At 37.2% G+C, this 117,669-nt stretch overlaps 9 protein-coding genes across 17 annotated transcripts; 6 read left to right on the plus strand and 3 right to left on the minus strand.

Moving 5' to 3' along the window:
- Window positions 1-584: 584 nt before the first annotated feature.
- LOC133525752 (YLP motif-containing protein 1) lies at window positions 585-34,949 on the minus strand. 4 transcript variants are annotated; one of them, XR_009800626.1, is made up of 9 exons: window positions 34,597-34,948; window positions 31,178-33,158; window positions 29,376-30,086; window positions 28,935-29,083; window positions 28,439-28,627; window positions 28,142-28,366; window positions 26,638-26,747; window positions 1,658-1,687; window positions 585-692 (listed from the first exon to the last, which is right to left on the minus strand). XR_009800626.1 is itself a non-coding variant. In XM_061862125.1 (9 exons), the coding sequence occupies exons 1-9, from the start codon at window positions 34,777-34,779 to the stop codon at window positions 26,008-26,010; spliced, it is 3,762 nt and encodes a 1,253-aa protein (XP_061718109.1). In that variant the 5' UTR covers window positions 34,780-34,949; the 3' UTR covers window positions 24,786-26,007. The 4 variants fall into 4 exon arrangements, 2 of the variants coding, with proteins under 2 accessions (XP_061718109.1, XP_061718110.1); XR_009800627.1 differs by having other exon boundaries at window positions 589-689; XM_061862125.1 differs by lacking the exons at window positions 585-692; window positions 1,658-1,687 and adding exons at window positions 24,786-26,166; window positions 27,465-27,519 and having other exon boundaries at window positions 34,597-34,949.
- LOC133525754 (uncharacterized) lies at window positions 8,581-20,778 on the plus strand. 5 transcript variants are annotated; one of them, XM_061862129.1, is made up of 7 exons: window positions 8,582-9,656; window positions 17,693-17,798; window positions 18,149-18,365; window positions 18,501-18,697; window positions 19,105-19,188; window positions 19,365-19,615; window positions 20,009-20,778. In XM_061862129.1, exons 2-7 carry the CDS (start codon window positions 17,694-17,696, stop codon window positions 20,133-20,135), a joined length of 981 nt encoding a protein of 326 aa, XP_061718113.1. In that variant the 5' UTR covers window positions 8,582-9,656; window position 17,693; the 3' UTR covers window positions 20,136-20,778. The 5 variants fall into 5 exon arrangements, with proteins under 5 accessions (XP_061718116.1, XP_061718113.1, XP_061718114.1 ...); XM_061862130.1 differs by having other exon boundaries at window positions 18,149-18,341; window positions 18,480-18,697; XM_061862131.1 differs by having other exon boundaries at window positions 8,583-9,656; window positions 18,149-18,341.
- LOC133525868 (uncharacterized) lies at window positions 20,921-24,727 on the plus strand. The gene is made up of 3 exons (XM_061862275.1): window positions 20,921-21,435; window positions 21,949-22,044; window positions 24,289-24,727. The coding sequence occupies exons 1-3, from the start codon at window positions 21,377-21,379 to the stop codon at window positions 24,725-24,727; spliced, it is 594 nt and encodes a 197-aa protein (XP_061718259.1). The 5' UTR covers window positions 20,921-21,376.
- Window positions 34,950-40,167: 5,218 nt separating the features above from the next.
- On the plus strand, window positions 40,168-41,901 carry LOC133525757 (uncharacterized). The gene has a single exon (XM_061862138.1). The coding sequence runs from the start codon at window positions 40,448-40,450 to the stop codon at window positions 41,882-41,884; it is 1,437 nt and encodes a 478-aa protein (XP_061718122.1). The 5' UTR covers window positions 40,168-40,447; the 3' UTR covers window positions 41,885-41,901.
- A 589-nt stretch (window positions 41,902-42,490) lies between these two features.
- LOC133525758 (ribokinase-like) lies at window positions 42,491-44,184 on the minus strand. Its single transcript, XM_061862139.1, has 6 exons — window positions 43,886-44,184; window positions 43,668-43,800; window positions 43,304-43,588; window positions 43,104-43,225; window positions 42,871-43,021; window positions 42,491-42,730 (listed from the first exon to the last, which is right to left on the minus strand). The coding sequence occupies exons 1-6, from the start codon at window positions 43,951-43,953 to the stop codon at window positions 42,542-42,544; spliced, it is 948 nt and encodes a 315-aa protein (XP_061718123.1). The 5' UTR covers window positions 43,954-44,184; the 3' UTR covers window positions 42,491-42,541.
- Window positions 44,185-45,855: 1,671 nt separating this feature from the next.
- Window positions 45,856-46,782, minus strand: LOC133525759 (large ribosomal subunit protein bL17m). The gene is made up of 2 exons (XM_061862140.1): window positions 46,445-46,782; window positions 45,856-46,333 (listed from the first exon to the last, which is right to left on the minus strand). Exons 1-2 carry the CDS (start codon window positions 46,640-46,642, stop codon window positions 45,929-45,931), a joined length of 603 nt encoding a protein of 200 aa, XP_061718124.1. The 5' UTR covers window positions 46,643-46,782; the 3' UTR covers window positions 45,856-45,928.
- Window positions 46,783-49,117: 2,335 nt separating this feature from the next.
- LOC133525756 (gamma-tubulin complex component 6) lies at window positions 49,118-63,822 on the plus strand. 2 transcript variants are annotated; one of them, XM_061862135.1, is made up of 16 exons: window positions 49,118-49,817; window positions 50,301-50,493; window positions 50,994-51,181; window positions 52,327-52,456; window positions 53,177-53,323; window positions 53,440-53,651; window positions 54,066-54,249; window positions 54,959-55,091; window positions 55,479-55,701; window positions 56,323-56,554; window positions 57,142-57,334; window positions 57,779-58,955; window positions 59,039-59,828; window positions 60,819-61,042; window positions 61,622-61,959; window positions 62,254-63,822. In XM_061862135.1, exons 1-16 carry the CDS (start codon window positions 49,413-49,415, stop codon window positions 62,489-62,491), a joined length of 5,007 nt encoding a protein of 1,668 aa, XP_061718119.1. In that variant the 5' UTR covers window positions 49,118-49,412; the 3' UTR covers window positions 62,492-63,822. The 2 variants fall into 2 exon arrangements, with proteins under 2 accessions (XP_061718119.1, XP_061718120.1); XM_061862136.1 differs by having other exon boundaries at window positions 49,638-49,821.
- Window positions 63,823-64,240: 418 nt separating this feature from the next.
- On the plus strand, window positions 64,241-66,823 carry LOC133525760 (uncharacterized). Its single transcript, XM_061862141.1, has 2 exons — window positions 64,241-65,006; window positions 65,096-66,823. Exons 1-2 carry the CDS (start codon window positions 64,687-64,689, stop codon window positions 65,154-65,156), a joined length of 381 nt encoding a protein of 126 aa, XP_061718125.1. The 5' UTR covers window positions 64,241-64,686; the 3' UTR covers window positions 65,157-66,823.
- A 7,400-nt stretch (window positions 66,824-74,223) lies between these two features.
- Window positions 74,224-81,059, plus strand: LOC133525761 (uncharacterized). Its single transcript, XM_061862142.1, has 2 exons — window positions 74,224-75,367; window positions 78,718-81,059. The coding sequence occupies exons 1-2, from the start codon at window positions 75,273-75,275 to the stop codon at window positions 81,038-81,040; spliced, it is 2,418 nt and encodes an 805-aa protein (XP_061718126.1). The 5' UTR covers window positions 74,224-75,272; the 3' UTR covers window positions 81,041-81,059.
- The last annotated feature ends 36,610 nt before the right edge of the window (window positions 81,060-117,669 follow it).

Here is a 117,669-nt window from a genome sequence, read left to right on the forward strand (position 1 = left end):
GATTTTTTACCTGTAGGGAAAAAATCACCGTAATGAGTATAACCATCCTATTATAACATCCTGTGTTACTGTTTATTGGTTGACGGATCGTTGTTTTACGTTCATCGAACATGTTAAATTTGCTACAACGTGATATTATGGTATACTAAAATACTAGTATGCTCAATTAATTGTACTTTAACATTACTGGGTGTTATATCAACTCTCTGGTATTTTTAAAAGTCTAAGTTATGTCACTAACAGTGGTTAAAATATACATCGGTGTATTATTACCTGCTTTTACATTGTATACCTATACATATTATTATTAACTAACCCCAAACGGGCCACGGGCAACTTTAGCCAGTCTTCTCCGAGACCACGGGGGCAACGCCGTCCTCGAAACGTCGGAGGTAAATTTAAAACTTAATATGCGATTAAGTCCCGTTTGTGTTCTTTAATAATGTGTAAAAATCGTGAAAATATATTATTCGTTTATACCTTTTCAAATTTGTGGTAGCGGTTGCCACGGTCCCGTTTTTCTTCCGCGTCCTGGGCCCCCTTCCTAAGCCCAGCAAGCGCGTCCCTCCATTCCTTTTTCTCCCGCCTCGCCTTGTTCGCTTCCGCCTACTGGTCTGAGGCGGTACCGGTATGGTCGGCGGCTGTGGTTGAGGTGGTGGCTGGTCCGGTGTTGCTGGCTCGCCTTGAGCCTGCTGGAATGTGTCGTAATCGCAAAAACCAACATTTACGACGATATAACGTTTTGTCTTCACGAAGATATCCAACTTGTTTTGTTTTGTGTCTAAAAATTGTTTTATTGTGTAATTAAGTGTAGTTAGTATAGTTGTAGTTTTCGCTCTTTAATGTGTATTACATGCTGCGCATACATGCTTTGGATGGCATTCCCAACCAAAACCTCAACTTAAAATAATTATATCATGTAGTTAATGTTATCTGTTTTGTGTGCCTAATAAATAAAATAAAATAACTGAGGTTTTGCTTGTTTTTTAAACTACTACTAACACCAAGACTATGGATAAATAAAATTAAAGTACGTAATCAAATCGAGGTACGTTTGCGATAATTTTATATTAGGTATAGGAAAATTATTTACCCAAAATCCGATCGCTCTCTAAACTTTGGTCACATATGTTGTAAGTAGCCCTCGCACAAACCCCGATCTTTTTGGGATGTTACTGCACACTATGTTTTTAAACGCTGGTTTCAATTAAAATGTATCATTAGATATAGTGAAAAGTTTGCTGTACATATTTAATGAATAATAAATAATAATTGATAAATACCCGTACCGTAGTCGAAAGTGGTAACCCGCACATTCATTTCGATTTAAACATAAACACCAGTCAAAGAAGTCTATTTAGTTCGTTAACCCCATAATTTTTTCCACCCTGTACAACGTGGAGCAGAGCAAAAATAGTGAGGGGTCCGTTTAAGGGCATATTCGGTATCGAGAAGAAAAAGTAGAAATTCTTTTTTTATACGAAAACAAAAATTGTCGCCAACCCTCCATACAAAGGACAAAAACTATTAGCGTATTTATTTTACTTTATCCCAATCAGAACACGATACTGAATATCTTAAACGGATCCCCACTATTTTTGTTACACCTTGTATACCTATATAGTGACTGGAAATATTATGTTAATTGTTTTCTTACCATTACCAAGGGTCTTATTACTGCATATACCTGCAACAAGTGAAACATACATGAGAAACTAATTAAAAATTAAAGGCATACCTACTATACCTAGATATATAATAGCGAAAGGACAAATATGTCAGGATACAAAATACAAAAAAATACGCGATTTGAATAATTTAAAATTAAAAAACCGGTCAAGTGCGAATCCCTTTAACTCGCGCAGCAAGGGTTCCGTACAAACTTTCAATGATCTCATCTAACCAGCGAACGGAAATAAAACATGGAAGCATTTTGTCCGCTGAGTTATAGCCCAACGTAAACCTACCCTAAGGGATTACAAACTACTCGATTGGCAACTTCAGTTCGACCGAGATGATAGTCACTGATGGATGACTAAATCAACGCAAGCAAAAAGCAACGTTTTGTATAATTAAAAATGTCTTCATGTGTCGTAAAGTGGTGCAGAAGTTATTTTGGTCATTCCAAGGACTGTGGAATCACTTTTCTCGTGTACCTATAAGTAAACAGATAACTTAAGTAAAATTCTAAATAAATATGACGATTACCGCCGCCCATGGACACCTGCAATACCAGAGGGGTTGCAAGGGCGTTGCCGGTCTTTAAGATGGGAGTACGCTCTTTTCTTGAAGGTTTGAAGGTCGTATCGGTCCTTATATTTTATTTAGACATAATCTATATTGGAATATGTTATCAGTGGATTTGCTTGTTGTAAATTCTAAACCAATGGATTGCCTGTAAAACTCGGTACCTTCGTAGAGTCAGACCAAGACAAATATTAAATATAGAAAATGCCCAATGTAAAGAGGGGGCAACATTACAAAATCTAGTTACTACGTTAAGTGGGGTATCATAATGAAAGAGCTTAAATGAAACATTCCAAAACATTTCTTTTATTTTTTTCAAAGTGGAAAAAAATTTTTTTTTAAGGAAAATGTGAAATAAATAGCATTCACCTTCCTTATCTCCGAAGTTTACCAACGAAAAGTTAGCACATTTTTACATACTTACCTAACATTAATATTATTATACATTTTACAGGGAAAATATAATCACACCTCTATCTTGATAACTTATTATAATTTTCAAAAAACATTTGCTAATTTTTTTGCAATTTAACCTTCTTTGCGGGTGTTTATTATAATTGGATTTTTTAATGACAATACAGTAAAAATACATTCTTTAAAATTAAACAAAAATAGTTGAAATCGGTTCACATAATAAAAAAAAAAAAAAAAAAAACTGCCACAGCCAAATACAAACACTATTGTATGAAATTGAAGTCGGTTAAAAAAACAACATACACACAGGTCGCGCGAATGAGTTAGCCAATTTACCAATAGATGGCGCTGTTCACATTTATGTGAATTGTGCTTAGTATAATACGCATGGTCAAAACTCAAAAGCCTTCCGTGTTTAGGTTAGATGCAGTGAACGGAAATAAAAAAGAAATCCGCGTTTGAGAACATTACCTTTCAAATTCTCGGGATAATTAGCACACATAACTAAGCCTACGTTTAAATAAGACGATACGTTTACAGAGCCTGTAATCAAAACTGGTACTTAAACGAAATAATAGTTATCTCTATTACACTAATGTATATACACAGCATATAATGTCAATAACTATCAATCAGCGACATTAATCCGCTAATAACCTTCTTGCTGTACTTACGTACTGGCAGCTGAGAGTTCGCCAGTGGCGTAGATCGATACAAAGTCCCAAAAATATGTATACACGACCTTATTGCCCATATACGAGTATTAAGGGGTATACATATTTTTGGCACTTTGTCGCCCGTATCTATATTTTCTGACGCGACCGTACAACGAATAATTTTTAAGAAAAAAAAACCGACTTCAATGAGGGAGACCGGTGAAAGAACGATTATTGTTGATTTTGGATTTCATACAATGAAATTAAAAAGACAGCGTCCTACGCCTAATTATGTAGAAAAGGAGGTAACATGTTTTTTTTTTTGTCACTGCACCCACCTTATTTCAGATTTGCCCTATGGTTGACTGGTAAGATACCCGCAACAGGGTATTCGACTGTATTTAAGATAAATTATTTCACACCATGCATGAAATAAAGCACAAGATAATTATTTAAAAAACAAAATAGGATAGAAATATAAAAATGTACCCTGAAAACCTGTTTGACAAACATGCAAAGAGAACAAATTGCCAAACGTGAACTATGCATCATTGAAGAGTTCCGTTCTGTTCATCATCAGCAGTTCCAGTTCATCAAATCATCATGTCACTTCTACAAATGTAAATACTTGATTTTTTGATGAAAATACTAAGATCACTATATATATGCCTTTAAAATTTGAGGAGTTCCCTCGATTTCTCATGGACCCCATCGCCAGAACTCCGTAAATAATGACCAACATTACGATAACATGTTTTGGTACAACAGATTTCTTATCTGTGATAATGTTGTAATTGCTTCATAACTACGTCAAAATCGATTTGGTAATGACATTCAAATTTGGAACATCTCTGAAAAAAAAAACAATTCTATTTGACCTCTATTCTAATATCAGTCAAAAATGAATTCATTTACGTACAGTTTAACATAAGTATAACATGAATTTTTTTTTTTAAAGTAACTACTTATAGCAAAAGTTTCGTGTAAAATGAGCGATAAAAATATTTCGGGGACGCCACCAAATATCCGCGAGTTCCGTCAAGAGAGCAACGATGCCCCAATGTTGGCTGTAATTTGGGTTAGTGAATATATCATACAAATATGTGTGTAGATAAAATAGTGTATATAACTGTACATAATTAGGCATTAAAACACTTGTGTGATCCTTTTAAGAAACTCACTTCGTTCTTATCTTAAACCCACACTCGTGTATTTTAATGCCTTTTATTTTTTAGCAGTCGCATAAACTACTATAAACGAGCCATGGACCGCAGCATATTATGTGTAAAATTAATGGATCGTATCGTATCCGGAACACCACGCTGCGCTCAGCTCAGCTCAGAACAAAAGTAGTTGACGTAGCTCGGAAAGCGGCTAAGCTAAAGTGGACTGGGCTGGTCATGTCTGCCGTATGCCAAGTAGGCTGTGAGCCCAGATCGCCACTGAGTGATTTTTGATATATCAGGTATTTGATATATCAGTAAAATATCAACAACACTCCAAATTTTCTCACAACTTTCCAAGAATAGTTACATTTTAAAAATACCTATATTTAAAATGTATTCTTGGAAAGTTGTTAAACACGAAAGCCCTTATTTGAGCATTTGTTGATTTTATTGTCATGGGTCTGAGTTGATTGCCTCTAGGTACATTTATTAATTCTGTTCAACAAAAAATATATCTTAGCAAACTTTGTGCTTTGTTGGCGAACAGCTTTCATAATAATTGTGACTCAAAATGTTCGCATATCATGCCGAATATTCGGCGCTTCGGCTGAGTGGGGCCTAATATTCGGTATTCGGCCAAAACCACTATTCGGGGCATCTCTAGTTATTATGACCAGACATGCAAAGTCTTAGATTGAAAGTCCTAAAGAAAAATCTTGGCCATAACCTTTATTACTTTAAAGCATAGTTCATATAGAATTGGTACGCACTAGAAGATTGTTATTTTTTTATGTAAATAAAATAAGAAAGTTATGAATGGTGAATTTTAAATAGTAATGTATTTAGCTTTGAAATATGTATAAATTTAAAAAATATCTCTGTTATGTAAATAATTACGAACTGTTTTCATAATGGACCCCCCTCATCTTCTGCACAACACTTTTGTCGACATTTTTGGCGTGTTGATTTCTTGTAGATCGCAATAAGTTGATACCCTGGGCAATTTGACTAGTCTTGTTTAAATTTTCTTTCATGATTGCCCAGTAGTTTTTGATAGATTGAAATTGGTGACAATGCGGAGGATTCATCTTGCGGGGTATGTAATTGGCCTGATTATTAGCATACCATGACAAAACTTTTTTTTAGTAGTGGCAGCTGGCTAAATCTGCCCAACATTTAACAGGACCGTTATAGATTCTAATAAATGGCAATACTCATTTCTCTAAGCACTCTTTAATATAAAGGTCCGACTTCATTGTTGACTATGTTATAAAACTTTTCGTCTTATAGCCGCAATTATAAATTCCTTGCCATATCATGTTTTTTTTTTGCGAACTTGTCAAGTTTCACGAATTTATATTTTTCGGGTACATTACCTCTATTATTGGCCATATAAAACTTCGAACAGAGTAGTTGATTAAAATCGAGTTTTACATACTTCTTGTCGTCCAACAACAAGCAACCTTCGAATTTTGTCAATACTGGGTCGTACAATAGTCGAGCTAGTATTTTAGCTTGTCGGATCTGTTTAACAGTCCGATTTGGCTGTTTTATTGCTCGATAGCTCTTATAGCCACCTCTGAGGTGAATCATCTCTATTTTTCTAGAAGTTTCTTTGACCTTGGGACTTTTTTCCCAAAATCTTGTTATTTGTCCCAGACCTCCGATTAGTTTGTATTTTCCTGTCGGCTGATAGAGTCTTCTTGTAACGTTGTATGACACTACAAATATTAGCTTTTAGCATCTTAAGCGACTTAGCTGTCTTCGTCCGGGATCGATAAGAATTTTGGAAGTATTTGTGCACGATCAATCTCCTTTTCTCAATTTTCATGGTCGATAACTTTAAAATGCATAAAGCTAGAAAAATAATATTTTCACCATTAATACTTTGAAGGTTAGTGATTGAACTGTAACTGTATTTTTTTTTCCCGCCATGGAATAATTATTTTTTAAACATTGTTATTATGTGCCAATTCTATATGAACTAAGCTTTTATTATTGATTATGCAAATTTGCCTTGTCTTTTTGGTTTCCTCGTATTCGATAAGAAAAGTAGACTATTTAACTCGGGTGAAAGGTACCAAGCATCATTTCATCCCTTTGTTATCAATCTTCTATACTAATAGCTCCAGTTTAGCCTATTGTGATGGAAGGATATTTACGGAACCCTACACTGAGCATGGTCCGACATGCTCTTGGCCGGCTTTTTATAAAACCTATGAAAGTGTATTCATTAAAACCTAAATTAAATACCCTTTGATTATGTGGTCGTATCAAAAATACACGCTATATATCCATACTAATAATATAAATGAGAAAGTGTGTTTGTCTCCCAGGAAAGCGGACTTGACAAGTGAGACCATAGGTAGAGCCAACCAGCGTTATAAAATTGAGGCCCTTGTACAGCGATTTAGGAAAGCAATAGAGACTGCAGGGCAGGGGAGTATTCCGGAGTTTAGACCTCTTGGTGGAATCAAGAGTTAGAGAACCAGAAGAAAATGGTCAAACGAATAAGAAGAGGGATACAAACTATTAACCCAGTCCGAAAGATACTAGTATACATGGAATATAAGCGGAACTAATGGTGGTCCTCCGTGTTACGTTACGGCGCTGATCGTCCAGAGGAAACAAAATTCTTACATCTTGTGCGATTCAAGATCATCCCTACAAGCTGTAGCTATGGAAATTAGGCACGGCATCGGAACCGCCCACGAAAAGGGAATTGGCATACAATTGTACTGGATAAAAGCGCATGTGGGCATAACAGGCAAAGAACGGGCTGATGACCTTGCCAAAAATGCAGCTCTTAGGAACAAAAGAGCGCCAATGTACGATAAGTTCCACCTATCTATTTACAACAGCGGAAACTGGCTCTGGAACGCGGCTGTTCTTCGGGGACGTGAGTGAGGCGAAGAAAACGCTGGGAAAAATGGACTTTGACAACACAAACGCTCAGATTTTGACGGGACATGGTGGGGTAAGGCAATATTTGCATAAATTTAAGTTGGTTTGCTCCCCGTACTGTGTCTGCGTCAACAGGGCGATTGAGTCAATACCCCATATATTAATAGAATGTCCTAGATTTGGGTACGACCGCCTGAAGTGCGAGCACGGCATGGGGAGGAGCATTAGTGTAGGGAACCTATGCGAACTAATTGGGAGCCACGACACCCGACATATATTTATGAAATACGCCAGGAAAATAATGATAACGGCGAATGGGTCCAAAGTTAAGTAAAATGAGACTGAAGCAGTAAACCCCTATAGTAGATTTCCGTAACTAATCAAAATAACCTAGACGCTTACTAGTAATTGATATTAACTCTGCATAAATATGGACATTTGGATAAAACAAATATTTTTTTTTCTAAAATCATAGTTTACTTTAAAATAACCACAGCTAAGTCAATATAACCAGTAAAATAGAATAAATGCCACTAAAGTAGAATGAATAAAGTAGTAAAGTAGTAGCACTAATGCTCATTGATGTATAAAAAAAATATAAAAATTGTGTAAGAGCAAAATAACCTTGATGCTTATTATACCGATATTGTTACTGCTAAATCATTAGGTAGAAGCGAAAAAAAAGAGTGTAATTATTATGTCCATGAGAAAAACATCAGTATATTTAATGTAGCCAGTAGCAGTAGTAGAACGTATAGCCGTAGAGTAGTATTTGATGCTTACACAGAATAGGCATAAGTATTGGGAAGGCGAGCGAATGAGAGTAAGAGGACCTTGATGACTAGTAGTATATGTATATGGAAAATATTCAGTACATATATAGGACAGGGACTAAAGGCATTAACACAGATCCTGATACATTGATTTACAATAAATAAATAATTAAATAAAAATAGAGTTTCTTGTTTTTACATTATAGTCTCGATCTCGTTCGGTCAACTCATCAGCTCAAACAACCAAATATCAGAGAGTGGGAGGCGAGGCATGACAGGGAATGGCATGCATCGCCTCTTATCCCGCTTAGGATAAAGCTATCAGTATATAGCAATTAGTTATAAATTGAAAATTGTAAGTGAAAAATTTATAAAGGAAAAAGTAATTAAAAAAGAAAACAAGCTCTGAAAAGAGAAACCAGAGGGATAAATCGGAGGGGGAGGGGGGAAAAACTCACAACCCCTGACCCCTCTACTTCCAACCTCCTGACCCCTCAATCCTCCACCCATCAGCTTACCGACCCCTTAACGCCCCTATCCCTACGCCGCTTTCACCTCCCACGCCTACCCCTCAACACCTCTCAGTATGGTTATGCATTTCTGACTAATTAGCCATCCCTTTAGGGGGTGGAAATTTGTAAGGGGAATAACTAAGAAGCAGATTGGATAAAGAATAAGCCATCCAAATTACTAATTCCACGCAAACGAGTCGCGGTTAAAAGCTAGTAGCATAATAAGTGCGAAAGTACTCTGTCTGTCTGTTTCCTCTTCACACGCTTAAACCACTGAAACGATTTAGATGAAATTTAGTAAAGTATGGAGGGTTTTAGGTTCGAGAAAGGACACATGAAAGTTTTTATCAAGGAAATCATCCCTTAAAAAGCCTTAAGCAAGGAATAAAGCCCATGAAACTATTTAAGTATTAAGATACTTAAATACTTTTTTTATAAATAAAACCTTATTTTCGCTATCTTGGCTACGGGAATATTCATAGTTATTCGACTGCGAACACAATAAAATTTATATCTAAGCAAAGTCGCGCGCATTTCGAATAACTTTTTTAAATTATTAGTACGTATTGCTGACTGCGTTGCCGGTCGAAATTAGTCCCGCATTTGAGGATGAAGCATAGGCAATCATGGGAATGTTTGGTATGTTAATTTAACAGCTTGAAGCGCGGGTAAGGCGCGAGCATTGTTTTTTTAACGATCGCCCGCTTTCGGGAGCGCCCGCGCAGGTTATTAGATGTCCTTGGAAGGTCCGAGTCCAGCCAACGGGATGAACAGGTTGGACTCACGGACAGACGGACGACTAGCACAGTTAGCCGCCGCCACCGTAACTGGGTCACCCTATATATATAGTGAAGTTCAAGGCGCAACACTCATTGCAAGTCAAACTCGCGTTCGAGAAACACGCACTTTCACCAGTGATAAGCTACATCGTGGAAGACAGTGTATCAGTGATTCAGTGATTGCCAGTACCGGAACCAGATAAAGGTAAGTCGTGTTTTTGGCTCGGACAGTGCAATGGCGAGTGTGAAAGTTTAACGGGACTGAACGCATCACTTGAAGTTACCACGTGATCTCAATTGTTAACAAAATTTAAGGTGTGATGTGTGATACCTGTGAATATGAATTATTAAAATGAGCTGTGTATAATGAAAAAATGTTATTTGTGAATTAGAAAACTTTTCGAAGTTCTGAAGAATCATACGAGTATGTTGTATGTAGACAACACTTGTGTCCAGTGTTGTGTGTTTACTTTTTGTTAATATTTTAAAATCTTTTTAAATTGTGTGTAATACATATTGAAAATTTCAAAAGTACCTACTAAGATCTGTAGTCACTTTAATGTGTGAACCTAATGACACCAACTGAAATTAAGTCAATAGGTACGCATATATTTAACGTCATCAGATTCACGAATTATTTAATCATAATTTTTTTTTATATATAATTTAAAAAAATGCATGTTTCTTCCTTAAAGAACACGGCACTCTTAGCTACTCTTCGGCTACTTTTTATCAGATATATTACGTAGATAAATATGTACGTCAGGATGACAGGTGGCGATAACCATAAAATTAAGCTTAATGAAGTATACGTCTTCCATACTGATATTAAGTCCTTTTTGCTTAATACGCTAGAATTAGCCTTTCACGTCTTTAAAACTGCAATAACTCGTATTTATATTTTATGTAGTAGCAGGGATAACTAGGTAATAAACCGAATATGATCACATATTGAATTAGATATCTCGTGGAACTTTTCTTAATAAAGGCTTATCCTACTTATTTGACGACCGGTCTGTGTAATATTTCTGCAGCACTACGTCCTAGAGCCGAAATTACCTAAATTATTAAAATGACAACTTTCTCCAAAGCATTGTATACTCAAACAGACAGACAGACCCATTAGCTTAATGACAACTTGGGAGAAAACAAAAAACTGTAGAATGCTATAGTAGGTAGGAAGGTGAACATTATCAGTGTATTCATCTCACTACCTGTCAAAACAATACAATTCGGCACAACAATTAAGGCCGTTTAGTTCTCGTCAACGATCTTTTCACTATCCGTTTTAGTCATGTAAATAAATACCTTCACTTTCCAAAATAAGAAAATGGTCGTCACACATTATGCCGCAGACGTGGATTGAACACGGGTTGAAACAATACGGGAAGCCAATAGCGTCTTAGGCAACTTTACACAATTTACATAATATGAATACATTATTGTATTGAATTTCGTGCGGCTTGGATATATGTTCAGTTAATTTTGAATCAATGACATACCAATGCGAAACTTAACTTCTCAATAATTCTTCTTCTCTATGGTTTAATCAGTAAACAATCGCCTCCAATTCTTCGTGAGGTTTCAAGGTGCGACCTATTAGATGGGAATTTTGTTACTGTTCATTTTAATTCATTGATATTTATCTATTCTGATTATTTAAACATATAAATACACAGTACCTGGTCGCCAAATTCTCTTACGTCGTTTCAGACATATCTACATGTATACGCAACTCATGCACACCTTACATCATGGCTATTTCGCTTTCTCATTTCACGCCGTTTGTAAACAAAAGGCAAGTAGATGGGCCCGGCGGACGGCTATTATGATACTTGTGACAGGTTTCTGCAAGTAATTAAAAGTCTTGAAACGTGAACTGGCTGTCGAAAGTGGCGAGGAAAGCTGTTACGATCGGAATGGTCAATAGCAACCAGGCTTGCGTGCTCGCCGCCTGTAGTTTCTCACACACTCGTCCACTGCAACTATCCAAAGAAATGTTTACATTTCCTTTGGCGTAAGTGTGGATATAAATTAAAGCAATGAATTATAGCTGTCGATTAAATTAATGCGACAAAGCGTTTCGATCCTTGGCATTAAGACAAATATCGATCTGTGAAAATATCATAGTTAAATGTCGAAGCCCCAAATTATGCGTCAGCAAAGTAAATGTAGGTATTTTGTCATTAAGTGATTTGTTTTCCTCAAAAGTCTCTACTCATCAACGTGTCTGATCAGTAAGCTTCCAATGGAAGTTGTAAGATCTGGAGATAATGCTGTGTAATGAGAAATTGAATTATGTATAAACCGTAGCTGGACTCATTTAATTCTGAGTACCTATGTAACAACTAGAGCAACATCTATTCGATTCAGAACTCTACAATGCGCCTGGGAGGTATATAATTTAAAAAGGTATTGATTTAAAACAAGCCAGACGGTGGTATTTTTTAACATTGAACTATAGGTAAACCTATTAAATCGCACTTAAGACCAAAGAAAACTCAATTTTTTTAGCTGTCATCAAATAGATCACAATTAATATGGGCGATCTGGATGGGAGTAAGGCCAGAATAAACACATTTTCTGAAGTACAAGGGTGGGTTGATAAAAACCAAAACCACAATTAAGTATCAAAATAATGATTAAAATTTATACTGTATCATATTTCTCAATAAGTATTAAAAACAAACAGTGTTTAGTTGTTGTTCCGAAAAATATTGAGGTATGAATTGAGACATTTTTCCATTTTGATAAAAATAGAGGATCGAGTTGTCATATAGTTTTATGTATTAGGGAACCCAAATTAAAACTCTTAACCCTTTTTTAGTACTGTCCGCATTTGGGCAGATGATTACATACGAAGACGACGAAGCGTCAATGGCATGTCCCGGAGTTCGAGAACAAATGAGGTGTCTATCCCAGAAACAAAAAAAGTAAAAATATTGTATTAAAGGACCGTCGATAACTAACTAGGGAGACAGCAGAGATTGTTAACAGCTCGCCGGAATAACTTTTCAATATATTACTAGAGTATTTTTCAAAAAGAAGCTTTGTACTATGTGCATGTTGGTAGCCGCTGCAGCCCTTAAAGACGATGAATCGCGACTTAGTGTCCAAATTTCATAAGTGGCTAATACGACAAAATAACCACAAACACTAAAACAATTGACACCTAAACAATTGACGCCAAAATGGCTATTTTGAGGGCCTTTACAGAATTTTTTTTGAAAACGGAATAATGGCCCCGGAGAAGCCTAAGTTTAGTTGTATCGAGATAGAAGGGGGATATGAAGAAAAATAAATTAGTCAGATTTAAATATCTTTGTATTTTAGTCTTCATTTCGGAAACTTATCAACTCACCCTCGTCCCTAGAACCCACCTAGAACTATCAAAAATCTGAGATTTGAAACATTTCAATCCACATGCGTAACAAGTGAATAGATAACCATTCGGCAACAGGCACTTCCTTGACTTATATCATCCATTCAACCACGAGAACTGAACACTTAACACTAAGCTGACAAATGAGAATCGGTTATGCAATATCAGTATCTACCTATTAACGAATCTTACAATGTTCCTCGCGAGACAACGAGCCTCAGTCTCGCCCGATCTCAGTCACTGAGGAGGCGTTACTAGACGTGTTGGATCTCCTGGGATTTCAAAATCATAATGAAATTCATCAAATATAACTAAATATGATTTTCGTGAATATCACAATTAAAGTCTATCCGAAGCGGTGACCAATAGCACTCTTTTTTAACTAAAATTAAATCATGACAAAATGGCAAAATATTTTAGAAGGAAATCTTTAATAATATTTTCCTGGATGAATAAGTCATGTGGAGAAACGCATACTGAATGAGTAGATAGATAGGGGGGGCAATTCCATTAAGTATACTGGCGAGTAATAATTGCGTGACAAACGAATATGCAAGTACCGCCCCTAAGATTTCTATGAAAAACCAAATTGTCTATTAAATAGCTTAATTGACAGTGATCATACTGATCATTTGCTGAGTAACTATCTCAACAAGATCTTTACAAATTTACATCATTTTTTATGGCACTAGCAGGTACAGGAAGTGGCAGGCCGGAAATAATCCACTGCCGAACAGATGTTAAAAAACAAATATTTTATGCTTGAAAATATCTTGATGACATCGCGCTGCATTAATGTCATCATCAAGAAACAGGCACTGAATCACTCCGCTCGTTCCATACCCAAAAAACTTAAGTGAAAGTTGTAGCCACGCGAGAGGCATCTTGTCATTCGGCGTTGGGTAAGCGAAGTGATTATAATTCAAAAAATATACACCTGCTTCTTTTTTTTAAAGCCACCATATTGGTAATATTTGATCGTGTCTGCTTCCACTAGCACCAATGTTAAGTAGGTAGGTTCAGTATGCTATAAAGTAGTTACACTAGGTACAGTAAGTACCTAGGGTAGGGAACATCTTCTGGATTGGATTGAGTGTAGTTTTTATACATTTTAACAAGTAGGTGAAGGTGTCAGCCGCTATTGAACATGTGCATCTAGAATCAGTGGTACCGTTGCATCCACATCGGGAGCGTGGTACGGTTAGGAGCGCGCACGCATCTGATAGCGTCCGATCTAGCGAGACCGTCTGAGGCGCGTGCTATCCGTTGGTTCCTTGGAATTTCCTCGCGAGACTTGCTAATCTTAATTCTAGTTAAATAAGATTACAAAGATTTCAGTTTAATCTCGGCTATTAAGAGGAAATTAATTATATAAGATTTTTTGTTTTATAATTTTAGCTATTTTTTCATAGATTCAACTCAATCTGATAAAAAAAGAATGAATATGTCCATGATAACAATGTACCCACTACTTATTAATTAGCAAGACACAATACCTACTTAAAATAATATAAATACCAATGATATCGTTCTTTGAATGAATGAATGAAATACTTTATTGCGATAAACATGGTTCACATAAGATGATACGTACATTATTGTTGAGTAGCAATACATGTTTAGCCACAAAATGGCATGCAAAATTATTTTTTACTCCTAAAATAAATATTAATGTGAAATGACATGCCATAAGAATAGTACATGTCTAGCGACAAATGACATGCAAATACTTTAACAGTCGGTTAATTATATTTACAATAATAATTACATTTATAATGGGGTACCTATGTCAGTCAGTCACTAAGTCTAAGTTTTAATACATTATAATTAAATTCAAAATTACATTTCTAAGCACCTATATCAAGAGTCAATTATTTAAAAAAGTCCTTAATCGAATAAAATGTCTTTTCTTTTAGCCACTGAAATAATTTCCTTTTAAATTCATTTAATGTCAAGTTTTTAATATTTGAAGGTAATTTATTAAATATACATATAGCCATTGGGAAGCAATTTCGACGTCGAATCTTTATACTACGTCGGTGGCAATCAAGCATACGGCCCGCCTGATGGTAAGCAGTCTCCGTAGCCTATGTACGCCTGCAACTCCAGAGGAGTTACAGAGCTCTGGCAACCTTACTCACCGGCAGGAACAAAACACTATGAGTAGGGTCTAGTGATATTTTGCTGCGGTTTTCTGTAAGGTGGAGGTACTTCTAGAGTTGGGCTCGTTAACTTGGGTTGTTGGGTTGGGTGTACAAATCATAAAAATCAACAACATAAAATTAAAAATAAATTAAACATTTTGGCTCACATAATATTTCATGTTCATAATAATATATATAACTCATATTACGACTTATCCATTCGCGTTCACATCCGCGTCGAGAACACGCACTGTTACTAAATTGTGCAGTTTTAGAAAGCGGATTGCACGCTGGACCAGTCAGCGGCGAAAAAAGGAGCCAAAAAACGACTCCACGGAAACGAGAAAACGTTCTAAAATGTTTATGAACGATGCCCACTCATTAGAACGTGAGATAATGCTGAGCAGAACCAGCATACGAAACAAAGATGCAAAAGTGAAATAATTCTGAGCAGAGGGGACTTTACAATGAAAGTGATTTCTTGGAGACAGAACTGCAGGTCCAAAATTAGAAAAACGTTAACCTTGCACGGAGGTGACACACGCCACCTGCCCGCGTCGCTTTCACCCATCACCATGTTTGCCGCGCCTTGCTGCGCTGTTCTGCGTTATTAGACAACATGATTATACTTCTTTCGAAAACCTATCTATTAAAGACGGTTTTTGTATAATTTAAAAAGACACCTAATAGGATATATGTTTTTCCTTAAATACTTGAACAGTTGAAAAGATGAAGAAAGAACGGATAAAATTAGTTAACCCTTCATCGGCAAAAAGTAAGCTACGACTGTTAGCAGTTTGACAGTAATTTCCGATTTTAACGTTATAGATATGTCTCGAGAAATGTTGTTGATTACAAAATATACAAAAACATCAATAGGTCATACAAAAAACATATGACGCTATTATTATTATGAACCTCCGGCTAAGACATTCGAGAATGTATGCCGTTGGCGAGATCCGCGTCGATCGAAAGTGAGGTTAGTTTCCCGCGCGATGCACCTCGAAGTTCAGTCGCCTGCGCAGGTTACTAGGTCAAGGGGTCGATGCCATTTCTACCCGTGCTTCATCCTATCGATAAGCCCTTCACCGCAAGAAAGCGGCTTCGCCTGGGGCAAAGAGCGAGTTATTTGCGTCTCAACTGATACTTAATGATAAAGACCGATAATGCTTACAATATGTCAATCTCATTATTTCCTCTACGAGACAGGCTATACCTAGTGTGGAGGTCAGTATAACATGTAACACTGTTTAAACTTATATTTGTCAAATAAACAATTTGTATTTGTATTATATGCACTTTCCAAAAATATACGCAAGACAGTATTTTTCATGGTTACGTTTAAAAATTTAATATTAACTGCATAGACAGTACACATCATTTAGGTACGGCGCAGACTCTCCGATGTTAAATGTTCATTACAGAAAATGTAAAGACATTTACTTATTTTCTGCTTTCTCCCTACAAAGTACGCATTCGTATGTGCATGGCGCTCTTTTCTATGTTGCTTTTCTATGCGCTGTTGACGAATGGATCTTTGTGTGCACGGCAGTTGTAGCTAAACAATGCGCCTGAACTATGGAGTAGCTAAATAAATAAACGTACGTATGTGGTTTTACGAGTAAATAGTAACAAGGCATACATAAAACATAAGCAACGGTTGGCCAAGACTAGCGACAACAAATTTCTCCGGAGAGAATCTCAACGGACGCGCTGTCACCGGCCACCGGCGCGCAGCCACAACGTGCCTACGTGTGCAATTTGCTTTTCAACTGACAACCGAGACAAATAGGTCGTTTTATAGACAATCCGTAGTAACAATGCTGAAGTCATTTACAGAATAGGTTCAATATTCTGTTGCAAAAACAGGTTTATCGAGGTCAAGTAATGAACCACCGTTTTTCATTGTTAGACATTCAACAGTAAAAATCACATCACGTAAAAAGCATTCCAAAAATTCAACAGTGACTAAAATGAGCATGATGCAACATCAGTAACGTGGTCGAAGCAGGTGAAAAATCACTCACTTTTATCGGTCAAAGAAAGTAGACCGCAGAGGCCGATTCGTTACCGTTAGCGCTTAATAAGTAGTCAAAACAACTAATTTCCGTCAATTTTTATAACTAGCATCTTATTTGAGACGGGTATGAGAGGTGACATCCAAAATACAGATAACGAAAACCGGGTTTGAATCAGTAAGTTGTAGAATAGAATTATGACAACATATATTATGAAATGTTTTATCACTTACTTATCAACTAAAAATATAAAATATAAATTTAATAAATGTAGGCATAAATTTAATAAATCTTTACAGATATAGTAAAAAGTACTTTGTTTACGGAGACTGCATCACGTCCAAGTCTTTTAGCTCGTAATAGCCACACTTAGCCAATTAGTTTAATAGGCATCCTCTAATTAGAGTCGCGGCCAGCATCCTCGTAAAAATGCACCTAAGGCAGTGTAGGGGTCTACTTTCTAAGCAACTCCAAACGCAGGCAATCAATTCGCGCGAATCACTCATCAGAACACTTTCTAATCGACAACGTTCATTGCGCTAACGTATAATTAAATAATATTCAACGTAGGTTAATTTTAATCAAATCTCCTTTACATGAGCAAAGTTTTAAATAAGTTGATATCATATTTCAGCACACTTACCTTTTCTTTTACCTTACCTACAATATGACTTACCATTTTTTTCCTTTTCCGCAGGATGAGTCAGAAGATCGCAGGCTGGGCGCTTTTAGCCCTGATTAGTTCATCGACGATTCTTCAGACGATAGCGTACCCGCAGCATCACGCTCCCCTCATCTCACAGGTATGATACCTACTTAGATGACAAAATAACTATTATAACTAACCTCTTACCATGTTTGGTACATTTTATTGCAAGACGGATTCATGAAAAGTATTGTATTATCATAAATAGGCCTTTTTGGCTAGCAAGAAATTATTTTGTTTTTATTAATGTGTGGTGCAGACAGACATGTGTAGTTTTTTTGTCGATGTATACGCACGGCTTCCTCTATAATACTGAACTGGAATTATAACGAACTGTGTAGTTTTTAAAATAGTTTAATTTTGACTTCATCTTTGATCGGCAAAAGTCTCGATTTAAAAAATACTCTTTTGGTGAATTTGTTTGAATTATTTGAATGGTTTTTCCAGTCAACAAGTAATGTCCGGACACAAAATCCGCAATACTACAGCAACTCGTTGCCTCTACCACACGAGCAACAGGTGCAGGAGCGGAAATTCGCAGAGAAGCCCAACGCTCTCAAGAAAGTCGCGCTGGACGACATCGACGATATTCAGAACAACTCCATCTCCGATGGTGGCTTCTCATGGTCCAACATGCTTGGTAAGGAGTATAGTTATCTTCCAGGTGATTTGATTTGATTACTATATTTTTAAAACGCTTGCTTCTAAACCTTTTAGTTAGAACAATTCGCATGTAAGCTTTCGTTAAGGCGAAATAATAAGAAGGATTAAATTTCAGGAATAATAAAACCATTTTCAGGAATGATAATGCAAATGTTGTTCAACCCCGGCGGCACTGGCCCCAACAAGAGTGACAGTATCGACACGGATTCTTCCTCTGTGTCGCCGTGGGCTAACCTCTTCTCGATGGGCCTCAAAATCCTGACAGCCATCCTCGGCGGAGGCGCTTCCAGCGACGGTATCGACAAGGTCGACAACGGCTCCTCTCCCATGCAGGTACAAAACCCAGAATTTAAACTTTTGCAAACACACAAAATAATTGCCAATTAACCGGAGTAATTCATTTATCTAAAGCATCACGCAATATAAAACATTGGGCCATAGATATCCTTATCCACTAACATCATTTCTGTAGATATTGTCTTCGGTCACTGTTATTGTAATGGCACTTGCAAGGTTATCCTCACCTGTAGAACTGTCATTTAGTATCCTTTGCGTAGTTTATAGAAATCCTAATACACATACAATAACTACAACCTTCACATCCAGGGATAATCTCAAAGAATTTATAGATTATTACAAATTTTATTAACGGAAATAGTTTCCTTGAGATTCTCCTACCATTTGAAATGTAAATAGTCAAGTACGGTATTGGAACCGGTGTCGCATCTCGCTTGCTTCAGGGTATATTGGCTGCGGTACTGTCGACGGTGCTCGGTGCAAAAGATCCTGACCAGGTCGCCTCCATGGCAAAACAGGCTGGAGAGGTACGCGGCCCATCCTTCCTCTCCTTTTAATATGTGCAGTATGATATACAAATAACCAATGTAGTATCAGGTAAAGCCAGGAAGTACGATAGATTTGACATGATTTTTAAGTTGATCTCGTGTTCTTTTCCACTTCTCCACGGGGCATTATGCATAAATATTGATAATCTTTTCAGTTCATCAACATCGTAGTGAACCTGTTGGACGCCCTCAAGACGTCATTCTCTCACCGCTCTCTGGCCGCTCGTTCCATGGGTCGCAAGGACTCCGTCAGCGACGCCGCCATCGCCGGAATTGCCATGCTAAAAACCTACGTCAGATCCTTCAACACAAGCGACGACAAATGCCTTCAAAAATACGTTTGCGACGCCAACAATGAGTGCGCTGCTGATATTGGACCTAAGAGTGTTTTCTGCCAACTTGGAACGTAAGTTCGCACTTATCCATTCTATGGTTCTATTTCTTGTTCCTTTTTAATGTCCTGTAAAATAAAAGGGGGTTTTCAACTCATCTGAACACAGTGGAGGGAGTTCAGATGAGTTGAAAGCCTCCTGTTATTTTTTTAGTATCCATTACCAAAATATTATTTACTTAATGGGAAGAACTCAGATTTACTGTTTTGATTTGTTTGAAAATTAAAGCCGCTTAACAAGAAAAAGTTACAGTGCAGAATATAATTTTCCTCTGGCCTAGTCAAAACACGGCGTGAAATTTTAAATCTCTATGGGTAATCATTCTTCCGCGCCTACATTTTGCAGTCTAGGCAACAAGACTTTTTAGTGACGAATGAGAATTTAATAAATGTTTTTTTTTTTCACAGTTATGCTGCCAGTTTCGTACTCGAGAGGCAATCTGGTGGTACCTTCGACGACTTCTACGAGGCTGGTCGCCGAGGACGCGGTGGCTTCGACTGCCGCCAGATGTACCTCGAATGCAATGAAGTTTAAGACCAAACACCCATTCCATATTAATTATAAATCGCCAAATCATTTTATTGTCCAAAACTTCGAACTTAAAACCTTTAACGTAAAATCCGAATTAACTGTAACGAAACTTCCTATTTATTGCTTTGGAAAGTTAACGCGATCGTGCAGTTATTATTGCATTTCGATTTCATAATGTATATTTTTTGTCTAACGATGAAACAATGTACACAAGGGTATAATTTTATATTGCCATGCCTAATTTTTGGCGTGATACGATCATATCCCATCGCACAAGCTAAGACGCGTTAAGTGTAGTATTCTAATAACTTATTTAAATTATTTATTTAACTTATTCTAGAAGTTAATGAGTAGAGATAACGTATGAAAACAAAGAATATCTGTATTTAACTGGTCGTATTTTTTGATGACCTAGTTAATTGAGCATTATAAAAAATTGGCATAATGTTCAGGGTCAAATGAACTATGTGTAATTACAATTCCGCCAATTTCTCAATAAATGACGACTGATGTAAAAATCTGTGTGATATAAATCAATTGTATCACTGAGTAGTTTAGTAATAGGTTTTGTATGTATTTAAAGTGTGTTGTATGATTGAGGACGTCCTTGTGTGCATGTGTGTGTATAATAAATAATAAATTATAATATTTTCTTTTATTTTCACATAGGTGCTTCCCAAAGATAAATCAACTAATCAAATATGTAGGGTTAAGATGGTCGGCTCTCTATCATTTGTCACCATACCTGTCACGTTCTAACAAGTATGTAAGCGCGAAAGTGATGGGCATAGTGACAAGTGATAAAAATGGAACCATGATTCCACCGTAGGTTATTTAACATTATGCAATGTAGAAATAGATCGGTGTTTTTAAACACGCCATCTTTTGCAGAAAACGTTGATATAAATAATGACTAATTAATCAATTTCAACACCGCCTGGCTTGCCAAACATATTACTAAAGCTTTCTGAGCATTACAATCGTCTCCATTTTAAGTGCCGGTACGCTAAATGGTTAGCCAAATTTTGATTTTGATTTTGTGACATGTCCAAGCATTTACAATTCTACATTTCTAAGTAAAATCGAGCACTTCAGATACCGCTACACTAACGTTTGTCACATCTTGAGGGCAATTTGACGCGAATTAGAGCATAATAATGCACCCAGCGCGCGTGCGCATCCCGTCAGTGCCTTGACAGCCGCATAGAGAGCCGCGTGTGACATTGACTCTACTGGCAGGAGACATGACTCTGGGAGATATGCTGTCACACATGGGAGTCGGGACGAAACATCTCAGTGAGAGGTTGGTACAGACACGTAGTGAAAATTTGTATACGAAGGGTAGTCAACTTTTAAGACAAAAAAGTTATCGTTAGCAGCCAAAACATGGATTAAATGTATACTAATGTATAGGTACCTAACGTGTGTATATATAATTGCATCAGACTTTTTTTCTTCAGAGTTCGCAAAAGGATATCGTTATGAATGCGTGCCATACGTGACAAGTTACGCGAGTTTGTAGAAACGCCAATAGGTATCATTTGACTGACTATACGCGGCTATCGAAATAATAGAAGCTTATATGAATGCAAAAAATCTGCAATTTTTAAAGTGCCTGGACCCGATGCCTCGGTGTGATTTGTACTGATGCAGATATTAAACTCATTAACAATGAATTTCCGTCCCAAGTGCTGCCAGTTGGCACAACCCTGAGGAAACCCTCATCAATCATCATTAAACATTTATTTTACCGAATAACCCTCAGGTATTACGCCTTTTCAGATTGGCAAACAATTTGAGTTATACATTTTCCTAGGTATTCCGACTACGCGCAGCCTTCCCATGACCAGCACGTATTCTACGGGTACGAACATTCGCAGCCATCGCACGGACATGTCACTTATTCCAAACAGTAAGTTTTCTTAGTCTACTTCTTAGTCTTGATAGAGCGATCGTAGCGTTAATTCGTATTGTGAGTGGCGAGCTTTACAACCCAACTTTTCCCTTAGGTACAGTAGTTACTTACAGTAGGTACAACATCATAATAAGTCAATATCGCAAATGAAGATTCCGCTAGCCCCGGCCGGCGGCTGTGTAGCAGATTGACTTTAAGAGCCCGGTAACGATTTTAGAGCAAAATGTAAAATGGTTACTTGACACATGTTGAATATTATAACAAAATTATGCTAAATGGATAGAAAATGAACCATCCATTATAAAAAAGTGGAATTTAAAAATATATATTGATATTATAAAAAAGTACAAAGCTCCAAAGTTTAAGTATCAAAATTACGTTGAAATTAAGTTGATTTTCAGAGAAATAGTCACTTGTTTTGAAGTAATTTCTGGAGAAAACTGATTTCATCTAACTTTCATATACACTAAATTTATAATAACAAAAACGTAGTTTATTAAAGTTGAAGTACATATGTGTAATACGAAATTACCATTTTTAGAACTTCAAATTTACAAATAAGATCAACAAAATCAGTGCTTTACGCGAGTTTACCTAAACGTCCTTAAATAAAAACATTATTAATTAAGTGATTTATAAAAATGAAAGATAACAAAACGTCCTACCTAATAGAGTACAGTACCCCTAGTGTAAATATTTTCGACAGCGAAACGTGACGTACGCGTTTGCGTTAAGTGTCATTTAGTATGAGATTTTTGACTTTCCAAAACGTCCCGCTTGGCGCGCTGTTCAAAAACCCATACAAAATGAGACTTAACGCAAACGCGTACGTCACGTTTCGCTATGGACTAAATTTACACTAGGGGTACTGGTTAGTACTTGTTACTTCTAATAGTTAACAAGAGGTGTACAATGTCATCGACTATCAATTTGACATTTTTGCGACTAAAATCGATAACGGCCTCTTAGGCAAGGTCCGCGTGAAATACTCGAATGCATATCATGTTCACATTCAGTAACATCAGGGGCGGCGTTATAGTTATAGGCGTAGGCGACGCGACGTGGGCCACCGCCTAACGGCCTCGCGATCCGTACCAAAAAGGTACAAAAGGAACCCTCATGGTGCGACTCCGTCCGTCCGTCCGTCCGTCCGTCCGTCCGTCCGTCCGTCCGTCTGTCTGTCTGTCTGTCTGTCTGTCGGTCACATCGCTAAATATCACGAGAACCACTTAAGCTATCGATTTGAAATTTGGAATAGTTATGAACAACGCTAACCGGGACGCATTGAAAGTATTATTTTTTTATAAAGCTCAGACCATTGAAAATCTTGAAATGCCAATTTGGGGTGTTTTTACAAACTTTTATTTAACTTTCAATGTACTATGTATGTATGTAACTATGTTCGTACGGTTCAAATCTTGCAAGTTAAATTTGACACACTTCCCGGTTTCCGATGGAGCTGAAAATTTGCATAAATATGTAAGTCGGGTGACAATGCAATATTATGGTGCCATCAACTAATCTGAGCTAATCTGATGATGGACACAGGAGGGGGCCGTAGGAACTCTGTGATTAGACAACGCAACCTAATTATGTGTGGAGTTTTTGTCTCGATGAGTACCTATTAGTTGCCTGTGAAAAGAAAAGTAGTCACCGATAAAAGTATGTACCAAAAATGTTTTTTTTTTCAAAAACTTATTTATAGAAGCTCATGTCTCGTGAAAGCCGGTTGCCATATTTTTTAAAGTACTTAAGTAGGTTTTTTTTCTGCGTATAGTACGCGATTTCCCGCTCGCTCATTTGTAAATCGGATAAACCAACATTTATAATTGAAAAAATTAACACCATTCTAATTGGCATTAGCACCTAAGAAGCTCGTTATTAGAATAAGTACAGGAGAACAATTTAATCCATTAACAAAACATGAATAGATTGTTCCCTTATAATTTTATTTCTAAGATATTGCATAAGTTTTATCGCCGTAGAACAAAAAAAGATGTCCAGATAAACAAAACAATCGAAAAGAAGGTTTCGTAATTTTTTATAATTCCTCGTAATACTCCTATAGTTTTCAAAGGAGTTGGAGCTACTTGATGTAGAATATGTAAGATAATGTTTAGTTTATGAATTGTTAATAAATGTCTTCTCAAGTAAGCGTCATAAGGCGTCGTAAGAATAAAGTACGCCAAACCGCTTAAACGACTTTTAGAAATAAGAATTAATATTACAGTATTTTTACAGCGGTCACGGCGGCATTCACAAGAGCAATGCAGCTATGTCAGCTCTGACTCTGCTAGCGTTTCTTTTCTTTTTGCACATCCTTCAGCAATGCCTGAGGGACCACATGACCGCCATGCAACAACCGCAACTCATGGTAATGACAGGCGGCCGCATAGGAGAAGAAAACATCTCTAAAAGGGCGGATATAAAAAAAATCGACAAAAGCGGTGACATTTCAACGAATGACGAGAAACAATCTCAAGCGGACCGCAACGAAAATGATAATAAAAATACTTTCTATGACGATGAAACGTCCGAAGATAAATATTTAATGAAAGTAATCACGGCAGATAAAGCGCCGAAAACGGGAACGCAAAAATATAAATATAATTTTAAAAGTTATAGCAACCGAAGTTCCGGGTTTCCGAAATTTGTCAGTGCCTCCCACGACTATCATTGAATAGAGATATTAGAGATTATCGTGAGCTGAATAATATAAACAAATAAAAAATCTGTAATCCTTATAACGCTTTTATTACCTTCATGTTTAAAAATATACACCTTATTCGGTTTAATTGTAATGAAATAAGACATCAAGCTCCTAAGCTCAAATACCTTTTTTCCAATTCGAGTTCTACTTTCATAAATGAAAGATGCGGTTTTTTTTTTCATTTGTACTGGCAATTGTTGTACACATGGTGTATTCAGGAGCTTGGTGCCTTACTATCCAGTTGCGAAAAATTCATATATCCATTGGCGAGTCCTAAAGGCAACAAATATGATAATGAACTTTTTTGCAACTGGACATGCGACCACAATAGTATCTAATTTACAAATATTATGTATTATGCCTAAACAAGATCAAACTAGCCCAAAGGGTCACTTCCCAGTAAAACCCTACTGCAGTGCACGGTTGCTACAAAAGTTCCTAAGTTTTAAATCAATGAGCCGACACGAATTATTTGTGATTGGCGTGCGCTGCAATGGGTTTCCGCCTTTAAGTCTAGACTTAACGAAACGTCACGTAATAAAATAATATCATCAACATCATTGTTGAAGATACCTGGAAAATTTCGTGTATGGTCGGGTTGTTGTGACAAAAAATAAAATATTCTGAGAAAAATATAAACAAATTGCTGTATACTATCGTATCGCTTGGAAAACTGTCTACAGATTATTTCTTAGTTGTATATGCGTAGACAGTCAACTTAACGATTCGTAGCACTATAGCTATTCTCATATCCTTAATAATGGTAGGAATTTAATATACCTAATTAACTAGTTTATGCAACCAAGCAGAAGCGAGCATAGCGTGCTGTAGAAACAGTGCCACTAGAAGTAGTAACTATATTTTTCTAACACTTAGTAATATTAGACACCAGAAATAAGTCCAAGTTTATATTAGGAGATTTTTTTAAATATCACATAAATAACGTTAACCTGTATTCCAATAAATAAAACGAAAACATGCTAATTCTCTGACATAATAAGAAGAAATATACTTGATTCAATAAGTTCTATCGCTGCGCTGGTGCCACACACTTAAGCATAGCAAAATAAAACATCTAAAGATAAAGTTATTGACAGTATCATATGTCTCATTAATTGCTACGCACACTGCGACTTCAACACTTTAATTTGTTATCCGAAATTACTGTCTATATACTGAAGATTTCAAACAAGTTCTCTGAACTGGTTTTACACCTTATACAAGATTCTATGGTAACACTAAACTATGACTTAACTTCTTCTAACTCTCTCAATGTACTTAGTTTGAGTGAGCGCACTAGATCCCATAGTAGGATCTGTCATGCGATTCCAGTCCGTCTGTCCTACCACAAATCCGATGGCACGCATTTTCTCTTGCTGTCTGCTCTCTTCTATGTCCGCCCAGCGTACCTGTTTTAATTACAATATGATAAAAACTCGCGACGTTTTCTTCAACTAAATAACAAAAAACTCACCTGTGTTTTTAAACTTTTGATCATTGTCAAATGATAAAACTCTGGCAAAACGAAATAAAAAGTAGACGTTGAGGACTATTGTCCAATCCATTAAATAATCGATATCGAACGCAAAACCACGTAAAATGTTTATAAACTTAATTCAATCTTAAAAGGTAATAAAGTTAGGTGTTATCTTTTGCTCTGTAACAGCAAATATATAGATGGGTGAAACGCGGATTGTTTTAATATAGGTATGTAGCGGCCAAAAGACTTGTAAATGTCTAAAAACATTTTAATGAGCATAATTCGTAGTGTTATTGATCGCGATTGTAATACCACGAGCAACAATAACAAATGCGCCGATGATAGGTATATGTATCAAATTATTGTACTGAAATCTCATTGGCTGACAGAGTAAACTTACCGTTTTCTTCCCTGGCTTAGCTGTTGTTGGTTTCCAGTCGTCTAGCTGTAGGTAGTCCTCCATTGAGACGTGCGAGGGCCGGAGCGGCTTGCTGATGCCATCGAGTCGAGCTGAAACAACGTACCCGAACCTTCAGCACGAGCGAAATACATCTCGACACTTGGGAAATGTTATAAGGGGGGGTTTTTAGCTTAAGATAAATCAATAAAGACAATATTTCAACTCAGACATCAATAAAACAAACTTATGTAATCATTATGATTACAAAAAACGTTAACAGCAGTGTTTTAATTTAACATACAGTTTGATGTAAAGCGTCGATTTGATTTATAATAATCTCGCAGTCAGGCGTGAAAAACGCGAAGTATAAAACTTCTCTTATTAACACCTGCATAGTGGTTGCAAGAATGAAGGAGATAAATAGATTGTCTAGAGACAATATGTTGTGAAGATAGATCTTGATTTTGGCTAACGACGAGTATAAAAGTGTTTGATGGAACATAAGCGGTTTGACTTTGACAGGAGCAGGACAAAACGACAGATTTGTATGTATGTAACAGTACACTAATTCTAAGCTTCATTTTTATCACTCGATAAACATGCGATAAAGATGAAGCTTTCATACACCTTATATCCAGAACCTCAAGTTTCAGTGCTGCCAGCACATAACTCCACAGTACACGTTATTTTTTATCAGTTATTACATAATATAGTTGATCCATTACATAAATAAACTCACAACCATCAGCTAGAACACCAATCTTCCTGAAGAATAAATACCTTAAACTATTAACTTAAGAAAAATAATAGGTGGACCAATAACCTACCTAGTTGCGCCGCGTCATCCATTTTCTCCCACTTCGAAGTAAAAGAGCTTTCAACCTGTGACGGGGCAGTAGATACCTTTACACGAGTCTTAATAAAAGCTGGAATAAAAGTTATTAGCCCTATCCTATTCCACACAACTAAATGATATGAAAACCAATGAACAAATTCTGACGAAATAGAACGATACGAAGCCATATAATCTCCATCCTTGTATTGGAAATACATATTAGAATCATGTGTCGATAATCAGCAGAAGTCGATGCATCTCCATACGGAACTTTGAAATTATACTTTTTTTTTTGCGCCTGACTGTATTTGCAGCTTGCTCTAGGTAGCAAGAAATCAAATTATTATTTTACTGACAATCAAATGTACAGTCATAACGTGGGGCATTCGAGAATTGCGAGTAAAATCAAGATACGTGTGTTTGGGATTTTTTATCAATGAGGGCTATCGTTTTTTGCTCACAGTTATAGACGTTACAGTCAAGGAACGAGAATTTAAAACGAACATTTAAACCATATTCCGACACATCGTACACTGGCGCCCATACCGGCGTACCAACGCGCAATAGCCCTCATCCGTGCTGTAAATTACCAGACAAATTTCAATATTCCTCGCAAAAACTGTTCTAGCCACAAGTCGGCATACCAACGGAGCTCAGCCGAGCCCTCACCTCAGGTTCCTGCGCGTCCTCCATAATGATATCGTCATCCACGTCCTCCATGTGCACCTCGGTAATGGCTCCGCTTTGTAACAGCGTCGTGGCGTCCAGCTGAATGTGATGGTCCGGGGTGGGGAAGAACCGAGTGGTTACCACTTGAATATCACCCAACGTCCGACCGTGAATGTTCCTCTTGAAACATAACTGGGAATCCAGCTCCATTGTACAAATGTACACCTAAAATTACAAATATAAATTAGACACATACTTTGAAAGAGAAGGCTTTCTAAAATCATAAATATTATTAACCTGGAAGCCTTGTTGTCTAGCATAATTCCAAATATCAGCGTAACTTCTCAGTGTGTCATTCACTGCGTCGTAAATCAAAAAGTTGAAGTAGCCGTCAGTCAATGACCTTTTAAATGCTCTTTTCAGAGAGTTCAGATAAGTTTCTTCTGATTTTGCTTCATATTCATATTTTAAAGATGGTTTCTTGACCTGCAAATAGATATTTACAACCATTTCATTATTGGATAGGCACCAACGAAATAAAAGGTTTTAATTTGGGTGTTTGAAAAAACGAGATCAGGAAGCTTAGGCCATGTGAACTTTATTAAATTTTGTCCTTCTGAATGACAAGTTTTGAAAAGATAATAAGTACTGGCTTCGGCAGACATCTGACCTTTTTCTTTATACCATCGCCTAAATAAAAAATATAATGTGATGAAATTATTTCAGAGTTGAATGTTTGTCAGAAAAAATATAATTAAAACCTGAAACTTGGTATTACTATTTTGTAACTTACAATTTTGCCAGTTGTAGGATCTTTTTCTTCTATTTCCCCTTCCTGCATGAAATAGTCGTCAATCGACATAATTCGAGCAGTCCCGCCGTGTTCCGCTTCGCGGTCTCTTATTAATTTTGCTAAATACGATTTGCCACTGCCTGGGGGACCTGAAAAAGAAAAAAAATCTAGCTTATCTATACTTATTTATTCCCAATAATAGAGGAAAAATAATAAGTTTTTGGACACATACTCTTCTTCTTCCTCGCGTTGTCCCGGCATTTTTGCCACGGCTCATGGGAGCCTGGTCTCCGCTTGACAACTAATCCCCAGAATTGGCGTAGGCACTAGTTTTTATACCTTACAACCCAGAGGGTAAACTAGGCCTTATTGGCATTAGTCCCGTTTCCTCACGATGTTTTCCTTCACCAAAAATCTAAAATATCTTTAACTTATACTTACCTCGTAAAATAATAACTATTTTCTCCGGCCGCATCTCACGACCAGGGGGCTCTAAAATATCGTCGATCATTACAACATGCTTGGGAGTTCCATTTTTCTTCTCTACTTCTTTCGATTTCTTTGACGAGGTTTCACTTATGTTACTTTCTTTGCTACGACCTCTTTTACGGGAGTCACGATCGCGACTCCTACTACGATTTCTACTGTCATGGCGGTTGTCATCTCTACGTATATCCCTTTGTCTATCTTTATATGAATCTTCTCTATCTCGATCACGTTCCCGCCCTCTGTCTCTACTAAAATCATCGTGTCTAGGAAATCTGTCGCGATCATCGCGTCTTCTTTCGTCGTATCTTTCATCGGGCCTTCGTCTGTCAATTCTATCATCATATTCGTCCCTAGGAGGACCTCTGACGTCCCTGTAGTCATCTCTCAATTCCCTATGGTCATGTCGGATTTCTTCTCTAGGATATCGTCGTTCGAAATCCCTTGGAGAATAATCCCTAGAGTTATCTTCAGCGGCAAAACGATTTTCCATGTAATCACCTGGACCGAAACGGTTTTCTCTATACACATCGCCTGATTCGATTCTTCTGGGTTTCCTCTGGAATAATTCATCTGCTTCTTTTTCGAAATCTCTTTTCTTAATGTTATCATCCTTTGATTTATGATTGTAGTCAAACATATGGACGGGCTCAATGAATTCACGAGCTAAAAATGAAAAATATAATTAAGATACGAGTAAAATATGTGTTTTCATGGGCTTATTGTTGAGGCAATAGTTTACTTCAAACTTTATTATTTACTATATAACTTTGAGAAGTTTACCTAGAACCACAATAAGATTGTCTGAAAATATTGCAATAGCTACTTTTTAGTGACAATAGGTCCTAATCCTAATGATTTGGATCATTCACTAGTCTCATGCAGTACATCATTTTCTTCAAAAATATAATTCCTATTACCTATGCAAAGTTACATAGATAAGAGGAACAACTTGTTTGTGAAACACATATCCTATAATATCCTAGGTATAACAGGCAATTGTAAAAGCTGTAGTACACAATACCGACATGCATACTTATATTAATAATTAACTAGTAATATTATTAATATTTTCATTAGTTACTTGGATGCATGGATTAATTTTTGTTTGTCCCTCAATAGCAAGTAAATTATTTTTCCAAGGTTAATCTCTAATACTATATCTTTATAAGATTTAGGGTTTGTTGCACCAACCACGATTGACTGATTAAAGCCACTCAGTAGTAAACTACACAGTACTGTGGAACTACACAATAACAGTGACAGACGGTTTGGTGCAACCGACCCTTACGATTCAATAATGCCTTTTGTCATAGTTAAAAACCAATTCCATAATGGAGGCAAATTACGAATTCTATAATATGTGTTTCACTTGTCGGTAACCCTCAAACATAGACTATAAAATGAGATCAGGCACTGCTGCGGTTTGGTTGAGTGGTCCTATCATAAGACATATATACCATAAATGTAATGGTATAAAATCTTCTAGCCACTGGGAAAGTAGTCTATACAAACAGATTATTTTATTACTGCAGCCCCATATAAATATCTCAAGAATAGCGGACGTAGGTGGTACTGATGGTCATGAATACTAGTCCTTTTCAGATAAGTATCAATCAAAAAAGCTCAAATCCCAAAAGCAACAGCAATAACTTCCTTAATTTTATCATTAACTTTACTTTCCTAATCTTTCTTCTACCAAAACAATCAAACAAAACTTAACTGAAGAATAGAAAAATGTCACAGGATTTAATTACCTTTCAATCTTAGAGGTTTGTGCTCATATTCAACAATGACAGATGGAGTAAATAATGGCTCTTCAGTCCACTTCGGGCGAGCTGGCTGTGGAGGTGGCGGAGGCGGCGCAGTTTGGTTATTCATTGCCTGGTTATTCATATTGCCCATCATACCTCTGTTATCATGAGGCCCCCTTGAATAATCATTCTGTTCATCATAACCAGGCACACCTGCCATGAGGGGCCTTGGTGGCGGTATATTCATATTAGGTCTCATAGGCCTCATATTATCAGGAGCACCCTGCAGAGGCGGCGGAGGTGGTCTCCTATTGAAATTATCATTTTGATAGCCTTGACCTTCTTGCATAAGTGGTTGAGGATTGTTTTGCATGTTTGGCATGTTAGGTCTCATATGTGGTCTTTGTTGCATGTTTTGTCCTTTCATATTCCTATCATTGTATGGATCCATTGACATATTTTCTCTGTCATTCATTCTTTGAGGTGGATACTGCTGATCTTGCTGAGATTGATCACCATAGCCAGGACCTTGACGATTGTAGTACATGTTTGGGGGTGCGTTACTAAATTGTTCGTTAGGTGTAGCATGATTTCTGTCCCACTGATTATTTGGAGGAGCATTACTGCTCATATTGTTATTATATGGGAAATTTTGGGGAGCATTAGCATTAGTCATATTATATGGGACATTTTGGGGAGCATTAGCATTAGTCATATTATTGTACGGAGCATTTTGAGGAGCATTCATGTTACTCATATTATTATTACATGGTGCATTTGGTGGAGCATTGGAGTTATTCATATTAGTAAATGGTGCATTTTGTGCACTAGATTCTTGTTTATTGAGAATAGGAGGTGCAACTTGATTCCGAACCATGGAAAGGATGTTCATGATTTTCTCATCTCCAAGAATGTTGTTTATGCCTTTAGAAATGGTAGTAAGGTCTGGTGGCTGGGTGGGTTTTGGTTTGTCACCAGTTATATCAATAACCTCAGGTTGTTGTGGTTGACTCTCTTTGACTGCCGGTACTAAATCCAACCCTGGAATGCTTTTAGCAGAACCAGCTCCAGGTAAAAAGTTTGTGTTTTCAACAGGAGCTGGGGAATAATTACCCTCATCCATATCCTGAGTGTCATACATATCCTGAGCGTCATAGGACTCAAATCTGTCTTGTGGGTCCCCACCTAGATTATTGCTCCTGTTATAACCTTGTTGCATATTATTATCATATTGTGCATATTGAGAATTACCTTGGTAATTTTGGGGAGGATTATTTTTAAAGTTTTGAATTGACATTTGATTATTATTTGGTCGGTAATTATGTTGTTCCTGGTGTTTATAATGGTTGCTAGGCTGGGCGAGATTTGACGAGCTATTGTTGCTTTGGGACTGCATATTAGGGTTACGACTGGCACTCATAATTTGTTGAGGGGGAGGAGCTGGGGATGGATTACCTGTTGGAGCACTGCCCACAGCGGGAGCACCCTGGCCCAGCAGTCGTGCCCTCTTCTGTTTCATCACCTGCCGACGCTCTAACAATTGTGCCCTGCAAGTTTCAAATTTTTGCTCATACTCATGATAAGCCTGTTTGTCCGGATGGTTCACATTTTCCCTTTTCCATTTTTGGATTTCTTCTTCCCACTTTTCAAACTGAATATCAAAGAGCCTTTCTTCCTCTGCTAGTTTCTTTAAGGCCTCTGCATTGGCGGGTAAGGAAGCTTCTTGCCGGTTTTCGTTTCCATGCTGCCAATTTTTTTGGGTGTTACCTGTAGGAATGCTAACATTATTAGAACTCCCTGTATGTGGAACTGGCTGTGATCCTGGGGCTGGTACTGGATTTGGTTGTCCAAATAGGGGCTGGTTGTTCTCATGTGGTGGAGGCGGTGGAGGCTTCTCCGGTGGAGGCGGTGCTGGAGGAGGAGCAGTATTTGAAGTTGGAAGGGGTGGCACCATTGCCTGCATGGACTGCATTTGTTGTGCATACTGAAAATAGATTAATAATGGTATTATCTAAATCAGTGGTGGGCAAACTTTCTTCATGAGGGGCCAGAAAGTTTAAGAAATTTAAGAGGAGAGCCAGAATTGGAGCAAAACTGTATTTTGATTATCGTGGGCCCATGCCATATACTAATTATTTCATAGGACCAGCGGCGGGCCGGATAAAAGCCTTTCGCGGGCCGGAGCTGGCCCACGGGCCGTAGTTTGCCCGCCACTGATCTAAATCATATAGTGAACAGTGTGGCAAAGGGTATAAAACCAAACACAATGTGCATCCTGGTAAATGCAAAAAATTGTGGGCCAGTTTTGATTTCATAATAATTGACATTTATCAATTGACTTTACGGTCCAAACTGAGTGACAGAAAATTAATTATCAAGACCTAACAACACCGGAGCAAGATCTGTGCAATATGATATCAATCAGTTCTATAAGTTGAAACCGTGAGGACCAGACACCTGTAATATTGTACATATACTTGACTTATTGGATACATACTAGTTATGTATTCTGTACCATTAGTTTATAAGACTGTTAGCTTAACAGTCTTGACTCTATTTATTTTATTTCATATTATAAATTTCATTTCGACACTTGGAGAGACTACACCTCCAAATTTAATGTATATTAACTATAGCAACTATACATCTCTGTTATATTGTAGTAATTATTTATTTTTAAGATTATTACAATGTAATATTTACCCAGGTATTGGCTGTTGTATTTATAAATGTTGCTATGTGTTTTTCATGTCACTATATGATATTTTACTGTAAAAATATTGATTTGTAAAAGAGCCCTTGAGGCCCACTTGCAAAGATTTTTTTTTCTTTAACAATGGCATTATGAATTTTAAAAATCTGTTATGATATCCTTAATATTAAATGTCTGCTACCTGCCTATTAGCAATGATTTGAGAAGCTGTTAATAGTTATAAAGTAATAATGGTTTAAGATATTAAATCATATCTTAGGCACTTACTCTTGTCATTTTTGGATAAATAAATAAATAAATATTATAGGACATTATTACACAAATTGACTAAGTCCCACAGTAAGCTCAATAAGGCTTGTGTTGAGGGTACTTAGACAACGATATATATAATATATAAATATTTATAAATACTTAAATATATAGAAAACACCCATGACTCAGGAACAAATATCCATGCTCATCACACGAATAAATGCCCTTACTAGGATTTGAACCCGGGAACATCGGCTTCATAGGCAGGGTCAGTACCCACTAGGCCAGACCGGTCGTCATACATACAGACATTGGATAAAGATTTGGTACAATTCAAAATTAGCTATTAAGCGCCCTGTAAGTACGAACCCTAGATGTAAAGTTGAGTAATACGGCCAAATCAATTAAAATGTAAGAACTGGCGCAGAGGCACATAATAGGATAATAAATCTAATACCTTTTCGCCATACTGGCTTTGCCATTGCGAATACTGTTGCTGCCACTGGGTCCATTGGTGCCAATTCTGTTGCTGCATAACAGCCCATTGCTCAGGTGTGTAGGATCCCATGTTTAAATCAGGCGTCATTTGATTCATTTGTGGAACGCCTGTGTTCCATTGTCCCGGCATTTGCCAAGCCATATTGAATTGTTTCTTACAACTTTTAATATTAAATACGTTAACAAATTAGTGATGACAAGTCATAAAACTTGTAAAATCGCACATATTTCAGTGCAATGGCTGATCGCGTATGACAATACAATACAATTTACTGTAACGTCAGTCAGTCACTCGGCGGCCATTTTGATCATATCGGTATTTTGCTGAGGCATATGGTTCACTAGTGATGTGTTTTATATTCGAAAAATATGATCGATAAAATGTGATAAGTATTTGTGGTGAGATTCCTATCCCTGGTGAAATTAAATAAATTAAATTAATAAAATAAATCACCTTGTGGTATTTTCTAAACGTTTTTATGCTACACAATCAGTATAAATAAAAGGCGTTAACGCAAAGGTAGATAATTACAAAAAAATATTAAATCAAAACATTATTTGGTAAAATAACTAAAGCGCCAATTACATTCACCCTTCCCGATATCAGGCCTGAAATCAGTCCCAATTTCGGGCCCGATAATCGTTTTCCGTTTTACGGAATATAAACACGACTTTCAAATATTCGTTAACAATATTTGAAATGTAAAAAATACTTTGTCTCTAATATGTTCATTGTTTGATATTTTTACATATGAACCATTTTTTACATTTGAAATATTGTAAACAATGTGCTGATATTTGGTGAAACGGAAATATACTCTTTCTCGGGCCCGAAATCGGGTCTGATATCAGGCCAGATAAAGTGTGTATGTTATTGACCGATCCTATTTTGCGAACTAGGTATATATCGCCTATTATCATTATTTTTATTTAGTAGTAGTAGTAAAACTCTTTATTGTACAAAAATTAGAACAAAACAGGATATAAAACACTCATCATTAGTACAAAGGCGAACTTATCCCTTTAAGGGATCTCTTCCAGTTAACCTTTAATAGGTAGCAAACGAGCCGCCTTATGGGACGCAGTTATCGCCGCCCATGGACATAAGCAACATCGGAGGAGCCACTTATGCATTGCCAACCTTTGAGAACCTTAAATAAATACCTGCTTCTTGAAGAACCCCATGCCGTAGCACAAGGGAACCACAGAAGGTAGCTCATTCCACAACTTGCACATTACACTTGATTATATTTTTTTCACATTTCAATTATTGTTAACGATTGTAAGGATACTGTTTAGTTTATATAGATATTTTGTCATTATAATACATTTTTCTAGATTAAATAAGCTAACTATACTATTAAAAGTATTTGTAACGATCGATCACGTGAAGAGTCACGTGATCGATCCCTCCATCTTAAATATTGAACGAGCATTCGGGAGGTGACATTCGAACGATGACAGTCGAACGATGACAGTCGATGCAAATTACAAGTAGTTACGTTGATTGTATTATTAGCAGGTCAGTACGTTTTGTTTTGTTAGAACTCGATACAATATAATTGCTTGTCTAAGCGACAAGCGTACTACTGTCGTGTGGTTAGTTATATTGGAAGAGGTTATATTCATTGTGCCAAATAAATGTATTTTGATCACACCTACCGTTCTTTTAATATTATGGTTAGACCCCTTATACGATGTTCTGCCAGGCCATCCGAAATCCGTTAAAAAATACTCCGGCCCCATCCGCCTGACCCTGGTGAATATGTAGAGCTTTACAAAGGCGAACTTAGCCCTTTGAGGAATCTCTCCCAGCTAACCTACCTAACCTAACCTAACCTGATTTATTATTATAAAATAAATGAGGAATCAAATCCAATATACCTAAAGTAATCATAGGAAATATAATTAAGCGCCGATTATATCCACCCTTCCCGATTTCGGGCCTGATAATCGTTTTCCGTTTTACGGAATATCAGCCCATCGTTAAGAAAAAATGTTCAATATTTGATATGTTTGGATATGAACCATTTTTTTACATTTCAAATATTGTAAACGAAGTGCTGATATGTGGTGAAACGGAAAAATATTCTTTTTTGATATCAGGCCTATAGCCCCCTCCAGACTATGGGCGTGAATCGCGGCGCGACTTCGCGGAGCAAACATACCGCGACGTTGACGTAGACTCCACACTCGCACAAATTCACGGCGATTTCGCAGTTTGGCTCGCGGCAAGATGGCGCCGAAGCGTCAGCTGATCGGATTTGGTTTGCGGCAAGGCACTGATTCAAACTGGGAACTGTTAAATTGATTTTTAGTTGATCAAGTTCGCATCCAATATAACCAAGTAGCCGCCATAGAAGGTTATGACAGTTCAGATTAACCGACTCGTGAGCGAATCGCGAGTCTGGAGTCTTGCAAGTGCGCGCTTCGCGTTTCCTTTGCGGGCAAAATACCGACAAAAACGAGGAATAAGGCGCGAAGGCGAAATAATCTGCGAAATCGACGCGAGGGCCCTCCACACTCGCGTTCGCGGCTTCGCGCCTCGATTCTCGCACGAGTGTGGAGGGCCCTTCTTTCCGGCTTTTATCTTTTTACGGAAAGAGAGACCTAAGCCCTCCTACGTGTACACGTTCAACGCAGCTGGCCAACTTTATTGTCACGCGTGCAATAGAGTATTTAAGAGCAAGTTCGGCCTGGCCAGCCACATTAGGGCTCATGCTAGACAACGTTCATAATGTGTTTATTTGGGGTCGCCGTCATCGAAAACGATGAGGAGGACTATATATATATATATATATATATATATATATATATGGAGGGCCCTTAATAAAGTATGGCACTTTGGAATCAGACATGTGACGGACCTGATTTAGGCGTTTCGTTTCACTACGTTTTCGACCGATTACATTTTTTTTATAACCACTCACGTGCTTGACATTTTTCAGTGACTTCTATTATTATAATAAAATAATGGTGACTACAGCTACCAAAAGCATGTAAGTGGGTAAGTAGGGTTAATCGTCTATTACTAGCCACTTTCCAATAACGGGACGCATTATATTAAAATGGCTAAAATATGAATTTATTTATTTACACAACTCAAGTAGCCAAAATAAGTGAGCGTCGGCTACATACATAATAAACAGCATCTTTTTTATTTAAATTCCTAATTTTTATTTAATTCTTCCTAATTGATAAGGAAAGTAACATTATTTTCCTTATCAATTATTCCTAATGAATTTAAATAAAAAAGATGAAAGAATGGTGAGAAGAATAAGTACATACTTATTCATAAGAAACAGCTGTCATTGCCACAACCGATATGGGTATCATCTATCATGTTTTGAGACAATTTTAGTGTTAAGTACCTGAGACCTGACATATGTACATATATGAAAGCAATTAATATTAAATAAATAAATTAAATAGTATAAGGTATCCAGTTATTGGAAAGTGGCCACTTGGTCAGTAATAGACAATTTACCCTAGTTTCGAAATACAAATTATAGGTGTATATCGATCCTAGGCCCGCTATTATTTATTTTGTATACAGCTGATGTCCGTGATGTAATAAAGCATAGAAACTTCCATATAATCCTACTAATTTTGATAAACCAGTTGCCAAAATAAATGAAAACTTGAACAATATAACAACTTGGTCATCCTCAAATTCTTTAGTGCAAAATCCTAGCAAATCATAAGTTATGATTTTTGGTTCCAAACACCAATTAAAATAAATAGAAATAAATTGAATAAGAGATAGAATAGATAGAAATTTATCGTGTTTTTGAGATGCGTAACTTAGGTGTTATAATGGAAGAGTCTCTTTGTTTTGAAAGCCACATTTCAGATGCCAGAAACTCGTTTTATAAAGATGAAGATAGTTTATTATTCAAGTAGGCATGTTACAATGCGCTTATGAACATCAAATAAAGCTATACCGGCACTAACCCTACACCTCTGACCTGAGAAAACCCGAGAGAGACTAAAGGTCTTCTATAAAACCTATTCTATTCGTGATTTTCTTGGCGAAGACCTTAGATTCAAACTTTGTGATACGCGTATTTATACTCTCAAGGTTTGATTATGCAGATGTAGTATGGTCCACGCTTTTTGGCACGAATAGATCGCATTATATAAAGAGTCAAAATGCATGTGCGCGTTATTGTTTTAGAATTCCCCCGCGAGCGCATGTGAGTCCTTGTTTAAATGCATCAGGCATTCTCAAAATAGCTTACAGAAAACTCAATCTATCTTGTCTTTGTTGCTTAGTGTATTAAACTCGAGTTTTCAAACCCTAGTATCTCTTTGAAAAGCTCACCTGGCGCTCAAACACTTCTATGAAGTATGGTCTTAGATCGATCAGCAACAAATAAGTAGCTTCACATCACTACACCTCTGCTTTATGAGGTAGTTTTAAATACACAGCAACTAACTGCTGGAATAATATACCGCCACCATTACAGATTTTTTATTATTTGATAGTTTTAAAAACTGGCTTAAGCGACACCTTCTACAGATTCAAAATGCACTTTTGGCTGTAAGTACTTACTTTTTGGCTGACATGAACATTGACTATATTCTTAACAAATACGTATGCACTTCACACTCAACTATATATAACCTCATATATCCTATCCTAACCTATATATATATATATATAATCATTGCTTTATTAAAATATTTTAATATGATATTGTAAACAAAATAAAGCATACTTAAAAAATATACAGTAAGTACACAAATATTTTTATAAATTGAACTCAGTTACGTCACATATACACACCCATATTTTTTTCTTTTCCTCTTCTTAATGTTTTGCCTAAAGCGCCAATTTCATCCCCACTTCCCGATATCGGGCCCGAAATAAGTCTCGCACGATGTCGGGCCTGATATCAATTAAGGCCCGTCCAGACAGGACGATCAAATTGACAATTCGATCAGAAAAAAAATTGCATATATCTCATCTAGCTTTCACACGTACACAATTTCATAGTGGAATCGGTGAGTCAATGTCACACCACCTAATTGAATTGACAATTTAATCAGATTGGGCGAAAAATGGTTCCGCATGGACTTATCTTTAAGTGCCAATTACATCCACACTTCCGGATATCTGGCCCGAAATCAGTCCCAATTTCGGGCCTGATAAGAGTTTTCACTTCACGGAATATAAGCAAATCGTTAACAATATTTGAAATGTAAAAAATACTTAGTCTCTAATATTTGGTAAAACGGAAAAATACTCTTGCTCGGGCCTGACGTCGGACCTGATATTAGACCTGATAACTTGTGGATGTAATTGGCACTGTAAATGCAGTCAGTCGCTTTCATTTTACGGTCGATGATAAAGGAATATTGTGTATGATATCTTCTACTGTGTATCATTGCAGTGGATAGCCACGATAAAGTATAAAAGAATCCAAGAAATATAATAGAAACATTTTATGAATTGGTGTGCAAGAAATTATAAAACTTACTACATTTTGAACATATCGATAAATCGAACTACATGCACGTCACGTCACTACTTAGACGCCATTTTTGCGTAGGATCTGTTGTTACGCTGTTGATTATCTTACGAAATATATCGTAATTTTCATGTGTGCGACACATTTTGTGCATTAAATTTTATTCTTAATGAATAACTAAAACACAAGTATTGTGTGGTCATATACAGTGCGTGGCTCAGTTGCCGTATCGTCGATATATCGTGTGCGCGGGAAATCTGTCTGGATCTAATGCCTCTGCCTACTACCAAACATATCTAATATTTATGTTGTTTATCTTCAAGATCTGCCTGGAAAATGATTTCCCAGAGAGTTCGGGATATGCGGAAAGGAAGAATGATTAAAATGACAAAAAATGTGGAACGTCTGTATAAAGAAGGAAAGTGTCGTGATTGTTCTGTAGTGGTAACTCGGATGGACTTTGCCAAGATTTTGGGCAAATTTACAAAGGTTAAAATTCAGTATGAAAGTAGTACGACACCAAAAACGAAAAAAGACAGTGTACCTACTGTAAACTCTTCTGCAAAATTGAAAAAGAGTGAAAATGGGATGGTGCATATTAATAGGAAGGCATATAACCAGCATCCGATAAACGAGTCGGTGAACCCTAGAAAGCCAAGGAATACAAAGCAAGCATTACCTGTTTCATCGCCACGTCAGGCTAGCAATATATTGAAAGAAAACAACAGGTTAAAAAAAGGGCCCAATGTGAAAGATAAGAATTCCAATTACAATCAACAGATAGTTAACTCTAACCTAAAAAGTTATGGGATTATTTTTATTAATCCTAATGTAAATAACAACAATGATATTAAAAGTAAAATAAATTTGTCAGAATTACTGCCTGATATTAATAAAAGTATACTACCAAATGATGAATGGGTTATAGATTATTTTCCTAAAAGCGAGGAACCTAAAGAAGACAAAGTGTATGACCGAATTGCAGCCGAGTTAGAGGACCTTATGTATAATGAGAAATCATCAAGTTTAGTTGACAAACCTGATACTGATAATAAGGTGGATGACTTTCCCTCTATTATGGATATCTTGAATGATAGTACACCTAATAGTTCTAAGCCGAATGACCAAAGTAACACATTTAAGCCTAATTTAGAGTCTAGTGATGTAGAAGCAATGTTGCTCGGTAAAACCAGCACAGAGACAAGTCAACCAGAAACAGTGCCCATGGATGTGGAAAACACAGATATGGCCAATTTGATTGGAGAAGTAGGCCCTGTAGATGCCATTCCTGATACAGTCAAGAACCAACCAACTGACCATAAGCAAGGGGAATCTAGTGAGAAGGATGTCATCTCCCATTTAAGTAACCCATCTATCATTGATGAGACTATACAAAAAGGTATAGAAGAACAATTGATATTTGATAATTCAATGAAAGATACTGAAGAAAAATCGGAAAATAAAGAAAGCAATGAAAGTAAAGTCACTCCAATGGACATGGAGGTTGTGGCTGATGATAAAGCTAAATCTGTCAGTGATTCTGTTGTACCTAAGACTGAAGTTGTAACCCATGTAATTTTTAAACAGACTATCGATGGCAAATGTTACCGGTGTGTAACCTGTCCTAAAAACTTAAAATATAGCATTGAGCTTAATGGCAAAGCTGTTGAGTTCATAGGAGCGCCCAAGTTTATTTCCAGTTTAGAAGACCTACAAGTTTTATTACAAATTGTAAACGAAAGCCACTTGGAGAGTCTCTATGTACTTCATTAAATAATTATTTGCTGAAACTTATCTTTTTATCTTTGTTTGAATGAACTAAGAGGATAAATTATTTTCCAATTATACCTATAAACTACTAAGACAAATTTGGATGCATATAATTTAATTTTTTTGTGTTTTAGTTGTATTTTTGCATTGTATATCTACAGTATATCAAGCACTCACACTAGCTATATTATGTAACATATTATATTTACCTTTATAAAGGTAAATTATTCTTCTGTAATTTTATTGCCTTTGCTGACTATGTGTATAGTTTTAGATCTCTTACTGAAAATTGACATAGGAATGCAATTGTTATGCTTATTCATACATATTATTATTGTTAGACACTGAGGAAGGTTTAAATATTAAATCAATATTTTATGAATCATGTTTCAATTTGCACATAGCAATATGAATATGGTTTGGTGATTCCTTAGCTTTTATAATGATAAAATTAGTTATAGTAGATATCTAAGATACTTTAAGATTGTCATAGAGTAAATATCTTTGAATTTTAATATAACTGAAAGAACATGTCTCAGAAATAATGGATTAAATTCCTGTTATAGCTTTGCAAGGTATGTTCATAATAAATATAAAGAACCTGGATGGTTAAAGTTTGTAACAAATAGTTTTATTTAATTCTTATTCTATAAGTAAATATCACAACTTTATATAATCATATTCATTGGTGAAAGCATCAATATTGGATGGGTAGCTTGTTTGAGTGCCTTCCTTTGTGACTGAAATTGTAGCCACTTCACATGCTGCTCCAATGATCTGATGGAGGGGCAGATCCTTATGGTCCACTAGGAAAGTTGCTAAAGCTCCAACAAATGCATCTCCAGCACCCTGAAATATAAAAAAAATGAGATTACATCAAATTTTACTAAGTATCAATCAACATTTTTCAAGTAATCAAAGTTACAATTCGAAGTTCAACTATAATGTGGCTGTTGAAAATAGGCATCCAACTAATAAATATTTCTTACTGTGGTGTCCACTGGTTTAACTGATCTGCAGAAGACATGAATTGGTTGGGGATCAGACTTGGTAGCATACACAGCTCCTTTTTCACCTAATGTAATAACTACTGTCTCACACCCTGAGTCCAGTAATTTTGCCAGCACCTGTTTTGTGTTCCTGTAAATAATCCAGTTTTACAATAAGACTACTTCAATGAGTAAAACAAACTATTATCACATGCATATCTAAAATAACTTACAAATTAGAAACTTCCATATTGGTAATTAAAGCTGCCTCAGACTCATTTACACAAAGTATAGTACAGTATTGTAGAATTTGCTGAATGTCCGACCTTGCAGGGGCTGCATTCAGAAGTTTCACCTGAAATTCACAAACAAATCAGCTGTAGTAATCATAAGTTATTAATTTCATTACAAATCTAAATGTATAATAACTCACTCCTTTATTTAACTTAAATGCTTCCAAAGTAGTTTCCAATGGAGTCTCTAGTTGGCCAATTAAAACATCTGCATTTGTTATTAGTTCTGCAGATAACTGTACATCAGATTTACTCAAAAGGTTGTTAGCACCAGCAACTATAACTATTTGGTTTTCACCACTTTCAGCCACAGATATTTGTGCAATCCCAGTTGTCACATTTGGAGTAGTAAAGAAATGAGACACATTTACACCTTCTGCTTTTAAATGCTCCTTGTACTTCAGTCCCCACTGGTCATCACCTGCCTATAAAAAAAAACAGGTTACTTAATAAGGATTTTTTTCTAACAAACCACCAGAAATAGAATAAGGAGTCTGAACTTACCCTACCAATCATGTATGTGTTCCCTCCGAGTTTTGCAGCTGCTACACATTGATTCGCACCCTTGCCTCCGAAACTAGTGGAAAATTTAGATCCATGAAGAGTTTCGCCGGGCATAGGTAATCTTGGGGCATACCTGGAAGTTTATGTCATGTTACGTAACCAAAGTTCCACAACATAAATAAAGTATCTAAACAATGGACGTGAAAGGTAGAACTTACGTTGTAAAATCAACACTGCATGATCCAATAACTACTATTGATGGCGAAGATTTTGAATCAGAATGCATTTTTACAGATGTGCTATTATGTGTTACCTACATAGGAAAGTTAAATACAGAATAGTTCTGATTATGATATTTTATAAAGCTATAATTGACTGTACTAATCTCAGTTTTATACAAACTGGCTGATAAGAAACCGAGTTAACTGATAAGAATTGATTGACATTTTGACAGATAAAAACAAAAATAGAGGTCCTACTGCGTACGCCGAAGTTCGCAAATTGCGGGTATCTATCTCTTTTACTCCAATCAAAGCGTAATTAGAGTGACAGAAAAAGATGACCGCAATTTACGAACTTCGGTGTTCGCGATGATAGCCTCGTTATAAGGGCTTCTCTACATTATGGGTTTTGCGGATATTATTGGCCACGCCCCCAGAATAAGGCATGCATTGAAAGTTATCTTGAGTTCGTAAATATCATGGTAGGATCCAAAGAGCATAATATAATCACTACGTTTTTGGTAGGATCCTACAAATGTGATATACCGCGTGCGCTCGTGAGGGACAGAACATACACAATGCGACAAAATTAAAAACACTTTTTAACATTCCCGACAACATAAGTGCCAATTACATCCACACTTCCCGATATCGAGCCCGAACTGGCCCAAAGTCAAGAGCCAAATTGCGGGGATCTTTTTCTTTTACTCTCACTAAGACGTAATTAGAGTGACGGAGAAAAATGCCCGCAATTAACGTACTTCGATTTTCGCGGTTATAGCCCAGTCCCGACGTCGGGCCCGAGCAAGAATATATTTCCGTTTCACCAAATATCAGCACATCATTAACAATATATAATTGATATTTTTGCTTATGAACCATTATTTGTTGTCCATCATAATCTATACTTAACTTTACGGCTGGGAATTAAAAAAATAAACTGTGACAAAGACAAACAATTATAACGCTTTCTCTGCTACTCCTACTGAAAGATTCATAAGACTATCCCGTTCTGGCAGTTCCCCCCCCAACACCACTCGTGCTCAATCCATACTAAAATTATGGTAAACATACTTTGGCAAACCTACTTTGTCAGCAGTTAAAGTCGCGAAATTATTTTTTTCCATGGGATAACATCCCTACAGCTTTCAACTATTTTTACTTCGAAGCAATAACCAAACGATGCCTTTTAAAGAGAATAGTACCCTGAACAACATTTCAATCCCAAAACTGTTTTTTTTTCTATTAATCTATATGGATAAATTCTCAATTTTGCTCAAATATTCTTGGGACTAAAGTCCATTGTCCAATGACAACAACAATGCTACAACCCGTTGTTGCATTATACTTTCGCTCCATCTCACTCTCAGGCGCGGATACAAGATTTGGCTTAGGGGGGGGCCATTTTGAGAAAATCATATATTTTTGCACAGAAAATAAGGTAAAAAAAAATGTTACTCAATTTAGTAATGTGAGAGCCAGGGTTTTAGGGGGGGACCATTGCCCCTATGCCCCCCCCCCCCCCCCCCCCTTGTATCCGCGCCTGCTCACTCTTGTTTTGAGCCTATATATCGCCAACATTTGGAGAGCCCTTGCCCAAATATTCTGAGGTAGTGATATTATCCTGTAAGATGTCAATATTTTTATAGAAAGTCTTTCTTGATAAGTGCTTTGTGGTTGATCAAGATACTGCTTCGAGGAAAGTATTAGAAAACAATAATCCTGACATACAAGAGGTTAAGTTTGCCAGTTCATCAGATTTGGTTATTTCTTGATGAGTAAAAATCTGAATAAAGTAGACTCACATCTACTTCATATCTATATTTTCATTTAATTGCAGTAATGTTTTAGCTTCTTAATATCTTCAAAATGCTGTTTACAAAAAAATTGTTTTTGTAGGTATTTTATGCCAACTACCCACTGCATTCAGATAATATTCTAGAAACGAAGAAAATGAAAGTATACTATAGAGGAATACATCTTATTCATATCCAAATGCTACAATATTTACTAAACAATAACTATTTACAACAAAATACTCTAATTTTTATCACCACTTTCTTGCACTGACTCTACTTTATTATTTGCACCCTGCTCTTCACTTTTGCCCATTTTCTCTGCCATTTCCAAGTATTTCGACTGACGGTAATCATATTTAGCTGCATCAAGGAGAATATTCTGTATCAGTTGTCTGTTATTGCCCTGTTTATTCACCAAACTAGGGTATGGATTTCCTCGTAGCTCTAAAACTGCTTTTTCCTGATTCCTTGCATTCATTGCCCGTGGCGCCTTGTGCATCCTAGTGTAAGATTTATCAAAATTTTCATATCTTGGTACTAGAACTTTGAAAAGTTTATGTACCAGTTCTTTCTCTAGAAGCCAGTAGTCTGCAATTTCCATAGTTGGTTTATGGCAATCGCCATATCTGATAGCGTCAGAAATAAGCTGAAAATAATAAAAGTAGAATTAGTTAAATATAAAAACTAAATATATATAAATTGAGCAAAGTACCTAAATAATGAAACAAATGAATATGGAATTCGTTTTTCTCCTTACCCTCTCTGCATATTGTCTGGCTTCATCTGCTCTGTTAAAATTTAACTCGATACGTTCATGTTTTATTAGACCAGTCACAGTTTTACGTATTTTATTTAATCTACCTTCAGGACCCTGGGGGTTTTTAAGCTTGCGAGGCTGTGATGGTATTTTTATTCTTAACTTAGAAACTAACTTTGCAACCTCAGCTTGATTCATATTTATTAAAATTTGAGTCAAATTATACTGATTTTCCTCTAGTTATGATGGAGAATTCTTACAATTTTATATCTGTTTCTGATATAATTTCTAGGTTATGCCGAAGGGGTTTGCTCATTCTGTCAAGTGTCATATCACAGCACAATTAAAGATTTGTTCCGAAACCACAACATATCAATAGTTGCTTCTACTAGAGAGCAAAGAATATAATACTCACTAGGAGAAGAACGCTAACTCCATACAAAAAAATGCCCCTTTCAAAAGTTCGTTTATACTAGTGGCGCTCTCTTTGTATCTCAGTACTAAAATTGACAACCGGTTTAGCCTGGCGGGTTTTGGTAGGTAGTGATCCAGTTCTAGCTAGTGGTTCTGGGTTCGAATCCCGGCGACGGAATTTCTTTTTGTATTTTTTCATTTTTTGTTTTTGTTGGGGTGAGGTTTTTAAATTAGTATTTATCAAATAAAAAAATATTATGTTACATATTAATCAAAATCACAGGCATCTTTTGTCCTAAGAGATAATGATATCTATATTTTAAAGTTTATTCAATATAAAAGGTAACAATACAGTTTATTATCAAGTTATAAATATTTTTATTCCTATATATTAGGATCAAAAGAGCTTAAATCGTTCGAAAAACATACAATAGGCAGGAAAAAAGTCATTTTTTATACAAATTTATGTATCGGACGGGGCTTGTTGAACTAACTGTGACACTTCCATATAATATCTACATACCTATATGAATTTTATTCAATGAGACCACAGGTCGGTAATTTCGGTTCATTATTGATATGGGTACCAAATAGTTAACCTATCCTGTGCGTGTGATTATCTTTTGATTTTTTTAAGGAGTTATTTTTGTTTAGGTCGTCTATTTTTAGCGCATGTTTTAATTCCCAGATCACCTTCATAACAATAAATAGAAGTCATTAAAATTTTCATGATAAAAACAATTTTATATATATACATATACTATTTATTGCATTTAATATAGATTTTTATATATCTAAAACATGATCTTTGGCACATCTGATTTTACTCCACAATTGCAATTAGTGTAACTTGTAATCATATCACATATATCAGCCCAAAAAACTAAAAATTACATGAATATATGACAGACAAAGTTGTTATTACATCTATCCGATTGTCGGACACTTTCTGCTCCACAGCTCAGTGCAGCGGTCTTGTTGATGGTTACCGGGAAACTACAACTAGTCATAATTATGTGGCGGATCCGTGCCTTTTGATTTTGAGCCTTTCCAAGGAAATGATATGACGCCCAAGGATTTTTTGCTCACGTTCACCCTCTAAAACAAAACAGTCACATTTTAAACAATACTATAACCTATGTCCCTAATTACTAACCTTGCTAATAGCTACCAGAGTTCTAAATTGCCAGCTAAAACAATGTTAGAATTTACATCTATGATGAATTTAGATTGTAATTTTGGACGCGATAGGGCGGCCGTGCGACTTAAGAGGGTGGTAAGATTAAATTTATATATTTGAATTTGGCAATAGTACACTTATTTTATTTATAGATTAAAATATTTCTTACCTTGAAATAATTGTTGTTTCTTAGTTTAGTACAATGGATTAAACTTTAACCGAGTCTGAGCGGAGATACTGTGCGGTGGATTTTTAATTTTAAACATTAATCAATAAATCTATTTCAACAACATAAATCGTTATTTAATCATTTTATATGAAAACTGATAGTTTTGAAAATGAAAATAGTTTTGCGTCAATGACTTTGACATCATTGACATTGCAGACTTTTGTCTATGTTCTAACCGGCCAGACCCAAGTGCAAGGCTTTATGGAGGGTATATGTGCCTCTGACCTCCATAGATTTTATGAACATAGACAAAGACAAACTGAAATAGGTAATAATTTATATAAAATAATAATAATTTACATATGGTAGTGTGACATAAATCAAAATATTTGATAAAAATGATTTTATTTGTTCCCAAAGTTGAATAGACAAAGTCAGATAGGAGCAATGTTGCTGTAGCAAAATATTTTTATATTAATAACTGGTATCTATTTCCAGAGCGTCAGACCACACATGCGCAATTATGAAGCGTCATATCTTTCTAAGGAAGTCGACAGGCCTTGCTAGAGAGTAAGTGCTTTTACACGTTTGCTTTAAATATCAAACCACCAATAAATTACACAAAATATGCTATTTGGTGTGTTATTAAATATGATAAATTTCTATCAAGGCAGCACGCGGAGCAAATTGTGCGTAAAGTTGCGTAACGATCTACTTTAGTGGTATTTGAACGCTAGCCATTGCCCTGCTGTTCGAGCTATTGCTTAAAAATTATAGTTTACATTGGATAAATGTATTTTATTCTTTGGCCAAATAAATCCTGTTTAATATACTGTAAACCTATATTTTTAAACGTTTTTACGCTTAAAAAGTATGTCGTATTGACATTTAATGTTTGTATGTAAATGTGTGGATGTAATTAGCACTGAAATGTATGTAAATAAATATATAACACACGTATTTCGCGTTTAAAGATGTGTCTCAAATATATTTAGCATCGGTTGTCAATTGGGTGTGGTGTCTGTCAGAAGTGTCAGACGGTCAAGTGTCATTATGGATGTATCGCTGTTTGTTTGAATATTGTTATAGCCCAAATGCTTTTATTTGTATATTGTGTCCTAGTATGTTCATAAGCATATAAGTCTCACTGAACCGTTACCGTGTCTCGCCGTTCAAATATTTCTGAATAAATTGTTTGCTCGAACATGGCATCATCGGTAGATCGAAGGGACGATGGGGTTTTCCAGCTTCTTACAGAACTATGCGCTAAAACAGCATCTAAGTATGCTAATCATAGCAAAATATCTGAGAAGCATTTGGTAGCTAAGATGAGGTCACATTCATATGGAATTATTTTGGGAAAAAGCAGTAAAAAGGTGCCAGACACAAAGGTTGAACCTGTGTCCGAATTGTGGTCATATTACTTTATTAGTAAGCAAAATGTGAAGAATATCGCAGAGCATAAAAGAGCGGTAGAGCTGAAAAACGTTATTAGTAAAATGAGAAATACTGATTTTGGAGATGCACAGGAAAGTGCAACCAGAGTATTAAAATGCCTCCTTTGTTTAAAAAATTCTGTGAATGTCGAATTTTCCCAGGAAATTTATAAAGTATGTACGTTATTATGTATGTTATTATGTATGTCAAAGTGGCCAAATAGTTCGGTACACCATACTAAATATATGGTGTACCGAACTATTTGGCCACTTTGGTTGCTACAAAGTATTTGACGCTGACTGTACCTGTACTATATATAATAATTATAATTTGAACTTATTTACCCCGTCATCTCTTAATTTTTCCTTTAAATATTGAAAAGTGGTGTGCTGTAGTTCCAGAAGCCAAGACCCCTTTTGGATTACTGACTTACAATCGTCTGTTTATTTATTTACTATTGATTATTTGAAACGGCTAAAAATTCCAAGGCCACAAGGGTTACCCCACAAAAAATGGTGGATACTGTACTATTTGGTTGTATATTATTACTGTCTGTTTACACTGTATTGTATTGTAGCAAGGTCCGGTTTCCGCAACTCAACGACTGGCACCTATTTTGCACGTAGTTTATACTGTTATGGTATTGTAATTTTCAGAACCCCTTCACATTTGGTACTTTTGATGAGATGCTTCCCAAACTGCCACGAGAATCATTTGGGTCTTCAGACCCATACCATTACTACCCATCTCATGTGTTTGAGCTGCCTTTTGCTTTGAAGAGCCAAGGAAATGTGTTGTATGAGCAAAAGTCTGAAGTATATACAGTGGAGAATTATGGCTCCTCGTCATGTAAGTTTCATATTAATTTTCCCCAGGGTTTTAGATGTGGGAATATTTTAAACTGGTAATAACTATTTTAACATTTCTAAGCTCATTTGGAACTTACACCTATTTTAAATTCATACTATACACAAAATCATTCATCACCACACCCAAAACCTGGGGTATGTTCATTACAAATAAATATTATGCATTCTGTAGGACACATGCAGACCAAAGAAACAATGACATTAGAGATTGAAATCCAGTTACCATATTATCATGACAAAGTATATAAGTGCCCATTAAATCCTTTATTCCAAAATGTTTTACTAGCAGTTCCTTAATTTGTCACCATGTATTGTAGCTACAGCATAACCTTCCTGGCAAAATCCAAACATTTGGTTAGCTTCTTAGCAGCTCGTAGTTACTCACCAAGTCCTCCCTGCAATTATACCAAAAAACCAAAAACCTGACGGGAAAGTTGTATGGCAACCCTATACCGGATTAATGTAATTTTTTTGTTTCAGTTATACTAGGCCGTTCTAATACTCAAACTGGTTGTGAGATCAAGAAGTTTGTCAGTCCTATATCCATCCCATCCATCACATCTATTGACTTTTCACCATATGCTGATAACATATCAATCTTTCCACGACTTACTGGCCAGAGAGACTTACAAATACCTAAAAGCAGTTCTAACAGCCCAAGTGCCAAGGTATGTATAAAACAGGTTTGGGACAGTTCACCTAATTATCGGAAGGGTGATTTTGCTTGTGAGCTGTATGTATGTAGGAGCCGATTTCATGTAATTATGATGCGGGTGTCATAAACTAACTACATTTTTAGTTGCAGATCCCTTTGTTTGACAGAATTTTTGAAAGTCATAATGTAGTGTTTGTTGCAAGCGTCCATAGGCTACGGTGACTGCTTACTATCAGACGGGCCATATGCTTGTTTGCCACCGTCGTGGTATATAATTTTTTTTTTAATGATTGTCAGATTATCATTCTTCATAATTTTGAAACCCTTAACTTCTCTGGATTTTCGTAAGGTTATCCTAGAAATAGGTTAGGTTAGGTTTGTTTTATGGCAATCCTGAAAAGTTACACACACACACAAACAAATTGTCATTAAGTATGTCTTTAAATCGATTTCAGAAAAGTTTGTACTGAGTACCGCACAACACTCCTGCAAGACCCTACTTTAAAAAACTGGGAATATTGACCTTACCAGCTATAGTCATCTTACAGGCGGCTGTGTATGTGCGGTCAAACCTAACAGCATACAAAACTCATAGTATGGTACATAATTATAACACGCGTAACGCCCATAAGCTCGTGGGCGTAAGCCGCAAGTTGGCCAAGTCGGCCAAGCTCACCCATGTCATGGGGCCTGCCGTCTACAACAAACTACCTGAGACCATCACCAGCGCCCCAAACTTGGCCATTTTTAAATGTCGCCTCAAACGCTGGCTTATTGAGCATCCGTTCTACGACTATAATGAATACTTAAATTTCCGCAAATAGGATGTTAAGTAATGTGTATATTTTTATATTATTAATGTTTTTGATTTTGATTTGGAGTTGTATATTTTGCGACGTATGTAAATAAGCTCTATAATAATTATAACGTGTAAATTGGTTTTACTAATAAATAACTTATGACTTATGACTTTGTATGACATTTTAGTCTCTAAATACGGTAAAGAACACCTTTGAAATCTGTCGGGCTTTATCAGCCCACAGGGCTATTAGTTAAAAGGAAGTTCTTAGCTTCTTATATATAATGTTCAATTCATATGTCCAAAATGATTTTTTTAAATTACTGCAACTAGAAAGAAAGATGTCTAACATATTGCAGATATCCTTACCAGACAGCAATGTCCAGCAAATAGATGTTTTGGAGCCAGGAATTATCATCAGTGATAACATTTGGGAAGTGGCCAGCCGGGTCGACAAAGATGTTCCTGAAGACATATGGGAAGTTGTTTGTATGTTTTTGAAACCATTAATATTTCAATGAAAGCCATATACCTAAATAGCCTGGTCCACACAGAGCGAGCCTACGCGCGAGGCATCTTCCTCACGCACAATACAGCCTGTGTAGACGTGCCTCGGCCGAGGCGGCGTACTCGGGCGAGGAAAACGCGCGCGCTGACTCGGCCGAGGCACGTCTACACTGGCCGTATTGTGCGTGAGGAAGTTGCCTAGCGCGTATGCTCGCTGTGTGGACCAGGCTAATCTTGAGGAAATAAAACAAAGGTATACAAGCAAACAAAGAAGTGTATCAGGGTTCCTTTTTTTATGGTATGGAATGAAACTCTAAGTAATACAATGTTCTTATGATAAAATGTACTTTTGACTGGTTTAAAAAATGCCGGGGGATAAATATTATGTTGTAAATGCATCTTTGGAGCAATACACTAAAGTGCTGTTTCCCAGAATTTAGAAGTACTCATGATGTATGTTGACGCTAAAAATAAACTTAAGTACGATTGCTAAGCACGAAGAACGAAGAATTTCATAGCTGTACGTTGACCTGCCTGTTCTTATTTCTACCGCACTCACAAAATTATTTTGCTGTCCCGCTATTGACCGCCGCCATCACCGGCGAGACAGCAATGTACTAATTACGCGTGTGCGGTAGAGACAGAAACAGGCCGGTTAATGTACGAAATTCTTCGTGCTTAGCATACTTACTTTTATTTCAGCTAAAATGCCGCCAGTGAACCAAAGAAGGCTCATAGCCACGTCGTCCCGGGAGGTGGGTCTGTGGCGGCGCGAGTACGGCAGCCGACTGTGTGACCTGGACATCGTGTCGGAGCGACAGTTCATCCGACATGTCATGTACCTCATCAGTAAGTAGCTAATTTACACAAAGTTCAGCAAAAATTCCGCCAGTGAACCAAAGAAGGCTTCTCCCACTTAAAACAGTAGTGTTTGTATACATATTTATAAAAACTTTTTTTTTTAGTTGGCGTAGAAACAACCTCCTTTCCATTCAGCCAAGACTTTAACTGTTTCTACGTCAAGGAAAACTTGGCCTTAGAAGGAGTGTCAGTAGCGCACCTTAAGGGCTACGTGAGGGACTTTCTTCTCATCGGCGTTTACTATAAGCGTTTGTACCAGTTCGCGTTCAATCACTCTGTGGAAGATCATTTTAGGAGCAAGGGACTTGTGTATGAGGTTTGTATCCTTAGTTAATAGGTTAAAATTGCTCCTATTGGAAAGTAGGAAGGAGTGCCTGATTAACTTCTGGGTATTTTGGACCATCTACATAATTCCAATAAATAAAATAAAATAATAAGATATGTTTTGAGTCGTAAGATTAAAAAAGGTAATCATTATCACAGTGGAAATCTGGTTTATCAGTAAATTCTATCAATGAATACAATGACATATGATACAGTCTGAAAATGACTCAGAACGTTGGGATTTGTCATTTAATAAAAAAACTATGAAGAAAAAAAAAATACTGAGCTTTTTCACTATTTCTTTACTTAGGTATTTTTGTTTCTTGCTATAATAGTATATCTGCGCTTCTTATAAATATACATTGGTTATAGCCGTTGTTGATAAAATACTTTTTTGACTTTTCAGGCGACGCGTGAAATCGTTCAGAGATACTTACTAAACTTCCGTCTAACTGCTACTGAGATCTATGAGGAATGTACTGGAAACACACAGAAGTGCTTACCCACACTATTGCAGATCTTACATCATATGGAGCCGTTGAAATACGAAATAGAGACTGTTGCGTCTATCTATAAAATGATCAATCACGGTAGGTAGAAAGTAGAGCTTATAATTGTTGCAATAAGGTTTACTATGGGTTACATACTTGTCTTTATTACTTAGATCCATAGTATCTTGTTGATTTAATCTATGTATTTTGATAATTCTGTATCGATTTCTCTTTTAGGATGAATTTCCTGAAATGATTTTTAGGTCTCAGACCCTAATCCGTTAAATAAAAGCCATTGTTTCTTTTTATGAGAGTGTTCAGGTCCCGTATAATACACGTGACAAACCAACAATAGTATTAAGGTTCAAATCTATGTAATAATATGAGCGCTCGCCTACAATGAGGTCGTCGATCGTCCTACATTACCAAAATACAGTTGCTTTTAATTGACATTGTTGCTTTGCCAAGTGCGTAACACGGGAGCCAACCATCCGCATAAATGAAACAATGGCTTTTGTTTAATAAATTAGGGTCTTACAATCAGGTTTTACAATTTTACTCAAATGGTCTTGAGAGAATATACCATTTGGGCACCTACTCAAGTACTCATCTCTTTTGCCATATTTCTTAAGGTTGCTGAATATTTCGAAGCAACTTTGAGATGACACGTGACAAAGACATTAGATCAAATTGTATTGAAATTACATTTTTGCAAAATTATTCTCGTCTGCGGACTACGATAATTATTTTTAGTAAATATATTTTCCTCAGTAGTAGTTAGTTTTACTTACTTACTCTTGTTTTTTAGACTCCATAACAACGATACCAAACGGCGCCGAGCTGATGTCGTATCTGTTTAACGAGATATCTCTGGTCACTCACACGAAGACGGCTGCCACGATGTTCAGCGCCCTATTTTCTGTGTGCCGTGTGTACTTTAGGTCAGTTACTGTACTTATTGTGATACATATCTTTTTGTTGTATATTTTTTGTGCCGTGAGCTTCAACACACACTTCTACACACACAAGACAAGAATATTTTTAATTAAAAATCTGAAATTCTTGTTAACTCATCTGTCTTTAAGGTTCTATTTGACTACAGCTCATTTCATGCGGACATTTCGGACTGTTTTACGAACATATCGAAACTATAAGGAACTATATTTAATAACATGTGAAACCATCTAGATGTAGATGTTACAGTCCCGGCGGCATTCCCAAATCTTCCTGTTTTCCTGCAGAACAGAAGGACATCCTTAATTTCGCTGGTTTTCTCTTTTTTTTAGATTTTTATTTTGGTTACAAATCTGTGATAATTTGTGTTCCAGATTCATCGAGCGATTCATATTTGAAGGCGAACTAGACGACTGGTACAACGAGTTCTTTATAAAGAAAGACGTTCAGTACGCGAACAGTCGTTCCAAACGGTACTGGGACAAAGGCTTCCATATAACTCAGAGCGTCGCCGTACCGGAGTTTTTGAGGGTACTGGCGAAGCTGATACTGCTCTGTGGCAAGTCTCTGAGGCTACTTAAATTATGTAATCCAAACGTAAGTATTAAAAAGAAATCCAATATATCTTTTAAAAGACGCTCAGTACGTGAATAGTCAATCTAAGCGGTAATAGGATAAAGGCTTCCATATAACTCAGGCGTCGCCGTACCAGGGTTTTTGAGGGTACTGGCTAAGCTGGTACTGCTCTGTGGCAAGCATCTGAGGATGCTTAAACATTTAAGTGTAATGTATCATAGAATACCCAATATAATAGAATATAATATTTTACTTTTGCGTACCTAGAAGAACTAGTTTTGTTTTTTGAAGTTTTAAATCTTTGATAATACTTTCACATGACATCAACTATACAATGAAAATTATAAACTCTATATTTTATTGCTACCTATATCTGTATCCAGAAACTTTGAATGAAAGCCCGTTTCTGGGAATTTGTAACTTGTATTGCAATACAAACAGTCCCTTGTTACGTCTACTCACCCGTTATCAATCAAAAGGAGTTGATAAGAGGCATCCTGCGGTAATTTATATTGTACACTGCGTCAAGCAGCGACTGTACATCACATTACTGTGCGAAGTACTAAGGCATTGCGGTCGGCGTGACATTATACGCTGCTTACTGATTCTGATTTTGATTTTTATTATTTTTTATCGTTCTAGGACCCTCTAGTCCTCCTCATCTCATCCGACCACCCCTCCATTAAATGCTGCGCGACTTTCGAAGCGCTCTCGCGGCAGCAGCAGCTGCTGGACGTGTACCGCACGCGCTGCCTGTTCGTGAGCGGCGAGCCCGTCACCTTCGAGCAGATCCTGCTCAAGAAGGAGGCGGAGAAGAAAGCCTTCACCGAGATGTCCGCCATGAAGCAGGCGGAGACGCTTGAGAAGATTGTTGGTGAGTTTGAATGAAATTCCGCTAAATTGTGACAGTTTTGTCTTTGGTATAATTTCCATTTTGAAGTGTTGCATTTTGATATAAGGTTGACGAAATCAGAAACAGTTTTTTCAAGAAGTGATAAAACACTCCAAAGGTAGGCAACGCAATAGCATCACTTTTTGACAAAGCTCCTATGAAAGAAGCAGGCGGAGACTTTTGCGAAGATTATTGTTAAGTTCGACCGATCCTGCAAAAGTGTGCAGTATATTTAACAAATTTAACATACTCGTGGACGAATAAGGATCAAAGTCGAATGGCGCCCTTAAAGTTTTAATCATGTGTCGAAAAATGGCAGTAAAGTTACTGTGCCAACAAAATTTTCTTTGACAATCCACCTCTATTTCAAATTCTGTTTGGTTATGATATGATGCTTCATCGAGCGTACGGCAGATACTCTGAAAAAAAAAAATGTTGATGTGTTTTAGTTGTTATATTTAGATTCTGATGTCTACGGATCTAACTGACTTCGTTCCTTAAAATTGCCTGTATCGATTATTGTAAATGAAATATTAATGAGTACATATTAGTCTTATTCGTATTTTCAGCTGAACGCAAACGTCTAGCGCAACTCATAGCGGCGGAGAAGCAGCATTCCCTGCGAGTGCTCGAGACTGCCATGGCCGAGGCCAAGGAAGCCAAGACGAGGGCGAGGGAAAGAGAACGAAATAGGTTCCGTGTTGAGAAACAACTCCAGAAGACGACCGATGATGTCGATGCCAAATTGAGGGATGACGAAAGGTATTATTACTTGATCTTGAGTAAGATAAAGCCAAAATAAACAGGTCTGATTTGGTGTTGATGAATTGTAATTTTTTTATATTACTGCGTTTTCTCCACTGTAGTGGTGAATCTACTTAGCCAAGCTTAGTTTGTATCGCTAGTATTTATGGCTCGTGAGACCTACGGCACCATTTAACCTATTTCAAAGAAGGCAAGGCTTATACGACTAAATTTTGTTTACATACGTTAAATATTAATATGTGTGATGTACTAATATTGCTATGAGACTTATGTGGTAGTGTGGCTTGTGGCATAACGCACTTATTAATATATAAAGTAAAATAATGCTATAATCATCTTTAAAGTTTTATTAAATATGTAGACAATAGTCTTTCTTCAGAAAAAAAATCCTAGAAAACTGAACCAAGAATACTTCATTACCTATCTATTCTATATTTTCAGGAATAAAATAATGGAATACTATTCGAAGTTGAACCTGCAAGTCGAAAAGAGTAAAATTCACACAGAATGGAAAATAAAACGACTGCAGCTCGACCAGAGTAGAATGCAACTTCTCTCTACCGAAGAACGAAATCTGAAGAGAGAAAAACTAGAACTAGAACACCAACAGAAAGATAAAACGGAAAATGAGATCATTGAAAAAGTATCTGTGGATGGATCTGGTGATGCGTGTGAACAAAGCGTTAAAGATACAAAATCCGCAGAATCGATTTCAGTTGATGATGAAATATTAACTTTTAATGGAGATACGTCAACTCTTGATGATGCTGACAAACATGAATCAGCCCTTGATAAGATTTCTACACCAATGACGGCATCAACATCATCAATAGTGATGACAGACCTCACAGCACAAAATCCGGAGTTTGACAATAACAAAGCAAAATCCGTCTCATCTTCAGACGTTTTCAGTGCTATATGTAATGCAGCTAAAAACATATTTAGTCTACGGACATCTGACGATAAGCAATGTGATAATAAGAAAGTGCTTGATGCCCAAGGAAATGTAGTAATCGATGGCTTAACAACTAAAACATCAAGCGAAGTCATTGGCGCAAATTTGGACGGTATCTATGACAATGAACAGTATCTTAAAATGAGGGAAGAGGCCTTGAAGAACAAGCACAAAGTAATGACAAATGAATTCGGACAGACTGACCAAGAAAACAATAGATTAAAAGCTCCTTTACAAAATTCGCTTGACGAAGAAAATAATATTAATACCCCTTTCGCTGAAGCTCGGCGCAATAAACTTAAAGTCCTTGGAGCAGAATTTGATATAAATCCGAAAGATGATAAACAAGCTGTGGCAGAACCGAGGACAGATGCTCAAAAGCAAGCGCTTATAAATAAACAGAAGGTTCTAGGAGTTGAATATAACTTACCAGCTGATACTGTAAAACGAAATGAACCAGCAAATAAGGCACAGGAAGAAGCAGTTCAGAACAGGGATAAGATGTTGGGTTCGGATTTTGATGCTCCGTCTTTGAGTGCCAGACGAGAAAAAGGCGAGAGGGCTGGTTTGACGCTAAATTTGAAACCTTATAGCGAGATTTCAATGGCTACGTACACTATACCTACTCCCAGTAATGCACTCACGCCTGGAGAATTTCCACAAGTAAGTTCGCATTGAAAGATTTTGTTGAAGTTTTCAGTCTCAATTTGACTCAAAATTACTTGACTAATCTTTTTTTATTTCAGTTGGATTTGGAAACGCCAACAACAGCCGATATACCCTTGGGAGCAATGACCAGCGACGTTTTTACTCCCCGAAGTGAAACCGGCAACATAGAATCAGCCAGAATTCCGAGCGATAAAGAATTCTTACGCGCCGACGGTTTCGACTTCTCACTTCTAGTCGACGAAGACGCAGAATCTGAAGAACCGACGATGTTAGAAAACGATGATTTCAACAAATCGGTCATAAATAAATCCAATTACGGGATAACAGATCATTTTAAACCGAAACGTAGCATCTTTAATTTGTTAGAAGGCACTTACAGTTTAGATGACTTTGATCCGTTCGGTACTAGGGACGTAAAAAAATATACTAAAGACTATTTCAATAGTAAAATGTCATTAGACGCGTCGGACTCTTGTTACACACATCCAGCAATTACCTTGGAGGAAACCAAGAAGAAGCCTTATACGAATATATTTGCATCTAATTTCGTGGAGGATACAGAGCAAATAACTTGTGATAATATAGCGACTTTAACGGCCTGCTTGCAACGATCTGTAATGCTGCCTCTAACTTATCAGTTAGAAGTTGTGAACAATGCCATATTGACCCATTTTCTGGTCAATCTCGATATGTACGAGCATTTGAGGAGTTTGAAGGATTACTTTTTCCTCATGGACGGGGAATTTTCGAGTAGTATTTGCAGGAATTTGTTCACTAAACTGACAAAAACGCTGAATCCGCAAGAATTGCTCAACTTTTCGACGCTACACAATATTCTGGATAAGGCGCTTGGTTCGTCAATTACACGTAAGTCTTAGAAAACATTTCGTGGGGTATAACTAACTAACTATTGTGGCGCAGTGATCCAAAGAGGGTCTTGGCCTCCAAAGCATTTTGTTTCGCCGATGATATTGGGTTCGGCCAGTAACTCCTCGATTTCGGTATTCTTACGGATCCTCCAGGTGCCGTCATCTCTCTTAATAGGTCCCAGGATCTTCCGTAACACCTTTCTTTCCGCTACCAGGAGCTGAATCTCTTCTTTCAGTGTTAGTGTCCAAGCCTCGCAGCCGTACATAAGGATTGGTCTTATTATAGTTTTACATACCCGTAACTTAGTATTTCTGCTGAGAAGCTTGGACGCCAACACCTTATGGAGAGCTGCGCAGTGCGCTGCATCGCAGGGCGTTTTGGATGCGTATGTTGATCTCCTCCTCTCTGGTGTTTGTGTCGGTAATTGTGCATCCGAGGTACCGAAATTTGTCAACTCCCCAACTCGACTCGTGTGTTTTTGTACCGTTTTATGTGGAGGTATGTGGTTTCGTGGAGTATTATTTATATTATTTTGCACGTGTCACAAATCAAATTAAATACCATGTGAGACAAACGAAATATAGGGCTATCAACAGTGACCATAAACTTGCTCAACATTAAATTTAAAATGTTGCTAAAACAATAGTTAGGTACTCGCATCTTTAACTTTTAATGATAATAATTAGACCACCTGCTTCTGTCCTTATCACTACCACCAACAAAGTGATGCCTGAAAAACTAGATGAAAGGTACATTTCTTTCGTTTGTATATACTATAAATCTAGTGAGTGACCGAGCATCATAAAATTCGTAATCGTGTGTTCACTGATCTTGACCTAGGGGCGCGTTAGTCCCCCCGCTAAGACAAAACCAAGGGCACAGCCTGCTTTTTCTCGAATTGTTTCGTCGCATTTTCAAACTCATAGTTTCGGTTTGAGTAACACTAGATAACGCTGACATTTTTATCATCCTTTGTATGCTTCACAGACGTCCACAAGTTCTCCGAAAACCTATCATTCACAATAACCGAGTCCCCCCTGAGCTTCCAACACACGTCGCCCGACGTACTGCAGTGCCTGTCCCTGACATACGCGGTGTCGTGGCCGCTGAATATCATAATGTCGCAAGACGCACTGCTGCGGTACGCCAAGGTGTTCCAGTTCTTGATCAAGATGAGGAGGATATTTTGGACGTTGGGTGAAGATTTCCAGGTATGTAACCTTTACGTTACCAACACACATATGAAGACGTGTTCCAATGCCTATCGCTCAAATATGCAGTTTCGTGGCCACTGAATATCACAATGTCGTAAGACGCGCTCCTGCGATACGCCAAGTTGTTGCAGTCCTTGATCAAGATGAGGAGGACGTTTTGGACTTTGGGTGAATATTTTCAGGTACTTCTTGGTGTCGAATCTGATTATGTTAATTAGGATTGCTTGTTCTTCGTTCTTATCACGTTTGATATGATAAGATTACATAAAAAATCATTCAACATAAAGTAGCATTTGGTCAGATTCTAAATAAAGCAAATAAATGATTTCCAATGCAAAAATAATGAGGCGTATTATAAGTTTAACATGTATCTGTCTCTCTCTGTGGCATCGTAGTTGCCAAACGGAAGAACCGATTTGAGTGTGATTTTCGTTAAATCTAAACTTTTGTCTGTCGAGGTCATGTTTAACCGTGTGGAAATAAATCCAGTCGTTTCCAAGATATTTAACTCGACCAGAATTAAGTCGCGTCGGAGGATTAAATATGAATTTTATTAAATGTACAAATTATTTACAGGCATTGAAGCTAGCAGTCAAAGTATCAAAACAACAGTCCCGAAAACTACTCGGATCCCCACAATACATCTCCATCCAACTACACAGGCACATAATGTCGTCTTTCGTACGAGCGTTAGACAACTACATAGTGACCACTTGTATACTAAGCTCTTGGACGGAGTTCGAGAACGATCTGAAGAAAGCGCGGACGTTGGATGACCTATACGACTGCCATGTGGTGTATATAAAGAAGGTGTTGTTTAGATGTCTGTTGAACAACAGATCGACGCCCGTTATGAAACTGTTGAACGATATATTTACAGTTATATTGAAATTCAGTCGCGTTCTGAAAGCTGGGTAAGTCTTATTTTAGTCTTTACATGGTGTAACACAGTGCCATTTCTTGTATATATTTTGTATAGATTGAACCAAAAGGGAAATAGGTAGACAATTTCATTTTTGGAATTAGGGCAAAACTTAAAATTAAATAAATCATTGACTCTGGCGAAATGCCGCCGCTCTACCGAATCTTGCCCGATTTCTCTGACCACGTATCTTTAGAACCACGAGTTCGAATCTCGCACAGAAGGTTTTTTTAATCACCATTTTTGTCCAAAATAGTTGTTTCGTTAGCAGAAGTTTTATTTTCAGAAAATGGCACCAAAAAGAACCGGAAGACTCGTTCACCCACACCAGCTTCGCGCAGCTGGTGGAATTGTTCCACATGTTCGAGAAACTGGCCAAGTACTTGCACAAGGTCATCACCAAACTCATGGAGTGCGGGTACCAGAGGCATTTAGCGGAACTGCTTATTATGGTCAACCTTAATCAGTTTTATGACTCTGAGAAGAAGGATGAACAGAATTCTAGTATAGTTTCTAAAACGTAATTCAAGGTTGACAGCCATCTGTGCTGATGAGATTAGTTATCTAGTTCAGAAGTAAATGGGTCGAAAAAGAAGCGTCAGGGAAATAACATATACCTTTCTCTGTCCCTCTCAGCAGAAATTTCCGGTGACCGGGTAGATATAATAACCCCTTAAGTCATTACAATAGGAAGCGTGCTTAAAGTCTAGGGGGCAGTACAAGAGCCCCCAGGTTTTGGGGATGAAGTGTTAATGACAAGTTTAAGCTTCTGAGATGGCAGACCCTCTAAGACGCAAGTTAGTGTGAGTGAACTGTATGGCGCAGCTCCCGTTGGCGTTGCTTGGCATGAAGTGTCAATGTCAAGTTCAAGTTTTCGATTTATGCCACAAGATGGCAGATCGTATGCGCTGTTGAGGGTGAATCAACTTTTGCTTGCCACTCGTTCCTATGGTTCTCCTGGGACACAATGAAAACCCTAGTTTTATGGTAATAGAATTAAACAAACATACAATTTGAGTATTTTTTATGGTAGTTATATAGCCCTTCTTATAATGGACCATTTACTAAGCACGTTAGTAAAATGTGGTATGTGAGTGCGAGTGAGCTGCGAATTTGCATAGAGAAATTATGAATGAATTCATTTATAAATTAGCTGTGCACTTTTGCAGCTGATGGTACATTTTTTTTTCTAAAAAACTGCTTTTAGTATCTCTCTAGTCTTGCTGTCAAGACAGAATAACAACCAGAAAGTATTGATCACCCATAAACTTGGTGGTATTTGTTGGATAGAAAAGTAGCCAAAAAGTACGTGTTACTATTTTTGCTAATGCTAATATAGATTTTATTTCCATTGTAATGATCATTTGGGTCTCCATTAACTTCGTGTGCCGGGTTTTTTTTTTTCTAATAGTTTCCTGGTTCCTGCATACGATACGAGGGCGTAATCTGAAGATGATATGCTATTATATTTAATTATTGTGATATTTATACGCCCACCTGTTGTATAGTAGGTATGGTTTTTAACGTACTCATAGCCTATTAATAAACATATTAGATCTAAAGTTGCCTGATAGATTGTTGCATTTTGAATTCTAGTTGCCTTTTTATTAATATAGTTAAATTTACTTTATTGAGCTGTTTTGTTGTTTTGGCAACCATACTAATATTAATATTATTATTCTTGTTGCTAGGATTCCTGCCACACTAAGTTATTGCTTAAAATATGTGATTGATGTAAATTGTGAACGTTTAGCTGTATTGAGTTTATAGCAGAATACATATCAATAAAAGTGAATTTATTACATTTGATCTGATCATGGTTTTAACATCTACTAAAATAAATACTTAATATGAATCATTATCGTTTCATTAAATGTTGTGAAATTAAGTGTTGTTGCAATTAGTACCATATATATTTAAAGTAAATTTTCTAATTCTTGTGAAATTGACGCCATTTTTGTCATACACACACAATAATGAGTTTTTAATTATTTTTCATCAGTCACTTGAACAAAAAGGTTCAGGAAAAATATCAATCTTTAAAATTAATGCCATCTTGCGGTTTTACTTGGAAATAAAAAGCTGTGCACTACGGCACAGTTTAGTTACACGTTTAAAAAGCGTAATGACAACAGATGGCGTTAAATACACGATAAACATGGACATCTGTTGTCGAGTAGCAGAACTATATTATTTCACATATTATCGTTAATTAAAACGTTTTGGACGGAAACATAAATCATATTTTTCCCTTATAATTTTCTTACGCGTATTAGGTATCTTTCAATTAGCATTAAAGTATAAAACAAGGCGATACTAGTTTCAATTAAATAGTTTTCAATACATGCCGCAGCGACAGTGGCGCCGACATTTTCCATATATCAGTGTTTGTTTTCACGAATACTTCATTCCACCGTAAATCGTCCTCGCGTGAACACCTGATCCTGACCGGTCCGCGCACGTGACACTCAAGTGAAAGCCGGTTTTTCCACTGTTTGTCCTTCAAGAAATAATCAATAAAATTTATTTTTCCCCGTGTTTCACTCTGAAACGAGTCGATTTTTTGTGAATATCAACGCAGGAAGAGTGCAACAGGAAGCGCTTCAAATATATCGATCCGCGTGCAATTTTCCGCGTTCAGCGCCAGCTTTTCGTCGGAGCGCAACCAATATTCCTACAAAAACGTTAAAACCGAAGAGTCATCGTCACCGCCGAAGAGATGGCGTTCATGATGCCGGTGATGAAGAACGACTGGGACATATACAACTCGCAGCGGTCGCGGAAGACGTCGGAGAACGCGGAGAAGGGGCCCGGCGCCGGCGGGCGCGTGCGGAAGGTGTCGGAGTCGCGGTCGGAGGGCCCGGCGCTGTCGCCGCGCTCGGCCGCCGCGCTGAGCCCGCACCGCTCGGCGCCGGCCATGCGCTCGCTGTCCTACTGCCGCGCGCCGCCCTCGCGCGCCTCGCTGCGCCGCGCCGACAGCCCCAAGGGCTCGGCTAGCCCGCCCGCGCCGCCGGCCCGCGAGGACAAGTTCCACAGCAGGTTGGTCGACAAGCTGAAGCGAGCGCTCGGCCGCTCGGACTCGCGCAGCGAGGAGCGGCGGTCATGAGCTAACCCTTGCTTGTGTGCAGGGCGCGCGCCGAGTCTCCCCCGCGGGCCTCGCGCTGCGGGGCCTGCGTGCCCTACCTGTGACGGGGCCGACGGACGGCCCGGCCCCGAGCATCGCGCGCGCCGACACACTATCTGTGATATGTACGAATCGGAGGACTCTCGAGTTGAGTAATGTTTGAATGTGCTACTAATATATAATAAATAACCGCCTGCTGGTTCTAGAGATGATGAAGAACCTATTCGACTTAAATATCTGTTTCATCAACATGACGCAATAGTGTACCTTATTTTCTTTCCTTCTAAAATTTTGCCGATGTTTATTTATCTATCCGGCCAGTTAATTATACCATTGTAAAGATATCTAATCCAAATTATAGCCTAAAGGTTACACTTTTGTTGTTGCATGTTCATTTGTGAATTAAGGCAGTTTTAATTATAAGTAGTACGTAATTGTAATATGAAGTATTGATTCGAGAAGGTTGTCAGTCAGTATTAGGTTGTAATGTATTGTATAACGGCTGTTTGAATGGATTAAGACTGCGTTAGGGTAAGTTCGCCGTAGGACGAGTCGGGCTATATAATACCCGATAAATAGAAACAGTATACCTATGGCAATTTCAGCATGCTATCTGTGATTCATTGTTTGTAAGTTTACGTGGAGTTATTTATTTTAGCAGTATTGATGAACACCCACTCTTATGTTTATGGATGTTTCGTTTGATTTTTCTGAAAATATGTATTAAATTTATAGTAGTACTGGTGTCATACACATTGAGTTCGATTTTTAGTCTTTCATATTCATATTTTCTACCCCCTTAAAATATGTGTTTTTTTTACTTAAAAGATCTTTTGTCGCAATCAACGTTTATAAAACGGCTAATGAAAAATGAGCATCGACAAAATTCAAAAAAAGTTAATACAATAATATGAATAACGACATTAAAGAGTACCTTATTATTCTAGAAATATACAAGTATTGTTAATGGAAACTGTCGATATTGTTACATTTAGGCAAAACAAGATTTAGTCGTCAATAGACAGTGAGAATAATAATAAATTTTAGTTATGTAGATGGTTGACATAAGGGGTGTAGCTCCATTTATTTTAATCTTTTGTTATGGATTTTGCATGAGTTTATGTGATGTTAATATAATTATGTATTTCATCGACTCGACTGTGTAAATGGACCAGCTTTATAAGATGTTTATAATAGTATAGCTATTTCAATTGTCAGTGAAACTGAATCGGTTTAATGGATTTGTCACCGAATAATAAGAAAATTCTAAATGTTAAGGCATATCTGAATCTTTTTATAATGCTAGATTTAAAATACGTATTGAGACTTTAAAAATGTTCACCCCTTGCCATAAAATCCATCTAGTTTTTACAACCATAAAATAATGGGATGGGATTATTGGTTAGGGGTGAAGTATATGCGCGAATTAATTTACTATTGACAATGTATTCGTGTACAATACAGTTCCTTGAATCAAACTGCCATACATTTTGGGACTTGCCACTTTGTACGTCGGTGGCAAAGGGCAGGTGCCACAAAGGACACCCTTGCACTTTGCCAACGACACGTTTTTAAAGATTAGACCTCGACTTTCCACAGTTTGTAGCTGTCTATGTTTATCCGGTTTCTAATAAGTAAATATCTTATTGTATGTCTATGTCCAAATAGTACCTATATGAATATATGCAAGCAGTGTCTGATTTAAATACATATAAAGCTTATTATCTAAAAACATATTTTGATTATTTCCTTGACCTAGCATTGCCGAGGATGCGATATCGCGTCCTTGGCTTTGAGAAACCACAAAGTGGGTTAAATATACTACTCCACCCAATATCTATAAAGAACGGGGTCTGCAATACTTAAGCCATATTATGCTAATAAAATATCATAAGCTCTAATTAGTAAAATATAATAACCTACTAAATTAAAACTTAATAACAGCAAATTAATCCAAGCATGATGCTTCGATAGTAATGCAGTGGCATAAGTAACAATAGAAAAAAAACTAAGTAAACTACTTCCTATAATCCCACAATCTGATAAAAATGAAGCACTACGCCGCGAGCCGGGTCCCGAGTTCCTGACAGTTGCATTCTACATACAGGCCGTTTATTTAGTCACCTGCAATAATTTACGAGGTGAATGTATAGGTCATACTGAGCAACTTTTACAATGGGACCAATCGTGAAAATTTTTTTGGCTGTTTCATACATTCTGACCTTGACATTTTCTATGGAAGAGTTTTTTTTTCGCGATTTTGGTATTGGTCCCATAGTAAAAGTTGCTCAATATGACCTATATATTCAGCCCGTAAATTATTGCAGGTGACTAAATAAACACCCTGTATACTAAATAGTTAGAGATTATAGAATCTCAACTCGAAGTTTTGAGATGAGATGACAAGGTTTTGAAGTCTGTTGAAAAGAGCATTCTTGAATAGACTACCTATTACAAATAATAGGTAGACAAGACAGGTCGTACCTAATGTTAGCTTGCTGGTATGAATTTAGAGATATACAATTCAGTTTTAAGGGCCAATCAGATCCACACTCGCTATGGCCCGATATCAGGCCCGACGTCGGGCCCGAGCAAGAGTATTTTTCCGTGTCACCAAATATCAGCACATCTTTTATAATATTTGACATGTAAAAAATACTTTGTCTCTAATTGCCAAAAATTCAATGTTTGATATTTTTGCATATTAAGCATTTTTTACATTTCTAATATTGTTAACGATGTGCTGATATTCAGTGAAACGGAAAACCATTATCAGGCCCGAAATCGGGACTGATTTCGGGCCCAAAATCGGTAAGCGGATGTAATTGGCGCTTTACTGATTACTAACTCACATACGTTCAGTAACCAATCGGAATACATGCGGCCCGTATCAGATCCTGACGTGAGCATACTACTGTGACGCACTAATGTTGTGCCCTAAAATCTAATCCGCGATTCCCTGAATGTCTGATAATTTTCCTAATCTATACAGCGCAATAAATTAACATACCAACGTCAGCGATAATAACTCAATATCAAAGTTTATCAATTGTCTACACAAACCCATAAGAGCATTTTCACACTGTCCGATCAGATATCGGATATAGGATGGAAGTAAAATGTTATAACATATGTGTTTTCTATATTTATTTTTCATTTAAGTACTCCGCATGACGAAAAAAATGTTAACGCAAAGAAGGTGAACTTCATGCCACAGGGCACTCTGTAACAGCTGTCATCCTTATATGGGCCACCCGATATCCGATATCGGATTGGAACTTCCGATAATTTCAGACATGTCGGACCCCCCGTCAGCAGTCGGGCCGATATTTTTTATTTGTATGTGTGTATATGCAGTGCCGGATTAAGAAATTTTGATGCCCTAAGCATTTCTAGATCTTGGTGCCCCCTCTGCCTAGGCTCATCCAGATTACATTGACAACATTGATTTTTTTTGGTAAACTAAGTGACGCTCATGGTCGCATTACTGCTGCAATTTGTATTTTCAATCCATTACTTATTTTATCAAGGAAAAAGGAAATTGACAGTGCTGCAGCAGTAACGTTGCAACAGTAATGCTGGTGCAGTCGCCATCCTAATGTCACCTTTATCAAAGCATGCGTGAACTAAATTGTGTACTTGCCTTTCCGGCTAACTATGTGATTAAAACCTGCTTTGGTTCACTTCACAAATAAACCCTAGAAGTAACAGGACCAAAAGTAACCCGAAAGTTACATAAGGACTGAGGCCCAGAGGCAATTGTAAATTCGTATGTGCGATAGGGAGACAACACGTCGAACGTGGTTCGCGGTTGACCCTCAGTTGTTTCTACCGTGGCGGGTAATCGTGCGAGGCCGAAGGCCGAACTGCAGGATAGCAGTGCTTGGAATTGAACCAATGGTGGCAATAGTCAAAAAACGAATCCAACGGCCATGCTCATAAGGTTGAAGATCCGGAGTGCCCACTTGGCGCTTCCGAGCAAGACCTAAAGGCAGAGTTGCGAGAGAGCTGGGTTTTGTGACTGATAAAATACCCAGTGTAAGCGAGGATTAAGCCAAGTGTCTTAAAAAACTAAGTCGAAAGCTGAGCTCTTCATAAAGCCGAAAGCGCGGTCCGATCGGCGCTTTTACGTATGAGGCCAAATGCCACGCTGCAAGAAAGCAGAACTTGGAATTGACAAATTGTGTGAATGAGGCCGAAGGCTGAGATCCTCATAAGGTTAGACGCCCGGAGAGTCTGATGGCGGCGCGCTATAAAAAAGACCAATGGCGAATAATAAACAAGGCATAATGCCCAGCCGCAAGAGACGAAAGCCTGGATTTGGACACATGGCAAATTTATGTGAGGCTTAAGGCTAACTTTTACATAAAGTAAAAAGCGGAGTATGAATAAGACCTAACGAAATCGAACCAATGTGATCATGGCTCTCCTGCTGCTCGGCGTTTGGCCTCGCTCAAAAGGGCACTTGATTAGAGTTAGTTGCAGCCGATGAAATAGGCGTTTCGAACCAAAGATTTCCTTTGGCAGGATTGGCCCCTAGGAGTTAGGACCCAAGGGTTGATTTAGTTAAGAAGTGGAGCCACCAAGTTTTGTAGTGTACATTTTTAGAGGAGGGTGTGGGCTCTCAACTTTATCTTGTTATCTACATCAGTTAAGCTAGTAGGCTATGTTTGGTATAGTTTTCGTATAAATCGGGAATGCCGAACTCATTTACGAGTATGGTATCACATAGACACTATTCCGAAGTGGAAACGTAAAATTTTCATTTTTTTCATATTCCTCTTCACGCTTCAACCGCTGAACCAATTTAGTTGAAATTTGGTAGAGATAATTAGTTTAGTCCCAAGAAAGGACAGGATAGTTTAATCTAAAAAATCATCGCTAAGGATGTGTAAAGGAGAGTGGAAGTTTATTTGGGGAATTTTTAATTACATCTTAGGAAAACAAAGATTAATTCTGCTAAAGGAAAACTTTGGTTCAAATAAAACCGTATGCTTTTGGTTTTCGACCTTCGTGGGGCCCCGAACCTGCACTTTAGCCTTTGATTCCGTCATCAGTTTTTTTATCATAAATCTTTGACAATTTAGTTCGCACGATCGCGGCTCTGCAGCTTGGCCGTGTACAATACGTCGCAAACCAATCTGGTGTGCAAGAGCTCAGGCAGCATGAGTGACAAATTCCGATCCTCGAAAATCTGTTAAGACTTCGGTGCGAAGCCGAAGGCCGAGTTGCAAGAGAGCGAAATTCGGACACGACATAATTATAAATTAAGACAAAAGTGTAGATCTACTATTAAATTCGACACTCCGACAAGGCTGAAGAACAAGCTCCACGTAGGGTTGAAGACAAGTAGCTTTCTAAAACTGAGCTCTACGTTGGGTGTAAGGCCCTTTGGCCCAAAGCCTGACGGATTTGCAGAATGCTGGAAATCAAAAATCAACCACGAACCAATGGGTAAAGTATGAGGAAAAAATCAGCATATTGCAAGCCTGATGGAATGGGCCTCCTCGTAGGGGCAAAGGCCTGCGTTGGAGACTCGCTTACGTGCCCTATACACGACGCACAAACGTTCATGTACAAACTACCCGTTTTTTTGCCAACGATTTTGGTGCCCCCCTAGACGTGGTGCCCTAAGCAAGTGCTTATTTTGCTTAATGGTTAATCCGGCACTGTGTATATGTTTGACGACCGGTCTGGCCTAGTGGGTAGTGACCCTGCCTATGAAGCCGATGGTCCCGGGTTCAAATCCTGGTAAGGGCATTTATTCGTGTGATGAGCATGGATATTTGTTCCTGAGTCATGGGTGTTTTCTATGTATTTAAGAATTTATAAATATTTATATATTATATACATATATCGTTGTCTAAGTACCCTCAACACAAGCTTTATTGAGCTTACTGTGGGACTTAGTCAATTTGTGTAATAATGCCCTATAATATTTATTTATTTTTTACAATAGATGCTAACTGCTATTTAGATTCTGCATTCGAGAACACTATGAAAATGAGACTTTATTATTGGTAAGTTAAAGGTGATTTGCGAAATAGCTTTAGTATAGAACTTATCAATCAATCTCTTGACGTAGTATCGTGTATGTCCTAAATGCATTGATAAAATTAGGCAGGAAAGTTCCATAGGATATGTATTTGTACCTGCGAGTAATCGTACCTACTACCTACTAAGGAGTCACTCGTGCTTGGAGCTAATGTCACATCACATGTATTATCTTTGTTAGAGACCCAGGTCACGGTCAATAGCAGGCATTTTCCTATTTGGTACGTACCCTCAGAAGCATTTTAGAAGACCTTACACAACACAGGAAACAACAATACAATAGGTACATAATCACTACTGTTTATTTGTTCTCAACTGACGGGATCAGTGCCCGATAAGAATTCTTCGTAGCAAATAGTAATTGCTTAGTTAAGGAAGAATCTAAATTAAATTGAGTTTATGTTTGCCTTCATAGTTCATATTTTTCGAGTCCATTTTAAGTGAAACGGTACTAGAGTTTGTGCGGAAAGAGAAAGAGTCGTGGAATGTATGGGCTCCGGCCTTGCATTCCACGACTCCTTTCTTTCCGCACAGACTCTAGAAGAGCTTGTGCTTTCACATTCATTTACACGTAGGCACAGTAGGTATAGCTAGCTGATTGCTAACATACTGATATAAAAAGAAAAAAAATGCTACAGCGGGTAACACATGTTGAATTTAATTTGTGACCCTCCATTTACATCCGACCAAAGCACTGACATTCATATCTTCTTCATTTCATCACGAGAAAGCATACTTCCCTGGTTGCTTTTGTGGCAGTAGTAATTCTGATTATTTGCGCTACAGTGGTCCCTGCAGATTCGTTGACACTCCTGCCAATGGAACAGCGTGTAGCCAGGGTCGTAGGCCTCGCCAACGATGACCACCGCGAACAACACCAATATGATCATGAGCAGCTTCATTTTGCGGACTAGTTCTTAACAAACGACGCACTTGTCTTCTGGACTCTTCCTTTTGAAACTAAGCAAGTTTTAGACCCCTGTGCTCTCGATTATCCCCTTAGTTGTGGCTTGACAAAGTTAAGACAGAGGATGGTACAATATAGTTGGGTGCTTCCCGTTTTATAGTACCTAGAGTCCTGGCATAGCGTGATTCCTGATAACTGTCCCAAAATCCCAAAAGATAGTCCTAATGAGGATGGGAAGTCCTCACATATAGGTACTTCTTCTTATTAGTCACCGAGACAGCACAGAAAGTTATCATAATGGATTAGTTAATTGCATCATATTTTCGTGTATCTTTTTCCTTAATTAGGAAGAGTGGAAAAACTTGCATCATGGATTTTACGTACCTCTGAGTAATTGTTTGAGTCGTTATATTACGTTTTTAATCTAGGTATATATAAAGAACTACCTATCAGGTAAACTGCATAGGCAAACTGATAGGCTCTTTAAAAATTAAATCTTTATAATCTATATTGAATAAAATATATCTCAAAAATAATCTCAACATAAAAACCTAATCCAATATCCGCCAGTTCGTCGCTGCTCCAACTTTTGCTATGAATCTTTCAGTGACCATAATGTACAATAATTAGAGCACATATAATGTAATTTACGTTTGTAGATAATAACGCATAATAAATTACCTACGAAATAATGCCTTAGCTGCCACCACGAGAGTAATAAAGTGTCATATACACTTGAGCAAATATGTTTGCTGGAGGTTATAAAAAGATAACAAGAATCGACACAGCCCAAGTCATATGGTGATTAAATTGTTAACTATGGACTAGCACGCTTTTATAAGTACGTTACTTACCGGTTTTGTGAACATAACCTTAAGCAGTTAGCATTTTAATTACAAAAATCTAGTCTTTCATTAATTTGATATTGACTGCTCAGTGTATACCTCTGTAGTGTATATATATGGCTTGTACTCATTTGTACCCTAAAATCTTACTTTACTATATAATTAATTATAAAATAAAATAACAATGAATAACATCCACCAAGAGGGATTTTTTGGAATTGGATTGCCGCTTGTCCGCTCCTCCATTAGTTAAAACATGGGAAAGGAGTAAGGCTGTATTTGTATCGCACCTTTACGGATTCCTTTAGCATTCAGTGTAACAAATATAAAATAATTCAATTACACTCATCCTATTACACTCACTCAACTAAGTAGTTACAGCAACCAAACAGAAGAACATGAATAAAATTATTACTTTTGAAGAATTTCAGTATGTCATGCTTCCAAGCTAAGCCTTCGTATGCGTGGATTGATGATGATGATGTTAATGAATAAAAGCTACCCTATGACCTTCCCCGGGCCTCAAACTATGTCCATACAACATATCATCTAACAAGGAAGGGTACCCAACTGTCCGAATCCGATTTGATTCATTTTGATATATGTTATAGAGTAGTCTAAAATAACGGACACGTTTTTTTTTTAGCTGCCCAAACTCAACCTATTGGGAGAAATTGTCCTCCAAAGTACTAAAAAGTTACTAAATCTTCTAACTCCTATAGAAAGTTATGCTCAAGCAACTTGCTAGTTAATGGCTTGTTTGAGTATATGTTTGAGAGCAGGAAAAAATAATGTACTCGTGTTTTGTTATATCTGCTTAAACTCAAGTTTTCCTAAAAAACACCCGTCTTTATGTGTAACTATAGTGATAAGATATTATAAAACTTCGAATGTCGATTTTTTTAGGAAAAAATGAGTTTTAGCCGATATAACAAAACACGTGCTCATTATTTTTTGCTGCTTTCAAACATATACTCAAACCAGCCATTAACTAGCAAGTTGCTTGAGCATCACTTTCTATAGGAGTTAGAAGATTTAGTAACTTTTTAGTACTTTGGAGGACAATTTCTCCCAATAGGTTGAGTTTGGGCAGCTAAACAAAAAATACGTGTCCGTTATTTTAGACTACTCTATAACATATATCAAAATGAATCAAATCGGAGTCGGACAGTTGGGTACCCTTCCTTGTAAGTCAGTTCCGCGGTTTAAGCATCAAGAGGTAACAGACAGACTGACACACAGAGTTAGGTTAGCTTTTGCCCGCAACTTTGTTTGGAATGATAATGACCCTACCCCGCCCTAAACTACCCTATGTCCTTTCCCAGCCCTACTAGAACAAAAAGTACTATACAATACAATATAACATAACACAATACAATACAAATACTCTTTATTGGGGTATGCACTCAATAAAAGAAAACAATACAAAAGAAAACTGAAACACAAACAGAGATAGAGACAGACCAAGATAAGTTGGCAGCGATTTTAACAGCCCAGACAGTGTAGGTGTTATTTTAAACGTTAAACTTCTATGAATATGGGCTATCACAATCGCTGCCAACTTATCTTGACTCTAAACAACAGGCGGTCTTATCGCTAAAAAGCGATCGCTTCCAGACAACCTTCTCAACCTCTACTAGGGATTGTAAATGAAATATTGTCTAACTTTTTTTTTCAACAGTTACCTAATTAATTATTGTACCTATTACTAATGTTAGTGTTGGTTTACGGTCTTGGCATTCATAAGATGACGTAAATGAGTAATTTATCTACATATGTACATACATATTAGGTGTACAAAAATAGCTTTGACCTTGCTTGCTACTTGGACGGCCAGGGGTCAAGGTTGTATTAGATATTGATCTTGAAGAATTAATCACACTGATAGGGTTATTTATCCGTGTCATGAGTTTGGAAATTTCCTGTAACTGCTAAAATATTAGTTTAAGGTTACTGACCGCTGCGATTAGCTATTTAATTAAGTTTTGGTCCATTAATATTAATGTGTTTTTGCCGTTAAGTATCCGCCCTACTTTATATCGATTTCATATATCCCTTAATATAAAAATGGCACACAAAGTCATAGTTCATGGCTATTGTTTATACAGTTCAAAAAAGTTGAACAGATATGTCAATCCTCATCCCATAGAAAAAAGACAAACCCTCATCCCATTCTATGGGAGTTCATAAAAAATAAATGCGAACGCGTTACGCGACTATACATCAAGCTCACTGCAAACATTTTTTATTACCTACTCTGTGGTAAATCCCCTCCGCCCGCTGCCCGCCGGCGGATCATAAGCAGTGGGTAACAAGCTTTAGATAGGGGTGCACGCTCGGTTTTTCGAATTCAAATGTGAGCAATATCCACAAGCATGAGTAGGAAATGCTGTTGCGTCTCCGGATGTCAGAAGACGAATTTATCGAATCCGGAATGTACATTTAATCCACTCCCTACAGAGGTGTCTAGGTAAGAGTTTTTACAATAACTATTATTTGTTTTATTATAACTACCTGCAAACAAGAGCGTTGCGTTGGTAAGTAACAATAGTAATGCTTGTTCACGCTAGATAAAGTGAATAAGGTATCACTAGTTTCTTGTACCTACAGTGTGTAAATCCAATACGGGAGATAAATTAAACCAGATATAGGTAAGTAGAATTTATCCATGTAATCATTAGTTATGAAGTTTTTTTATTATATTTTTTTATTTACTGCAAACATTACGAATTACGAGACATAACACTACGAGATACGAGCTTTAACTGCCGTCAATAGCGTAAGCGTTGACAATTACTTTAAAAATCTCGTATCTTGTAACGTATGTGACTTGTGTGTAGTGTTTTCGGAACCGGTATTCTTTTTGAGAACCGGGAATTTCGGTACTTTTGTATTACGGAACCGGGATTTCCCGGTTTTTTCGGTATTTTCGGTTCTTGCTAGTTTTTGTCATAGAAAACAAGGGTTATGCTTCAAAAGTAAACTAAAATTCTGTATTCAAGTAACTTTAATTCGAAATTTTTTCTTCTATTTTCTGTTCTCATACCTAGTAATAGGTAATTATATATAAATCAGACTATAATTAATCATAGTGTTATGTTATTGTTAGGTACTAAAGTAAGTATTTACTCTCAATTAAAGGGTAAAAATAAGGCAGTCATCTTAGATTCCTTAACATTTAGAATTATCTTAAACATTTTTAAAGAAAACAAAATTAAACTATTTTCTATTCTCATACCTAGTAGTAAGTAATTATGTATAAATCAGACTATTGTCAATCACAGTGTTATTCTTAGGATCTTAAGTATTTACTGTCAATAAAATGGTCAAAATTAGGTAGTCATTTTAAATTCCTTAAACATTTAGAATTATCTTAAACATTTTTCAAAAGCAACAAAATTAAACTATTTTCTATTCTCATACCTAGTAGTAAGTTATTATATATAAATCAGACTATAATCAATCACAGTGTTTTTGTTAGGTTCTTAAGTAAGTGTTAACTGTCAATAAAATGGTAAAAATTAGCCAGTCACCTGAGATTCCTTAAATATTTATAAATATCTTAAACATTTTTCAAAGAAAACAAAATTAAACTTTTTTACCAAAAAATATTTAAAAATAATATCTCTTTCCGAGTACCTACCTATTCATAAAATATGGCGTAACCAAAGTTTAGCTTTTTAAGAGCTTTTAGCTCTCTCTTCTCTATAATAGGACCTTAAAAACAACAGTGCATCTAGACTTTTGTCACTCAAACGAGATCTTATTTTGTTGCATAACAAACCTGCCGAAGAGAAAACTCTTTCTGGCTCAACACTGGTTGGCGGAATCGTTAATAGATGGTCATATGCCTGAGACAAGTAACGCCCACGATCTCCTCCATTCTCAAAGAGAGCCATTTCAATCCTAACATTCGTAAAGAGATCTTCATGAGCAGAAGATCTAACGCGTTTTTCACTAACAGCCTTTGCAAGCTCAGCATTTAACTCATCGCCTTTTTCGCCAACAGCGAGCGAGTGTAGGTAGTTATTGGTAATATCGAGCACACCATTAATTTCGCGCGTTATTTATTTTAACGCTGAATTATTCACGTTAGTTTTGAATGTTTGAATAGTAGAAAGTGTGGAAAATTAAAGTAAGAGTAAATAAGTAAATAGTAGTGTGAATCGCTTAATAAAAATAAAATTCCCGAAAGTACCGAAAGAACCGGGAATCAAATTTGGTTTCCCGGTTCCATTTTACTGACAAAAGAACCGGGAATTCCCGGTACTTTCGAGACCGGGATTTCCCGGTTCTGAACCCTACTTGTGTGTTGCCAACGTGTGCTGCCTTTCGTTGCCGGTTAAATTATTATATATGGTAAATATTTACATTGTATTTATAAGTAAAATTTATCTCGATATACTTCTTAGGTCAAATGCTAACCGCCGTCTAAATATTCACCCGTATCGAATTTACACACTGTGTAGTATCGAGGTAGGTATACTACTTTATAAGTTTTGTTTATTTGTTGATATCTATGTATAAGTTCCATCATCTTTGAAAACTATATTTAGATTAAGTAGGTAACATCCATGGTAATTATTAATTAATATAAAAACAAATTTTATTCTGAATTATAAATTTTAATTAGTTAGGTAAATGTGCTTTCTGGGTAACTAATACTTTTATGACAGCATGCAAATAAAATGCTTACCTAATAATAACGCTTAACTATAGACTATAGATATTCTAAAATTTGGAAAAAAGCAAATTACTAATATTTTATTAGTTACCTACTCTCCCTGTTTCTTTGAATAGCCTGCCTATTGCCTAACCTAGCTTTTCGCGCATAAATTTTTCAAACTTTCTGTAATTTTTGAATAATTTTATTGTATTGTTGCTATCATGGACGTATAACCGTAAAGTTTAAGTTTAATATTTTTTCTTTAGGTAGTCTTTGCTTAAGCTTGCTTTTTATATAATTAACCTTTGCTGTTTTGGGTTTAATATTCTATAGTTTTAAATTAAGTACATATATAAATTGTATTTTAGCTGATATGCGTGATTTTAGGCAGATACCAGCAGCAGAAATTTTCTTAATAGGTTAGGTAGTATAAATAATCAGAGTTCAAAAATAATTTTTTAAGAGGCTAAGAGCGTAAGAAGAGTAAGAACCTCGCCCGCTTAGCAACTTATGCTGCGGTTTGTACCCAAATAGAGGGGAAGTACGAACAAAATGACAGGCTGTTTTGTTTTTGAACCGTATCTCATTATTAAAAGTAATTATAATTAATTTCAGTTATTAATACTGATGATAGGTTTATTGACTAACATTAACACAGCCTTTTAATTGAATATAAATAATATTACAGGATATATTCAGAAAAGTGTACAGGAGTGAAAAAAAAAACCATTTTGGCCACAGCCTTTTAATTGAATAGAAACAATATTAAAGGATATATTCAGAAAAATATACAGGAATGGAAAAAAACCATTTTGTCCATATGGTATGGGTAAAGTGATACACTAAGCATGGACATAATGGTATATTAAAATTCTAAGGATATAGTTTACAAAAAAAATTGTTTGGTCTCCTTGAACATCAGCACATGAAGCACGAGCGACAATTTTTACATCGTTACCAGCTTTCACCGGGTTTAGAATTTAGAACGGAATTAAAGTTCAATGGAATTATTATAAGGCAGGTTGCAAAAGGCAGAATGGCAGACAGCCCGCCAATTTGGAAATAAGCCCACTGTGTCATTTTGACTGTATTTCCCCTACCTTGATTTAACGGTATTTCCTAAAAAATCAATGGAACTATTTTCTTTGTTACAGACAACATGAGTGGCTAAAAGTTATAGGTAGATATGATTTGATAATTCAAGCTCGCATACACCCTAAAAGTTTCTACGTCTGCTCGTCACATTTCGAGGATGAAGACCTAAAATGTACCAGCCTTCTTTTACCCGGCGCTTTACCTAGCCGGCACCTCCCAGAAACAACATTAACTGATACACCAACACGCACCCAAACAGATAAATCTTCATTTAATTGGGGAAACGTCACTCTTGACCCACCAGACAATCAAAAGGTTTTAGAATTTAAAGATGATGAACAGCCTCAAAATGATGTCCCACTTGGATTGCAAGACGAGCTTACTAGAAACATGTGTAAATTAATGAAGGAGCAAACTATAGTCGATAAAGATAGAAGTAGTAAGGAATTCTTATTTTATGCGTTAAATTTGTATCTTTTGAATCCACAAATCTATTATTTCATAAGAGAAGCATTAAATCTGCCGAGCGAAAAGATTTTTAGACAAATTAAATTGAAGCTAACTCCAAAGCTAGACAATCGAATTTTGGATTGCATATCTTCGAAATTGAAATCATTTCCTGACAAAGCGAAATACTGCACAGTTTGCATAGAAACCGTTAATTTAAAGAATAATATGTACTATGACATATCGAATGACGAATTAGTAGGTCTTCAGGAAATAAACGGAATAAAGACTGATGAGTTGGCTCGTATGGCGTACGTGGTCATGCTGCGGAGTATCCTGGTCAAGTGGGACCAGCCCGTCACCTACTGCTTGCTAGGCGGTATTAAGCATGTCGCGCAACTCGAATCTTGGGTAGACGGAATTATCACTAGCCTTTTAGACATTGGATTCGAAGTTATGGCCTTAGTTACCAACCAAGGAAGCGGTGTTAAAAAATTTGCGACCGAAATAAAAGGCATAACGCCAAAGAAACACTATTTTGTGGTAAATAACAAGAAAATATATTACATTGTTGATTTTCCGCAGTTGTTAAATTATGTAAGGACTAATTTGGGTTCAAAAGACATAAGTTATAATAATAAAAGGTTTTCATGGCAATATATTGAGTCATTGTTTCAACTGGAAAGCAAGAAGACACATAAAATTATTCCAAAAATAATAAGCGGGCACGTAACGCTCCATAATGTAACGAAGATGGCTACGGTTAAGTATGCGGCAGAAATCTTCAGTAACACTGTGTCAACTGCTATACATGCCTACGTAGATACAAAAGAGCTACCCGAGGAAGCTAGAGAGACTGCCGACTTCTGCTTGTTTTTAAACAACCTATTTGATGTTCTGAACTCGAGCACATACGATAATGACAATATTTACAAACGCGCTCTCGGTTCAAATGAATCTCAGATGAAATTTCTCCAAGAAGCTTTAAATGTTTTTAGTAACTTACAATGGAAGTTAGCTGAACACAAAAAAGAGACACAGAAAACGAAAAGAGGTAAAAAAGAAATACCGCATAACCATCGTACAACATTTCCGGATGTACAGATAACAATTAATTCGGTTATATCTATCGCACAAGATTTAAATAAGCTTGGACATAAGCGTTTGCTGACGGAACGATTAAATTTAGAGCCTTTAGACAAGTTTGCAGATTTAGTAAGAGCTGTATCTTCTAAACGCGAAACGAAGGAAGCTATTAAGCCTTCTGCTATTAAGTTTAGTAGAAACTTTTCCAAACAATTTGTTAAGTATATTCTGACTAAGTCACCGCTTTCGAACAGACCAAGTGCTTTCCAGAAGTATTTTGAAGATGCGACCCGATTGGAAATAAATAAAATAACAGATATTCCAAGTAGGTCACTGATATTGTTAGGACAAGGAGAGACTGACTATCGAATGCAATTACCCGAAGATCATCCGACTATTTATGTAGCCAGTTACATATTTTACAAATGCCAAAAGGCGCATAATTGCAATATGCTTGATTATTACGTCTCCACATTACCAGATTTGGCGAAAACTAAAGTATACGACGTTTACAACAAAAAAGCACCGTTTTACGGCAAACTTAAATTGTTGACTTACCCATTTATTCGGTATATCGAGCAGCTCGAGCTTGCTTTTACACAGGTCTTCAATAAAGGTGTTTGGTCGACTCCTGACCATCCCGGGTCCCAAGCTTTTACCAATCTGAGAACCATACCTTTTCCAGATCCACCTTGCAAGTGCTTCCCGAAGATCTATGCACTAAAATTACTGATCAGGCTGCGTATATATATCACACTGAAAGCGTATAATAAACGAATGAAAACCCAGAACATAAATTTAAGTGAATTTCTTTCAGAGTTGAATAGAGGATTGGAAGTGGTAAAATAAATGATGCTATTTTAATCTCTATTTTGTTTGATTGTTACTACGTTTCACCTTCTTACTCCTTTTGTAATTACTCGCGACCAGATGCGAGTAATGAAAAAAATCAAATAAAAAGTACACAATCCTTAAAAGCAGGCGTAATATACACCCTTTCCGATCTCTGAAACATCTCACCATCATCCTAAAGCGATAGATCTCACATGACAAACATACCTAACTACCTATTTTCTATTGTTATGCTCTGTGGTACAGACATCAACTAGCAATCAAAGGTCGACTCCGAGGAACAAGCATTGGCTGTAATCAATCAACACCAATAAATGAATTACCGCTTCGAATCCAGTTCGCGCCGGTTACTATTGTGGCGCCATATCAAGACTGAGGCGGAAATCGCACGTACGACGCTACTTGCATAACTTTTATTCATCAGAAAGAGCTGCCTTATTTTTGTTATCCTTGTTATTTTCTCAAACATGGACAGAAACATGGTAATGGTATTCATGTTTGAGATAATAAGCTGGGAAACATCGTCTTTAATATTACAGTGGTTTATAACATACCTCAAGGTCAAGTACCTGTTACGGAAAGGTAGGTAGGTAGGTAGGTAGGTAGGTAGGCTTCGATTGTGATGCCAACCTAGTAATTTTAGTATCCATTTTTATATTTTTAAGCTCCCAAAATTCGCAGGACTCCGTTACTTAGCTGCCCGGTTAAATACGTTAAAAATGTGGTATGACGTATGACATGATCTATCAGTGTTGCCAGCGCATAACTCCAATTTCGGACGGTGTGTAATCTGAAAAGGGACGGTTTTTATGACAATGGGACGAAAACGAACTTGGAATATTTTATCATAGTGTATCTCAATATATGTTTAAAACAAATGTGTATTACTGAATTTGTATGTGTGTTAAAGTGTGATACTTATGATTTTATGCATTTGTAGATGTGCAGAGCCATAGATGGTAGGATCCTACAGATGTGCTATACGCGTGCGTCCGTGAGGGACAGAACATACGCAACACAGCATGATGATTGGTCGGATATGGTGGGTAACAAATAATCCGACCAATCATCTTGCTCAATTTAAAGTGGGGAATTTAAAAAATTCTGAGAATGTGACAAGGACAAACAATAATATCGCTTTTTTCATACAAAACGAAAACAACATTAAATATAGACCATATTTAATGTTGTTTTCGTTTTTTTTTTCTCAGATTTTGATTTAAGTTTTTGGATATATAGAGTTCCGTTATCTGTACAACTCGAGCGCCACCGTGTCCTCAAAAATATTCTAGCGAAAACGTATAGAATTTCCGTAAATAAAAGGAAAATTACATACATATTTTTTGTCCTTAATTGAGATTTCGTGTTTATTCTGATCAGAATGGGAAGCCTAAACCTACCAATTTTCATATCAATCGAAACCTGAGAAAAAAATAAAAACTGACACATTTACTTACTCATTTTATAAACGTACCTAGTTTCGACGGCGCTATTTGGGCTATGTATTTGATTCAGGAGGCCTACCGCGAACCACGATCGACGTGTTGCCTCTCTGTCGCACTTGTAAATTCGTACGTAAGTCTGATAGGGAGGTAACACGTCGAACGTGGTTCGCGGTAGGCCCTCAGATACTATTAGTTAACTTTGTTTTCTCGCAAAATAATCTAGATATGTTCCTCTGAGATAATGTCACAGATTATCACCTCCTCTGTAAGACTAAAAGTTTATATTCCCAATGCAAACTACATAATGAAATTATAGCAGTTGTACCCAAATAATTACGAAGAAATAGACAATTATTTAATTGAATACTTACACAAATACAATAGGATTCACCACGTTACCGAAATTTGCTGTTTCTTTGACCGACCGATCAAATGGTTGTAGGAGAGTTTCTATACTTTCAACTGAATGAACGCTTTAAAACAAAATAATTTTGGAAAACTTTAAACTTAAGAACGCTCCAAGGAATAAGGGCTCTTAAGTACCTAGATCACAGTGTTTCTCTTTGCCTCTCACTAGTCGCTTTTCAAGTTTACAGTCCTCGACGTTACCACAGATAATGGCTATAACAAAACAAACTAAAACTAAACTAAGGCGAGATGTAGATTAGATACAAACGCGGAAACTATTTTTGTTACGTAAGTTACATTTCTTATGTTGGTACACCTGTCAAACACTATAGGCTACTACAAAGTGAGATATGAAGCTTTATAAAACTATATATAAGCGAATGCTACACATTCGATATTCGCCGTGGATGGAAGATATTTATCGACCATGTAGCAAAGTAAATTGTCATTCGTCACTTTGAAATTAATTATTCTAGGCACTTGATGCGCAAAAGGGACGGTAGCTTGGAAGGGGCGGGAAAGGGACGGTGTGGCATTAAAAGGGACGGAAAACCGTCCCTTTTAGGACGATCTGGCAACGCTGTGATCTATAAAAGAATTACACTCATACCACGACTAGGGTTAATAGTATGTATTTATACTTATTGCTCCTTTTAATTAGAAATACCGACACATTTTAAAGATGATATTCATAAATATCAGCGTAAATGACATTTTCGTTAAATAAAGAACTTTAACTTGAAATACATAAAGTAAAAAAAAACATATATTTGAGAGAATTGACAAGCTATTCAGTAGCCGCATTTCCCAGGAAAGTAAGTAATTGAAACGCATCTAATATGGTTAGGAACCTCTATGTAATATCATGGAGAAATAAGTAAGCTTAGAGTGCTCACTTCATACATCAGTTTCCTTTCTTAATTAATAATAAGTTGTATAGGAGGTATAGTAAAACGTATTATTACTCGCCCGCTCAAAACTTAATACTTGAATTATATAGCTTAAATTTTATTATACATAAGTTTTCGCAAAGCTCGCTTAAGACTTGTTATACTTAATAAAATTTTGTTTAGAAATAGAAATATAATAGTACATTACGATACAAGTGCGAGAAACACGACCGAAGGGAGTGTTTTAAATCGACACGAGTTGGAATTACCTATTCGCACATGTATCGTACAACGTTTTACAGTACATATGGCCCTTTAAATGTTCGACACAGTAACGTAATATGCTACTTCTCGCACTAGTGCTATAAGTAGCCCCATATGTACTGTAAATTATTTATTGTCTATGTTATTCTAAGTGAGCACGCAAAAGACTCTTAAGCTTACTTATTTCTCTATGGTAATGTGCAAAGAGCCTTTTCATACCTTTATTGCGTCTATTGAATCGAATCGTAACAATTGAAAATGTAAGTTCACAAATCAGTAAGTAGTTCAACCAATATTATGAATACGTACCTATCTATATTTCCTTCAACAACAGGCCCCTTGGTAAGGTACGTATTACCCTTGTGGGTTACCTAGTTCTTTATGCTATCGCAATCGATGTTAGGTCATCCTGGGTCGTTGTGTTAGTTCTAAAACTAAGTAGGTTGTTTTCTATTTTGTTCGGTTGTCAGTTCTTAAATCGGGGCTAGCATTTTGAATGCACTCTCTTCCAGGTAAGGTAGAGTAGTCTTAGTAGGTAAGTGGTAATGAAATCTTTCCGTAGTACTAAATAGAGATCTATGATTGATAATTTGTATTTGTTTAAAGTGAGCATTTTGTTACTGTTAGCCACGTGCAACGTCACACCCTCCTATTTTAATCACTCAAATCTATAAAATTGGCTTCCAAATATCACTACAATATTACACTTTCAGGGTTGAATGGCGCATGTACACAGATTTTAGGTAAGTGGTGTAAATTAAATTGGACACTCCAACATCAACAGCTTTCAGTACAGTCACGTCTGAAAATATCGATACGTACAATGAGCCAAAATATGTATACACGACCTTATTGCCCATATAATATTAAGGTAGCGTAGGTATAGGGGAGAGGGGGGCAAGACGGGGGACTTAAGGTTTGAAATCGAATAAAAAAAAAAACTTTAATATTTTAAACATTTTTTTATTTTTAGAATCATCTTTGGTAATTAGTCTTTTATAATCAATACTCCTTAGGAACTCTAGTGTAATAATAAAATTTAAAAAAATCAACAATCGCAAACCTACCTATCGCCCCATCTGGCCCCCCCAGTGGGGTAAGACGGGGCACCCTATGGGTCAAGATGGGGTACACCTACAGGGCAAGATGGGGTACACTTACAGGGCAAGATGAGGCGATAGGAATTTTTAGTAATTTAAGGAATTGCACGACATTAATCAGTAAAACGCTATGGACAAATTTCACATTTAAAGGCAGTCTCTTCATCCTCGTCTTCAACACCTGCACAGCTACAATGTGCCCATTTTCGGTATGCCGAACACGCCACCCAGCCTTCTGTGGACTCTAAATAGAGACCGTGACAATATAAACACGGAGGATTTTCTGACTCACTACCACTATTTTCCGATCCTACAGTCGATTTTCGAGTAGCTTTAGTATTTTTTTTCTTTTTGGTCACTTTATTTTTATTAGCAACGGTATTTTTTTGAGTTTTCTTTAATTCTCTTATAGCCTTCCTTTTCTCTTTAGCGTCAACCACCTCTTGTTTCTTTTTTATTTTATCTTCTAACTCATTTTTGTAGGGCGATGAGGTAATAATAGCGGTTTTTCCTCTCTTTGTTGGTGCTCTTGTAATTTTCCTTGTTGCAGGAAAAGGCATAACTTGTTGGGGACTAGCAACAATGAAACTAGATTCTCGTGGCGTACTTGGTCTATAAGTAGAACATCCAGGTTCTGGTGACTTTGCTGCTGTTTGAATCAATGGTTCCATTTCAACTTCGGAGGGTTGCAACTGTAAATCTTCAGGTGCTGATGATACTGGTAAAATAGCTGAACTCTGAGATACATCCAAAACGGTGCTTGATTCTGTTTGAGAATCCACAGAGGACGCAGACACACACAAGGATTCGGCTGTGGAAGCCGCGACAGTAGTAGTTAGTATGGCATTGTCTGATACAGTGGTCGATGACGTCGCTCCCGTGAGACCGATCTCCATTGGTATTTCGTTGTTGGATTCTGCAGAAACCGTTATTGGTGTTTCAGTAACTGGTGACGGCTCTGGTTGAGGGATGTCTGTGGTTAGAGATGGAGCGAAGTCAGTTTCAGTAAAAACTGTGGGGTCATATGGCCAAATTCCGCACTTTTTAAATCCATTTACTGCTGTAGACATCGTTGATGCTTGTATAAAAGCCTTTCCAAAAATTTCTGCGACTTGCCGCACCGTGACGATCATCCCCGGATTACTGCGTAGCCATGCTGTGATTTGATGGTCATAATACGTGCTGAGTGGCCTCATATATGCAACATCAGCAACTTGAAGTCGGTGAGTAGTGTGTGGAGGAAAACATAGAATGATTACTCCATGAGATCGCGCTTCATTGATGAGATCAATGTTTTGAGTGTGAGTACTATGTCCATCCAACAACAGCAGGACAGGTCGTTCTGTTGTTGCTCCACTAAATTCCACGAATTTCTTAAACCAGCCAGCAAAGAGTTCCGTTGTCATCCAGCCCGAATCACTGCATACTCCCCAAGATCCTGGTGCAGCATTTAGCATTAATTGCGGGTCCATACGCTTTCGAGGAAATACCATCATGGGTGGCATGTATAGGCCACTTGCACTGAAACAGATTTCAACAGTTATTGTTGTCCCTCTTTCTGCAGAAGTGATCGCTCCGACTTGCTTTCGCCCTCTTTTGGCTATTATTTTTGATTTGGTTTTTGGAACAATAGAAATACCTGTCTCGTCACAGTTGAAAATTCTGTCAGGAGTTAAATTATTTTCATCATAAACGTTCCCCAAAAAGTTATAAAACTGATCTACAACTTGCTTGTTAAATCCTGCAGCACGAGCTGCTGAAGTACTCTCAGGCTGTCGAATAGACAATTCAGGATGTCTCTTGAGAAAGTTGTGTGCCCAATCTTTCCCAGCTTCTCTTTTCTCGTTATTAAATGAATGTTGTTTATTATTTTTAACCGCCAAACTGTACGCTAGACCCCTTAAGTCTTTTATTGTAAGACCATACAGTCTACTTTCCATGTCTAGTATATAATTATACAGCTCTTTTTCCTCTTCTTTAGAAAAAACCGTATCTTTAGGGCCTAAACGAACTTTCAATTCATAGCTAGTGGAAGTACCGTCTGACAACTTCTCTCTAACTACTTTGACTTTTCTTTCTAAAGTCGTCTGAGGGACAGAAAATGTCTTTGCTGCCGACAGGTAACCCATTTTTCCTTCTAGTACAGCATCCACCGCATTTTTCATAGCTTCCTCTGACCATTCTGCTCTATTTGTTTTTCTCTTATACGTTTTCACCATTCTACAACAAAATATTTAAAGATATTCAAATCCACAACTTTATAATCATTTCAAAACTTTCTTAAAAATACGCACGGGCAAGATGGGGTACCCGGTACCCCATCTTGCCCGTGCGTGCCTAAACAGATTCAACAAATTTTAAATAAATGACACTTGCCGCGTTCGAAAACGACAAGTACGTACCTGTTTGCGTGGTTGTTGCTCCATAGCAATTATTTAACGCCGATTCCGTGCTGCGTATGTAAAGGCAGCAATCACACACCAAACAAAACGCAAAAATAACAAGCAAAACGACAAAAAACAGTTTTTTGAGATTAAATTACGTGCGTAACCTTCAGTCTAGCCGCTCACCGCGTGAACTGATAGACATCATGGCGGCGTAGCGTCATGCGCTAGCGGGCTTCTGATTGGTCGATTCTAGCGCGGTATACAGCCGTTGCCCCGTCTTGCCCGCCACCCCGTCTTGCCCCCCTCTCCCCTACATAATTTTGGCACTTTGTCCGTTTCGATATTTCGTGACTGTACATAGTTGTAAACACGCAATAAAAGTAACTTACAATCAGGTAAAGCTAACTACAATACAAAGGGGAACTTAACCCTTTAAGCGATCTCTTTCAGTTAACCTTTGAGAAGATGAGAGGAGAAAGTGAGAAAAGGGTGACAAATGCAGCAACATCTACAACAAGGTACAGTCACGTCTGTAAATATCGACACGGACAAAATGCCAAAAATATGTGTACATTACCTTAATATATATGGGTAATAAGGTCGTTATATTTTTAGGCTGTGGTCGTTCTATGTTATATGTGACTGTATCAGAAAGACAAAACAAAGATAACTAAAGCCAGTACAACATCCATACAAGTAATTATACTTGTATGAATGTTTTACTGGCTTTAGTGATTTATTTGAATCACTCAGGTTAATAGGAAAGTAAGTAGTATTTAAATGGGCATGTAAATAGGTATTTACATGCCCTTTCATGCACATAAGGGCTCAATTAATTTTGCGCAGGGGTCTTTTTTTAATGAAAAGCGGCAATCAAGTACCTACAAATATGTAAACGAAAAACTATTATCCCTACGGAGGCTCTTTGCAATCAAATGCATACGTGGGTTCAGGACACTGAGCATGCCTCTTTCCATAACCTTAGCTAAATTAACACCACTACCCGCCAAGGTCAGATATGTGGCAGCAATAGAACTGAATGTCCAGAGGGGTAACGTGAATCTAATTGTGTATGACTCGAATATTATGGTATGTCGACGATCTAAAATCCTAAACAAAAAAAACATACGGCTGATGTTTTGGGACAAACCTAACTTTTGCCGCTAAGGCAGTGTCTTTCCTGAGCGAATAACTTGCGAGCGCGAAGCGGCGCGGTGCGGCGCGGGTGAATTTAATCCTTTGATACGTATGGAAGTGTCCTACGTGGGCGATCTCCGAATGCCGTTGGGCCGCCGTGCCGCGTCGCATTCGCATGTCATCGCCTACGTAAGCCGCGCTGTAAGGGCCTCGGCCTCCGCTAGCTGACGCGGACGCTCGCCGCGTGCACATGCTCGCGGGTCCTGGGGGCGAAAATCCGTCACACGCGCCCGCGCCAGGACCCAGGAGGCCTACCGCGAAAACCGAAATTCGCAAATTGCGGGGATCTTTCTCTTTTACTCTCACTAAGATGTATTTAGAGTGACAGAGAAAAATGCCCGCAATTGACGAATTTCGATTTTCCCGGTAGCCGCCCTGCTCCCAGGCCAAATCCGTCACACGCGCCTGCGCCAGGACCCAGGAGGCCTACCGCGAAAACCGAAATTCGCAAATTGCGGGGATCTTTCTCTTTTACTCTCACTAAGATGTAATTAGAGTGACAGAGAAAAATGTTCGTTCGTTCCGGATAATCCGTGTCAGCTAGCGGAGGCCCTTAATACGAATAAATATGTTTACGTAGGTTTAATAAAATTCCCCGCATAATGTATTATACCATTTCACACTGGTCCTCGCAACTTGCATGATTTCATCCATCTTCTTACGGTTAATCGTTAATACGCTATCCCGCTTAAGGCGTGTTTTTCATTCATATATATTGTATTGCGTCCATGTCCATACATGTTCATTTTTTCATAGGATGATATTAAAACATTATAAAGTCGGTACATGATGCCCAGTGTTTTGACTCGGTCTCTCCAGAATTTTCTTAAGCGGATGTTACGGTAATTATTTTCTGTAATATTATTGTTTATTAATATTATCAATGTCATATATACGCGCGATGATGTATACGAGGACAGATGCCCTTCACAGATGAACGCGCTTGCACGTAAACCGATCTTTGTGATATTGATATACGTATATGTACAGGATGATTCAGGAGCAGAATCAAGCCTGCGTATTCAGTAAGTTATCAGTAACTATTTCGTATCAGTATTTGTGAGATGAACGTTATTATTTTTTTTTGTTAAAAAATTTTATTTAATTTTATTTACGACATTTATGGTCACCCTCTTTGTTTTATCCATAACAAGTGACAAATTGAATGTCATCGGATTCTGGTTACTTTTGAAAAATCGTATCTCACTCAAGTGTGACATTTTATTTTTTTCATAATCAAAGTGCTGTCATAACGGTTAAAGTAAATTAAGTGTTGTAGGATGTCCATGGTTGTAGATAATCAAAGTGGTCCTTAAAAAAGTTAGATAACAGAAGCGTGATTGTTTTACTTAAATATGACGGTGAACGATTCATTAACATTTACTTACTGATTGTGTAGGATTGGTCCTGCTCACGTCTCATGAATCACCTTGTATATGTATGTTATTACATGTTATTACTTGTTATCAATTTATAGCACTGAAAAGTTATACCTCATTCACGTGATATTATATTGTTTTATTATTATAATTTTGCATCTTTATGCCTATTTCAATAGTCTTTGATATTGAATTAGGTACAAAAATGAAGAATATATAATACCCTTCTTTTTGAAGACGGTAAAAAGAACAAACTAAAACTTACTAAAAAGAAACTAAATTAATAATTTTTGGCTTTAGCCTTAAGTGCGCTACAAGTCTCAATTGTTTGTCTTAATCTGCCAACTTGACTATATGTCCTATTTGTAAGAAAGGAATAAAAATAGATTAACTAATTGGGGTATGAAAAGTTTTATGAATAAAGGGGTTCATGTCTTGCTTTATAATTAAATAGCAAGATTTCTAAATTTATAATAATAACGGCTATTTACATTCAGCTTGAAACAGGTGATTAGTGGTAGTTTTTAAGTAACCTTATCCCAAGAATTAACGCAGGCACTAATACTTTTTACGAAAACGACTGAACTGAACTTCCCACCCATGCAGAGGGGAAACTATATATGTATATATATATATATATATATATATATATATATACTAAGGCTGATTAGGATTAGTCCAGTTTCCTCGCAATGTTACATTAATGTAGTATTGCTGTGTAGTAGCGTAAGTGTTTATAAATGTATGACGTACTTCTGGTTTTATAGATATTTTCAATTTTCAAAATTATCCCGCTTTCGAAGATACCCCAACGCACCTTACCTACCTAATTGGATTATAGAGCATGCACTCGTAGGTAAGTACAAAATTATTCAAAGGAACAGAACAACATTGTATTATTCCATTACAGCATACCGACCGGTTTGGCCTTGTGGGTAGTGACCCTGCCTACGAAGCTGATGGTCCCGGGTTCAAATCTTGGTAAGGGCATTTATTCGCGTGATGAGCATGGATATTTGTTCCTGAGTCATGGGTGTTTTCTATGTATTTAAGTATTTATAAATATTTATATATTATATATATCGTTGTCTAAGTACCCTCAACACAAGCCTTATTGAGCTTACTGTGGGACTTAGTCAATTTGTGTAAAAATGTCCTATAATATTTATTTTATTTATTTATTACAGCATGTTTTTCAATTAATCAACTTACCTGCACCCACGAGTAGAATGAAAGGTCTAACATTTCAGTCGCCCCTCGAACCAAAATATCTACTAGTGGGCGGGACATCCGCACTGGATTGAGTGTTCAACTTAACTCTCCTACCATGCAATTAGATTACAGTTCCACGAGGAATCTGTGTAGTAGACCCTACAAAAGTGGCCATTTCAACAATCTGACGATTTCAGCTATCCGTTAGCGAGTGGAAGGGTCATAAAGTTGTATAAGAAAACCGCCATATTGATATACTTGAGCGTGTCAGATTATTGTACAGAAAGGTTCAGATTGATGTCCCAGTTGTTTGAAACTTTAATCTGACGATAATGATTCTAGTGTGCAATGTTTTAAAGAAATGTAGCTACTTAGCTAGAGCTGTATTTTTGCAAATTCGCGAACTGAATTGCATTAGACGCATGGTATGATGGGTGCTGAGTGGTATTATTTGTATACTTATTCTGACGATTTGAATTATTTTTCAATGATAATCTTGAATATTCTTGTCGTATACATTTCTTATTTGTATACTTTGTTCTGCCTAAAATACTACGTAAACGCCCCTAATACCTAATTAGACCAACAGGTTCAAGAGATTGAAAATTTCTGAATAAAGTTTTAATAACATCGAGTTTTTTTAAGCTCGAGTAACTTCAAATTTAGCATCTTGGGCTCCCATACTATTAAAATATAGTATATAATAGAGAGATTTTTGCTGAGTTGCCTATGTAAGATACGAGATTGAAAGCTTGATTATATCACTATTGCGTACAATACTTTTTCTATGAGCCATCTAAAATAATATTTTTTTTTACTATAAAACCTAAATATTTAATGAAAATTGGTAAGTATCTCAGTAGACCCAAATGTTGAAATAAACGGTCGACTCTTGCCTGCGCCCCGCTCTCCGCGCCCGTTTAGTATTTTCTACGGGAGCGCGCGGCACGTGATTGGTCAATTTGTTTTATAGTACAGCGTATCGAAATTAATGAATCTTATAGTTGAGTGGGAGCTCATACATGAAAAGTACGCAATTATAAGTGTGGTATACGAAATCTTAATTCAACCACTACAGTCGTCAAGTAGAAAAATACTTTAATTATTTCATTAAAAGCGTATTATTAAAATAATGGCAACAGAGGGCTATATAGGGACAGTGTGAAAGAAAAAAATCAATTATTGAAATATAAATACTTAAACTAGACAATATCTGGAAGTGTGCTTAATTTACAAATAGGAGCCAGACGTAACGAAAAAGTGAAAGGAAAAAAGAGCTGGGCGCACTAAACTTCATTTTTCGCACTTCTGCTTGTGCGAATCGGCAGTTTCTTATTTCGTTATTCTTACATTATTCCCATAAAAAAATCGAACGCACTCGAGTAAGTCAAGGTCGCGATTTTTTTTGAACTTGTGTTACGGATCGCTGAAATCGTCAGATTATTGAAATGGGCATTTAGCAAGTAATAATGATCCACCATATCTTAATCTGACGCACTCGAGTAACTCCAAAAATCCCCTCTTGAGCTCCCCTACCATTAGAGCGTTTTCACATTGTCCATTGAGTTGGAGAAAAGCAGAATGCTAGAGAGTTCCCTATGGCATGAAGTCCTTATTTTTGGTTTAGGTAAGGTTATCTTTTGAAAAAATATATATTTATAAAAGCGTTTTTTAGTTTTTTACTTCTTTGTGGTCGTATCCGTCATCCGATAACGCTTAGGCCGCACAGGTAGTGTGTACAGGCTTGTCGAGAGCTAATATCCAGTGTTGGCCGAAACGCTAATATAATTAAAAATTATAGGCCACTAACCATTATAAATTGAACCGTAAACTGTAACCGTCCGTTACGGTTACGGTTCAATTTATAATGGTTATTGTTAATTGCAATTAACGTTCGGCCAACACTGCTAATATCAATATCACTATTAACATTACGTTCGACCATTATAAATATCAAATGAAGTGCATATTACCTAAAGTACCTAAGTTTTGGTGTTTATAGAGCATCGTATAACTTCTGGAGTCCTTGCTTGTCTCTCGTCTTAGTTTAGAGATGATATATTATTATTTTATGAAGTAGGTACGGACTTATAAATGGGAGAATCAACTTTTTAGCGTCACTCGTTGCCATGGTTACGATTAGTTGTCCAGGGGACAAAAGTTCATTGAAATACTGATTTTATGGTACTTAAATGTAAAAACTTGCGTTTTTGTGGTCGGTATAACCAATGTCCATAATGGGCCCCCTACTAAGCATGTTAATAGAACGGCATACAACGTCTCTTCAAACAAACTGTGCCACTGTTGTCCCTTGGACAACGGGACAGGATAACAAAACAAAAAAAGTTGATTCACCCAATTGTCAACTTTATGGCAAGGAGATATAATATTGTGTGTACATACGCCTATTGAACTTGACTGATCATCGGAGGACATATTCGACTCGACAGAGTCACGATGTCGGACAATATGTCAACATCAGTGGACACATAGTCCGTTTGTTGAATGTACCTGATTGATATCTTTTTAGGAAGTGTCTGTATTTATGGTTTCGTAGTAGTCAGGGGCTCCATCACACTACTTATATCATTAAAATGCTGAAACACTTCGTTATCAATATGTCCAAAGAAATTAGTGGGAGTAGGACAAAAACGCTCTGATATTGACCCATCTTCATTGCTTTGCCGTATTTGCCTAAATCTTCGCGTTTCATATCTTTTCTATAAACATAAAACAGTTAAGTACTGACAAAGTGCCCCTTTTAAACGTAAAAGTAGGACCTCGAAATTGACCTTTTTCAAATGTTGTAGAGCTCTACTAAAAAATAAAAAGTGCTATTTTTTAAGCTCTGCGGGTAAAATGAGGAAAAGGGCAGGAAAAACACTTTAACGACTTTTACGAGAACGAAATCACCGAATCGACTGAGTCTAGTCCTAGTATAGAAGATTTAAGAAATGTACCTAGAGCTGCATTTTCGCAAAAGACGCGAAGTGAATTGCATTACGCACGGTATTACGGGTGCTGAGTGGTATTATTTGTATTAGATGACGTCAATGGGTTGATGTGAAGTGGTACACTTACTGCAAATCATAATTATGATACTGATTAGGTAAATAATATATCACTACACCTTTATAAAACAAAAGTCCCCCGCCGCGTCTGTCTGCATGTTTGTGCTCGCGATAAACATGCGGGTTTCACCTATCAATAGAGTGATTCTCGAGGAAGTTTTAGGTGTGGGTATAATTTGTTAACTCTTTCGAAGCCGGGATGGGTCGCTAGTACTAAATAGACAGCATATAGTTTGGTCCTGTATAGGGGCCTATTTCATATGAGACGTGTGACTGACTTAACTAACGGCCACGCCCGCATTCACCCTTGAAGGACGGTTGAGTACCTATAGGAAATAGATTACCAATTGATAAGGCTGGCTACTTAAAAAACTAATCTAATCGTAATGGGAAATACGAACGTTCTACCGGACAATACAAGTTTACGTAAAGGTAAATATTAGTAAATACTTCACCATTTAGAAAACTTTAGTGTGTGTTTTCTTATATAGAGGGGTTAAACTGGTACAGTCAGCATCCAAAGTAGCGATTCAGACTATGTTTCTACCATTCTCTGACAATATAAACAAAAGAGATAAGTATGTTTTTATAATCGGCTGCCGATCCTAAAATCAGGTCATTCATAAAGTTCCTGTGTAATGTTTTAACATTAATTAGTCAATTAAAACCAATAGATAGTAGAATAAATAGATACCAACCACCAACCAATACCACTAGAAACCAATAAATATCACTAGAAACCGATACATAGAGAGGTTGCTTCAGATGCCACCCGAAGGGCAAACTGTTCAGAAAAAGGACCCCGCGTAGCGGGGCTCCGTCGACACCGCAGGGAACGAAAGAATAATTTTCACAATTTATGATATACCTAGGAATTACATGGTCTGCCTGATTTTATGATCGGCCGCATACATATAGAACAATTAAACTGTTGCAGATACTTTTGAACGCGAACTGTCCAGATATAGGTACTTATCTCTATTTGGAAAAGTAAACTAGCGTGGCAAATACTACTTTTGGCGTGTCCCTTTGATCCGCTATAATTACTATACTGACTGACTGTATCTGCATCTGGTTCACTTCATACAAAAAAAGGATTTTCTCTTGAGAAATGCATACAAGTGTTCTCTTTTTGCGATATTGTACCTACAACGGCAGTTTGATTAGTAATTTTTATGTATTTTTCCACGCTAGTTAGTCCACCAACGATTCCCGTTAAGGAAAAATTTACATAAAAATAAGAGGCTATTGACTAATAACACGTAATCTTAGCTCGGAATAAACCGATCGTGTCAATAAGGACAGGAATTGAAGCAGAATTACTCATTATTTTTATCTTATACAAACTGCACTAATTACAGTCACTATGTATATTTACGCGGAGCTTATGATATCGGCTCAGTAAATATTGAACTCTGTGGGTGTGGGGGCATTCCACAAATAAGATCTATGACGCTTATGGCAGCTATTTATCTTAATAATCTGCAGACCTAATAATTATATACCGCTGAATTTAAAGCTATACTTAATTAATATTGTAAACGTTACCGTGCAAAATATCGGTTTCATAGCTTTATCAGAAATGTAAAAAAAAATTGCATCACGAACCCGATACTTTTTTGGAATGCCTCGGTGGGAGATTTAATGCAAACTTAAACAGGTACATTCAACATCTCTGTTGCACGTATATCTAAAAATAATGTTGTGGGTAAACTCTGTGCAATCTGTAAACAAATGGCTTCCGACGGACACCTTGTAGGTCATGGCACCTCAAGGTAACTGCGTAGAAATTTAATTATGCTCCAATTTTGTTAAGCGCTTATTTAGTCCTGTCTGAAAAATATAAATGAACACTCTTCAATACAAAATAGGGGTACAAAACTATTACTTAAAGTAGGTATGTTTCTGATTTAGTTGGGTACCTACCTTAGTTTTTTCTCATTAGACTTTAAAAACATCGTCAATCCGTTTGGACCTTGTACTGAAACTACGTACTTTCTTATACTTACATTATTAAGCAACATTCACGAAATAATATCCGACCACGCATTTTCACACCATGTGCTAGGCACATGTCGCTCTCATACCCACTCGAACTTAGCGTACCTACCTACCTATGGACGGATTCGAATGTAAATACCTAAAATTACTTTCTAATAGGCCAATTCTAGTTTTAGTTATTAGATCTGTTTCCAATATTATACTGATCTGTTAGTGTCAAAAGTAACGTTTTTGGTTGTAAAAATGTCACTTTTGACACTGACAGTATCATCATAGATCTAATAACTAAAACTAGAATTGGCCTGTTAGTCTTACTAATAAGGCTGTAGACGCTACGGTGGATTATTTCAAAAGAAATATGCAATTTGCGATGATTTTAGTTGTTGACAATCTATTTTCCTATCTAATCTCACCATCAGTCATATATACCTAGCGAAACGACACCTTGGCATGAATTATTTAGATAATAATAATAGCCACTGCGCCAAACTTTTTTCAGATTGCGTAGGTATTTATTTACTGGTCTGGTCTAGATTCGACTGTAATTGACCTAGATAGTTGAGACATCATCATCAAGCTTCATTTTAGCTATAGGGTAACAAATAGAGTTACTTCATAGGATATTGTAATACATATATGTATATTTATATTTTAATTAAGATTAAGGTGCCAGAGCCAGTGAAGTACGTACCTACTAATATTAGGGTAGTTTAGCCTAAACCTAAACAAATAAACATTTTCGGAGCTGAATTTTAATATGTAAGTGGAAGTCAGTACCATAGGAGGCAAATTTGGAGAAATAATACTGAGTAAGGAGAATTGTTGAATACTTCAAACTTCAACATATATTCAGCAAATACGCATATGTGGGTACTTTTACACGTCAAACTGTAATAGATCTTCCGACTAACACTACGTAGACAGCTTAGAAAAGACTGATCAGAGCAACTATAATGCAATTTCAGCAAGCTTGCATCCTGGTTCATGATGTCATGAGATTCGACAAGACACCATCAGAAACTCTAAGTGGGCAGTGTGCTTAAAACGACCTAAACATTCTTATTTTCATAAAAATAAAGTTTACTAGGCGTAGGGATGTGACGACCCCATGGCCCGCTGGCTTTACCAGTGCAATCAGTCAACGCAGGGCAACTTGTGGCGAGCTGTTGGGAAGTATTAGCGACCTCACGTACCCGAGTGCTCCTGGGGAGTTCTGTTACCCGCAAGGAGGGTGGGTGGGACAGGATTCTCTGCCTCTGGCTTGCCTTAGCCGGCCGCCCAGAGTGGATTCGTTAGAGCTATAAGCTCCAGGGGTGGAAGTAAAAAATTGCATAAGACGCGAGTTGGCACAGTGGCTGCTCGCAGCCACTGGGTAGAAAGCGGCGTACACCTCTCGACACCCCTGAGCCGCTCACGCCGGTGTTGCCCTTGAGCCATCCTAGATGTCGCTTTTTGTGGTGGCCCATCTTGTGGGGGCGAGTCACCGTCTGCCGGAAATAAAATTGAATACCGTTTTATTAGGCAGGCGTCCGGTTTTTTATCCCATAGCCCAGTATTTAGTCCATCGCTTTCACCCAATAGCCCAGTTCATTTTAGATTCCATCAACTCTCAAATAGTTCTTACACCTTGGCGGGTGCTGCCTCTGCGTGCGTCCCATGACGCGGGCAAGGGCAACATCCGCTAGGTGTACCCCTTACATTTCATTAAAGTGTCAAAAGGGCCTCTACGTGTTGGCTTCGGCTCTGCGCACGCCTACCAAAGGTCCGGAACACCATTGTTCCGTGATGGGAAAGTTATTAGATCATTTGGAACACCTCGCCCGCTTACCTACTTTTGTCGCTGACTATAACGTACGTATTCTGCATCACTATAACGTACGCTATGCTGTTGTGACGTGTACCTAATCATAATTTTGTGTGGAAAATTCCGTCTCGATTGCATTTGCTACTGCATACCTGCTTATTTACTTAGTTAGCTGTAATCCACACCACGCGAGTGATCGGCTTGTTTTTCCTTTATCAAACACGTGAGTAAATCGAGTTGCTAACTCATTAAATAAATAAAATTGTAGAGTGAATTGAAGAGCATGGGCATGGCAATGATACGAGATCTACTTATTTTATTCAGCGGTGTGACAGAAGTATGAAAAATTACCATAAATCTTTCATAAATCATTCATCACAGACAAATAAGACATTGGAGGCTAAAAGTTTCTTTACTTCTGCTCAACCAAGTGATTATATCTTGTATCTGGTGGAAGAAGAAGATTGAAAACTGCGCAGTGCCAAAGCACTAAAATAAACATTTGCTGCAAAATCTAAACTAAAAAAGTCCACCGTTCGATTTGTCGATTTGTGGACTTTTTTAGTTTAGATTTTTAAATGTTATTTTTTATAAAATAAAGCTACGAAATATAAATAAGACATATTTACATAATCGTTGATAACACAGGAATCGTGAATAATAAATAATAATGGAGGACTACATAACTCCGCAACTAAACTAGTAAATAAACACGTTATACCCAATTATATAGAGGACCTGCGTCATACTCTTTGAAGTATAGGTAGGAGCTAAAATACAGAATACTTACCAATTGTTTTGCAAACAGTCAGCGACCGAACTATTATTCTATTTTATGCAAACATGCTAATTGAGACGATTTTGCGCTTTCTTGTTAATGCGACATCGGGCACTTATCACGTCACAAGTCACACGATTTTTCCGTTAACTACTTGCGGTATTGTTTATTTTGATACCTAACTGGGCCATTATTATTTTTTTGTCAGATTTTGATAAGAATTTGGTAGGTTTAAAGAGCTTCTTATTCTGGTCGGAATAAACACGAAATCCAAATTTGAAACTCATTGAGTTACGAAAATTCCATAAGTTTTCGTATCTTTACGGAAGATTATGTATTAGGACCAAGTAGGACATACGGTAAAATTGCCCTTATGTTGTACAGTCAGCATCAAAAGTAACGGATCAAATAACGCTTCATAAGTTTCTGCCATTCCGTAACAGCTTAACAAAAAGTGATGTCTTTAATATAGAACAACTAAGACTATAAAAGATGTACTTTTGAATGTGAATTTTAGAAATTTATCTATATTTGGAAAAGTTATCTGGGATGTCAGATACTTTTGGCGCGTTGTTTCATCCGCTACTATTGATGCTGACTGTACTAAATAGAGAACTCGTAACTATCCACCAAATTTTATCGAAATCTGAGAAAAATGAAAAGATTACAACAAAATAAAAAATAAATAACATGTCGGCCATGCTTAGTGTACCTAGGGTTCCGTAGTTACCATTCTGTTAGAATAAGCTAAACGGGGTCTATTAGTAAGTATCATGTACATTATAGTCACTATATTATAAGGAAGTACCTGCCCAGCGCTATGTACATCTTTTTACTAAGAGATTATGTATCGATCAAGGAGCAAAGTCGCGGACGGACAAACAGACGGACATGACGAAACTATACGGGTTCCTAGTTGACTACGGAACCCTAAAAATAGCCCAACTAGAGCACGTCTAATGTGACAAAGTGTGGCGGTGCCACAATAAATGACATATTTTCTTAGAATTTTGCCTATTATCGTGTTTCTCCACACATAACAATGTCGTTCTAAAAGTTTTAATCATGTGTCGAAAGATGGCAGTAAATTTATGTATCTACAAAGTTTCTTTGACAATACACCTCTATTTCAAATTCTCTTTACTAACATAATATACTAATATAACATAACAACAATAACAATATGAGTAGTGTGAATGACACGATCTATAACTATAAAACACATTCAGGCATTCATTCATTCACTACCTGTGTGCTGTGTGTGTACGAATCATTCTCCCAAAGTTTCCTGCCGATAACCATTCTTGTAAAATTGTTATGTAACTAAAATATTTCCACTAGACCGCGGGCCAGGAGCATATTTCGTCAGTCATCGCCTCCCGGCGGATACTTTGTCAGATGATAGTTTAGATGCTGTTTTAAATTAAAGAAACAGTCAGCCGTTTGTATCATGGTGGAAAGACCGTCAGCTGTAAAATGAACATGTAAAAAATATGTACCTTACCACTTTCTGTGCGGTAATGTGTAAATTGCGTAAGCCGCTGATGACTTTGCAAAGTTTCATGATATATTATTGCTAGCATAAAAAGGTATAGCTCTTATTTTTTACATGTTCATGCGACCAACTGATGTTCTTACCACCGCGATATAACCGGCTGGCGATTTTTTAAAGTAACAATAGCATCTGAACTATCATTTGACAAAGTATCTAACTGGAGGCGATGACAATTTTTTTGTTTTACGTGTTTCGGTGGCTGCCATTCGTCAACCCACCAACGGAGCGGCAGCTGACGACCACGAGGTTTCATCATACCTAGCCGTTAACCACTACACGAATTTTCAGCCAGGAGGCGATTGGTCATGGGAATCTGTTCCTGGCTCGCGGTCTACACCCTGAATTCAATTGTTTTCCGTAGGGACTTTATGGTCGCGTCATTCACCGCAAGACGTGACAAGAAACCTCATGACGGATGATGTTTGCCGTGTCATAAAAGTTTCCATGAAACTGGGTGGATAAACTACTGATAATCATAATATTGCAGGTATTGGTTTATTGCTCCTGATAATGGTGCATAGAGCTGATACGTCTCTGTATCTGTATATAGACCTACCTGTGACTATATGGATCGGTATTATCAAAAAGCGGCCAAGTGCGAGTCGGACTCGCGCATGAAGGGTTCCGTACAATTTAAGACGTATTAAAAAAAAATCTTCTTACTAGATCTTGTTCAACATTTTACCACTTTGGACACACATTTTACCACTTTGGAAGTGTCTCTCGCGCAAACTATTCAGTTTAGAAAAAAATGATATTAGGAACCTAACTATCATTTTTGAAGACCTATCCATACATACCTTACACGTATATGTTTGATGAAAAATTTTTTTTTTAAATTTTATGACGTATTAAAAAAAAAACTACTCACTAGATCTCGTTCAAAACAATTTTCGGTGGAAGTTTGCATGGTAATGTATATCATATATTTTTTTTTTATTTTAGAAGTTACAGGGGGGGGACACACTTTTTTTCACTTTGGAAGGTTCTCTCGCGCAAACTATTCAGTTTAGAAAAAAATGATATTAGAAACATTAATATCATTTTTGAAGACCTATCCATAGATACCCCACACGTATGGGTATGATGAAAAAAAAAATTTTTTTTTAATTTCATGACGTATTAAAAAAAAACTACTCACTAGATCTCGTTCAAAACAATTTTCGGTGGAAGTTTGCATGATAATGTATATCATATATTTTTTTTAGATTTTTCATTCTGTTATTTTAGAAGTTACAGGGGGGGGGACACACTTTTTTTTCACTTTGGAAGGTTCTCTCGCGCAAACTATTCAGTTTAGAAAAAAATGATATTAGAAACATTAATATCATTTTTGAAGACCTATCCATAGATACCCCACACGTATGGGTATGATGAAAAAAAAATTTTTTTTTAATTTCATGACGTATTAAAAAAAAACTACTTACTAGATCTCGTTCAAACCAATTTTCGGTGGAAGTTTACATGGCAATGTATATCATATATTTTTTTTTGATTTTTCATTCTGTTATTTTAGAAGTTACGGGGGGGGGGACACACATTTTACCACTTTGGAAGTGTCTCTCGCGCAAACTATTCATTTTAGAAAAAAATGATATTAGAAACCTCAATATCATTTTTGAAGACCTATCCATAGATACCCCACACGTATGGGTTTGATGAAAAAAGATTTTTTGAGTTTCAGTTCTAAGTATGGGGAACCCCCAAATTTTATTGTTTTTTTTTCTATTTTTGTGTAAACATCCTAATGCGGTTCATAGAATACATCTACTTACCAAGTTTGAACAGTACAGCTCTTATAGTTTCGGAAAAAAGTGGCTGTGACAGAATCGGACAGACAGACGGACATGACGAATCTATAAGGGTTCCGTTTTTTGCCATTTGGCTACGGAACCCTAAAAACAAGTGTCATACGGCGTGCAAAATCACAAAAAAAGCTTTTGGCTGTAGTAGAACTCCAGAATTGTACTGTAAATTTTAAAAAAGGACATTAAACATTTATATATTTTTAGTGGTGACCATTTATTAAGACGACTATGTTTGTGTAGTGTTTACTTAATCTCCATTTTCCTCTCTGGATATTGACTTTATTGAAAATATTTTTAAACAGTTATGCCCATTATTTGATTTTAAAAAATGTTGTAAGTAGTTATAAGTTAAACAGTTGTAGTAAGATAAACAATTCCCCTAGAATTTATTAAAAGCTCCTAATTTTTAGAAAAATAAAATTAAAGGGAGGAGCATATTAATACAAGTATACATTAAATTATGTATAATTATTTTCTATAATGTTACCTATTATCCAGATAGGAAAATGAGGACTACATTTGTATTGAAAGGCGGATTCGCGATCGGCCACTTTTCTTTTCTTCTTAGGCAATACACACATGTGTATCAACACGTGTGAAGAAGCCATGTCATGGAATAAAACTGTGTCATCTGATTTAGCTATAAACAATTCGTATCGAAATTAATTATAATTTAATCACATTTCACACGTTTTGAAATTATTATTTCTTTTTCGGTTGGACCCTGTTTCACGCCGCGGGACTAACGAAATGTGACGTCAAAGGAATAGGTCGATAGGAGTCAACGACCTTTCACGGCGCACTTGACATCCCCAGACATTTATCTTCCTTTCACATACTTGTACTTAATTGGACAGCGTTACATTTGATTTGGGTGACACGACAGACCTAATAAAGAAGCGATTTATAACTTTATTTACGTAAAGTAACAAAAAGCCGTTTGTGGGTTCCTAACGGATATGTTTAATTTTTAAGGAAAACTTTAACAAGCCTGACAAAAAATCAGTAGACTGTTCTATAATTTTTTGTAAAAGCATTTTGGAAACGCGAAGTTTCCTTCAGAATGTAGGAAGGCAGAAGTAATTTTTGGTTTCTTGATAGCAAACATCACAAACTTCCAAATATGAGATCGCTATATTCTTCGAAAAATAGGCATAGAGGACGCAAGGACTTTATGCACCAACTAGGTAGGTATATTATAAAATTTATAAGCGTCCCTATATTATAAAATATCAGATATCAAATGTAAGCCTTCTGGATAGGATAGAAATAAGAAATATAATAAAGGCAATATAAAATAGGAGTACTAATTGGACATCTGCTACGACACGACCTGTTCCTAAAGAAATCATAGAAGAAAATAATAGGAAGACCGAGTAATAAAGATTTCAACCAAATAAAAGGAAAGGTTCAGGTCGTGTCATACCAAAAGGTTAAGAGCCCTTAATCCTTGGAGCGTTCTCCGATTTCACGAAATAACGCTCGATAGATGGCGTTGGCGCTCGGTACGCGAGCGCCGGCAACGCGACGCGCGTTTCAATGCAGACTAGAATAATCTTGATAGTTTTCAATATAATTTCAAGCAACATTAACTTTAGTGTCATATGATATCATATGGGCACTCTTTATTTTATTGTATATGCACAGTAGTTTTTTTTTTATGTACACTACTACTAAGTGTACAGACTACAGAGTGTACTATAACCCTTGCTCTTTATTCTGTCTCTTTCACACCAATGGAAAATGAAGAAGTTACTAAATGACTGCAGGTATAAATAAAGTATATTAGTGCGATAGAGAGACAGATAGTGTTACGTTGTCGTATCGTAAACGATTGGCATGTTGGCCACACACTTGCTTATTGCCTAGCCAAAATACCAATCGTTTGCGTATATTAGTGCGATAGAGAGAGAGTAGTGTTTCGTTGTCTTATCGTAAACGATTGGCATGTTGGCTACGCACCCATGATACCTAGCCAAGAAGCCAATCGATTGCGCATATTAGTGCGATAGAGAGACAGATAGTGTTTCCTTGTCGTATCGTAAACGTTTGGCATGTTGGCTACGCACCCATGCTGCCCAGCCAAGATGCCAATCGTTTGTGCATATTACTCGATTATATCATTATAACTCCATCGAGTTTGGGCTCAATAGATTTACCCTGATGAGCACCATCAATCTAGATGAAGTCCAGGGTGTCATGATGGAGTCAGGAGTAGGTCACTAGAACTCCTAATCTACTCATTATAATTCCATCGTATTCGAGCTCAATAGATTTGCCCTGACGAGTACCATCGATCTAAATGAAGTCCAGGGTCTCATGATGGAGTCAGGAGTTGGTCACCAGAACTCCTAATCTACTCATCATAATTCCATCGTGTTTGGGCTCAATAGATTTGCCCTGATGAACACCATCGATCTAGATGAGGCCCAGGGTCTCATGATGGAGTCAGGAGTTGGTCACCATAATTCCTAATCTACTCATCATAACTCCATCGTGTTTGGGCTCAATAGATTTGCCCTCACGAGCACCATCAATCTAGATGATGTTCAGGGTCTCATGATGGAGTCAGGAGTTGGTCACTAGAACTCCTAATCTACTCATTATAATTCCATCGTGTTTGGGCTCAAAAGATTTGCCCTGACGAGTACCATCGATCTAGATGAAGTCCAGGGTCTCATGATGGAGTCAGGAGTTAATCACCAGAACTCCTAATCTACTCATTATAATTCCATCGTGTTTGGGCTCAAAAGATTTGCCCTGACGAGTACCATCGATCTAGATGAAGTCCAGGGTCTCATGATGGAGTCAGGAGTTGGTCACCATAATTCCTAATCTACTCATCATAACTCCATCGTGTTTGGGCTCAAAAGATTTGCCCTGACGAGTACCATCGATCTAGATCAAGTCCAGGGTCTCATGATGGAGTCAGGAGTTGGTCACCATAAGTCCTAATCTACTCATCATAACTCCATCGTGTTTGGGCTCAATAGATTTGCCCTCACGAGCACCATCAATCTAGATGATGTTCAGGGTCTCATGATGGAGTCAGGAGTTGGTCACTAGAACTCCTAATCTACTCATTATAATTCCATCGTGTTTGGGCTCAAAAGATTTGCCCTGACGAGTACCATCGATCTATATGAAGTCCAGGGTCTCATGATGGAGTCAGGAGTTGGTCACTAGAACTCCTAATCTACTCATTATAATTCCATCGTGTTTGGGCTCAAAAGATTTGCCCTGACGAGTACCATCGATCTAGATGAGGTCCAGGGTCTCATGATGGAGTCAGGAGTTGGTCACCAGAACTCCTAAACTACTCATCATAACCTCATCGTGTTTGGGCTCAATAGATTTGCCCTGACGAGCATCATCAATCTAGATAAAGTCCAGGGTCTCATGATGGAGTCAGGAGTTGGTCACTAGAACTCCTAATCTACTTATTATAATTCCAACGTGTTTGGGCTCGTGAGGGCAAATCTATTGAGCCCAAACACGATGGAGTTATGATGAGTAGATTAGGAATTATGGTGACCAACTCCTGACTCCATCATGAGACCCTGGACTTTATCTAGATTGATGATGCTCGTCAGGGCAAATCTATTGAGCCCAAACACGATGAGGTTATGATGAGTAGTTTAGGAGTTCTGGTGACCAACTCCTGACTCCATCATGAGACCCTGGACCTCATCTAGATCGATGGTGTTCGTCAGGGCAAATCTATTGAGCCCAAACACGATGGAGTTATGATGAGTAGATTAGGAGTTCTGGTGACCAACTCCTGACTCCATCATGAGACCCTGGACCTCATCTAGATCGATGGTGCTCATCAAGGCAAATCTTTTGAGCCCAAACACGTTGGAATTATAATAAGTAGATTAAGAGTTCTAGTGACCAACTCCTGACTCCATCATGAGACCCTGGACTTTATCTAGATTGATGATGCTCGTCAGGGCGAATCTATTGAGCCCGAACACGATGAGGTTATGATGAGTAGATTAGGAGTTCTGGTGACCAACTCCTGACTCCATCATGAGACCCTGGGCCTCATCTAGATCGATGGTGTTCATCAGGGCAAATCTATTGAGTTCAAACACGATGGAGTTATGATGAGTAGATTAGGAGTTCTGGTAACCAGCTCCTGACTCCATCATGAGACCCTGGACCTCATCTAGATTGATGGTGCTCGTCAGGGCAACTCTATTGAACCCAAACACGATGGAGTTATGATGAGTAGATTAGGAGTTCTGGTGACCAGCTCCTGACTCCATCATGAGACCCTGGACCTCATCTAGATTGAAGGTGCTCGTCAGGGCAACTCTATTGAGCCCAAACACGATGGAGTTATGGTGAGTAGAGTAGGAGTTCTGGTGACCAACTCCTGACTCCATCATGAGACCCTGGACCTCATCTAGATCGATGATGCTCATCAGGGCAAATCTTTTGAGCCCAAACACGTTGGAATTATAATGAGTAGATTAGGAGTTCTAGTGACCAACTCCTGACTCCATCATGAGACCCTGGACTTTATCTAGATTGATGATGCTCGTCAGGGCAAATCTATTGAGCCCGAACACGATGAGGTTATGATGAGTAGTTTAGGAGTTCTGGTGACCAACTCCTGACTCCATCATGAGACCCTGGGCCTCATCTAGATCGATGGTGTTCATCAGGGCAAATCTATTGAGCCCAAACACGATGGAGTTATGATGAGTAGATTAGGAGTTCTGGTGACCAGCTCCTGACTCCATCATGAGACCCTGGACCTCATCTAGATTGATGGTGCTCGTCAGGGCAACTCTATTGAACCCAAACACGATGGAGTTATGATGAGTAGATTAGGAGTTCTGGTGACCAGCTCCTGACTCCATCATGAGACCCTGGACCTCATCTAGATTGAAGGTGCTCATCAGGGCAACTCTGTTGAGCCCAAACACGATGGAATTATAATGAGTAGATTAGGAGTTCTAGTGACCAACTCCTGACTCCATCATGAGACCCTGGACCTCATCTAGATTGATGGTGTTCGTCAGGGCAAATCTTTTGAGCCCAAACACGATGGGATTATAATTAGTAGATTAGGAGTTCTGGTAACCAACTCCTGACTCCATCATGAGAACTTGGACTTCATCCGGGTCAAAAATAATAATGCAAACCCTAACGTAATTTCAAGTGAAAATGCGTTTTTCAGAAAATCGCAGACAAATAACACTAGACCTTACTCATAGTGTTGTGTTCCTGCCGGTGAGTAAGGATGCCAGAGCTCAACGAGGGGTGGGAGGGGGTTAGGGTCGGCAACGCGCATGTAACTCCTCTGGAGTTGCAGGCGTACATATGCGGGCCGTATGCTTGTTTGCCACCGACTTAGTATTAAAAAAAAAGTAACACTGAAAATCCATCAATAAGCGAGTCTGTTAGGCATACTGTAAACAATGAACTTTTATTAAGATTTTCTAATCGCAGTATATAGCACTTCTCGGAACTCCGTAGCTGATTACGATCGCAACGAATGCCTGACAATCGAGCACAGGTCCGTCCTCTAAGCGCGCTCCGCGCGGACTGAGAGCGGGGCGTCGCTGCTGCGTGATTTATACGTGTTTTAAAAAAATATAAATTTACGGCAATGTACGTCCCATAGTTACGATTTTTTTTTTATAGGTTAACATAAAGTTACAGTTTGCTATAATATTATTTTTAAAGCAAAATATGCGTACAATTTGCGGAAATAAAATATAATAAAACCCTGTTTTCGCCAAAAAAATGAAGAAAACTCGGAAGGTATTTTATCAGTTTTTTCAAATGAATCTTCGATTGTTAATCATTCCAGCCCCTCGTACGAGATATGTTGAATCAAATTGTAGTCATTCATGTACCAAATGATTCTTGTTTATAGCAAAATTGAGAACCGAAACGCCACATCTCACTGCAAATTTTGGAAAAGACTCCCAAAAAACCTCATTAAAAAAGAGGTTTAAAAGAGAAAATGAAAATTTGAACTGTTGGAGCCCCTAGTTTAGGAAACGATTATTTAAGTACGTTATCAGTTTTTGAATAAATACTAATAGTTACGTCGTAATCTTGAATGAAAAAGGAAGCATTTTACAAAATACGCTCGTCTGTAGGAATAAGGACTCTTAAGGAGTTGGCAGAGGACCGGACGAGTTGGAGATTGCTCCACCGACAAGAGCACAACTCTTAATCGAAATTAAAAACTTTCGTGAGACTTATTTTAAAATATTTAAAGAACAACGGAGTAAATATTTAAAACATTTAAACATGTCGCCAATAGCGACGAATAATTCACGTGAGTGTAACCGTTGTTCTTTAAATATTTTAGCACAGCTCTTAAATATAAAGAAGAAGAAGAAACGTACTTCATACACAGTACAGTACAAAGTTAACCTAATTTTCTTTGCATTGAAATGACGTAAATTTACGAAACAAGTGGTGAAAAAAAAATTAAACAAATTGACAGACATTGTTATTAATGGTATACGTCAATTCAATAAGTACCTATGTACAGCTATCTGGGAACAGTAGACCAGGTATCTACGAGTATGATCCCTAAACCATAGAAGATAGGGTTGAAGATAGTAACACAATATTTAAATGTATATTCAAAGATTTAACTAAATACATACTGTTTAAACTCGTATATCATTAATCTCTTCTCACTGTCCCAGTTAAAAATACACACTATATTTGATATTGCGGGTATTTGCTACTGCAGGTATATCCTTAATATACACAATTGTTTTATAATAAGATTGCCGTTCACGGCGCAGACTAAACAAGCTCTCCGAGTTGTTGACTAACGCCTGGAGACTTAACGAACGATTGATGAACGCTTTTCTACATAAACTTATCAAATAAGATTGTTTACTCGTTTTCTCTGCTTTTTATAAACAACTGAAGTTATAGAAAAGAAAATGTCATGTCGAATCACAAAATTGAAGCAAAAGTAAAAACCAACCATCGTAACCATCTGCGTCTGTCACTTCGAGTCAAATAAAGAAATTACTTTTCTGTACCTATTCATTTAGCAATTTCTTCGTCCCGTTTAGTACAGTCTTACCTTTGCAATAAGGCGAAAAATTTAACCAAATTTTTGACGTCGACTTTATACTTCAGGGTTCAATTGCATTTTTCAAAGTCCAAAAAAATCACTATCAGTAATATAAGTAGATGGGCGCAGTAACTAAAAGTACTTAAGAAGATAGTGGAGTTAGGACCGAAAACTAATATCATACAATTTTTTGGAAGCTTCGAAGCAGAATAGGGACTAATAGTTACGTTTGTATGAAGCACCCTCGCGCGCCGTCGTTTACTTTCCTCTTAAAAGCCCTATTTTCGCAGGCGGTTATCCAACCCGCACAAGCGGTGTTCAGAGATTTGAATTCAAACATATGACGATGTATAGGACCGTCCACATGTGCGCGTTTTCTAAGTGACGTGTCGCCAGACGCTACGCGTAACGAACACATCTCAAAGGAAGTGGAACTGTAACACTAAGTCCTAATAATAGCCGAATGTAATGTTATGTGAATGTGCGTGGTTGAACACTCACCAAGTACGTGTGACTGACTCACGGCACGCGTCATTCAGGTAAAAGGTACGCAGGATTTGATAACATTACAAGCAGATTAATCAGAGATAAACTACTTTATTAGGTTTACAGTAGGAAAAATGCACGTCCAAATGTATATGTTTTAGTAAGTACCAAAACACTTATTATATTAGAAGCAAAGAATATTATTATATTAAAACTATAGATTTTCAAAATGGATGTGTCAGGCCACGCACGAAGGAGTGAAGTGGTTTGTTATCAATTCTTATCAGCACCTCATCGATCGTCATTGCAAAACTTTACTGTTTAGTGTAGGTAGTAGGTACAGTCAGCATCAAAAGTAGCGGATCAAACAAGGTTTCTAAAGTATTCTGTAACAGCTTAACAAAATGTGGTGGTTGTAAAACAATTGTTACGTTAAAAGATATACTTTTCTACGTAAATTTTAGAGATTTATCTATATTTGGAAAAGTTATCCGGAATATCAGATATTTTTGAGGCGTTGTTTCATCCGCTACTATTGATGCTGACCCTACAATAAATACTAAGTGATTTAAAAAATTGGTTTGGTGGTTTATATCTTAGTTTAAATAAGGGATATAGGTAGTTTTGGCACCAGTGACCGACAGGGATCCAGTAACCGATACTTTTATTTTTTATTAAAGCAAATAAGGGTAGGCTTCCTATCCTTATTTTTTGGATAAAAAATAGAAGTGTTGGTTACAGATTCCCTGTCGATCACTGGTCCGTTACTTACGGTTCAATTTGTACTGGTTATTGGTCAATTGCAATTAATGGTCGGCCAACACATATTCTATTGCTATTTATGTTAAGATGATTTCTTGCATAAAATGATCACTAGTTTCTGTTATTTTGAAGTCTTAACGTCTAATTGCATTCCATTATACTGCTGTTTCCGTAATACCGTATTCGATTCAGCGACACTAACCACGAACACACATAACTGACCATCAGCAAACCTTATCTCATTGCAATAAGGTTCCCCTATGACAGTTAACTTCGTCGACTATAGTAGTGCGTCATCGCATAACAGTCGTAACAGTCACTGAAAAACTCATTCAATTGTTTACCTTATTCGGATTTAACAGATTCCAAATTCAAACTGTTTTTCCAATGTTACGGCTGGTGTAATGGTGTGAAGGGCCGAGTACGTGAATTTGGGCCACGGGGCTACAGCGGGCCAAGGGCGGGCAAAGGCACGGCCTTGCAGCATGATTATTGCGAAGGACGGCGATACCCGTCGATATGCGTCGCTGGCTTGTATAGACGTTGTAGAGGCGATGCCGAATTACCGATGGCACGCCGTTTATCTCTGGGTGTTTTTTTGGCCTGCGAGTTGGAGAATTGGTCCGACTTTTTACATAATGATCAGTTTTATTTTCAGACATGTACTTATAAAATATACCTTGAGCCGCAATTAATCTTACTCCTATTCCTTTAACTGTTTTTTAGGTAATGGTAGTGTATACGGGTAATTTCGGAAATTGGATAATCCCGCTAAATAATTTATAAATCACTCATATTCCATTGTAATAAGAGTCCCTTTTCGGAATATCTGCCACTTTTTAGTGTTTCTTCCTTTCTGAATTACCCTTACTAATAGGTAACCCAAGAAAATTGATTGTGAAGGTGGGAAAGGAACTTGTATGTTTCTATAAGTCTTATCCGGATATCGCATTTATTGTAGAGAGTGGTGGCATTACTTCAAGCGTGTGGTATGCCGCCTTCCAATACGCATCCAGTGAAGCGTAGAAGCTTAAGGTAAGCGCCTTAATTGCCCAAAAATACTGAAATTATATTTAAGACCAGCTAGGTGTGCCTTGACACGACATGTATTTTTAATGTAGGAAAAAATATCCAACGAATTGAGAATTTGCTCCTACTGAATCACCAGATTGAGATATGGTATTTCAAATGCTAGACACTAATTATGTGATAGTTATAAATTGAAGCAAATTTACTGTGTCTATTTAAAAGATCAACCAGAAAAAATCAACCTATTTTAAGAATATAATAATATTAATCTCCGAGATTTTTCATTGTCACTCGAATTTATGCTTGCTAACTGTGTCCCATTTTTCGCAAAACAACTTCCGGAATGCTCGCAAAATAGTATCACATTAAATAAATCTCTGACGATTTTATGTTTACCAGCCGCTCCCCGGTCTTGTAAGTTGGCAGCCACCTCCCTTCCAAACTCATTAGCGAATTTCAAGCATAAAAATATCGCGTGACGTGCGTTTGTGTATATTTCAGGGCGCCTAAACAGTCCAAACTGTCTAGACCCGTCAGACCCCCCGGAGATTATCGAAGTCTTTACAAATAAAAACCGGCCAAGAGCATGTCGGGCCACGCTTAGTGTAGGGTTCCGTAGTTACTCTTCCGTCACAATAAGCTAAACTGGAGCTTAAAGTATAGTAAATTGTTAACCAAGGGATGAAATGGTACCTTTCACGCGAGTTAAACAAATAGGCAAATTTACATAATCAGTCAGTACCTAATTAAAGTGTTTTTACTATGAAGAGGAAACTTTTTGCGATAACTCAAAAACAGCTAAACTGATCATGTCCGCTATAGTTTTCATTTTCTTAAGCTCTACTTCCACGATTTTTTTCATATTTTTTGGACCTATGGTTCAAAAGTTAGAGGGGGGGGGGACACTTTTTTTTTTTCTTTCGGAGCGACTATCTCCGAATATATTCACTTTATCAAAAAATGTTTGTTGAAGACCCCTATTAGTTTTGAAAGACCTTTCCAACGATACCCCACACTGTTGGGTTGAAGCAAAAAAAAAAAAATCACCCCCACTTTACGTGTAGGGGAGGTACCCTCAAAAAAATTAAATTTTTAGATTTTATTGTACGGCTTTGTCGGCTTTATTGATTTATATATCCATGCTGAATTTCAGCTTTCTAGCACTAACGACCACGGAGCAAAGCCTCGGACAGACAGACAGACAGACAGACGGACATGGCGAAACTATAAGGGTTCCTAGTTGACTACGGAACCCTAAAAAGGGGAATATTTCCTCGATGGCAGAGGTCATACGATACTGGTTTATGGACTGTGTATTCGCATTTGCTGGCACTGACATCCAAAGCTAAATAAACAATATAAACATGGGTTGCGGAATTCGACAACTCTAATCTTGTCCTCGCATGATACAGACGAATGTCGAATGAAATATTTGATAGCAAAAATCCGACGAAAATATTTAGGCGTAGAAAAACTATCATACATTTGTTATAATGCCATTTGATATCATATTATATGTTAAAATGTGATTTTTATTACTTAACGTTTCTTTTATTATATTGTGATTTCATCTAAACTGTCATTGATATAATGCCTATTGTAATATAATTTTGACGGTCTTGCTTGCTTTTCCATATCTTAATATTTTTCTTCATTACAGCTGATTGAATTTCTTCATCGGTCCAGTTCCCATCTACTGTAATTTCCAGCTCTGTACAGAATTCTATCGCATCCTTTTCAATTGAGTATTTGTTCCGGTTTCTATCATGTGTTACTATTGCCTTTATTAAGTGGTCGCTATTATTACCCCCGTGAAGTTGACCACCCCAAATCGTTTGCCCGCAAATGGCATATCTATATCGTTTGTTCATCGTTAGTTCATGTTTGTTCAGTAGGTAAAATCGTAAGGACCCGATTTTAACATGCATTTTTTTTAAAAACAAAATGGGGTGGCTGTCTTCACGCTAGCCACCCCAAACCACTTTTTGTAATTTTTTTTTGTCTAAATATCAAGATTTTCGTTAGTTCATCATTATTCAGGCATTAAAATCGTAAGGACCCGATTCCTTCATTTTTTTTTTCATTTTTTTTGTGGGGTGGCTGTCTTCACGCTAGCCACCCCAAACCACTTTTTGTAATTTTTTTTGGTCTAGATAGCAAGATATTCGTTAGTTCATGTTTGTTCAGGCATTAAAATCGTAAGGACCCGATTACTTCATTTTTTTTTTCATTTTTTTTGTGGGGTGGCTGTCTTCACGCTAGCCACCCCAAACCACTTTTTGTAATTTTTTTTGGTCTAGATAGCAAGATATTCGTTAGTTCATGTTTGTTCAGGCATTAAAATCGTAAGGACCCGATTCCTTCATTTTTTATTTTATTTTTTAAAGTGCTTTGGGGTGGCTAGCGTGAAGACAGCCACCCCAAACCACTTTTTGTAAGTTTTTTTGGTCTAAATCGCAAGATATTCGTTGGTTCACGTTTGTTCAGGCATTTAAATCGTTCCGATCTCATAAAATTTGCCATAAAAAAATAAAATCGAAAAATTCATACGGAGACGCAACAAGCAATCGAGATAGATACAAACGATTCTATGGACTAAATAGAAAACTATAGACCATATATATGGTCTATAGGTTAAAACTGTAACAGTTATATAACCGTTACAGTTTTCAAAGTGGTGTAGCTGTCTTCACACTAACCACCCCAACCCGAAATCAGCCAGAGAAAAATAAAACTTGAAAATTTGAATAAATCAACTTATGTACCTTATTCAACGGCTAAAAAAATAATGAGAATCGGGTCCTTACGATGTCACTTGCAGAATATCGTCAACTGACCATGTTGATTCAAGACAGATAGGTCATTTGCGGGCGTTAAAATCAGATTTGCCAGAAAAAAATAATACTTGAAAATTTGAATAACTCATTTTATGCTCCAAAGTCAAAGACTGAAAAAAATAGTCAGAGTCGGGTCCTTACGATGCCACTTGCAGAATAACGTCTTTGGACCATGCTTATTCAAGATAGATAAGTCATTTGCGGGCGTTCAAAACAGATTTGCCAGAAAAAAATAATATTTGAAAACTTTAATAACCCAACATATGCTCCCAGGTCGAAGGCTGCAAAAAATAGTCAGAGTCGGGTCCTTACGATGCCACTTGCAGAATATCGCCAATGGATCATGTTTATTTAAGGCAGATAAGTCATTTGCGGGCGCTCAAAACAGATTTGCCAGAAAAAAATAATATTTGAAAACTTTAATAACCCAACATATGCTCCTAGGTCGAAGGCTGAAAAAAATAGTCAGAGTCGGGTCTTTACGATGCCACTCACACAATGTCGTAACTAGATCATGCTTATTCAAGGTAGATAAGTCATTTGCGACCGCTCAAAACAGATTTGCCAGAAAAAAAAAATATTTGTAAACTTTAATAACCCAACATATGCTCCTAGGTCGAAGGCTGAAAAAAATAGTCAGAGTCGGGTCCTTACGAAGCTACTTGCAGACTATCGTCACTGGATTATGCTTATTCAAGGCACATAAGTCATTAGCGGGCGCTCAAAACAGATTTGCCAGAAAAAAATAATATTTGAAAACTTTAATAATCCAACATATGCTCCTAGGTCGAAGGCTGAAAAAAATAGTCAGAGTCGGGTCCTTACGATGCCACTTGCAGAATATCATCATTGAATCAAGCTTATTCAAGGCAGATAAGTCATTTGCGGGCGCTCAAAACAGATTTGCCAGAAAAAAATAATATTTGAAAACTTTAATAACCCAACATATGCTCCTAGGTCGAAGGCTGAAAAAAATAGTCAGAGTCGGGTCCTTACGATGCCACTCACAGAATGTCGTAACTAGATCATGCTTATTCAAGGTAGATAAGTCATTTGCGGGCGCTCAAAACAGATTTGCCAGAAAAAAATAATAATAGAAAACTTTAATAACCCAACATATGCTGCTAGGTCGAAGGCTGAAAAAAAAAGTCAGAGTCAGGTCCTTACGATGCCACTTGCAGAATATCGTCACTAGACTATGGTTATTCAAGGCAGATAAGTCATTTGCGGGCGCTCGAAACAGATTTGCCAGAAAAAAATAATATTTGAAAACTTTAATAACCCAACATATGCTCCTAGGTCGAAGGCTGAAAAAAATAGACAGAGTCGGGTCCTTACGATGCCACTTGCAGACTATCGTCACTAGATTAAGCTTATTCAAGGCACATAAGTCATTAGCGGGCGCTCAAAACAGATTTGCCAGAAAAAAATAATATTTGAAAACTTTAATAACCCAACATATGCTCCTAGGTCGAAGGCTGAAAAAAATAGTCAGAGTCGGGTCCTTACGATGCCACTCACAGAATGTCGTAACTAGATCATGCTTATTCAAGGTAGATAAGTAATTTGCGGGCGCTCAAAACAGATTTGCCAGAAAAAAAAAATATTTGAAAACTTTAATAACCCAACATATGCTCCTAGGTCGAAGGCTGAAAAAAATAGTCAGAGTCAGGTCCTTACGATGCCACTTGCAGAATATCATCACTAGACTATGTTTATTCAAGGCAGATAAGTCATTTGCGGGCGCTCGAAACAAATTTGCCAGAAAAAAATAATATTTGAAAACTTTAATAACCCAACATATGCTCCTAGGTCGAAGGCTGAAAAAAATAGTCAGAGTCGGGTCCTTACGATGCCACTTGCAGAATATCATCACTGCATCAAGCTTATTCAAGGCAGATAAGTCATTTGCGGGCGCTCAAAACAGATTTGCCAGAAAAAAATAATATTTGAAAACTTTAATAACCCAACATATGCTCCTAGGTCGAAGGCTGAAAAAATAGTCAGAGTCGGGTCCTTACGATGCCACTCACAGAATGTCGTCACTAATCCATGCTTATTCAAGGTAGATAAGTAATTTGCGGGCGCTCAAAACAGATTTGCCAGAAAAAAATAATATTTGAAAACTTTAATAACCCAACATATGCTCCTAGGTCGAAGGCTGAAAAAAATAGTCACAGTCGGGTCCTTACGATGCCACTTGCAGAATATCGTCACTAAATCAAGCTTATTCACGGCAGATAAGTCATTTGCAGGCGCTCGAAACAGATTTGCCAGAAAAAAATAATATTTGAAAACTTTAATAACCCAACATATGCTCCTAGGTCGAAGGCTGAAAAAAATAGTCAGAGTCGGGTCCTTACGAAGCCACTTGCAGAATATCGTCACTAGATTATGCTTATTCAAGGCACATAAGTCATTAGCGGGCGCTCAAAACAGATTTGCCAGAAAAAAATAATATTTGAAAACTTTAATAACCCAACATATGCTCCTAGGTCGAAGGCTGAAAAAAATAGTCAGAGTTGGGTCCTTACGATGCCACTTGCAGAATATCATCATTGAATCAAGCTAATTCAAGGCAGATAAGTCATTTGCGGGCGCTCAAAACAGATTTGCCAGAAAAAAATAATATTTGAAAACTTTAATAACCCAACATATGCTCCTAGGTCGAAGGCTGAAAAAAATAGTCAGAGTCGGGTCCTTACGATGCCACTCACAGAATGTCGTAACTAGATCATGCTTATTCAAGGTAGATAAGTAATTTGCGGGCGCTCAAAACAGATTTGCCAGAAAAAAATAATAATAGAAAACTTTAATAACCCAACATATGCTGCTAGGTCGAAGGCTGAAAAAAATAGTCAGAGTCAGGTCCTTACGATGCCACTTGCAGAATATCGTCACTAGACTATGGTTATTCAAGGCAGATAAGTCATTTGCGGGCGCTCGAAACAGATTTGCCAGAAAAAAATAATATTTGAAAACTTTAATAACCCAACATATGCTCCTAGGTCGAAGGCTGAAAAAAATAGACAGAGTCGGGTCCTTACGATGCCACTTGCAGACTATCGTCACTAGATTATGCTTATTCAAGGCACATAAGTCATTAGCGGGCGCTCAAAACAGATTTGCCAGAAAAAAATAATATTT

The sequence above is a fragment of the Cydia pomonella genome, chromosome 15, assembly GCF_033807575.1.
Source record: "Cydia pomonella isolate Wapato2018A chromosome 15, ilCydPomo1, whole genome shotgun sequence".
NCBI lineage: Eukaryota > Metazoa > Arthropoda > Insecta > Lepidoptera > Tortricidae > Cydia > Cydia pomonella.

Bases quoted from the DNA above. Each gene is read 5' to 3' on its own strand.
- LOC133525868 (XM_061862275.1), top strand. From the start codon at position 21,377: ATGACTCTGGGAGATATGCTGTCACACATGGGAGTCGGGACGAAACAT. The intron at 21,436-21,948 runs GTTGGTACAGAC...ACATTTTCCTAG, and splicing joins ACGAAACATCTCAGTGAGAG to GTATTCCGACTACGCGCAGC. The intron at 22,045-24,288 runs GTAAGTTTTCTT...GTATTTTTACAG, and splicing joins CATGTCACTTATTCCAAACA to CGGTCACGGCGGCATTCACA.
- LOC133525760 (XM_061862141.1), top strand. From the start codon at position 64,687: ATGGCGTTCATGATGCCGGTGATGAAGAACGACTGGGACATATACAAC. The intron at 65,007-65,095 runs GTTGGTCGACAA...GCTTGTGTGCAG, and splicing joins GAGGACAAGTTCCACAGCAG to GGCGCGCGCCGAGTCTCCCC.
- LOC133525757 (XM_061862138.1), top strand. From the start codon at position 40,448: ATGATTTCCCAGAGAGTTCGGGATATGCGGAAAGGAAGAATGATTAAA.
- LOC133525761 (XM_061862142.1), top strand. From the start codon at position 75,273: ATGAGTAGGAAATGCTGTTGCGTCTCCGGATGTCAGAAGACGAATTTA. The intron at 75,368-78,717 runs GTAAGAGTTTTT...TCTTTGTTACAG, and splicing joins CTCCCTACAGAGGTGTCTAG to ACAACATGAGTGGCTAAAAG.
- LOC133525758 (XM_061862139.1), bottom strand. From the start codon at position 43,953: ATGCATTCTGATTCAAAATCTTCGCCATCAATAGTAGTTATTGGATCA. The intron at 43,589-43,667 runs GTAAGTTCAGAC...TTTTTTTTATAG, and splicing joins ACACATACATGATTGGTAGG to GCAGGTGATGACCAGTGGGG. The intron at 42,731-42,870 runs GTAAGAAATATT...TTTATATTTCAG, and splicing joins TTAAACCAGTGGACACCACA to GGTGCTGGAGATGCATTTGT.
- LOC133525759 (XM_061862140.1), bottom strand. From the start codon at position 46,642: ATGAATCAAGCTGAGGTTGCAAAGTTAGTTTCTAAGTTAAGAATAAAA. The intron at 46,334-46,444 runs GTAAGGAGAAAA...TATTATTTTCAG, and splicing joins CCAGACAATATGCAGAGAGG to CTTATTTCTGACGCTATCAG.
- LOC133525756 (XM_061862135.1), top strand. From the start codon at position 49,413: ATGGCATCATCGGTAGATCGAAGGGACGATGGGGTTTTCCAGCTTCTT. The intron at 50,494-50,993 runs GTAAGTTTCATA...TTTTTGTTTCAG, and splicing joins GAATTATGGCTCCTCGTCAT to TTATACTAGGCCGTTCTAAT. The intron at 61,043-61,621 runs GTATGTAACCTT...AATTATTTACAG, and splicing joins CGTTGGGTGAAGATTTCCAG to GCATTGAAGCTAGCAGTCAA.
- LOC133525752 (XM_061862125.1), bottom strand. From the start codon at position 34,779: ATGGCTTGGCAAATGCCGGGACAATGGAACACAGGCGTTCCACAAATG. The intron at 30,087-31,177 runs GTAATTAAATCC...TTTCATTTTTAG, and splicing joins CAAACCTCTAAGATTGAAAG to CTCGTGAATTCATTGAGCCC. The intron at 27,520-28,141 runs GTGAGGGCTCGG...GCCCCGTCACAG, and splicing joins AGGACGCGCAGGAACCTGAG to GTTGAAAGCTCTTTTACTTC.
- LOC133525754 (XM_061862129.1), top strand. From the start codon at position 17,694: ATGAGTCAGAAGATCGCAGGCTGGGCGCTTTTAGCCCTGATTAGTTCA. The intron at 18,366-18,500 runs GTGATTTGATTT...AACCATTTTCAG, and splicing joins GGAGTATAGTTATCTTCCAG to GAATGATAATGCAAATGTTG. The intron at 19,189-19,364 runs GTACGCGGCCCA...TAATCTTTTCAG, and splicing joins TGGCAAAACAGGCTGGAGAG to TTCATCAACATCGTAGTGAA.